This window comes from Ambystoma mexicanum, chromosome 7p (genome assembly GCF_040938575.1).
Source record: "Ambystoma mexicanum isolate Mex_15411 chromosome 7p, UKY_AmexF1_1, whole genome shotgun sequence".
Classification (NCBI taxonomy): Eukaryota; Metazoa; Chordata; class Amphibia; order Caudata; family Ambystomatidae; genus Ambystoma; species Ambystoma mexicanum.
In genome coordinates, this window is record NC_090939.1 from 216,567,342 (window position 1) to 216,711,520 (window position 144,179).

Sequence of the window (144,179 nt, forward strand, 5' to 3'; positions counted from 1 at the left end):
GATCAGAGCTTGCAGTGTTTGGTGCTTGCTCATTGTGTTAGTAGTTGTTTAAGTCACATGGAAACATTGACAAGTTTTATATAAGAAGAAAGGGAACAGATTTAAGCATGGAAGACATGACTCCATTGGCACACTTATGCAAGCAGTTGCCAAAACATGCTCTGAAACACTTGGGTACGAGCGCAATAGAAATAAAATATCCATCAAAAAAAAACAAGCTAAAGAAATATAGTACCGAGTGGGTTAAGGGTACTGCCCACAAGATGTTTATGCCATGGCCACAAAATGGGTCTTTATCTAAAGCCGTCTTACAACATATGGCGACTTATTTGCATGCCACATATACATGCAAGAAGTTAGAAAAACGCCTTGCTGTTCTCGAGTTGTGGAAAATGTATGAACAGGGAAAGGAGGAAGAGCCGCCAACAGATTGGATATTTAATGTATGCACAGAGGGGGGTGAGACGCCCTCCGCGCTACCTGCCCCTCCCGAAACAAAAGTTGAAGAAAGTAAGGACGAGGGATTATACCCACTAAGAGAGCATAAAGCAGCCCTGGGGTATAGCAACCCCGCATATGAGTCACCAGTAGTGACGGAAATCAAGGGATGGAAAAGGATAAGAATATTACCTCTGCAGTCCCAAGGGACAAGGAGAGACATGATGACGAAAGAAGAGATCAGGCACAGACAAGTGCATCTCTCAACAAAGAGAGAGAAGGGAAGCGATGGAAGGGAAGCGAAGATAGAACTGATGAGATAGCATTCGCAAAAGACGAATGAATGGGAGGACACATTTTATTGAAACTGTATGGCAAAGGCATTGATGGGGTGAACCAAAAGGAGAGGTTAGATGAGGCACGAAGAAAGGTAAAAGAGAAGGAGTTAAGAGATGAAAGGATAAGAAAGAAATACAGACTAAGGCGAGAACAGCTATATCGTGAAGAGCAAGAGAGACAGCTCGGTCGCAACCCAAGAGCAGCCAATGATCAAGGCAGACAGAAACAGCAAAGGTTAAAGGAAGAGCAAAGGATACATGAGAAAAGAATTAAAAGACAAAAAGATGAGGAAATGTGAGGCAGTTGAACGTAGAAATGAAAAGAGAAAGGAAGAAGATTGGGTCAGAGAAGAGGCGAGGAAACGCAAAGAATTTGATGACGACGTGGAACACAAGCGAAGACAGAGAGCATGCAATCTTGAATATTTGGCGAAAGAGGTTAAAAAAACTGCTCCAGTTATAGACTGGAAAGCCATCGAAGAATTTTTTCCTGAGTACCATTCAGTACCAGGCACGTCTAGGGCAAATATTGACGATGACTTCGACACCAGAAGCATCAGAGAAACGATCGATAGAATATATGATGAAATTGGGCTAGAACAAATACCCCAAGGGGAGGGGGAAGACGAGCGCCTAGAGAGCACTCAGCAGTATGACACTGAGGATGTCTCCCGACTAGTGGGAATAGAGAGCTATCCCTGGATAGATTAGAAATCAGTAGGAACAAAGAGGACACGAGAAGTCCCACTAGTTGCAGACAGACAATATCCGACTCCGAAAGGGAGGAGCGCGAAGACAATGAGGAAGAGAGAAGGAGCAAAAGATGACTCCCAAGGGAAAAAGGAATAAGGTGGTCAGACAATAGCGAATCTGCACCAAGAGCATCAGAGTCCGCCACGCAGCCTGACCGATATGAAGAAGTATCTCACGGTCAGAGGGGGGTGTCTTCACCGCCCTATGTGGACAGACTAAGGGCATTACCAGGTAGATGGCGATGCAGGAATATTACCCCTGCAATAGACAGTAGAAGAATAAGAGAAGAGAGATAGGGCTACACGTTCCAATTTCCGCTGCTCGAGAAAGGGGGAGTAAGACCGCAATATATACCATGCCCACACATGGACCAAGAACATTTGAAAAACAAGCTTCCATTAATGACATCGAGAGCTGGAAAGTGGATACATGAGTTAGAAAAAATGGCAGGAGGAAATACGTTAGCTATAGGGGATATTAATGGTCTCTTAATCGCCATACTTGGTGAGAGAGCAGATGACGTGTGGGCATGAGCTGGCTACCCTGGTGTAACCACAATTAATACTGTGCATGACAGAGCTCCATTTAACAATTGTAGAGTACTATACCCAGACACCTCTGACATGGGAGCTATAATGATGCGAAAGATGAAGGAGTCTGAAGATCCGTTAATTTACATACAGAATTTTCAAGACACATGGGTGCTTGAGACTCATGAATCTTGGACGAAATCGATACCTGTGTTTTACCATATATTGTGCCAAAGGTTGCCAGAGCCGATACAGAAACAACTCAAGAAATTGGTGGGAATTGAAGCCAAGCCTTGGGCTGAAATACAGTTGACCATTGCACATTATTGTAGATTGCTTCAGGAAACGAATCACAAAAAGGAAGCAACTCGAAAGGGTGAGGAAGCGAAACTGGTGCAAAAGAAATTGTCAAAGTATGCTCTTGAGGGAGCCATGATAACTAGCACAGCTGAATCAAGCATGCAGTAGGTGGCTAGTCCACAGCAAAATAATCAAGGCAATACAGGGTTTTATCCCAGGGGAAGAGGATTTAGGGGAAGAGGATGGCAGAGCAATCAGGGAGGTTTCCAAAACTATCAAGGAGGTTTTCAAATTATGCAAAATGATAACCAAGATATGTCAAATGGACAAACGATCCGACCACCGCCAGTATGTTGGCTGTGTGGAATGACAGGGCATTTGGCGCGCACATGCAGAAATCAAGGCATGATGCAGAGCGGGCAAGGAACAGTAACAGGCATGGCAAATCCACCTATAGTTTTACAGCAGGGTGGTGCACAGAATCACACGGTGCATCAACAAGCGCCAGGAGCACAACAAGGTGTGCAAACGCAAAGCATGGGGAATTTTCCACAAGGACAATTCCAACAGGCACTGCTGTAACCACCGCAGATGATGAGCACAGGGCAGACCACGAATCCTGGAATGGGGAGTAACAGTGGGAATGGGGTAAATGTGCCAGCACATGGTGGGCCAAAGCTGTATATGGACTAGGACAGCTCACTGGGAACCCTGAAGTGTTCTATCCTATCAGTGACACCAGACCCTCACAGGGAACGTAGGGTGGAGGTCATTAAAGGGGATAAAGATTATTCCTTCTTAGTTGACACGGGTGCAACACGCTTGTGCATACATGATGGAAAGTTTTCCTTGTCCGGCAAGGCCATAAATACTCAGAGTTTCACAGGAGCGACGAGTCGTGTTCCCTTTACAAATGCACTCCCAGTTTCTATAAGAGAGTGCGAAATGAATGTGCACTTATTATACTTGCGTCAGACACCAGTGAACATTTTGGGTCGAGACTTGATGATGAAGTTAAACATGACAATCTCATTCACGGAGGAGGGCATAGTATGTTCAACTCCAGGAATGCACTATTCAAATGTATGCGAGATAATCAGAGCATACGCGGGACACCCAGCCATGAGGGCTATACCACTAGAGCCAGAAATATTTGCATATGGGATGCGTGTGCTTATGGCAGGGCTGCCAGGCCTTGCAGAGAGAATCATGAGAACCCCTGATGAGTTCATATTTAGACCAAGGAGGAGGGACAAGTATTTTCCTTGATGATACGCACGGCTGCAGTGAAACGGAAAATGGCCATGATTGATGGTTATGACGATGAGGGCCGACAATGGTATGCAGTAATCGCCATCAAAGAGGGATATCGATTGACTGACATCACTGATGGCGAGATTTTTGAAGAACAAACAGATATGGGGGAGACAAGGGTGGAAGTGAGTCTCACCCTTTGGGTAAAGATGATTAAAAGAGAAGTACCTCAGAGAATGATGTTGGCACAAACCCGTCCTGAATATTTTGATGATGACATGGCCAAGGTGCCCGTCTCAGTATGGACTACAGGACCCTATCACGTAGGCCTCTTGAAGGGGGTTGGAGAAGTGAAGATTAGGTTGAAACCCAGAGCAATTTTACCCAAGACACGACAATATCCCATGTCCAGAGAGGCAGATGAGGGGATTTTTAAGACAATTTCTGCCATGATAGAGCAAGGCATCTTAGTGACGTCAGAGTCGTCATGTAATACGTCAGTGTACCTTGTGACAAAAAGTAAAGGGGGGTCATGGAGGCTAATTCAAGACTTTAGGCCAATAAACGATATTGTTGAGGCCGAGTTCCCTCTAGTCCCGAACCCGGCTACAATTCTACGTGTATATACCTGTTGAGGCAAAATATTTAACGCTGATTGACCTGAAAAATGCATTTTTCTCAATCCAGTTGTACCATGACTCACAAGATCTAACGTCATTCACGTTCAGACAAATACATCTGAAAAGCATGAGGCTGCCACAGGGGTACTGTGAGTCTCCATCTATCTTTAACAGAGTCCTGCAGATGGACTTGAGCAATATTGCACTAGAAAGTGCCGTCCTGCCATACGTGGATGACATCTTAATTTGCAGCACCACAGGAGAGCAATGTAGACACGATTCTGTTGAGCTATTAACTATTCTGTCTGAGAAAGGATACAAAGTTAACAAGGAAAAGTTACAATACTGTCAACAAGAAGTGCTGTACATAGGCCAGTTGATCTCACATGAAGGAATGAAAGTGACCCCGGAAAGAGCTGAAGCCATATTTAATACGGCTAAGCCACACACGATGAAGCAGATGCAAAGCTTTTTAGGCCTATGCCACTATGTCAGGGCATGGGTCTTCGACTACAGCTCTTACACCAAGCCTTTACTTCCAGCCCTAAAGAAGGCCCAAGTGACGAAGGAAAAGATCGAATGGTCTGAGACCATGGAGAAAGGGTTTACTGAACTCAAAAGAGCCATCTGCACAGCACCAGTTCTAGGGATCCCCAATTATGCAGAGGAATTTTACCTGTTTTCACACACTAATGGCAGCGTCATGACGGCAGTGCTCGCTCAAAGAACCTCATTGGGGTACAAGCCCCTGGCATATTACAGCAGGAATCTGGACCCAGTAATGAGAGGCCACTTCCCGTGCAAACAAAGTTTAGCTGCCGCAGCATTCGCCATAGAGAAGGCGACAACCATTGTAATGGGATGCTCAATGACGTTGTACATCGAGCACTCGCTATTTGCCATTCTAGAGAAACCAAAGGGCACATTGACATCTCAGAGAGCTTCTCCTTATGAAGTGATCATATCAAATCCAATGATTAAAATATTTTGATGTAAGATAGTGAACCCAGCTATGTTTATAGCAGAGCCAGTCACTGAAGGAGAGCCCATACATGATTGTACAAATTATGGAGAATTCTATGATGAAATCCCCAGGGTAAAAGAAAATGCCTTGGCAGGAGGAGAGATCGTCTTTATCGGCGGGTCTTCGAGAATCGACCAAAATCATAGGCAAAGATACACAGGCGTTGCTGTGATGAAACACTCAACGAATGGAGAGTTTCGAGTGTTTCTTAGTGCACGAATACCATCTCATTATTCAGCACAGGCTGCAGAATTATTGGCGTTGATACTCGCCATTGAGAATCATGCAGATCAGGAAGTAACGGTGTACAGTGACTCTGCCTATGTGACGTCAACAGTGCACACAGGCTTAGCGCGCTGGAAAAGGAGGGGCTACCTCCAAGCAGATGGCACGCCAGTGCAGCACGCAGCCTTATTGGACAGGCTGATCAAGGCACTACAACTCCCAGTGGGCATAGCGGTCGTGAAATGCGCTGCCCACACGAAAGGGACAGATTTTATCTCACATATAAATCAAGCAGCAGACACGGAAGCCAAGCGTGTGGCATCCAAAAGTGAGGCGATTATGGAAGTGGAAGTTATCATACCAACGAACGAATGAAGGTTACACGAAATGCACCTGAGAGTTACAGTAATTTGGGGCAAACACAGCTAATGGAACTCCAAGGGGAGGCACCGCAGGAAGAGAAGAATATGTGGAAATGTCAAGGGTGTTCTTTAAACCCCTCTGACAGCTTGTGGTGACAAGACAACACTGGTAAACCAGTAATGCCCGTAGCCCTATTAAAAATAGTGCTGGAGCAGTTACATTACCTGACACACATGACAAAAGAGAACCTAGCAGCAACACTCGGAGAAGACTGCTTTATACCGAATTTAACAGAGCATGTTGCATTCTTTATAGTGAACTGTATAATTTGCCAGCAATTTACAGCGGGACACACATTAAAAGTAATGAGAGGAATCATCCCAAGGCCAAATGGGCCTTTTCATCACTTGCATGTCGATTATGTCGACATGATTCAAGTATGTAATGGGTACAGATACTTAATTGTTGTGGTGTGTCCATTCTCTAGATGGATTGAGGCAGGTCCATGTATACACCCAGACTCTACCTGTAAGGCCAAATTCTTAGTGGGAGAAGTGTTCCTTAGATAGGGGGTATGCAAGGTCATGAGGTCAGACAATGGCCTTCATTTTGTCAATGCAATGTTTGAGCAGATTAGCTTGCTGCTTGCTATAAAGCACAAGTTCTCGTTGGCATATCATCCACAAGGTAATGGGATCTGCGAGAAGCGCAACGGCTTGTTAAAGGAAAGGATAGCCAAGTTGAAGCTTGTTCTAAGGAAGGATGGTTGCACTGCCTTCCACTGGCACTTTATTCTCTTCGGAACCAACCTTGGTCCGACCATCATCTTATGCCACATGAGATAGCCACAGGAAGGAGAATGAGAACTCCTCTGACACCCGAGATAGAAATAGATGTGATGCCAAGTCAACAGGAGAGGTTTTAGGGTCTGAAATGCAAAACTATCTGAACTGCAAGACATCTTGCCTTACTGTAATTTCGGGCCAGCAGCAGCGATGACGAAAAGGGTGCAGTGCAGCACAGAACACAGAAGGAGACACTACAACAGACCAAGTTCAAGGTCTACGTGTTCCACCCGTCTTCCCTGGAGATGCCATCCTTGTAAGGAATAGCACAAGGAAAAAGTGGGACGAGCCAAGGTTCAACGTCCTTTTACAGTAGAGGACTACACTCTGTCCGCAGTGAAACTACAAGGCAGGAGAGCTTGAATTTTTCTCAGTGATATAAAGCCCTACATCGGAGAAGGCCCCCTGCCTGCACCTCAATGAGAGGAATCGACGAGCGACAGGGAAGAACCACAGCACGTGCAGACGAGATCCTTGACGCGGAAGAAGGGCGCATGACCAGCCAGACAAAGACCAAGAACTTTTTGCAAATTGCGGCTTTTATTGGACACTTCCTCTAAGCAAAAAAGGGGATAAAGGCATAAAAAACAGACACTCTGTGCATCCTAGTTGCAGAGTGAAGACGAAAATTGCACGCACAAGCCACTACCCAGTTGGATGACTTTGAACTTTGGACTAAGGCACACTTAAGCCTTGAGTAAAGAGTATGCCAAATTTTGACCGAGGACACTTACATTAGAAGCAAATACAATATCCCGATTTGTTCAATACTGAGACACTCTTCGGAATCACTTATGGTGTCCCACAGTAGAGACATCATAAAGGAAATTATAATTTACCTTGATCTAGTGCTAAGATCATTCCCGTCATTGGTAGGGAGGCTCACCAGTGTCACTGACTTCCTACAAGATCCTGAAAACGAAAAGACAATAAGACAACTCCTCACTGTCATTGCAGAACAATTTATCCTACTCCCTGAGTACAGTGAGAAAGAATCAAATGATCCCAATACAGGCGGAAATAGATGAGCTCATCAACACACTGTTCTTTCGCATAATCAAAGACTGTCCAACTCTTATTGAGAGAACAATAGACACACTCACATTTCTTCTAGACCCAGCAAATACAGAACATTTAAGCCATCTTTTAAATAAGATAATCATTCTGGTTGCACTCTATGTGACTGGACAGTGCTCACATTTGGGAGAAAACAATTAATCCTGAACCTCAGCAGGACAGGACGGATGTCCCTGTCACCAGAAGACACAAGGTTGGCCCATAATGTTCTCATTCGCCTAGTCACTGACTTTACAGAGCTAGTGGGGAGACTAATCGATGTTGATGTCCTCACTTTCATCAGAGACCCAGCTAATAGTGCATAGATGGGAATGCTCTTACACAGAATCGCACTCCAAGTGGAACTTTCTAACCATCAGAGGAACTATCTGAAGAGATTCTAAGAACCTTCTGCCGAGGGACAGATCAAGGAAGCGGTGCCAAGAACTCATAATTGTTGTTATTTTTGTCCCTAATCCTTCATACTTACCAGCATACACCATGTCCTCAGGATTGAAACAAATAAGGGGAGTGGATTAGGAGCTTACCTATTTTGAACATGCACAGTAAAAGGACTCACTAAAATGTTATTTTAAGTTTGATTTTTTCCATAGTCTAGCAAAGGAACTGTATCCTGATAAAAAGAGACAATTCAAAACTCACGAGAGGGGGGACACTTGTCAAGTACTGAACACTCTTAAAACACAGAAACAATAAACACTGACATTTGTTGAATGACCGAGATGGGGGTCCAGAACAGCAATCTGGTCCTCCCACAAGAAGAGAGGCAACCCCGCTTCTCTGGAAGAAAATGATGTTGCCTGACCTACAGGGGCATAATGTACCTATGCATCATATTCATTATTATTTTACTGTCATTAACGATCAGAACTGCATTCTTTATTGGTGCACAAAGCGTCCCAATTTCAGTACACCCACCCACCTAATGATGCACACATAAAACCCACAAAGGCACCTAGACCTTATATAGTCATTCCAGTCCCTAGAAGATCTGACGGTGAAGTGAATGAACTTGAAATGGATGCGATTAGCAACGATACACACACACGCCGGAGACAGGGTCAGCAAGGGATGAATGAAGTAACATTACTGACATGCACGCAAACACTGAATAAACACGAAACAGGCCTAGTGTCAATGACTGCAGAACCACACACCAAAGCAGCAGAGAAGAAGAGAGGGCCTGCCACAAGAAACTCCACAGCAGATGTTGTGAGAAAACAAGAATTAAAACAAAATCCAAAAGGAGCGGTTATATCAGAAAATCTTAAGAAAGCAAGAGCCAACACTCAGAAACTCTCTGTACAGACCTAAATGATAGTATACTCATTAGTTCCGCACATAGCCCGAGCTAGGGAACTACAAGAGGAACTGAAGAACAAAATCACAGAGATTGCATTACCAAGCATATACATCCCAACGCATGGGACAAGTACTAGTTCCACAGTACAATCATATACTAGACCAATGACAGAATGGATACAAATATTTATAACCCGGCAGAGAAACATGTATGAAGAGCGGGAAAGAGCTGCCAGACTCTTGTCCGCTCAAATGGCACAGATGAGAAGACCTGCACCATGGACCAGAATACCTGAGAATCCTCAAGCAAGGAAAAGCCATACCGATGCTTTCAGGGATGTAGTCATAGCCAACTACAGGAAAACACTAAGAATCAAGAGAAGTATGCATGGAGATGTCAATGAACTAAATGACTACCTGGACAGCACAGCACATCTGGGAAACAACATTTGGTACCAGCACACGAAAGAAGTTGGAAGTTCAGAAGGGGAATGCTTTGTATGTGCACTCCTACCTTACAGCAGGGGGAAGTTCAAGATCTTCGTAGCTGTAGAAATTGATGTCCAGACAGCACACTGTATTTCACACGTAGCAACGTGCAAGACCAGAGGCCAGTTGATGGGTAGTGATGCCGCTCTGAAATGGGCAACTAAAGAAACTGATCTAAATGAAGACGATTATGTCCAGGACATAAAGACAAGAAACAATGGAAAGACGAAACACATTGTGAACAGATAAGAGAAGCCTGGAGTTAGAGGAGCAGAGATTAGAAGAGAAGCAAATCAGAAGCTATATGTCCAAGTAAAAACTCCAGAAGAAGTTCGGAGATGGAAGAATAGAGGCCAAATGCAAATTTGGGGAACAGTGCTTTGACCAGACGGATGGGAAAAATGAGTAGTGATTTGCAGAGCATGGATGGTCTTCGGTCACTATGAGCCAACCATCAGCATAGTACGAAACGGATGCAAGCCATTATGGCCAAAACTTGCAAAACTACTTACATGGGTTGAAGAAAGAGGAGGACCATTGCAGATAGTGCCACGGAGAGCCCAAAGTTTTGCTTCAGGAACAATGGCACAAAGAAAATGGGAGAGAATCAGAACTGTGGACGAGGTTTTGACACTCCAGGAATGGTTCATGGAACTGCAGTGATTATGGACCATTATTGGGCGTGTGGATCTAAAGCATACATCAGACTGCCAAGAGACTGGAGAGGCATATGCACAATAGTGAACGTCCACGTTCCAGCATTGGTGATCACGAAAAGTGACCTGAATATTGACAGTTTCCCAAAAGCAGATGCTCACCTGAGGAAGAAGAGATCTGTGGAACTGATAACTTGAATGAAGAGAGAGAACTACTTCTCTGCCAAATCAGAAGAAGCTCTTTTCATGCAATCCCATACGAACACAGACTGTTCAGCCTCACCTCATCAGGGTTCGCAACAAATTTCATGCCAAGATTCCAAGTTGCAGCAAATACTAAATGGTTACAGATAACCAGATGGGAGTTACTACAGACAATCAATACGACAATAAAAGGATTCAATGCAATTAAGGAAGAATTAAGAGCCATCCGACTGATGACTCTCCTGAACAGATATGTGCTTGACATGATCACACATATGAATGGAGGAGTTTGTGCAAAAATAGGAGAATCATGTTGCACATTTATACCCTCTCACGACGATGAAAATGGAACCTTAACAGAAGCCATAGGTATGCTGACGAAGCTGCATAGCCAGATGATTGACGAAACTGACGAAGTTGATGATGACAGCTGGTTTGGATCACTATTCTCTTGGATCCCACAATGGATTGCAGACTTATTCACATTTTTAGTAGCCCTGCTAGTGATGATATTACTAGGATTTTGTGTTATCAAGATAATAATCTCACAATGCCAGAAAACTGCGAAGAAAGCCATAGGGATGAACATCATGATTGATGTCAAGCCAGAATGGAAGCCCAAAGACCTGACTGATGAAGAAATAAGAGACTTTGTGAAGGCCAGCAGGCACGTGCCAGAAGGTACACAGTTTCTCTATCCCAGGAAGCACAGAAACTATGTGGGAAGATGGGTTTACTGTAGCCCAAATTGACAATTTCAACTAATGACATGGTATAAAGACGAACATGTAAGGACATTAGGAAGCTTGAAAGGAGTAATAAAAATATGGACTCCAAAGAAACACTTCTTCAAACCATCACGTATCGATCCAGAAGAGGAAGAAGGAATGCGCCCAGGCGATGGGGTGAAGATAAATATAGAAGGATCGAGTGAAATGCATCCAAAAGTGGAGGTGAAAGTGGTCGATGAATGGCCAAGAGGGGGGAGTGTAGAGGAGGTCCCAAATAAAGCCTGCACTCCCATCGCCCATTTTGAAGTACCAGGAACATTCACACCAAAATATGTGATGTATGATGAGCAAATAAACCAGCAGAGAGCCGCAGTAGGGCTCTGCCCAGTACCCATCAGGAGAGCAACACCTATTGAAGTACCAATAACCAGACAACCATGGGCAGTTAGGTATCCATTGAGAAAACCCTACCAACAAATGAAACAAAATGAAGCCTGCCTAAGTACTGTCCCAAAAGAAACCAAAAAGGTCTTAATGGAAGACGGATGGTGACGACATAAGAGCCCGGGTGGACTCACAGATAGAACAAATGACGAACCAAGAATGACACGAGGAGACGAAACGCCATAAGAAAAGAGATTGTGAGCTTATAGTGATAGGAAGCTATCAAAAAGTAAGAGAGTTAAGCTGTAAGCAAAATGACTACAGTCGATCAGTTTACACCTGTACATATGCTTGAAACGCAAGAAAGCTAAGAAAACAGTCTGGCTTGCTATGCTTAGTAGAAGAATAGCGCGGCAAGCGCCATGTTTACATAATTTACCTAAAAACGAAGCACAGTATTATAAGTGCGAGTCCACTTTGCATAAAAAGCAGAATCAACTTAGGTTACTAGAGGCCAAACAAGACAAGATTCATATTCTAGCAAAATGAGAAGAGACGGCTGAATCAAAACTCAGCAGATGCCACTCATTCCAAAGGAGCCAAGGTTATACCAATAGAAGGAACGAACAGTAGCTACGTCAAATTGAAACTTAAGAACAGAATATCCTACCTCCGAAAGGTCAAGATAAGGAAGCGTAGGCAGGTGGCAAGCCGAATAAGAATTAAATGCAGAAATCGAGAGAAACTAGGCAAATTCACGGTGTCTGCATCACGTGACCATCCAAGCGAGGAGAAGCACGAGTTCACACCTACGCGCGGCATCCGCCCAGGAGAAGATATCGGAACTTTCTCAGGCAGAAGATGCAGTTTCAAGGCCAACCACAGTTATATAATTGACATATTGTTGCTGAAGTGTTGATTGAGTGTAACCTTAATTGGAGGGTGGCCGGGTAGCTGACGGGGCATCTGCACCTGGCTGTCCATTCTGCGTGCTGCTAAGCAAAGTGGACATTTATGCATGAGGTTGGTGCCAACCCAATCACAATGGATCAAATAATCTAGGGTCCTATAGTTAGTAGAGCCAATGGGACTTCATACTTTTAGTGACGTACACAATAGTCATTTTGAAGGAAGGGCTTAGACGCCCACCTGACAGTGTTTTACCCAATCCCTCACTCCGTTACCATATTCAGATATAGCACGTATATTAAAGTTACCTTTTCCTAACCAATAGAAATGCTTATTAACTTTTGAGTGTTACACGTCACTTATGATGAATTTTCAGTATAAACGATGTGTTTTGTATGAAGTTCAGTGGAGTTGAAGCGAGACGGACTATCGCAGCACTGCTGATTGCCATGACGCCCCGTTTTTTGTACTTGTCATTAAACGGACTCCCTTTGCCAAACCATTGAGTTGTCCTTATTGATTGGTGTTGGAGTAATAAATCTGCACCCCCATCCATCTCAAGGTGCAGCTATCTCGTCTTAAAGTACTTTTGAAGCAAACCCCGACTCTATGGGCCGGCCCGGGGGTCGCCTCAGTACACCTAGTTTTTGGCTGTTTAAAAAAAACTCATGTACGGATTGACATCAAATTTACCAAAAGCACGCTCTCAGGACCAAGCTGCCGCTCCTGGAGAAAATTTGGTGAAAATCCATCCAGCGGTTTTGGCTATAGGCGTGAGCACATTTTATTTTCCTTTGCGTCTATGAAGATTTCCACACATTTTTGGAGAGCCTCAAAACTCCCCCCCCCTCTTGACAAAACTGCACCAAACTTCACAGAATCATTCCGAGGGGGCCAAATACTTTATTTGCGAAGTTTGGTGATAATTTGTCCTGGGGAGCGAAGTTATTAGCTGGCCAAAAAGTGCTCTATCTATGAGTTGAGCAACATAACCATAACTACAGGGCCGCTAGCACAGGCCCTGTTATACCATTATTACCCAATCAACAACCTCAGAAAGATTAAAGGCTGAGTTGATTTTGCCAGGATTCGAACCTGCGCACTGCAGATCACAGCACCAATCGCTCAACCCACGGAGCTATCTTACCAGCAGACTACAGGTCCTGCTCTGAGGTAACGCTCTGTGACAAATATGGAAGCTCTGGGATAGTTCCTAGGGGACCCTTCAGATCTGTCTCTAAATCCTAAATTCTTCTGAAGTGCACTCTTTGTCATCAGAATTATTTCTCTTGTATGAAGACCCTCAAAAATACTTTACAAAACCTATGTTTACTTGACACGTATGTTGCCATGGGAGGGGAGGCTTTTTGCAACCCTTATGATTTGGTGAAATGCCGCAAATGGAAGTGTTTTAATGTGCAAAATACTTTCCACACCTTTCTCTCCAGGTTAATATCCATTTTGAAAAATGGAAGTATATGACAGCTGCAAACATTGCTGTACATGTATTATTCATAAGACATGTTAATGTGGGAGGACCCAAATAGGGCAAAATAAAGGGATCCTTTTCTAAGTCCCGGAAATAGAACACGGAGGACCCCGTGTGAAAGCACTTCCATGCATACAGTTGTTATGTGGTGCTCCGGGGCCCAGGGTCACCTGGGTTTACTGCGGACACGCAGTAGAGGACACAAAGGGGGGTCACCCCCGGGCAGCAGGATCACCCACTGCTGGTGGCACACCGGGGGCACCCAGCTCACTGAGCCCAGGCACAGTGGTCACACCCGCCCAGGCTGGTTTCAGGACCATGTGTACAGGAGCCAGGAGTTGCCACTACCTTGGTCTCCACTGCAGTGCAGCACGTGCCTGCAGTGGCCCCTTTTATTAACATATATGACGCAGTGATTACCCGCGTCTCATCAGAAATCAACACGACTTCATTTAAAGGGGCACTACATTACAACAGTTCCCGTCATGCAAATTTCGACTGTTTGCATTGCATAATGGCCAGAAATCTGGGAAGTCCCTGCTTATGGTGATTTGTACGCCTCATAATGCTATAATTCCTGTCTCCTGCCATGTGCGTACATGGATGGAGTCACTGGCGTGGATTCTGTGAGAATTGGCCTGCTTTCAGCAGGTGCAGAAAGCAGGAAGACTCCACGGGTATTGAGAGCCTCTGCGCCAGCATCCACGTGTCATGGGGCAGAGATGCGCCTGCATTTGGTAGACGGAGCGAATTGGGTAACAGGATTGTAAATATCGTTCCGCGCTCCCGCTCCGCCGACAAATACCCCAAAATGTCACACAGAGTAAAAAACATGCATTCAACTTCGACCCGGGCGGTAAGGGATTACCGGTACCGGTAAGGACACCGGTGCCGGTAATCCCTTACCGCCCTATTCCGAGGTCCCTTTGCGGGACCTCCCTTAACGCCTGGTTTTACCAGGCGTTAAGGACAGGACCCGCAAAGGGACTTTGGAGCTAATAACGGTACCGCAATAAGCGGTACCGATATTAGCGCCTTCCCCATTTCCATTGAGCCCTCTGGGGGCTCAAATAGGAATGGGGAAGGGCCCTGGTGAATGGGGAATTACCGCCCCTCCAACCTTGGAATGGGGGGTTATAGCTCCATTCGCCAGGGCGGAGTCGGTATGGGTTCTGAGGCAGCCATGGTGCCAATAGCGCCATGGTTACCTCCAAACTCGTAATGAGTTTTATTTTCGCGTGCAATGAACCCCTCCCTGCTGGAACATCGGGGGGCCCCTGCGTGTTTAAAAAGGTTACCGGCAGCTCCTTAAGAAAGCTTGTGTGATAGATGTGTACTTTATACATGTTTTCATTCGCTCATTATCTCTAATTTGAGTTATTCAGTGAAACACAGCTTCACTCTCGTTCTCTTCAGGGGTCAAGTCTTAAAATAAAAAAAAGTGGGGAGACTCATTAACAAAGGTGGCGTCACCAGAAATTAGCATTTCAAGGTGCCTTTTGAAAAAAGTGGGGGGCACCGTCCACCTGCGTGCACCCTCGGCTTGAGCTCTGGTTCTCTCTCCCTCTCTCTTTCCCTCTACCCCACCTATTTGTTTCATCTGACTTTGAGCTCCAACTTCTCTTTTCAAATATCACCACATCTACCTTAAGAGCCCACAACATACTGATTAGCACTGAATCCTCCTGCGCTGATATCATGTGTGGGTCTCAAGCTGATGCTGTGACAGCGGTTGTCATAATGTTTCAAACACAGCGCGCTGTGGTGTGTCATCATATCAGTACGATGTGGCGCTCCCACACACATGACTAGAATACTGCACATCCTATTATTTCATCAGGCCTCAGTTGTACTTCAGGAACATGTTAGTCTTTTAAGTGGAAGCATCTTTTGTTGTTGATAATATTTTTATTAAAGGATCAAAGAGCAGCTGTTGGTCAGCAGGTAGAGAGGGTTTTTGTGTATATAGAGGAAGAACTATGGAAAGGACCAGTGTGTGCTTATTATTTTGTTCCTCAGCTCTTGAAGAACACTTGATAGTGTTCACCTAGCTTACTCCTCACTTTTCCTACTAAACTCTGGGGATCTCAAATTCAGATTGTGTTGAGAGTCAGCATATTCTCCATCCTTTCCTCGCCCGCTTCTGACCTGAACATGGCAATGAAGCGATGCTGCTCGGTGCCCTGGAAGACCTCAGGATGGATGCTGACTCGAGAAGAGTCATTGATCTCATAAAGTCTGGTCAATGGGCCACTTGTGACATTGTTGACTATGACACCCTCCGAAGCCAGCACCGTTCCCAGGCTTTTGCCTGCACTGTCCTTGCTTGACTCTTCTCCTTGCTCACCAGTCGTTATCAATATATCTTTATTTCTCCTTTTGTGTCTTCTTTTCGTCTGCTCACGCACATGTTCCTCTGGGATTATCCCTTTCTCCGGTCTCCCTTGCACCCTTATCTGACTTTTCTTTTTATACTTACGCGGATGACGCCCAAGTCCTCATTTGTCTTGACCTCGTCTCAGTTCCAGTCCTGTATTATAGCTATATCATCTGGATGGATCCTCCTCATTGGCACACCATTACCTTCCGTTCCCCTCACTCTCTGGCCAGCCTCCCTTGGCCCTCCTCCTATCCTCACCTGCGAGGCCAAGAACCTTGGTGTCACCTTTGATTCCACACTCTCCTTCTCTGCCCACATTGCTGATGTATCAAAAAGGTCAAACCTCCTACTGCACCTCCTCAGAGGTATTCTTCCTTTCCTCTCATTCCCCCAGAAACTCACTGTCTCCCAAGCTCTGGTTCTCTCTAAACTGGACTATTGCAACAGCCTCTTTCTTAATCTACCTGCCTCTACTCTCCGCCCTTTACAACTTATCCAGAACAGGACTGCAAGACTTGTCCTTGGCCTCAAGCCCTGGGATCGTATCTCTCCAGCTCTGAAATCTCTCCATTGGCTCCCTGTGGATGCAAGGATTAAATTCAAAACCTTCTGCATTGTCCACAAGGCTTTCTGGGGCCTGGGTCCAACATACCTTCAGCTATCCCTCCGCAAATACCTCCCATCTCGAGCACTCCGCTCCTCTACCTCTAACTCCCTCAGGGTCAGTCGTTTCTCAAAGAAACGAGCTGGGGGTAGATCTCTGTCTTCGGCTGGGGCCTCCCTCTGGAACAGCCTCCCTGCCACTCTAAAACTTGAGGAGAACCATCTCCGGTTCCAGAAGCACCTCAAAACCTTCCTCTTTGCTTCTGCCTTCTCCTCCCCTCTCCCCTGTTGATTCTGCTCTCCCTCGGCACCATGCACCTGGCCACCCTCTGTCCTCTGGGCCCAGGTACCTGCTCATCTTGCCACCCTCACTCAATGCCTCCGGGCCACCCCCTGCACTGGGGTCTGTATCTGTACCCATACAGCCCTCCCCTTTTCTTCCTACACTTTCAGACCTACACGGCCTGCTGCCATAAACCCAGCGCTTGCCACTTGCTGGCTGCACTCCCATTGTTTGTTGCCTTTTTATTTATTATTTTATTATTATTATTTTTTTTTCCTTCTCGCTCCGCACTCTCCTTTTTGTTCCCCCTTCCATGCACTTCTCACCCTTCTCCCTCTACCCTGCACTTGCACATTCTCAATGTCACCGGGCCTAGTAAGATCGTTGTTTAAGTTCTCCCCTGTTCCCTTTCCCTGCCTGGTCGGGCTCTGAAACACTTGTGTATGAGCGCGATAGAAATAAAATATCAATCAATCAATCAACTCACTAATAATTAACACCAAGAAAAAATCAGCTGTTGCCATTGGAGGCTATGATTATCTATGGGGCCTCCACTAAAGGGCATGTAGCTTTGCAAGGTACATCAGGCGTCGGGGTAGTGGTCTGGAGACCACAATCGGTGCTGGTTTGGGCGCCAGGGCTGGTAAGTTGTGGGGAACGATGAGGGGCGGCGATGGTGCCACACATTAGGAAAGGGGGAGCAAGGAGAGGGATCCAACAAACTGGACACAGATAGCCATAGCTATCTATATATGCATAAAATCGATCTTGTTGGGGTGCCCTCCATGGCTACCTTCAGCAAAACTGGTCTTATGTCTGTGGTATTGAGACACCGAACCCAAATATCTTGTAATCAAATTATACTACTCGTACTTTTCTTCTTCAACTTAGTGAGATATGATCCTCTTTGGTAAATTGAACATTTTCTCTCTCTCTCTCTCTCTCTCTCTCTCGCTCTCTCTCTCTCTCTCTTTCTCTCTCTCTCTCTCTTTCAAACTCTCTCTCTGTTTCTCTCTCTCAGTCTGAATCTCTGCTTCATCAGCCCTTATCCAGTCTCCACTTGATTATGCACATTCTATATAACTTGGTGTTCCTGTTACCTTGCTTAGTTGTCTTCAAATACTACAACATTCTGCTATTCACCTCAAATTTGGTCTGAGTCGGTCTGTCCTTGCTACCGAATAAGCAATGGGTTCACTTTAAAATAGTGTGCACAGTCTTTTGACCCGGTCTTCTTCTTCTTCCTTTCTTTCTAATAGAATCACTCCTTACCCTCAGAGAAAAGGTCTTCGTTCTTCTTGTCGACAGCTTTTTGTGGTCCTCAAATGCTACTTCTTCCTGAAGGGTGGTCATGCTTTATCAGTTCTGGTCCCCTCTCTCTGAAATTCTTTGGCTCTTCATATTTGGTGCCTCCCCTAATTTCTTCTTTTCTGCCGTGAGCTGAAAATATGGCTTTCCTCAAAGGGCTCTTAACTCCCAAAGTCTGCACAAGGGGATCAGAAGGAAGCCGTTTGCAGCAGATATTGTTGTCTCACCTGGGTATTGAAATCTGACTCATGGCACCTTGATTGTTGAAAAAAACCTTAAGCACTCAAACTTAATAGCAACAGCTACATTTCATTGCAATGCAAGGAAACAGAATCAGACATAGTGACAAAGTTGCTTCCCCAAACAAGATTCAACGTACTTTTATGGATTTTTTCACCTACTCCTTTTTGACACATTTGTGGGTGTTACACATTACATTACATTCTAGTGCGAATCTCAAAGTATTGTGCCCTTCAAGATGTTGCTATCTGTTGTTCATACCTTTCTATCTAGCCTAGTCCCATGACATTCTGCCCATCACCTTTTGTCCATGGATTCCCACTTCAGTAAATTACATGGCTCATACTAGAAACATCTTCCAGCTCACATACTGCTGTCCTCGGGAGGATAGCTCAGGGGCAACGTGCTTGCCTTGGAAGCAAGATGACTCTTAGCAACACAGGTATGATCCCGTGTCTGCGCTTAGAAACCCCTGGGTATTAAGTGTGTTATAAATAACAAATTATAATCATTATATCGCTGATTATACCTTTCTCATGCTTTCAGAAGCAGATTGTAGCTCTGAAGGCCTGCCACTTTTTAATTCCAAAGGCTGGTGGCTTCACAGCTTCTGAGTGCAAACAAGTGCTCAGCCTTGTCCCCATTACTATTTCATTTGTATATTCGCCCACTTATGGCACTTATTTGTGAGTTTGAGTTTAGCGTTTTTTCTTACGCGGATGATACTCAAATCTTGTTTAGATTACATCCTGACCAGGTAGATGTCGGTGAAAGACTAAAAAACTGCTTGGACTCCATTCGGGGTTGGTTGGAAGCAAACTGGCTCAAGTTGAATGATAGGAAGACAGAGATCCTGATCACTGGTCCGCCGGAGGAGATTAGTGGTTGGACCTCTGACTTCTCGCCGGCCTCGCTTGGACCTTTGCCAGAGCCAGCCAAAGTGGTTCATAATCTGGGTATTAAAATACCTGAATCACTCTCAATGGAGGCCCAGGTCAGTACAGTGTGTGGGCTGGGGTTTCTTAAACTTAAGCAGTTGAAGAAGGTTCTTCCTTTTGTTGCTGAGAAATTTCACTCCCAAATAGTGGCAGCATGTTTAAATGGGAACATTGACTACTGCAACTCGCTCTATCTGGCACAACCATCCTATCCTACCAAGCGCCTTCAAGTGCTGCAAACTGCAGCACTTCGTCTGGTGAAACACGCTCCTTTTGGCTTGAGTGTAACCAGGGCACGTTAACCCCTTCATTGGCTGCCTATCAATTCCAGGGTTAAATATAAAGCATCCTGTCTGATTCATCGTGCACTGAGTGGTAAAGGATGTTTAGCTATTAAGGAGAAGCTTCAGAGTTATATCCCAGGCCCCATATCCACTGAGGCAGCATTTCTGCGTGTTCCTAAATACAGAAAGGAGTGGTTGGGTGGCAGAGCTTTTTCTGTGGCTGGGCCTAGGTTGTAGAATTCACTGCCTTACCAGCTAAGAACCACTGTGGATTTTGTACTTTTTAAACAAAGGCTCAAAACGTTCCTTTTCATGTGTATGGGTAACTCTCGACAGCGCCATGATGCCTTTGGTGATAGTGCGTTATAGAAGAAATTGATTGATTGATTTGATTGATTGAATGACAGCGCTTTCTGGACCTGACTTTTATGAAAATGTATTGAAACATGGCTTCTGTGTTCGTTCCTAATACCAGGCATGTCATCTCATACATGTCATACATTTCTCCACTAACCCTACTAAAAACTCTCCAATACCCTGCATATTAATGAACAAAACACACTTGTACGTCTACTGCATACACTGCGCAATACCCAACAGGAAACTAAATCAATTGCACACAAATCACCCCATGCACACTCATACACCAAACACCTCATAATGTCTGCCAACTAAAAACAAAGCATCACACAAACCACCACACAATGACAGGCTTTTCCAAACTGGAGCTACCAACAGCACATCAAAGCTCTCTTGCGCTTTACCCTCTCAATCCCACAAACTACGCCCTCCCAGCAATCCTTCCTTTTCAGATCTGCCAGAGCACCCGGAGACCATGTAAATGGCAGCAGTGTGCGGTATAAATCACAATAACATAATACATTCAGAATGGGAGCTCAATGAAATCCGCTTTCACAGATGCTAGTTCTTACTATTCTTCCTGCTCCTATTTTTCCTCTGTTTATCAGTGGCTCATTATCCTCTCTATATGCAACCCTCCATCCCTCATTGTGGGTCCTTTCCTCATTACTTAGCACCAGTAGAATACTTATGGTGAACGTGCACTCGATAAATAGCAAAATAGATATGCAGGGGTATCTTCATTAGCCTGTTCCTATGCACGGCGCTCCTCTGCCAGTCCTTGTTGATTAATATAGTGGATGTCCCGAACCACATGCAAAAACTTACCTACACCTACTGACGAATCATTACATGATATGATAGGTTATTTATAATGCGCAATGCCCAGAGGTTTCTAAGCGTGAACCCGGGGATCGAACCTGTGTTGTTCTGTATTTCTTGTTTACTCAGCGGGCAAGTTGACCCTGAGCTATCCTCCCAAGACTGTATACATTGAAGATGTTGATCTTCCCTGCCTCAGTGGTACCTCCATCCTTCACACAGTCATAGGAGAGTGATTTGTGTGGCAAACTCACATGCTTGAGACTGAGGGATGGGAATGGGCCCACCCTGGGGCAGAGGCTGCCACCTGCTCCGTGATGCAGACCCGGCAATATGAATTTGCTGGATCCTCCCAGCTCCCCAGCCAATCCCTAGCCTTATGTGTACAGCAAGTCCTGTTGACTGTAAAACCTTTTAGTGACCTGGAAACAACCACCTAAGAGTGGAATGAAGTCAAAGCTGCTCTCTCATCCGCCAACAACCACATCTATGTGCCACACAATTACACTGGGAAGCCTGGTTCACTGCGAGAACGATGCGTGGGCCTACTCCAGCTCGCAGGGTCCGGTAGATATCAGAACATTGAACTCTTATGGCAACGCGGAGTAGCTTGGACACCAGCCCTCAAGAACAGTCGAAGAAACGTAAGTCAATCATTGAGTAAATCGAAAAAAGGGGCACTCCTGTGCTATGACCTTGACTAGTGGAGCTAATGGCAGTCTGTTAGCCAATTGCTTTTACTTGGGGAACAATAGCCAATCACAGGACAAGCTATTGTGACAAACACACCTGAAAACAACTGGGCAATTACAGGTCTCGGGATCAAGCCAGCGCAAGGATAAAAAGGGAGCAAAGAGAGCCAAGGGAAAACGTGGCAGTTAAGTGTACTGATAATCGGAGGAGAGGACAGGGATTGGAGAGGAGAAGAGAGTGAGGAGAGAGAACGCAGAGGGGAGTAGCGAGAGCAAAGATGAGGAGGAAAAGGGGAGAGAGAGGGAGAGAGAAGAGAGGGGGGGAAGATAGCAAAGGAGGATGAAGGAAGGAGAGAGCAGAGAGGAGAAAGACAGTGGAGACCTGAAGGAGTAGATGAGGCAGAACGTAGAGGTGAAGTGGATATATAGGAGAAAATAAGGTTGCTCAGCCATGGTGGAGATGGAAGCAGCATGCAGGCCTGGGGGAATGGGGTGGCGCGTTTGCAGTCCCTACACACCACAAAGTGAATGGCTGCTCTGCCTCCTGGAATCCGCAGAGATCTAGATGTTCTTAGCAGTTGCAAACGGTTCTGCGGGGCTGTACACCTTCTCTTAGGCCCTGTGAGACTGCATGGGCATGTCTTACTCCCCAATTCTCACAAGGAGTCAATGGCATGGAGTTTTGAAGCCAAAGAGAGGCTGGGGCAGCAGGGAACCTCCTCACACTCAGGCCCCAGGCTAAGTGGGAGAAGACAATAGTTAGCTTAGGGTGGCCAGTCAAAAGGGAAGCTTGCCCCCAAGCTCAATGACATGGATAGGCCCGGTGTTAGGCCACAATGTTGTAGCCCCTTCACACCGGGTAGGCTAAGGATGAAGGGGGCCAACCCACCTATCTATCATCTCCTACCAGCCCCTACCAGATGACGAGATGGAAGGAGCTGATGAACACCTCCAGGGCTTTGCCATTTCTGGGGTACGGGGGACAAGAAGCAAGCCTAAATCCATGGGCAGTGCCCTGCACCGGAGACCTCAAACTAGCGAGTAATGCCACGGTCCCCCACTCTCTGTGCACAATGAGGTAGAAAAGAATGACATCTTGTGTGTTCTATGTTATTTCATAGCCCAATGTAGGGTGCCATGGGTGCACAGGCTTCAGAGGCTGGATGAAATCTCATCTTATTAGTACATTGGAGGATGCTTTCTAAAATACACTAGGCAGGTATTGGCCAGAGGTACTTTTCCCCTTTGCTAACGGGCTGGCAGTCATGTCAGTCCTGAGGTAAGGGGAGGTCAGCGGCTTTCACTCCACCTCTCTGCTAAGCATTAGGCCGCCCCAAAGCAAAGAAACCCATTGGCCGGATCCTCTGGGAGATTGCGCTCAAAGCCTGTGCTAGGAAAGAAGCAGATCCCTTCCATTCTTCAAAGCTCCAGCTGGGATGTCAAAGCATCACTGCCTCCTTCATCCAGTGGTGCGTTAATAGCAGGTGGCTGATGGTTGTAATTGTATGCTGCCTGCAGTTGGTCCCAGAACTGCATCAGATGCCCTTGAGTAAGGAAGCACTCATCCCATTATCCCCCCCACCCTCCCCACCCCTCATTCGGAGGATCCAGAGCTGGCTCGAGGAAGAGGAGAGAGCCCAGGGGGACAGGTCAGCTTCCCTGAGGAGATGGAAGAGAGCAAAAGGAGGGACATTTTGAGTCAATATTGTCATGTCCTATCCCACGTTCACATTGAATATCCGTGTACGGGCAAAGTCAGTCGCTGTTAATAATTTGATTTTTCTTTCTCCTGCACGGGAAGAAAGATTATCCACTAAGTGGTGCCCTCGCCCTCTAAAACGGATTAAACTAAAAGGCTTATATAAGGGGCATGTTGGCCAATCTCCTTTCAAATACCAGAAAGTCTGAAATCTGGTTCGCTGTTGCATGCCTGGCTGTGACTATCAAATATGACCCGGGTTTCTGAACTTACGTGCCATGCCCCTGGAAGGCAAGACTCATCTTATTACCTTAATAACGAGGTCTATAACTGGGCTGACAAATACCAACAGCAAAGCACACGCCCATATAAAAACACAAGTGGCAAAAACAGCTCTGACTATGACATCCCTGAACAAGAAGAGAGAGCGACCACAGATCCTCAACCGGCCAGTACTTAAGCGCAAGAAACTAGACCAGCGCAACCCAAACGTGCTACTAACACTGTTTTTTTAGACAGAGGAAGAGGACAAGGAGGGGGAGAAAGAGGAAACCAAAGGATGCAAACAAGGTTCCAAGCGAATCGCAGTTAGTGGTTAACTTGTCGAAAAGGACACTCTCCGTTCATGAGATACAAACCCTGGAGAAAGGACTTCAGTTTGTACCAACCTACAGCACCAATAAATTCCAGACGGAAATTGAACTGTTCAAGCTGATTCGTAAATTAAAGTTGAAGGCATTTTTTGCAGAGAGTGCATCGTCCATGGCAGCAACGGAATCAGAGTACATTGAATTCAAACCAAGCAGTACTTTTTGTCCTCCAATTCAGGTACCGGCAATAGATATTTTTCAAAAAATGGTACTGAGTGATCTAAAAAAGATGCATTTTCAAGCACCCAAAAGAACCAATCTCAACAGAGGTGAACTATCACAGATACGCAATTTGTTTAGTGATGACTCTATAGTCATCCGCCCCGCTGACAAAGACGGAGCAATGGTGATCCAAGACCCATCACAGTATCATTCAGAATGCTTACGACAGCTCTCAGATGTTAATACGTATAAGTTACTCCCACGAGATCCTACACCAGAGATCAAAAGAAAATGAACAGCAATTCTAGACAAGGCAGTTGAGGATGAATGGTTCAGCACAAAAACAAGGGCATACCTATTTACTCCATTCCCAGTAATGCCTCACCTATACACTCTGCCGAAGATCCATAAAAGCTTGATCAACCCGCCTGGAAGACCTATAGTGGCTGCCACGAGGAGTCTGTTACAACCACTTGGCACATATATTGACTTTTTTCTGCAACCAATCATACAAACTACAAGAACATATGTAAAAGATACGACGCATTTTCTTCAAATATTAGACACCATTTCTCTGACCTCTGAAGATATTTTGTTCACAATTGATGTGGTTAGCCTTTATACAAGCATCCCGCATGATCTTGGACAACAAGCAGTGGAAGCCCTCTTACTCAACACGACAGAGATTGGATCCAATAAAGAATTCCTCATTATTCTGCTAGATTTCATCTCTAAGAAATCTTGTTTCAGGTATGACGGCAAATTTTATAACCAAATATCAGGAACAGCAATGGGAGCCACCATGGCACCCGTGTACGCCAATTGCTTCATGCATCAGTTTGAAACTACGTATGTATTATCCAATCCAAGATGGCAACACAGTTAAAAACATGGATCAGATACATAGATGAAATTTTCGGCATATGGACAGGTAGTAAGCAGGATCTCCATGAGTTTTTGATATTCCTCAATGGAATTGACCAACGTATTCAGTTTACTATGGATATAGGCAATCCGGATGTCCACTATCTTGACGTGCAAACAGTTATCCAAGCGAACATAATTACCACCACGCTTTACACTAAACCTACAGATCGGAATAATCTGTTGCACCGGCTCAGTTTCCATCCGCCCAAGACTCTCCAGAATTTACCCTAAGGACAAATATTAAGGATCAAAAGGATAGTTAGCGATCCAGAGGATTGTCACCTACAGTTGCAGAAATTACAAGAAAGACTACAAACAAGAGGATATCCAGTGACGGATCTTGAAGCTGCTCGTGACAAGACCAACGCACAAGAACGTCAGCAACTACTAGTGAAAAAACCAGTGAAAGAGAGTCCAGAACTGGTCTTTGCAACCAAATATTCTATACAAAGCAAACAAATCAAGGCTATAATACATAATAGATGGAATGTTCTCACCAGTGATGAACGCACTGCTGACCTGTTTCCAACTCCACCCTTATTTGCGTATCAGAAGAGCAGCAATTTGCGGAATTTACTAGTTAACACCAAAGAGAAGACACCGGCAATAAGACCTGACAAGTTCCTTGGAACTCATCCTTGTATGAGCTGTGGGAACTGTAACAATATCACAAAAGGAAGCACTGTTACACATCCACGAACTGGCAAAAAATGTACATTGAGACAACATGCTACATGTCTTTCAGAGAATGTAATTTATGCAATAAGGTGTCCCTGTGGGAAATATTATGTAGGAGAGACTTTGCGTAAGATCCGTATTAGGATAAATGAGCACAAGTCCAATATCAGGAACAAGAACAGGATGTCAGCCGTTGCTAGGCATTTCAATGACAATGCGCATGCGGTGAGCCAATTGAGGTTTTTGGTACTGGAAGTTAAGCCTCCCAAAGATCAATCTCGAGACATTAAGCAATGGAGAGCACAGAAAGAGGCATTTTGGATTGACAAGCTCGACTCTTTATCACCGAATGGGATGAATGAGGAATTCGACCTCAGCTGTTTCCTTTGACGCATGAGAAGTTACTTCAGTATTTTTCATGATTATAAATGTACAATGCCTCAGAACGAACTATGAAATTGAGTGATTTTTGTTTTTGTTGAAATTGCAATTGGGGGTATAGATTTAAATATGAAATATATTCACTGTCACGATGAGATATATAGCCAGAATTGCAAGTAATGAATTGTGCATACACTTTATGGAACCATCTTAGTTACCGCCAGCACATTTCTAGCTGTTTCTGGCTAGTGTCTATTCTATTTCCTTTCCTCTCTTCAAAGTGATCTCGACTCTTTGGTTTTGTTGGGTAACTTTACCCTGTATATCTGCCGGTTTAGGCCGGCTCCTACTCTCTTTCACCTGATTGATGAGTTTGAGCACGTGACAATCCATTTCTTATTTAGTTTGTCCATCACTGGTCCTCACTGTGGCTATCGGACCCAAGATATCATTGGGTATATGTCTAGTAACTGTTTAAGCACTGTCACTATGCATTGCTATCACGCGTTTTATTCCCGTTTTTTTATTTGTATTTTTATTTTTTATGTACTTTTTATTTTTCATGTAGATTCGAATTGTTACTCATTCTATATTTTGCTAATAATATCTAGGTGAATTATGTGTGTTTACGCACATTATGCACTACGTTACGGGAGTCTTTATTATCTTTCAGCACATCAGTAGCCTTTTAGTCATGGTCGCCGGATTTTCACAGCTCCTGACGTTGCCTAGGCAACCACACGTAAACACAGTAAAAATACCATGCATACGATGAACGCGCTCTTGTGGCGCCCTCAGTTGATTCACTCTTCTGCCGCTTCCAGGTGAGGCTTCTCTCGCGTCTAGACTTTGCCTAACTGTCATTGTAGACACGTGAGCCCCTGAGCTCTGAATACGGAATGGGCTTTAAGCATATTTTTCACCGCAGTGCGTGTCTCTTTCATATAGAGTCTGCACGCGGTTAGGAACGCCTTTCATGAATCTTTGTCCTGACGAGTTTGTCAAGACTTAAGTTGATACTGCTTTCACGGCAAGGTCAGTGCAGCTTTATTCATATAATTACATCACTTTATTGAAAAAGTATCAGCTAACCGCTTTCCCTTTTGTTATTTTCTCCACCTTTTTCTTCTTTCTTTCTTTACTATCTTTATTGGCGCTGCATAATTGCTGTGATTCTACAATTCGTTGACAACCTTGCATATGGTTTGGTTTTGCACGTATGTACCATTTATTTATTTTTCATTATTTTTTTGCTTCTGATGTGTGTCGGTACATTTATGATTAATGATGGGTTGTGTTATCAATTTTGGGCATTTATACCTCCTTTTGAACATGGTACATCTATACCCGGCGTATTTAAATATTTTATTTATGATAATGCACATGCTGACGGCTTCATTTACTTGCTCTTTCACGAATTGTGTGAATTCACTGTATGAACGCGGTACCCACTGTTGTACCAACTACTGTTGTTTATTTGTTGTGTATTATGTAACAAGATCCGTTTGTTTATATTTTTATGACATTCGAATCCTATTAATTTGAGAATGAGCTGGCCCTGACGAAGGAATTTAGTTCCGAAATGCATTGGCCAATTTTTGAGCTCACCCTACACATCTGCTTCAACCAGGATGTATAGTTGTTAATAATAATATAAGACCAAGATTAAATAGTCACACCTTGCAACAAGTTAATGGAAGTTTGTTACTTTTTTGACTGAATTACATTGAAGGCACACACCACACTGTGGCGTTTGGGAGTGCAGCCCGCACCGCTGGCTTAACGGCCTTGGTCCATACCCCCTGTTTTCGTTGTGTGCCCCCCCATGGAGGCACCTTTCCAGCGGGTTTGCACACCTCCTTTAATTCTATTGTATTTTGATTAACTACAAGGACTACCTAATAAGAGTGGGTGGTGCACGTTCACTATACGCTTCTAAGACTCATTTTATAGCCACCTTCTTCAACTATTCTGCTACATGGAGGGTTGCCAACAGTCACATGGTTGTGGAGGACCCCAGCTTCTCCAGCCCTACTCCCGAGTATCTTGCACGCCTCCAGAGTGACAAAGGGTGTGCACCCATTAGCAAATCACCAGGGATGGTCCATACTGCGCTACTTTAAGCATCAGAGAGGGTCCACACTGCACTACGTTAAGCATGCCAATGCTTGGAACTGGGGGTGCGCTTGTGAAGTTGGGAGATGAAAGGTTCTGGACTGCCCACATAAATGGTGCATTGCATAAAAAGGCGTATCACAGGCAAAACGTGCCATTCCCTAACATGCGAAATAAGTGAAGATTCATGAGCTGAAAATCCTTTTTCAGGGTCTGTTATATAATAATAATAATAATAATAATAATAATAATAATAATAATAATAATAATAATAGTAATAATATTATATTATATCCTGTTAAGCACTTGTATTACCTTTTTATGGGTGAGTGAGAATGAATGTGAAGGACGGTTGTGTTCCATCCAGAGTACCTGCCCTGAAAAGTGGCAGTCCCCTAGTCCACAGATTGTTTCAGTGTATATCAGACGAGGCGCACGCTCCAGCCACCGCCATCCTCCAGGTGGGGTAGACATACTCTTCTAGATTCACTGCCATTCATACAGTTACCACTATTTTTAAACATTTATATTTCATCTCTAGAGGCCATTGGGTTTCTATTTGAGTGCTTTTAACTTCAGTACATATTTCTTTGTTAATACTATGCACAATGTGTTATGTCATGGCACTTTAAAGTTGAAAGTATTATTATTATTATTATTATTATTATTATTATTATTAAAGTGAATTTAAAAAATCCCATTCCAAGATGGCCACTTTGCTGCCCTTGCCTTTCGTCTATCTCTATCGGACTGCACTGGAATCAAAGATCAGGGAAATGAAAAACGTATTATTGCCTGCATTCATGAATACTCAACAGCTAAGATTAAAATTCATGAATTCAAAGATGCGTCTAATACTTTACTCGGCAGATCCATGTTAAAAAACTAAGGCATTTCTGGCAATTTCTCCTTCTAAGTCTTCATTGCCTTTCAATTCTAAGGGAATCCCTCTGTGGATGGCCACTGAGATTGGCATTATTTTATTTATTTTATTTTATTACATTTGTTATACACCCAGACCCGGAGGTATCACGGCGTAGTTACAGACAATGGGTAAGTACAATCTTTATATTATAGCAGAAAAACATAATAAAACAATGAAACAATGATAAAGTTGCATACAGTTTATATACAAGTGAAGGGTGAAGGTCTGGTCAGGATAGGTTGGTGATCTCAGCTAAGTTTAATATTGGTTGAATAACCAAGTTTTCAATGATTTTTTTAAATTGAGGGTATGATGTTTCATTCTTGATATTGGTAGGTTAGGAATTCCAGTGTCTAGGAGCAAGGACTTTGAAACTGCTGCCCCCTGCTTTCTCTCTTTTATATCTTGGGATTTTGAGGTGGGAGTTGTTGTTGGATCTGAGAAGTCTGGTCTGAGATTTCTTCATGACTGTGTTGATGAGGTATTTGGGAGCTTTGTTAGCAATGCATTTATGTATGATGCTTGGGGTTTTGAATACAATCCTGGCTTGGATGGGGAGCCAGTGGTTGTCTCTCCTGATATTGGAATGTGTTCAGATTGGTTTATGCCTAGGGCAGCTCTGAGGGCTTTATTCTGCATAAGTTGGTTTTGGAGGTGCCAAGGAAGAGAATGTTGCAATAGTTAAGCTTGGAAAGTAAAAGTGCTCTTGCTAATGTAACACAATTTTCAGGTTAGAGATATTTATGGCTTAGTGAGAGTTTAGAAGTATAGGAAGTGGAGGAGGCTAGAGTATTTACTTGTTTAGACATAGTTAAGGTAGCGTCTAAGTAGACACCAAGTGTCTTAACTTGTCTAAGTACTGGGATCGTGGTGCCATCAATGATGAATGATCTATAAACAGGCTGAAGAGAGTCAATTTTGGAAGATGAGCCTAATATGAGTAGCTCTGTTTTATCATCATTGAGGCAAAGGCTATTGTTAGCCATTCAGTTTTGGATAAGAGAATAGATTTGGTTGATGAGTCTAGCTCGTGGTTTCCTGTTAGTGGGACGAGGATCTGGGTGTCATCTGCAAAGTTGGTGTAGATGACACCCATGGCATCCAGAGCTGCAAAGAGCAGCTTAGTATCGCATTGTACAATGTGGGAGATAGGCATGAACCTTGCGCGACACCTACGGGAACTGGTCAGCTGATTCTTTGCCGATGGACACTCTTGATGACCTGTCTGCTAAAAAGGATGTGATCCAGTCAGTGGCATTTTTAGACAGATTGAAGTTTTTGGCTAGTGTGTTGCAGAGTTTGTCGTGGTCGACCAAATCGAATGCAGCGAAAGGTCCAGTAGCATTAGTAGGCAGAGTTAGCCTGTTTCTCTGGTAGAATCCATTTGGATCTTCAGATCGAGAAGGGCTGTCTCTGTGCTATGATTGGGGCGGAATCCTGACTGTCGGCCCCCCAGTAGTTTGTGATTCTTTAGGTGGTTTTGTATTTGGGAGTGAGCTATTTTATCAATTATTTTCAGGAGAAAGAGGACCGTTGTGATAGGTCGGGAGTCTGTGGGGATGGATGGATCCATTTGGAGTTTGTAGTTTGTGGGGATAGATGGATTACCAGCCAAGTGTCCACCTCGAGCTTGCAGAGTGGAGTCTTTTCAACATAAAGGCAGTGGCAGACAAGTAACCTGCCTCGATAACCTCAAGGAAGTAGCATTCCACATTCTTTGATCTCAATATCCTTGAGTTATATATGTCTTAACCCGTTTTTATTGTAAACTCGAGGCTGCAGCATCTTAATAAACACTGATCAATTACAGGTGTAAATAACGAACTACTAAAACTTGCAGAAATTGAAGGTGCGCTTTCTTTGCAGATAGCAATACTCACAATGGTTAAATCACAGGAGTTGCAAAACAGTCCAAAAGGGGGTTGCAAGCATCATGCATACATAATAGCAAATGATATAAGTACCCATATGACAACCATGGGCTTTCAATATTTTAGCCTCCATACTATTATTGTCATAATTATACTCTTGCCTAGACCAAGTGAACAGCTCACATGGACCTCCGGACAGTAGTGTAGGCGCAAGTGGACAATCACACCAATTCAGGAAATGCCTTCCTAACAGGGCTCCCAGTCGTTCACGTGGGTCCCCAAAAAGCAGTCCACTGCGCTGCAGCACATCTTATTATGGATTTGCAGAAATGTGACCGGATCAACCCCTGTCCTACGGGAACTACATTGGCTTCCTCTCCAGGTCAGGATACTGTTCAAGGCTGCATATATCATCTACAAAGCAGTCATGAGTAGCACACCAGCGAACCGGCACTCAGCTCCACATATCTGATACACATATGAATTGTGTCTTTTTGTCCAGGAGACATTCCTCTGGGGATGTGCTAGAATCAGTAGTGTGTACATGCACATGCATGGCAAAGAGGGCTGCAAAGGGCTTTCAAATGGTGTTTATGGTGTTAACCCTAGTAAGACAGGACAAGAGATACAACTCACGTGGTCTCCAACCATAACTTTATGCTTTAACCAGGTGGAAGGTGTCATTTTATTCTTTCAATACGTAATGCTGTATTAAACAGAGCAACCTGATGTTATCCAGATGGAAAGGACGCGTCAAGCGAAACTGAAACTGTCAATTGTCCGAACCACTTGAAATGTATCATTGCCTCTAAATACCTTGATAGCAGCCAATACCAGACCACACAGACTAATGAAGGTGATTCCCCTTTCCAATCTAAATGCAAAGGTCACCAAATATGAAGAAAGTGTCCCCCAAAAAGTGATTAAGTGAAGAAAGAGGTACAATAATTTCTAAAAGCAGGTTGTAAAATAGGACCCCTATAAAAACCTATGTGAATACAAATAACTATCGAAAATGTGTAAGAAGGCAATTGAGAAAGCAGCAAAAGAAGAGCAGAAGTTTCCTGGCACATGAAGAGCGCTTTTATGAATGAGCCTAGTAAGATGTTGGGTGTCCTGACCCACGTTTGAGCTATCATGCTGCAACATTTGGTGCTGTGGGCTTAGAAAATCCAAGATGGCCAAAAAGCCCACAAGTGCGCCAGAATCCAGGAGAACCACGCAGTTTGTGCGCACACCAAAATGGTTACCTCACTTGCCACCCACCAGTGTAAAGAAAGATCTTTGTTAACAAAATCCACTGTTACTGATGTCAAAAAGTTGCTGAAATCGTGGCTCACCGGACCACTTTAAAGATTCAACCCTTTTGTGGGGTTCCACATAACCATTTTACTGTAAGGAGCCCCATCTAAACAATGTTAAGCAAGGATTATTTACTAACATGTAAGAACCATTCCTGTTTGGAATGCATTAATCCAAGAAAGATCCCAAAAATGGATGCAGTACCAACAAAATCCTCAAGGCGGCGCTCGCGGTCTAAACTCTGACAGGAGAACTAAGTGCAGTTGCTGACAGAGGGATTTGACTCAGCTGACTTCAAAGGCTGCATTTTAATTAAAAATTAGCCACCTGCTGTTCCCAGAGGCCAGAAGCCTGGGAAACCCTCTCACCTCAAGAGATTCACACCACAGCCCAGGATATCACATGGTCATAATAACCAAATGCAAAGTGACCCCCTGGTCTGCTGACTTCAACCTCCTGGAGACCACACAATAGGCTATTGCACTTGAATAGAATATGTTGATTTTGACTGTTTCCTGTCAACAAAGGCCTGCCTGCCAGAAGACACATGTGATCACTGACCCACCCAAGTCTTGGAGGCGGACTCCAACACTCTGAGAACTGATTTGAAAGCAAAATATATATTTTACAGAAACATTGATAACTCTTTGTAATCAAATGACAGGAATGTATAACTTTGAGAGCCTTCATTTAAAAAATGTACCTTTGATTCAAGCCCAAACTCCAATTTGTGTGATGTTCTGGGGCAAAACCCTGCTATTTATGTATGCTACAGACTCTGTGTTTAAGCTAGAGACATGGTAATTTACTGGAGTATGTATGGACAGGCCGTGTACATGTGTATAAATCTGGAGAAAAATCCGATGTTGCAAAACCCACTAAAAAGCACCAAAGGTTGCCATTTCTGAATGCAAGCCCCCAGGAAGAGCAGAATTGGAACAGGGGCTACCTCATGTGATATGTGATGGGTGCATGTAATTTCAAACCACTGTGTATCTATGAAATATGTCTTTAGGTCAAATATAGATTTTGTGTAAAGTTGACAGGGGTGGGTTCTCTGTATCATAAACAGACCTCATCATGATGACACTTTATTTTATTCCCCCAATCAAGGGGAAGAGGAGGAAGTGGCCAATGACAAGTGGAGAGGGGTAGGGCCTAGAAAGCTAGCCTCTTCACCCACTTTCAAAACACATAAAAGCAGACAGTCAGGACAGATAGGGACATTCTATTCCATCTGCTGCGGGATGCTCTGCCGGGAAAATCCATACTTTACCTCCATCAACCTCCAGAGAGCCAACACAGAGACTTCAATCTATCCACCTTCAGAGACCAAGACTTTACTTCAGAATTTGTAGCAGAGAGGTCAATTAAAAGCTAAATCCCTCTTTAGCAGGCCTCAAATCATTGCCACTATTCACAGCCAGGCGAGCTGTTTGAATTATTTGCAAGAACTCTGGCCATTTGCCAGGGAGCAGTGTTGTATCCAGAGAGAGACCAGCTGAACCGGAGACCGCTGTATCCGGACCCACAGACCTGATCAGAACCAGAGACCCAGACCAGACCAGCAGAGTAGAGCTGACCCAGACGCTGTGCGCAGAAACCGTCCGTGGCGAGTGAAGAAAACCTGTTGACCAGATCCGTGGCGAGACCTATTTCTAAATATATTGTGAGTACCTAGCAGAACTGTGCAGAACCAATCTCTTAGTTAAAATAATATAATTCAATCTATTTTAATCTAACCATAACTGCCTCCTAACTGTCACCTGTCATTTGCAAAGCTGTCACTTGTCATTTTCTAGCTGCAAGCTGTAACCTGTCTGCTTTAACTGTCCTCTGAAAGCTTAGATTCTCAGCTTTTCAACAAGCTTAGAACCGACTTGCTACTCCGTATACTTTTGCCGTAATCACGATTCTCGCACTCGCGAATTTTACCGCGATTTGCGATTTGGTTAAAAATCCAGCCACGTGTGAAAACAGCAGCTTCATTGCTTTCCTTTGCCAAAAAATCGTTTAACCTGCTAGTTACTCCTAGATCCTTGCTAAAGTGAGCCTGAACTCATCCCAAGTATATTTCACTCACCCTGAACCTCCTAAAGGGAATTAAAACCATTTTCAGCATATTTCTCACTGCATTGTCACCATATTCAAAGCATTTTGCCTGTGTTTCAAAACTCCTATCTGTTGTATAAGCTGCTGGGGGGGAATTGAACTGAATTCTATTTGATTGCATTCCTAAGAACTGTGTAATCTTCATCTCCTTACAGTGCATAAAAGGGGGGGTGAATTGTCCAAGAAAGTGATTACATTGTCTTTTGCTGAAATCCTATCAAGTTAATTTCTGTACTGCATTTCATTCCACATTGCATCCATTTGAAACCATAAAAGTATTGTTGCTATCGTATCCATCCTATAACCACTCATCATTGATTATAAAGAAGTGTGCTAGTGCCGGACTATCCATTATTGATTACTGCTCAGATTAAGTGTGATATTCAATTATTAATTTATTATAAAGTGTGATATATATATATATATTGTTTAAATTATCAAATAAACCGTTTAAACTTGCAAAACAGAACTAATTCGTGGCTCAGTGGGGTCAGGGGGATTCCAAGAGAGGGGTGTTATATAGGGGTAGTCATCCAGAACGCATGAACTGGACGTAAAGATATATCAATAAGGGTTTCCATTCAGTATCCCAGACTAGGCATTGACTTAGCTGTAGTGTTGAATTGAATCCTCTTACAAATTGGGGGCTCGAGCCGGACGTTTGGGTTAGATCTATCACTTGTGCAGATTAATACAGCGTGCCAGCTGACCAGATACACATATCCGGTCGGATCACCACGCTGTGTTACGCTGTAAAGCACTCCTCAAAAGAACGCTCTAAGGAAAAGGTCTGTTTTGCAAAAATAAAATACAAACTTCTGTAAGTCAGGACATAGACCAATCTCTAGAATGACGACCTTAGTAGACATGAAAATAGCCAGAGAGCACTTCTTACATAAGTTATTTGTGAGAGGTGAGTGGACTCACCAGGACCGCATGGTCTGGTTGCAGGCCATCACGCAACAGGTCACTGAAACAAGGTCAGATACATGGAGAGATCAGGGTCCCTTACATGTGGCCCTGAGTGAACTATACATGGCTCCTAAAGCTAAGGATGAACAAGACAAGATGGTTAGGATAGCGGCATACCTGTACCTATATATGGGAGACATGCAGGATAAATGTGCTGAAGGCCAAGATCTGGCGAGTAGGCAACTGCTGGCACTACAGAAGGCCCAATCTGATCTGGACTCTTCTGAGCAGAGGCTGCTCAGGAGCCAGGAGTCAGAAAATGACAGCAGACGGTACATCACTAAAATAAAGGAGGATATGGATGTGCTGCAACAGGAAAAGGCGGACCAGGATACCAGATTTCTGGCCTTGCAGAAGGAGTACCAAGAAGGTTTGGACTCCCTACTGCAGAGCCAGAAAAAGCTGGAGCAACAGTTAGACTTCAATAGGGCATTTGCTGAGCAGGTAGTCACCCTGCAAAGCCACCTAGATAGGGAGAAGGCAGAGAGCAATATACTGATTTTGAAAGACCTGGATACCCAGGCAGAGTTGGACCAGGAGCGCCAGAAAACTGGTGCCTTCCAAAGGCAAAGGTACGACCTGGCGGCACAGACGCAGGCTCTTAGTCAGGAAAGGGATACCTTAGGCCCGGAAGTCTGCCACTTAAAAAGGAAAATGGAAGAAAATCACCTGGCCCTCCAGGGACTGGGTGACCTCCAAAAAGAACACCAGAACTTGTTAGAGCACACCGGGAGGGTGGAGGATGCTCCGGCAAGAAAGGAGCAGGCCAATAGGGACACAGCTCAGGAGGTAACCCTCCTGCAGCAGAGAGTGGCCCAGTACTCCAGGACCAATCAGGAGGCACAGAGAGAAAATGAGGCTCTCTGTCAGCACAATGATAGGCTCCAACAACAGGTAGCGATGCAGGAGCGACTGATAGAGTCTAGTAAGGCCTTAACTGAGGAACTGAAAGCGCAGGCTCTTGCATTGCAACAGGGAGCAGGGGCGGATAGAGACCAGGTTCGCTGGGAAAGGGAAACTCCTGAGCATAACCTCAGGAGCTCTAGTACCAGAGGCTTTTATCTCTCTCAGTCCCTGGACTCTGACACCCCCATGTCCCCTGGCGCACATGAGCACCGGGCCACAGGGATGGCAGATTACTATCCAGCCAGAAGCATGGGGCTCATAGGCCAGTACCTCCCAGGAATGGATGGGCGGGCATCCGGGTATGGGCACCCAAGCACAGTGCAATTTAGTGGGGAACCCCAGGAGAATAGGCCCATTAAGGGCACCCTGAAAACTTCTGCCCAGTTAGGCCAGTGGGGGGGGGGGGTACCCATCAAATCCTGGCAGCAAGGAGGAATCTGAAGACTCCTCTGAACGGCGCAGGACACAGGAGACCAGGTCCCCACATTCTCCCAGCCATTCCCAGACTCGCAGAATCTGGGAAAACCTGGAAGATCAGACAGGAACCTCTGGGAGCAGTGCCTCTGAGTCAGAGGATGAATGGACCAGGGTTACCTGAACCAAAAAGGACAATAAGGCAAAAAGGGCCTTGCTTAAGGACCCATTGAAGCAAATAAAGGCAATAAGGAGTGTTATCACGCCTTCTCATAAGAACGCCAAGTATTCCGTATGGGAACACTTGGAGCTCTATGAGCAAATGATGGAGACTTTCCATTTGAAGGACATCAGTAGCTGCATCCAGTACGTCAAATGGACATTCTCCCCAGAATACTCCAGTTTCTTTGCGGGACTGGAGGACCAAAATCATTTAAAATGGTCCACCTATAAGGCGGCCATCTTGAAACATTTTTCTGTTCACAGAAATCCTCAAGAGGCTCGCAAGGCAGCCTACAATTTACAATGTGGGGAGGATCAGGCCCCACAAGAATTCGTGCAAGAACTGAAACGTGCCTTTGCGCAGACCACCAGAAGGGTGCGCACAGACAGCAGAGAATTTGTCAATACATTTTTCCATGCCTTGCCCAAATATATAATGACCCAGCTCGTGAGGGATTTTCATGAGAAAAGATCTTTAGACTGGGTCATTGAACAGGCTACCCGGATCTATGAGGTGCAGAAGCCCATAGAAAATAAAAGCAATACCCAGAAAAATCCCAAAACCAACAGCACCCCTGCTGCTGCCAAGGTGGCAGAGGTAAAGGTCACCCCCGTTTTGGATTTGGAGATGGGGGGCCTAAAAACCTACCTGCACCTAATAATGCACAGCCCAGAAGGCCCTCAGGCCAGTCACAGACAGGGAGTCGAGGAGGTAGTCCCACAAATGGGGTCCCCCGCTCCCCTGACTATGTTAGTCCCGCTACAAGGGAAACCGACCAATCCTGGGTTATGTGTGGACTCCTCCAGCCCAAGGGGGGGGATCCAGCCAAGCACCTGACCCGGGGAATTTCCCTCCTAACTTCCCCCAGGAGGGCAGAAATTCTCGAAATCCTGGGCAGAACTTTTTCCCCAGGTATCCACCCAATTTCCAGCCCCAAAATCATCCATCCTTCTTTCCCCAATTCCCTGAGCCCAGACAACCTAATCCGGGAGAGGGGAAGCCAAGGGTGGAGGGGTACCAAAATCTTCCCAACCAGGGGTACTACCAGAGAAGGGATAGCTACCCTTCCTGGGATCAGCCCAGGGGAGAAAATAGAGCCCTGTATCAGCCTGAGCGGGTTTCCCAGTTAGAGCGCCAGGTCCAAAATATGGCACGGGATCTGGGTCACATACTGAGGGCTCAACAGAACCCTCAGATGAGCGTGCCACCGCAGAATGCCCCAAACTCTGGGCCTGGTGCTCCAGAGCAATGACGGGGGCAGCACCCCGACAACCCACCGGTTCCCAGGGAGGAGGCACAAGGGGAAGGGGGGTGTAAAGCCTTGGAGGAAGCTTCCTTCCCAACTTGTAAACAGCCCCTGGAAAACCAGGAACCGGAAACAAAATCTCCTGCCCCTGAAAGCCTGCCTCCCAAAGAGCAGAGGGGGGGGTAGGAGAAACAAAGGACCCAAACAGACCCGTTTTGTGGAAGAAATACAGATCTTCCAATTTGAAGGAGAGGGATCCCCAGAGGATCCTGGGAAAAGGATCTTCTCCTTCAGAGATGGGGGAACTCCTCCCAAAGATAAATGGGTCCCAAGGGATTCCAATCCAGACTGGGGAGATATGGAGACTGAGCTACCGCCACCCATCATCTCATCCCAGAACCCACAATACCAAAATCCCCTGGTTCAAACCCATCCTGGTGACTGCCTCCAAAAAGGGGGGGGCGGCCCAGAACCGGAACCAGGGGAACCCACAATGGCTCTGATCTCCAGTTGCCAACTTTTTCTTTCAGATTCCCAAGACTCTCCACAGAATTCTGCCCAAATCTCTTCTCTAGCAATGTCCAAAACCATAAAGTTAGCCCACCAGTTGTCCAAAAATGTGCATTATCTGTGCCCCCTTGAGGAGAAGGAGGGAAGATATTATGCCCCGGTACAAGTAAAGGGGCAGGGTACGATTTCAGCGCTGGTGGACACGGGATCTCAAGCTACCCTTCTGTCCAGAAGGGCCTTTAATGAACTGAATGCAGGAAGGAGAGGGAATTACCAAATTCCTCTCACCTCACTTCCTGGACAACTCCAGAACTTTGACGGGAAGGAAATTCCCGTCGAGGGGACGGCAGATTTGGACATTAAAATTGGGCGACACAAGTTGAAACACCCGGTCATAGTTGTGACTCCAGAGGGCACCCCTTGTTTACTAGGGAATGACCTCCTGAGAAGGTTGTCACCCCTAATAGATTGCATAAACAAGGTCCTCTGGACCCAGACTAGCCGACCCATAAAATTAAAACAGAGTGTCAACCATGTTAGTTTAAACGGCACATGCCACATGGTTGAACAAAATTCTGAACAAGTAGAATTCCACTTCCAGAATAACCAAATTCCAGACGTGACAGTAATAGCAGTAGGACAACAGACTGGTGATGGGGGGTCCTCTCTATTTCTGAAAATCAACCTTCCTTCCAGTCTAAAGTGGTATTCCACGCTGGAAGGAAACACTCTGAAATTCTATACTAATCCACAATAAGAAACTCCCACTCCTATAGTCCAGAAAGATGTGAAATCAGCTCAGAGCCTGGCTGATATTCAGCAAATTGGAGAGCAGTTGTTCATCCCTGTTCAGTTAAACGATGGGAAGGACTCTGTTCTTGCCCGAGTGTGTGTGAGCAACGGTAAGAGCTTCATCAGCGAAGCCATGTTCCGCCAACTCCCAAAAGATCCAGCCATTCCCACATTCAAACTGATAGACAAATGGGAAATGGACCTGGAAGCGCCTAATTCCAAACATCTCCTGCCAAGCAGGTGTATGCTCAAAATCTCCATTGGCAACAAGAGCATAGTCCATAATTGTTGGGTCGTGCGAGACGTCACTGCCGCCTTTTACTTAGGCAGTGACATTCTCAATCGCTTTGCCATTAGTTTGGACCTAATAAACTTCAAAGCTTGGTCCCGATTAGCGGATAATCCCATGGGCTTTGATGATCCAGAAAAAGCATTTAGGTCAGCTCAATTGCTACCTTATGCAGTTGAAATTCAGATTAAAGAGGAAGTCACCATCCCAGAAAGGACCCGACAATTCTCCCTGGAAGTGAAAGTTAAAAGAGGACAACATTTGAAAAACCCTGATGCTTACATACATCTAAATGCTTCTCTCCAACAGCAAGGGTTGGGGGTAAACCCAACTCCATTAGTCAACATAGAACATGGCACCATTCTAATAGAGGTGGATAACAGCGCCTTAAAGAGTATTACTCTAGCCGCAGACACCATTATTGGAATGGCGGTTGATGGCCGACATTTTTCCATCGATTTAGGAAATGAACTGTTAGGACCAATCCCCAAGGACTGTTTTGACAGTGACAGTGAGGACAATACAACACCAGACAGGATTTTTACCCGCCATGGGGGGAACTTCCTGGTGTACACTTCTTGCCCTTATGGTAAGGAAGATGTGACTTGTGACTTCAGGAGGGATGAGGTGATTTTCCAGGTCCATGAGGGCTGCCTTTCCCACCTGAAGCATCCAGTCCAAATCAGCACTCTGACCAGGGACTTCTCCACTCAGCTGGAGGAGGCCGCTGAGATAGCCAAACCAGAAGTCTTTCCAGGCTTCAGGCAGATGGTGGAAGAGAGAGTCAACCTAGCTGATGCCTGTGTGACTCTGGAAGAGAAGCAAAAGTTGAAACAAGTCTTCTTGGATTTCCAAGATCTCTTTGCGGTAGACTCATATGACTGTGGTCGCACCAACATCCACACAACAACAATCCCCACGGACCCTGGCATGACTCCAGTGTTTGTGAAGCAATATCGATTGCCTCTTGCATCAATGGAGTGCCTTACTGAAATAATTAAGAACCTTGAGTCCAGGGGAATAATCCGTCCCGTCCACAGCACCTTCAATAATCCGGTGCTGGGAATATTAAAGCCAAACGGCCAGTGGAGACTCTGCGCTGACCTTAGGGAGCTCAACAAACGGGTCCATACTTCCCGATGGCCTCTTCCCTACATTGACCAAGGGCTGGCCCAGATTCAGGGGTCAAAGGTATTCACTGCAATAGACCTGACCAATGGATACTGGACCATGCCGGTCAGTAGGGAGGACCAATACAAGCTGGCTTTTACCTTTGGGGGCCAGCAGTATACATGGACCCGGACTCCCTTCGGATACCTCAACTCCGGCAATGAATTCAACATTTTCCTACATAAGGCCATGCCCGACCTGGGTGCGAGGGGTAACCTGGCTTATGTAGATGATGTCCTCATCAAAAGTTCATCTGTGGAGGAACACATAGCGGAGATCCGTTATGTTCTGACCCAGTTGAGGGCCGCCGGAGCAAAACTTTCCTTTCAGAAAGCACAGTGGTGTAGAACCCGTGTTAATTTCTTGGGGCATGAGATTACTCCTCAGGGTCTCTGTCCCCAGGAAAAGAAAGTGGAAGCACTTCAGAAACTGAAAGACCCCGCAACTCTGCGGGAACTAAGGAGCCTCCTTGGACTGACTAATTACAGCAGAAAGTTCATTGAGGGCTACGCAGAGATCACCAGACCCCTGATTCATCTCCTGAAGGGGGGGGTCAGGTGGGAATGGGGTCCAGAACAAGCCGAGGCGGTAAAACAACTCAAGAGAAGCCTCTCACAAGCGCCTTGCCTAGCTTACCCTGTCAGAAACAAGGAGTTCTTCCTGGAGACGGGGTTCTCTAATACGTGCTTGACGGCGGTATTATACCAAAAGCATGACAGGGTCAATAAAGTAATCTCCTATGCGAGCAAAACTTTATCCTCTGTGGAGGAAAAATTCAACGATTATGAGAAGACACTCCTGGCAACGGTGTGGGCATTGAAGAATTACCGCCCGTTTATCCAGGGGGAACACATCATAGTAGAGACTCCACACCAGCCTCTGCAATATCTCCAAAGTGACAGAATCCGGGCCGGAAATGTGAGTAATTCCCGAATTACTTCCTGGATTCTGTCAATGCAAGGCTTTCCTGTGGAGGTCCGATATGGCCAAAACAAGAAGAGTCACCTCGCGCAAGGTCTGGCTGACTTGCATGATTGTGCCAGAGAAAACTGTCTCGAGGACGAAAGTCTAAAAATCAAGGACAACACGGAGGCATACCTTAATTCCCCACACAAAGTCTTTGAAGAGGACAAGTGTGAGGGAATGCCCACTGTCTATGTGGATGGATGCTCTTACCATGTTGACAACGACGGGGAGAAAGAACTGGTGGCTGGCGTAGGGAATGCATGGGTGAAGGAGTTCCCAGAACCCTCCGCTGGATACAAAATTGGTCCCCGAAGTAGTCAGGTGGCAGAATTGATGGCTGTGCATCAAGCCATCCTCACTGCTGTCCAACATCAACTCCACAAACTGGTCATAATCACAGATTCTGATTATGTACGGAACGGGTTCGTGGAGCACCTGGTTAATTGGAAAACCAGGGGCATGTTATGTGCTAACAACAAACCCTTGAAACATGGGAAGTTGATCCAAAACATTGATAATCTGGTCACCTCGAATGAGATGACCATCTATTGGAAAAAGATCAAGGGTCATTCCAAAGTAGAGGGACCAGACAAAACTGGAAATGACTTAGCTGATCAGCTGGCCAAAACCTGGGCCATCCAAGGGGATCTAATTGAGACTGAGTCCCTGTTGGGGGAAATCCAGGTCACTGCTATCACTAGGTCCCAGACAAATGCTCACAATGATCTTTCGATTGCACAATGGAGTAAGGAGACCCCTGATGCTGATTTGATTACAGCTCAGAACGGGGATCCAATTATTGGTAAGTTTTACCAACACCTTGAGGACCCTGAGAACTTTCCCCTGACGGATACCGATTACATTGGGAAAGAGGACCTAAGAGTGTTGATGAAATGTCCAAAAATGTTCCGGATCGAAGACGGTTTGTTGGTAAGGAAATCCAAAGCTGGCCACGATCAGTGGGTGGTTCCTACCTCATTCCGAAGCCTGATGTTAAGTCACGCCCATGATGCGCCACCGCCGGTCATAGGGGGTTTCACACAACACTGGAAATCTTAAGAGAGGTTGCATACTGGCCACACATGGGGCAGGACCTTGACCAATACTTGAAGGGTTGTCTTGTGTGTGCACAATTTCAGCCAACATCCCTCACACACCGGGCGCCTCTCCAAAAGAGGGGGATGACACTGCCATGGTCAGATTTACAAATCAACTTTGTAGGCCCTGTGATTCGCTCGACTAGAGGAAACAAGTACATGTTGACCGTTACATGCTTGTTTACCAAGTGGGTGGAATGTCTCCCAGCCCCAAATTGCAAGGCAGAAACAGCAGCTGCCCTGATGATTAACCACATCTTTCCCGTTTTGGTCTACCTCAAAGGATTGAGTCAGACAGAGGTAGCCACTTCACCAGTGAAGTAATGACAAAGATGTGGGAGATACTGGGGGTCAAGAGAAAGCTACACATTGCTTACAGGCCAGCTTCTTCTGGGGCAGTAGAGAGATATAACCGAACCATTGTGAGCATATTAAAGAAGTTTGTGGCAGATTCTGGGCCAAGTTGGGATATCCGATTACCTCTGGTCCTAATGGCCATCAGATCTACCCCTTCATCTGCAACCAAAATGTCACCATTTGAGTTGATGACTGGACGCAAGATGGTGCTTCCTCAGCATTTGCTCTACAGAACCCAAGAGCAAACGTTGATAAATGCCTCCACAACTCATGAGTATGTGGAGAATTTAAGGAAACACCTTCCGCATGCTTTTGCCTATGCTCAGCGGAATCTAGAAAGATCAGCTGAGAGTATGAAGACCCACTATGACCTGAAAACTTCCAGGAAGGAATATCAGGTGGGGGACCGGGTCTATCTATACAATTTCCAAAGGAACCAGGCCAAGCAGCGAAAATGTTTGCCTACATGGAAGGGATCCTATGAGATTATAGACAAGATCTCCCCTGTGGCCTACAAGATCCGCATCCCCAAAGGCGGTTTGGCAGAGGGGGAAGACAAGTGGGTACATATAAATCAGCTAAAGTGTTGCCATCCCAGGTACACTCTGCAACAACTGGAGGAATCCTCTGGAATCCTAGAGGGGACTGTCTCAGATTAATTCAGTTCTAACTTAAAATATCCTACATATCGCCTATCAAATTCTGAGTTTCTCAATGTGGGTGTTTTTGTTTTTGAATGCAAAAAGAAATATGCATGTTCATATGTTTTGACTATAAATTTATATGCCACCCCACTATATCAATGGTGGGGGAAAAATGTCTGTGAATAGGTATTGCCGCTCTTCCTTTGTCGTCCTAGGAGAAAGAAAACCTTGAGACTGGCCAGGGAGGACGATCCGGAGACCGGGAGCAGAGACGCGAGGGGCCCAGGGTACCGCCCAATATTCCCATCAGGACCGGCGAGGAGAACCGATCGATCAGTACCGGATGGAGGAAAAGATGCTGAACTGTGCCATTTGCAGAATTGGAAGAAGATTATGCGGACAGACCAGTGCGTGGGTCAAAACCCTTGTGCACCCGACTCCCCATCGACTCAAATTCAAAGGGCAGTCACGTGGGGGGATTTGTTGGGTGTCCTGACCCACGTTTGAGCTATCATGCTGCAACATTTGGTGCTGTGGGCTTAGAAAATCCAAGATTGCCAAAAAGTCCACAAGTGCGCCAGAATCCAGGAGAACCACGCAGTTTGTGCGCACACCAAAATGGTTACCTCACTTGCCACCCACCAGTGTAAAGAAAGATCTTTGGTAACAAAATCCACTGTTACTGATGTCAAAAAGTTGCTGAAATCGTGGCTCACCGGACCACTTTAAAGATTCAACCCTTTTGTGGGGTTCCACATAACCATTTTACTGTAAGGAGCCCCATCAAAACAATGTTAAGCAAGGATTATTTACTACCATGTAAGAACCATTCCTGTTTGGAATGCATTAATCCAAGAAAGATCCCAAAAATGGATGCAGTACCAACAAAATCCTCAAGGTGGCGCTAGCAGTCTAAACTCTGACAGGAGAACTAAGTGCAGTTGCTGACAAAGGGATTTGACTCAGCTGACTTCAAAGGCTGCATTTTAATTAAAAATTAGCCACCTGCTGTTCCCAGAGGCCAGAAGCCTGGGAAACACTCTCACCTCAAGAGATTCACACCACAGCCCAGGATATCACATGGTCATAATAACCAAATGCAAAGTGACCCCCTGGTCTGCTGACCTCAACCTCCTGGAGACCACACAATAGGCTATTGCACTTGAATAGAATATGTTGATTTTGACTGTTTCCTGTCAACAAAGGCCTCCCTGCAAGAAGACACATGTGATCACTGACCCACCCAAGTCTTGGAGGCGGACTCCAACACTCTGAGAACTGAATTGAAAGCAAAATATATATTTTACAGAAACACTGATAACTCTTTGTAATCAAATGACAGGAATGTATAACTTTGAGAGCCTTCATTTAAAAAATGTACCTTCGATTCAAGCCCAAACTCCAATTTGTGTGATGTTCTGGGGCAAAACCCTGCTATTTATGTATACTACAGACTCTGTGTTTAAGATAGAGACATGGTAATTTACTGGAGTATGTATGGACAGGCCGTGTACATGTGTATAAATCTGGAGAAAAATCTAATCTTGCAAAACCCACTAAAAAGCACCAAAGGTTGCCATTTCTGAATGCAAGCCCCCAGGAAGAGCAGAATTGGAACAGGGGCTACCTCATGTGATATGTGATGGGTGCATGTAATTTCAAACCACTGTGTATCTATGAAATATGTCTTTAGGTCAAATATAGATTGTGTGTAAAGTTGACAGGGGTGGGTTCTCTGTATCATAAACAGACCTCATCATGATGACACTTCATTTCATTCCCCCAATCAAGGGGAAGAGGAGGAAGTGACCAATGACAAGTAGAGAGGGGTAGGGCCTAGAAAGCTAGCCTCTCCACCCACTTTCAAAACACATAAAAGCAGACAGTCAGGACAGATAGGGACATTCTATTCCATCTGCTGCGGGACGCTCTGCCGGGAAAATCCATACTTTACCTCCATCAACCTCCAGAGAGCCAACACAGAGACTTCAATCTATCCACCTTCAGAGACCAAGACTTTACTTCAGAATTTGTAGCAGAGAGGTCAACTACAAGCTAAATCCCTCTTTAGCAGGCCTCAAATCATTGCCACTATTCACAGCCAGGCGAGCTGTTTGAATTCTTTGCAAGAACTCTGGCCATTTGCCAGGGAGCAGTGTTGTATCCAGAGAGAGACCAGCTGAACCGGAGACCGCTGTATCCGGACCCACAGACCTGATCAGAACCAGAGACCCAGACCAGACCAGCAGAGTAGAGCTGACCCAGACGCTGTGCGCAGAAACCGTCCGTGGCGAGTGAAGAAAACCTGTTGACCAGATCCGTGGCGAGGCCTATTTCTAAATATATTGTGAGTACCTAGCAGAACTGTGCAGAACCAATCTCTTAGTTAAAATAATATAATTCAATCTATTTTAATCTAACCAGAACTGCCTCCTAACTGTCACCTGTCATTTGCAAAGCTGTCACTTGTCATTTTCTAGCTGCAAGCTGTAACCTGTCGCTTTGAACTTTTAAAATTTCAAATCCGAAAAACTACCTTTATTTAATCGTCCGTATCTCTGGAACCGTTTGGGCTAGGAACTTGGTTTAACTTTTGCCGTAATCACGATTCTCGCACTCGCGAATTTTACCACGATTTGCGATTTGGTTAAAAATCCAGCCACGTGTGAAAACAGCAGCTTCATTGCTTTCCTTTGCCAAAAATTCGTTTAACCTGCTAGTTACTCCTAGATCCTTGCTAAAGTGAGCCTGAACTCATCCCAAGTATATTTCACTCACCCTGAACCTCCTAAAGGGAATTAAAACCATTTTCAGCATATTTCTCACTGCATTGTCACCATATTCAAAGCATTTTGCCTGTGTTTCAAAACTCCTATCTGTTGTATAAGCTGCTGGGGGGGAATTGAACTGAATTCTATTTGATTGCATTCCTAAGAACTGTGTCATCTTCATCTCCTTACAGTGCATAAAAGGGGGGGTGAATTGTCCAAGAAAGTGATTACATTGTCTTTTGCTGAAATCCTATCAAGTTAATTTCTGTACTGCATTTCATTCCACATTGCATCCATTTGAAACCATAAAAGTATTGTTGCTATCGTATCCATCCTATAACCACTCATCATTGATTATAAAGAAGTGTGCTAGTGCCGGACTATCCATTATTGATTACTGCTCAGATTAAGTGTGATATTCAATTATTAATTTATTATAAAGTGTGATATATATATATATATATTGTTTAAATTATCAAATAAACCGTTTAAACTTGCAAAACAGAACTACTTCGTGGCTCAGTGGGGTCAGGGGGATTCCAAGAGAGGGGTGTTATATAGGGGTAGTCATCCAGAACGCATGAACTGGACGTAAAGATATATCAATAAGGGTTTCCCTTCAGTATCCCAGACTAGGCATTGACTTAGCTGTAGTGTTGAATTGAATCCTCTTACAAAGAAGATCCTCAAAGAAGCAAAAAAGGAAAAACAACTGGATAAAAAAAGCAATAGAGCCGATAGGTATTCAATTCAAGCCAATTACTAAAAGACAATGGGCCTCATTACGACCCTTGTGGCCGCGGTATGAACGGTGCCGGTAAGGTACCGGCACCATTCATACTAGGTGGCCACATTACGAGATTGCTCACGGGTGGTGGTACGCACATCTGGTCTGGCCAGACGTGCATACTGGCACCAGCGAGCAGACCAGGTTGCTCACAACGGACCCGTCATTAACGTGTGGGTTGTTAGCATCCTTCCCATTCCCATTGAGCCCTATGTGGGCTCAAATGGGAATGGGGACGTATCGGGTCTGGGTTCTAAAAATCGGAATTACCTGGCCCACAAAAGTCGGAATGGCCCGGTAATTCCCATTTTTCGGGTCCCGGAACCGGACACAAGTTTGGAGGTAGCCATGCCGGTAATGACGGCATGGCTACCTCCAAACTCGTAAAGAGGCCCAATGTCTTAAAGGGTCAGATTATGAAAACTGCATTGCCAATATGCAGATGTGCCCACTCCCTTTCTTAGAAACGGTCGATGACTTGAAAAAGGATGTCTTAGCCCAAAGCTATAACTCCCCTTTTAATTTCTGGTGCGCAATCTTAACTTTATATACATTTCACAACCTCTTGAGTTAGATGATGAACCTGACACCGGAATCACCTCAAGGAAAAACTAACTAATGGGCTATGGTATATTGGACATCAATAGGCCAATAATCAGGTGCTAATCAGAGCAAACTCTCGCAAACACAAAAGAGGAGATAGATGTTTTAACTAACTCCTGTGCTCTTGCACATTGAGGCATCTCTTGTGCTAGATGGAATTACCAATAAAGATCTCAGACCAAATAACCAGACAGACTCAAGGAATATGGCAAAGTACTACTTTATTCTCAGTTTAATAAAGCAGGGTCAACTTGCAAACATCAGACGGATGCTTGCACACTCACACACAAACTTGATTACACCACAGAGGTCTTATACCCCAATATGTGTCATCTATGACATCATCCTACGTGGAAAACCATGAAACTTATTAGCGGGAGGGATTGTTTGGGGGAACATATCTACTTATAAAATATATGTATGGGTTAATACTTAATTGGCTGTCTCTTACCTGTAAGACAACCCTCAAACTACCTCTAAATATGCATAATACTGATAAGATCAAACAAAATGACAGCAGATTGGTCTATGCAACATTGTATAGCAGGGTGTCCCATAGACCCACTGATTGGTTGGCATTCTTACCCAACCTTCGACTTTCATCTAGCAGCACTTAAGGAAAGCGAAGTCCAGGTGCTTGGATCATGTCAGATTACTCCCCTCTTAGTCAATCATCTCTCATCAGACCGGCCATGAGACAAAGTTTTCAGTCTGCAGGTGACCTTGGAGCCTGTTCTCTGTTCTAGGACATTCAAGGGAGTGAAAGCACATCACTATCTTCATCCGAGGCTTAATGAATAGCCCTTGTTTTCGACTTCTGAGTCACATGTGAAAAGACCACGAATATGTCAATTTCAGCCTCTTATTTACTGCTATTTGATTTAATTATACTCAGTGTTATTGCTCCTCTTGGTCTCTAAAGACTTGATCACTCTGACTTGTATACACTTTTAATTGTCCAATACTTGGCTCTTGCAGATGTTTTCTCCTCTATTTAATCTAAGAGAAATATGTCTCATTCATGGATTATCCATCGTCTCCCTTTGTAATTTGCAACTATTGCTTAAAATAGCATCCTTGATCCCAAGCTAACATTGACTCCTCTTTGTTTTGCACACACTGCTGTTCTTCCATCGTCTTCTGACTCTGCAACCCTGATCGGCTTCTGAGGTAGGTGAATTGAATATTTACATGAGCCGGTGTCCATGCCTTGTTATATATTACTCTATAGCAAGCTTCTATGTATCTTTTCTACCTTGAGCTACTGCGTATTTACACTTATTGGTGCGCAAGTTACTTTGTCTTCTTTTGCATTCGTATTTACTTTATCGTTTCATACATGTGTCTCTTATCACTTCAGTTACATCATTACTCTTAGGTATTTTCATATTGTTTCAACATGGCTTTGTATATCTTCTCCATGACATCACTGTGACCTCGTCAGATTTCACTCAGTGCTTCATGATGTCCAATGGTACATGCTGACATCCTTCCATACAGCATCCTTCTACACTTTCAGTATGAGGGTACATGCAATATGGTTGTCTGAGTACACATCATCTCTCATACACTCAATAGGTATACGCATAACACATGGAGTCTCACACAAGGCCATTCTTCTGCTATTCCAGTATGACGATGGTGAGGGGGTGGGAGTTAGGTAAAATGCGTCCACCTGCTCCTCTACATTCCCCCCTCTGGTTGAGTCCTCGACCACATTTCTTTCTTCATTCTCCTTTATCGTATCTTCATATTTTAGTTTCTTTGGGGCACATATCTTGGTCACCCCCCTCAGGTGACCTGCATTCTTAATATGTTCATCCACACTGGATCATGTGGCAGTAATCTCCTGATGGTGGACAGAATATCCACTGTCCTACATATTTTTTATGCTCCTTGGGATAGTAGATCTTCTGTGTCTGGAGGTGCAAAGGCACTTTTCATTATGTTCTCACAGGTACTTTCCTCATTTTGCATCTGCTCACCCGTTCCAGTGTCTATATCAATCATGATATTCATCCCAATAGCTTTATTGGCTGTTTTCTGGCATTGTCCCAAGATGATCCTTATGAACAAAATTCCAGCAATACGAACACTAGTACTGCTCCAAGTAATTTGAAGGCATTTGAAAACCAAGTTGGAATGAGACGAAAACCAACCATCCACTTTGGTCTTGTCAACTTCATCTTCCATCTTCGTATGCAGGGTTGACAACATCGTTATTGCTTCTGTCAAAGTTCCATTGTCTTCATCATGGGCCGGTGTAAATGTGCAGGAAGCAGGCCCGATCTTGGCGCACACACCATCTTGCTTTAATTAAGTCCAGGACATACCTGTTCTGGAGGGCTATAAGCCTGATTGCCCTCAATTCTTCTTTGATCTCATTAAATCCTTTTTTGTCATATTGATCAATTGCAGCAGCTCCCATCTCGTGATTTGTAGGCCCTTGGCGTTCACTGCAGTCTGAATTCCTGACAGAAATATAGCTGTAAATATCACTGCTGTTCAGCTGAACAACTTATGCTCATCTGGAATGTTATAATAGAATTCTATTGATTTTCCAGAGAAGTATTTATCTCTCCTCTGTCTGCTTCGATAAAACCATCTTTTATTCCTCAGATGTGTGTCCATTTTTGGGAAGTCTGTAATATGATGGTTCCTTTGTGGTACTACTAAGGCTGGTATGCTTATCAGCACCAATGAACAAACTCCTCCACATTTTGGTGGAAACTTTATATATGCTCTTGATCCACAGGCCCAATAATGTTCCACCAGGACTGCTGTTCCTTCCTTCATGCCTAGTACATCGAAAACTTGGCCACAGTTGCGGTTCTCTCCAACTTTCACTGTGCCATTATTTCTGAAGCATAAAGAATCATTCTTCAGGGGTAGTGTCTGCAATGGTCTTCCCTCATCGTCAACCTATGTCAACAATCTTGCAATGTTAGGCCATTGTATTTTGCATTCCTTTTCTGCATTTGCCACAACTACTTCCTATAGTCCAGCTAATGATGTTGCTTTGCACACAACCAATCCTTCAGCCCATCCTTCAGGAGTAACCAATGTTCCTTTAATGTGTAATTGACTCTTTCCCAGCATTCTTGTATTTCCTTCCCATTCCCTTCCTTGCATTGTAGCATCTTGTTTTCTTCAATCTTGATTCCTGCTCCATTTATTCCAGGCTGTTTGTATTTTATTATTTGATGCATTGTTTATGGCTTCTCTCTGACTTTAAATATTGTACATAAATGTCTTCTCTCTGAGAAGTCGCTTTATTCACCTACACTATGGATGCCGTTCTGCCTTGGAACTGTCCTCTGGTTAGGCAAAGTGCAAGGTGTGTCAGGCAATGTGCCTTCTTCACTAATACTTCTGTTGCTATGACGATTTTAAAGGTCCCCAAAGCATAATGTACAAGGGAACAAACATAGCAGCTTTGATCCGATGTGCTCTATCCCACCTTTTTCATGTGCTGATACCATAGGTTATTCTTTAAATGAGCCGAATTGTCAAGATACGTATTTATAGCTTCATGATATTTCCCAACATCCATTTTAAATCAAAGTAAATGGCTAGTAAGATTATAAAAAATTCTGTTCATGATTTCAACAGGGGCAACAGTAAATGTTTCATTGTCATCCACTGTATCTGTATTGTTTCTTATAACTTGTCTTAATGTCATAATAATCAGCCGGAAAACACAAATCATAATGCAGAATGACACCACAATTATTTATCCATGGACACTTGATTTTCTTGATGGCAATGAGCCTGTTATATCCTGAAACCTCTACATTTTTGCTCAAATATTTAATATGTAACTCTGAAAGCCTCTATGAATCACACCTTTATATCAAGAACTGCAAGATGATAAGATTATTGCAAACTTTATTCTAAAAATAATATGATTGTTCTTAGGGTTTCCCAAAAACCTTATGACGTGGATGTAGCTTCTTATTAGAGCTGGCAAAGACTGTAATATTTAAGTAAAAACAGCATACAAGAATGTGTGTAATGTAATTGCAATAGGTAACATAAAGATGAAGCGTGCTTTTCTTCTTTGAACTCTGGTACTTCACTGCATTGTCTCTTGAGCCTTTCTAAAAAGTTCCAGGATAACTGCAAGTCTGTTTATTCCTTGTCAAATATTAAAAGATTTTGGCATTTAGTCCAGGCTGCTGCTGTATTCTTCACTTTCCTGATCTTTACTCTTAGCCATAGAACAAGTCTGCATATACAGAACTTCTTCTCTTGCTTTACTGTGGGCAGTTGCAAGAGGGGTTGGGGTTTCTCTTAATGTCTTAATGTCGTGCAAATGATGCCAGGCTCGTTGTCCTTTTAACTTGACTGCTGTGGGTGGGACTTCTTCCACCTTGTAATGACCTTCAAAGCAGGGAGTGCTCCAAGTGCGTACAAACTTTCGTACCAGCACCCAATCTCCTGGGTATAGACTGGGTTGTTTTATCAAATCCTCTGCTTCAATGGGTTGATTGTCTTTGTCACTTCTCTTTGACCCCTCCCTTCAATTCTTGACCTGTTGATACATGAAAGAAACACTTGCAGTCATTGTTGTTATGTAATCATGCATCTTGTCACCTAATGTCTCTGCTATACTATGGGCATCAGTTTTTAACCTAGTTGGAAGAGCAATGGGGGGTTCTCATGCAGTGTCCAGGTACCAACATATGAGGAGTTAGATGGTAATCTGAGTCAGGCTGGTTCCTTGGAGCATGTAAGGCAGAGGGTAGGCAATGTAGCCATCACTTCTTTAGAGTCATCTTGATCTTTACAATCCTTTCATTCAGCAATCTGTTTAATCATTCACAAATACCATTCGCCTGTGGGTGATAAGAGGAAGAAAACCTATGCTCAATAGTAAAACTATTTGCTCAAATAACTCATTTACAAAATGTTGTCCATTATCAGACCGCAAAACCTCACACACACCCAATCTTGGAAACACTTCATGCACAAGGAACTTATCAGCACATGTGGCATCATCATGTGTTCATGGACTTGCCTCAATCCATCTAGAAAAAGGACATACCATGACTAGAATATATCTGTAACCACTGAATGTCTGCAGCATATCTACATAATCTATATGTAGCTGCTGAAATGGGCCATTGGGTCTAGGAATATCTCCTCTCACTGTTTGAAAAGTGTGCCCTGCAGTACATTTCTGGCACACAATGCAATTTACAATAAACTGTGCCACATCCACTTAACAGGTTTGGCGAAAACTACTCCTCTGCTATTGTAGCAGCTAGACTCTCTCAAGTCACATGCACAGGGTAGTGGAGCTACTCCTTCACTACCCTCAATAATGCTAGAGTCATAACTGTCTTTCCAGTATCTCCAAATTGCCTCAGTGGGGGATAATTAACATCCCTGCTTCTTCCATAATTCCTTTTCTTCTTGTGGTGCTTGCCCTTCTATCTGAATTAACTGGACAATAGACACCATGTTAAAGCCCTCCTTTACCAACATGCTTCCTCCTGTCTATTGTTTAACACTTTCTATTTCAAAATTAGAAATGGTTGGCCAATAGGCTACTTCTAAATCTGCATCTTTGTTTCTATGAGAAATTAAATCTGTCCTTTAAGAAGGTTCTGTGCATTCTATGACTGCTAGAGTCAATGGGAGTGCTAGTACTTCAATAGGTTTATCCAATAGGGCTGCCTGTCACACTAGAGTGCTGTCTGCATGGTGGAAGCCCCTCCTTTTCCAGCATGACAGACCTGCTTGTACGGTTGACGTCACATAGGCGGAGTAAGAGTACGCTGTCACTTCCTCATCTTCGAATCTCTGAAGCGTGGCGATAAGCACCACAATTCTACAGCCTGTGCTGAGCAATGCGAAGGCAATCACGCGCTTTTCAATACTTCAAATTCATCCTCTCAGTTAAGCTTTACTGCTGCTGATCCAGTATGCCTTTTGCCAGTCATTTGATCAATTTCTGAAGAACCATCAATAAAAACAACTTCCCCCTCAAAAGGGCATTTTCTCTAGCTTGGGGAATTCCATTATAGTTCTCAGTATACGTTGTGCAATCATGTACATAATCATCCTCTCCTACTGGTTCAGCTATGAACGTTGCTGGGTTCACTGTCTTACTTCTGACAATTTTAATGGCAGGATTTGATATTATTGCCTCGTATCCTGATGTTCTCTGTGTGGTCAGTATACTTTTGGGTTTCTCTAAAATCGCAACTGATGAATGCTCAAAAAATAATGTAACTGAGCACCCCATTGTTATACTGGAAGCTTTTTCAATTGAGAATGCAGCAGCAGCTAAAGACTGCTGAAAAGAATAATGCATGCATTTGGAAGTGCATTGAGAAGTGCAGTTGACAGTACCAGCAGCGGACTCTACATTCAATGGGTCTATTCAAATTTTTTGACCGGCAATCTCGACTTTGTTGAAGTACTTGGTGTACCTTGGTGCACTGCAAAGGACCCTCTGCATATATTCAGACTGCTTACTATGTTTATTTTTGCTTTTTAGGCAATAATTGTGGCAAAAGATATATATTCTCCTCAAGCCCCAGAACCGCTACTTAAACTGATGCATGTGCAGTTGGCAGTTCACGGGATCGCAGTGGCAGTGCTTTGCCTCCCCTTTATCCTCCTTTATCCTAGCAACAGGTACACTTGCTGAATTTCTCCTGTTGGAATATTCTCTTTTCTGTTGCTGGGGCTTGTAGCAGTATTGATATTATAGTGCATTCTGTTTTTCCGCCTCCCGCGGTACCATCAAATCCCGGAAGCTGTATGCCATGAGGAATCTAGTAACTATTGAATGATGTTGCCGCCGGACATTCACCCATAAAATCATCACTAGAGCAACAACAGCCTCAAATATAAGAAAACTGACCTCCTTTTTTCCTAAAGTGAATAAGTTAAGCTAAATAGATGAAGAGAAAGCAGAGTGAGATTGTGTCAATGAACTGAATCTCTCGCTGGTGTGTCTGGGATCTAAGTTTATCGATAATGTAATTTCTGTATCTGATCATTTTGTTCATGTTGAAGCTCTTGATTTGAGACAAGTGCACACGCCGGTCTTTGCCGTTGACCCTGGTGAGGGATCATGTGAGTGTGAACCTATTTACATTGATACCTGCTTGCCTAATCTGATAGTGCCTAATGTTTCTGTAGTTAATTCTGTATATATTGAAGATAGGAATACGGAGATCAGAAATGCTCAAACCGTGGTGATACCTGATAAAGGTCTCACCTCAGTTATGATTCACAAGTTTATGAATGATGTCAGCAAGTATTACTGATTTGCACGCTTATATAGACCTCCCTTCCGACACCATGGAGGTTGAATATATAGGTGATTTGAGGGTTACTACCTCTACTCCTTGTCCCTCGTCTATTGATCCCCATACCTTCTTTGAGGTCAGTGCAATTATTGAAAGAGGAAGTGAAAAACTGGTTGTGGCTCAGACATGTAGCAAGGTTCCTCCTTCTACCGCAATTGGTAGTTTAGGAGATATATGTGATAATGGAGTTGATTTCTCCAACACTGCCTTGTGGGTATCTGGGGAGACAGAGAGCAGTATGATGAGCATGTCTTCTAATGAGATGTTTCTAGCGTTTGAATGCTTGTGAAATACCTTAGTTTCGAAGTGTGAACAACTCAAAATTAAACTTGGCATTCAATCCATGCTTCTACATAAAAGTATTAATCGGAAAACATTATGTGATCAAGGTTCTAACACGGAGTTATTGGGAAGTGTAATCAACACAAATTTCATGTCTAAAGTCCTGAATATTAACACTGATGCAGAAACTCCAGCTTCTACCATGATAGTGGAGTCAAAAGTGTCCTTGCCTCCTAAAGGAGGCACTGACAAAAGGAAAGGCAAGTTGACATCACATGCATTCATGTATGCCAAACATCCTGAAGCGCTTCTAGTGTGGCTGTCGAAAACATACCCGGACCAGTATTCAACCCCTTGATACAGACAGACAAATACCATGCCCCTCAAGGAAGTCCCCTCTGGGACCGGTGCATCTGACCCCTTGGCTATCTTGGCTATGAATGTGGTTCAACTCGGGGACCCAAAACCGGTGAGTGTGAATACCGATACTGTAGCACCCACTGGTACAGCCTCAGCTGTGGTGTCCCTGAAAAGAAATACTGTACCCAGTATTTCTTTTCAGGGACACCATGGAAAATCCAGCTTGGCCAGATAAAGATTACTGATCTTTGGGCTCCTTTAGCCTCAAACTTGCTGTGTGTTGACATGTCCACTCTGACTTCTAAGGTTGGGGTAACTATGAAAGTCTTGCAGCTAAAGCCTATATCTACAGAGGATTACATCCCTCAATTAAATAGAGCTGCGGTTCTTAGCATTTTTAATTCAGTTGCTGCACTAAGAGTAATCTGCTCTGACGACTTTAAAATAGTTAACCAGATTGACCACATCTGAGGTGATTTGAGGGTTTACAACCATTTCAAATATATGGTTTAATTCCGAAGCAACTCTTGACTATATTTTGAAATATGAAACAGAGTTATATCATCTTGGCTATATCTGCAGTATGGTGAACATTACTCCTGCAAAACTAAGACCGTGCAAAACAGTCTATGTTACCGAAAAAAAAGTATACAAGGCTTGTCAGGGTCTAATAATGCTGAGAACCGGAGCAGGCTTGACAGTTGCAGTATCGCTCCATCACCTGGCGCTAGTAGATCCAATCTCAATTTGAATATCATGACCCATCGAGTTGGTAGTCTCCTCAATAGTAGTAGATATGAAAGCTCTGACGGACCGAAGAACTCTGGGCATCAGACCCCAAAAGATGACTATTGGCAATGGTTGCCTTTAGTCTTTAAATCTCACTTTTCTTCGATGAGCTGATGACATTGGCATTCTATGCTCTTGGAATACGTGAGGTTTTTTCACTGGATTGGGGAAGATGGTCTTTGGTCGGCAATGGATTTATTTCCAGTAATAGTTAATGGTCATAGTGCCTAGCTCTTGGCCTAGCTCTGTTGGAATATATGGCAGAAAGCGATCATTTACCTTTATGTGTCCTTTTTAAGCCTATTGGTACACTGAAAACTGAAAGGTCATATGACCGCAATGGCAACATATTTGTTAATAGTGGGGGTAACTGTATTCAATGGCACCCTCACAATTTGGATATGGGTAAATTAGCTTCTGAACAACGTATACCTGTCTTTCTAGAGACATTTTCGAGTTGTGTGCCCACTTCACCTATAGGTATTGTTGAAGCGTTTTCTTCCCTGATTGGCAGAATACATAACACGATAAATAAGCAGAGATCCATTAAAAGCCCTCATGAGTGTACCAATATAAATTATACTAAGCGAAATAACTATGATCAATGCTGCTAAAAAACATCTACGGCGGATATTGTGGCCTTGCTGCTTCCCTCCTTGTGGGTCTATAGTGCTGTCGAAATTAACACTCAAATTAAAGGTGTTAAAAAGAACTATGGCTGATGGCTTAAGGACCATAAACGTAGATGCGAAAAAGAGCAGTGGTTACACATTGCCCAGTTGGCTACATCAAACAATAATACAGAAATTTGGAGAGTAATAAAGGAAGCGTAAGAGTGACCTCCCTATACATTGTGTTCCAGAGGAGAGGTGGGTCACTCAGATTAATTACAACTTGGGGTCATGTGATCCATTTGATGAAGTAATATCCATACCCTGTGCGACATGGTTCTGCAAAGTAAACATACCTGACAATATATTCATAATTGAGAAGTTAAATAGGTCACGTGCAGTGGGACCAGATTGTAGATGCAATGGCTTACTGAAATTATCCCGTTTTCTGGGCTTGCGCTTTACATTTATTATTTTCTGATATCGGAAGGTGCTGGGCAGAATTGCAGGCAGTAACCTCTGGGAACACCACACACAATTAGGACTACAGGTGTAAGAAAAAACCAACCTTAGGTATAAGTCTATACCACACACTTTTGGTACTGAGCTGAGCAGCCATGCTTATCTCAAGAGGGATTGTGAGCAGTAGAAGAGGTTACACAGAAGTATCACAATCACAGTGGTTCAAGTAGGACTACAGGTGTAAGAAAAAACCAACCTTAGGTATAAGTCTATACCACACACTTTTGGTACTGAGCTGAGCAGCCATGCTTATCTCAAGAGGGATTGTGAGCAGTAGAAGAGGTTACACAGAAGTATCACAATCACAGTGGTTCAAGTAGACACTTACACTCAAGGTTTCTTCGTAAAAATTACTTTAACATTTATTTACACAGTCATTTAGAAAACTTTCACTAGTAGAAATCAACTCAATATTAAACACCAATATACTACACTAACAAATTCTAAGTTATAAAGACAGTTTGCGCTCCCCTGAAAAAAGAAGCCAAATAGCACTCCAGTACTTTTCAATGGCATTAAAAAGCATAGGTTTGTACAAGGGGTTAGAATACACTTCTTTCAGACAATGCCAAGGTTCAATGTACCAGGAGGGTCAGTTCAATTCAATAGGCCCGGCTAAAGTCAATAGTCTAGTGTTCTTGTATAGGACAGCACAGTTGTGCTACAAACAGAGAAGTCTTTGTAAATGTTTTTAGAAGTAGTTCAGATGATAAAGCAAGATATGTCGGGTCATAAAATGATTAGGCCTGCGAGTTGGGAAAGTTTCACAAACTTCCACCGCAAGAGTTGGGATCTCTCAACCATATGGCACAGTAACTTAAAGTGGAGCAAAACGATGCAGCTGAAGAAGTTGGTTCCTGGCACTTCCTGCAGGTCTTGCTGTTCCTGAGCCTCAGTCGTGGGGACAAGATGGAGGATGTCGGGGGACTCAAGCACTGCACGGGATCGTAGTCAGAGCAAACAAAATGGCGTCACTTCAGCTCAAGTAGCTGTGGCTTCCAAACACAAACTGGTGTCCTTCCCCCTGGTTACCCTTAACCAGCTCCGAGAATGGTATTCAGGCATTTGCTGAGTTGATTGGTCCCACCAACTCAAAGGAAGAAGCCGTCCTGAAGAAGCTTCTCTGTCAATTGGAGATCTGGCAATTCGGGATTGCAGCAGGGCTACACCGGGCAAACCAACAGTCCAGTGGTTGCAGCAGCCTTCCTCTTCCAGCCCGACTTTGGTCCTTTTGTTCCAGTGGTCGACTCTGCCTTCCCATCCTGGAGACTCGCCTTTTAAACAGTTTTCTCCCATTCATTCCAGCCTAGCTGCCACTCACCCAGCAGGGTGGCTGTCCTTGCCGGACAGTAAGCCAGCCAATCACGCCAGAGTGCATTTGGGTCTCCTAGGAGACTAAGCACAGGGAGTTTCGTGCACCTCCCTCACTTCCAGCCCACCACTGACACTCAGACGCCATGGGCAGATTTCAGTCCTGAAGCCCGCCAAAGGCTCACGAACAAAGGGACCAAACCTGGTTTGGTGCGCAGAGTTGAACACCTTTCCACAAAGAAACAGTGAAAAAAGATGACCGGAGTCCGTTTTTACAGAGGGGTCTTTGGCGCCATATTGAAAAACATGATGGCCCCGATTTTTAGACACCGGTGTTTGCGGCCAGGAAAAATCATGTTAGTTTGTTATAAAACCACTGCCACCAGCAATTTCAATGGAAAAGGGTAGCTTCTGACAGCTACAAGAGTGTTTAGATATAGGGGATACTAAGTAACCACTCCAGCACTCTATAGGAAGATAGTTTGTGCTGGATCTACGAATTTAAAAAGACTAGTAAAGTCAATTTAACTTCACATTCTCTGGGGAACAGTAGCTCATCCCAGAGAAGGTATGTAAACCTCGGGGGTACAAGGGACACCCCTGTGCCCCGGCACTGAAGGTGATGTGTGACACAACAATAAAAAGATGAGGCCTTTGGGGTTTTCTAAAACTCCATGACCAAAGAACACAAGAGTAAAACACACATCAAAATACCTGCGAGAGTGGGAAAAAGGCTCACACTCTCTCCAGGGGGAAAAAACAAGTCCTCAAAATCCAGTAAAGTTGCTGGGGGTCTCTAAGGTGAAGGGAAATAAGCACATTTCTGAGAATTCTCCCTAACAGAAGGTCAGGCATATAACTATTACATGGCGGGAGAGTCACATCCTACCCATATACAAGAAAGGGCAGTGAGCTGACCCATGAAATTATTGCATACTCGCAATGCTGAACATCCCAGCAACATTTTTTGCAAGGGTGCTACTTGTTGAACTGAACTTATGGATTAATGCAAACGCTATATTAAGTACATACCAAACTGGTTTTAGAACAAATTCTTCAACTTCTCACAATGTTCTCATGCTGGTGTCTATTGCGGAATATTTCTGGCTACGAAGGCGGACACTAGCATACTGTGCCTATATAGATTTCAATGCCACCTTTCATACTTTTCTACGCAATAATGTATGGCGGAAACATGTGGCCTGGAACATCCCACCAGGGCTGCTTAGGATGATCATGCTGCTACACCCCGATACTACTGTCAGAGTGCGCCTTGATGGTGTAGGTCAATTGTCCACTTCTATCCCCACTGGTAGGGGGGTGAAGCAAGGCTGTATTGTAGCTGCCACCTTATTCAATTTGCATCTAGCTGACTTGTAATTGTCATTTAATAACTCAGAAATGTGTCCAGTCAAAGTTGGCACTCACCGTCTCAGCTGGTTAGTGTACGCCAATGATCTATTATTGTTAGATCACACACCTAAGGGGCTGCAGTCTTTGATCAACGGACTTGGTGTTTTTGCGAATAAAAACGGCCTTAAGGTGAATAATGCTAAGAATAACGTCATGGTATTTGCCGGTACAACGAAACCGAAGGCCAGAACTAGCTGGCACCTTGATGAAAAATGATTTGAATGTGTTAAATCATATAAATATTTAGGTCTCCATGTGGAGGATACGCTTAATTAGAAATTTCACTGGGAGGAAACTAAAAGCAAATGTCTGAAAATGGTAAACGCTACTAGTGCCTTTATTGGGAGGAATGGTGGCTATTCTGTTCAGACAATTCAATTGTACTTTTATATTCCTGAAAATGTGTTCCTGTGCTGACCTATGGGGTTGAGATCTGGGGCCATGCGTTCACGACAGACCTTATTAAATTCTAAGGGAAACTGTTGCGTAAACTATTCTGTATGCCGCAAGCACTTCCCATTGAATATCTATATCTTGAACTAAATCTGACTGGATTTGTATCAATATTTATACCAAGAATATATATATATATATATATGTGTTTTGTGAAATTACAAGCGCTGAATAATGGTACAGCAATGGTTGACTATGTAAAGGCTTTTATGTGTCTTGCGAATTGTAATCAGATGGGCACTTTGGTTAAAATACTAACTCTTTTTAACCAATGGCAGATTGGATGTGGCCTTCCCTCTGTATCAATTAATGTGTATAGGATCAAATGTTGGCTGAAGCAGAGGATAACCAGTTCAAGCTTGATAACCATATGGTCAACTATCAACCCAAGCCAATAGTGGCCCGTTTATTCCATACAGAAATCGCTGTAGCAGTAATCCAACATACATGGATGCTTTTCCCGAGTGTGGGATTATAAAACAGTACTTATTACTTACATTTAATCAGTGTGATGTGCCGGAAACTAAAGGCGCAAAATTAGGTATTCCTCACGCTGAACGAAATTGTAGATTATGTGGTGAGATCGCAATTGATTCACTTGAACACATATTGGCGAAATCTGAGAGTCTTATTTCTATTCTACACCAGATTATCACTATTTATATTTTGAATGTTACTTCATTTTACAAAGGCAATTCTGTATTAAAGTGGCACCAAAATGCATTCCAATTTAATTGTTGTTTCTCAATACATAGTACATTGGGCTTTAAAGAAATAACATCTCACTTTGTGTTCATACACATACCTGTGTTTAAGTTCTCAAATTGCATTCCCCTGGTTTCCCTGAAATTTATTTTCCCAGATTTACTCTGATTAATCTATATGGACAGTTTGGTTTTGGAGGAAGGGGTGGGTAATTTACCTTTTGAAATATGGGTTCTTATTTGGAGAATCAGCTGGGCACTCAGTCTGCTTGAGATAATTCTTTCAGCAAACCCTCTTTTCAGGTGGCTATCTGAAAACCAATTTTCCAAACACAGACTGGTCATCCTTCTTTCAATGGACTGGTCTCCAATCTGCATGGGGTCTATCCTTCAAATGAAGTCTCCCATCTTTAGTTCATTCCCAAAAATCCTCCTGTTACTCACCCCACATTCCATAATCATCAACTCCTATTAGCAGGCAAATGTATCTGGTTTAACCCCTCCCAATCTCTATGGAGGTATGGCATTCCCAGTCCCATGATTCAGAAAAGGTGAGGGCAAGGCCCACTCTTAGTGAGAAAATGTTAATTTTGTTTTTGTGGCCCTATTTTATATCAGAACTTGTGAGATTAATAAAACGAACATGATCAGATTCTGTAAATTGGTGCGCACAATTGGGCCCTTTCATTTGTAGAAGTTACATGTTTGTGCCACTTTTCCACTAATCTTAACATGGGACAATATATAAATATGTACCTGCTTTAGTAGGTAAAACTCCTAGCTACGAAACACACTCTATTTCATGTCGATCCGCGCATGCATCGCAAACACTATTTTGATTATTGAATATTTCATTTAAGATTTTCCTCAGTGTTACTTTCTGTTTGTATTGATGGGATGGAGTTGCTGACCTGTAGTTCATTATTAACTGTATTGATCATTATTAGTTATAATGGTGAAAATATTCCCCTTAGATGTTCTCCAATCCCCAAACAGCCACATCCCTCTCTCACAAACACCCTCATACTCACAAATTTCCCATCACAACTTACACTCCTGAACCTCTCACTCTCAGTCATGCACATGCTCACATGCTCTGTCACACTGCCAAGTCACAATTTTCGCTCCTCAGCCCCTGCCACAATCCAAATCAGACTCACACTTTATGCTCCCCAAATCCTCCCACAGTCTAGAGTGCTTCTTTATTTCTCGCAACTTCAGCATCTTGCACCACTGTGTTCTCTCTGTTCTCTTGCCCACCACTTCCCCCTCTGACCCACTACTCTCCCTCTAGTTTCTTGCCTATCACTCCTCATATAACCCATCACTGCCCCACCTATGTCTCTCCTTTCTGTCTCATATTGTTACTATTCTTTTATTTATTTTAAATGTACATTTTGGCCCAGATCCTCAAAATATGTGGCATCTAAAAATAGAGCAGATAATATGCTATTCTATTTTTAGATAACACATTTTTGGAAATGAGCAGGCCAGCTTACTCTCAAAATTGACCTGCGCATTTCCATGGGCCTGAACTGTAGCACAAATAATGCACTCGCCAGCCACCTTCAATGCATTGGTGTTGTAAGCGCTCTCCGGCCAATATGTTCTACAGGTTTCCAGTGCATTTCACTGTGACTGGCCCTTAAGGGGCATGTCACTTTGAAATGTGATCCAAAAAAAGCATGTCTATCCCGTTTGAGGAAATGAAATGGAAGTGAGACAGCAGCATTTCATCCATCTGCTGTCACACTTTATAAAAAAGAAGTTGTAAGACCGGTTCAGGAATGACCTTGTCATGCAGTGCACACCCAACACCCACCACGTTGTGCCTATTCAAAGCAGGAGTATGGGGTTGCCTTAGTTGTCTGCATGTTTAAAAGCACATCCTGTTTGTAAATTTGAGATGCGCTTTTAAATGCGCAGAAACCCCTCCTGATTTGTGCAAATGCGTAAAGGGGTGAAAAAGGCCATCTGAATGGGTGCATACAAGATGCTCCCATTCTCATGTCCTTTTTGGATTGGGCTACTTTTCTGGGGCGCAAGGAATGGTATGTATTTGCGCATTTCATTACTTGCGCTCAAAAAAAGTTTGAGAGCCTGGCCTCCAGTCCCTTTTTTTTAAACAGGCGTTTTCGTGGTAGTTTTTTGCAAAAACTGCAGTTTTTGTGATTTAAAAAAAAAGGTTTTCACTGCATTTTGTGGGATTGCAAAATTACTATAAACGTGATGGTCTGCATTTGATTCTACATCTCACATTATTCTAGGTGAAAATAAAACATATGAATATCCAGTCTTTGAAACTATATAGTGATATTTTACACAAGGCAGTGATAGAACTTATATTTTACATTATTTAGTACTCAAATGACTTAGTCATTGAATACAAATCACATTTAAACTGGAAGCACATTTTCTTGACACTTGGTATCTGAATTATAAGGACATGTGAAGAAAATTATTTTTAAGCTCCAGAGTTGCGAGAATTAGGGTTTTGGGAATCAGGCTGGGTTCTCATGTTGATAACTTATCACTTATTGGGCTTAAAACATAACACTCGGATGATTTCAATGCAGATTCTATGGCCTGCTTTATTCCTTGGAATGTTGCACAAGTCTTTCTTTGTTTTTAATATCAACAATCAACTGCTTAGAAAAGAAACTTCAAAATGGTTGAGGCTGATGAGTTCTGTTGCTTTATCAATCAAAATGTTCACAAGCACATGCACATTTATTTCAACTTTTTCAAAGCATTCTCTTTAAACATGACAGTGAGAAAAAGATGCAATCCAACACAAAGCAAACTCCTTCGGGCATTGCCTCTCTCGCTGTTCATGGAATCTTTTTTTCATGAGTTTATTTTAGGCAATCCTCCTTTGCTCTAAAGTTTATTACAAGGCGCCATACCTCTGATGGTTGCTGAGAACAGTATGTGTCTGTATAAGCTAAAGCACTGTGCCCTGCTGTATTGTGAGGGGTGAATAAAACAGTGCCTCACACTCAATGGTGGGACCGCACCTTACCTAAAGAAAAATAAATGAAAAGGAAAACAGAGCTTTCCTGAACGGGTCATTTGCACCTTCAAGACGAGAAAAACAGGTGGCTATCATGAAAATGTTACAGCAACCCAATACCCGTGTGGTAAATATAATCCAAAAAATCCAAGAGAGCAAATGATCACTGCACCGTTCTGCAAAGAAATACAAGGTTTATTACGTACAAGAAGGTCTCAGACGGTCCCGTATGAACTGAAGTGACACAGAGCTTGTCACGCCCCAAGAAGTTACAGATTATATAGTGGAAAACCGCAAATCAAAATACATAGGTTACAATGTCATCCCACCACTCTCATTGGCTACCACCTATATAAAATGCTAATGCCCCCTTGTATTCTCTGTACCGACTGGCCACACCTCATCTAAACCCATTCCCCTATTCACGTGGCCCACTTCATCGTCATTTCCGAATCCAGGTATGGGATTGTCTCATGATTATATTGAGCTAATTAATCGTGCTCATCATGTGCACCTCTCCTATCCAGACACATTCAAAGTAAACTGGTGAGGCCAACTCTGCTTTGATAAGACAACGGGCCATTTCATTATACCAGACACCACAGAGGACACAAGCTGTACCCTGGACCATGTACAAAATGTATTGCCATCAACTCTGCTCCTCCTATCCCAAATCATGGAACGTCCCAGACACGGCTCCTGGCTTAGCTCATTCAAACCTCAGGTGCCCCGTCATGACATGACCAGGACACCACACTTGAGTCTGAATTTCAGGGATTTTCTTGCTTTTAGTTATGCGTCTATCTGTCAATCAAATGGGATGACCGCTCCTGTGATGGGGCAATAGTGCTCTAATTATTTGCCTGACCTGTTATCATCACAAAACATCATGCCCTATTCTCATGAATTTGTCCTTCAAAGGCTGCATCCCTACCTGCCCTCCCTACAACTAACATTCCATTCCCACCACGTTCATGCCCTGCAGCTGGATAAAATTAGCATCTATCTGTGCACCGTGGCTACCTCTGACATTGGCTTCTATCCTGGGGGAAGCAAAAGGGATTTATCTTGGGACTGAGCTAAACAGAGCCGCCGCTCCACATCAGAGCTTGTATTCTATTCTGTTCATCGTTTCCTAGGCCCTAAAATCCAATAATGCGGCACTCCTGCCATGTTAACACGCTGACCTCGCTCCTACTACAGTACCTTTTGGACTCTATCTTCCACCTACTTTAGCTCTTTCCTCACACCTCACTGAAAAACACAACTTCTTAGGCAACTTCTAAACACAGGGCCTATAAAAATGCCCTATATATAACCTCAGCGACCACAACATTATTATATGTGTTGCTCCTTCTATGCTGCTATATGTGGGTAGCTAATATGCGTCAAAACTATACTTGCGCCTTCTGCCACGGAAAACTCACCCTGTTCACACTGTGGTACGTACTAATAGATTTTTCTCCGCCTGAACCGTTTTGCCTGGCTGGGATGCTGTAAGCGAATCCCAACAGTGTTGCTTCTTGTGCACTCCCCCAAACAGCTGACAAGCAAAAATATGCCTTATTTTGAACTTTGCTGACCCTCCCTGGGAGCTACTCACCCTCTCAATTTCGTTGGGCATGAACAATGAAGAGGAACCAGGGGGTACGGCAACCATTACACAAGCAGATCATCTTGCTGAACTCCTGATACAAATTTTTAAAATGCAGAAATGATCAGAAATCACTCTTCTGTGCATTGTGAGCCCCCCTGGGCCGGTTTGCACTGTTGGCAGAGGCTTTTCATTTTTACACATTTCAAAGCACATTAGGGATGCATGGGGACATCCTTTCCCAGCTCTTGGTCAATCCAATTGAGGAGGGGCGGGGGGTGAAGATGTTTACAGCTTTGTTCTGTCAGGGATTCATTGTTTCTCTTTTAACATTAGCCTCGTGCTTGTACTTATCCGATCCCTCACATCATCCCCACGAGCACTTCACGCAGGAATCTGCATGAACTGAAGTCACCTTAATCGCGTATTGTGATATTAAAATGTATTCTCCCCCTTTTGAAACGATGGCAAGCAGTCGAATTGCAATGAACACAAATGAAACAACACATCTGCAAATATAGGAGTACAATTCTAGTCAAACAGGATCAATCAGTGCACCTGCCTGCCTGTTACTGAGTCAATGGAAACGCCTTTAAATGCAGCCAAAAATAATTGGTCTGTGTATTCATCAGGAACACGAGGCGTTATCACGTTGATTTGTGAAATTAGGAGCTGATCACTGCAGCTGGGCTGTATTGAAAGTGATAATGGCGACATTAGCGCAGAATGTTGACTCAAAACAAATCAAAGCAGATCTCAGCAATATTAAAGGCCTGGAGCATAATGGCGGGCATTCAAGTAGGGCAGGGGCAGTGTCACACTGTACCAGTGATCCAGTGGATGCCTGCATGCCAACCTGTCACCATCCGTTAATTAAGAAGACATTTGGTTTTAATATGGCCACAAGTTGCTTATTTATTCACAGAACACTAAAATGGAGTAAGCAAAAGATTGAGTGGCTTAATTGCCTGCGATCACTTCACATGTGTTCCTTCAGAGGAGCTGCAGCTGCAGTCAGCCGAAGGAGTCAGTTCAGTTAGAGGAGCGGTGGAGACCTTGAGAGGACTGAAATCGCTCAGGCCCTCGTTCTCTGCATTTTCCTCTCGAATCTACCGATCCTCCGGAGTGTGAAGTCGGAGGAGAGGGCTCCTGTGTCTCCCCAAACTATGGCTTCACAAAGGAGAGGCACCGCTGGCAGACAGCACGGGCCGCACAACAGGGGCAATTTTGTTCGCAGCAGGCCTCAGGGACGTCCTTTCACCAAAAACCCAGGGGTAGTGGAAGTGATATCGCACAACCCTTGACCTCCGATGTCATTTGACTCTGCCCTCTAATGACATCACAGGAAGTGATGGCGGACAACCTTCAGATATGTCTAACACCTGTGTTTCCAGGCGCTCTCTTTTCAGCCTGATATAAGAACTGAGGCACAGAAGGAGGCGAGAATTGGCAGCAATTACACATTTGGGGAATGTTGTTTTAAGATTCGACGTGGAGACTGTATGTCAAACATACAAAATGGTGTACAGGGTAACCGAAATCTCTAAGGCAGGCTACACCTAGTGTGTGAAATATCTATAGATCAATGGGCACAGAAGTACTCGTTCTCAGTGGCATTGATGTGTTAAACAAGCCAAAAAAGCACTGACCTGGGGAGGCGTGCACTGTCTGTTTACCCAGGAGCAAAACGCTGCACGAGCAAAGCTCAAAAATTAAATCATTGACCAGGATTTAGTATCATCAAATTCCCTGGTTATAAATGTATCTATGAGTCAGCTACCGCTACAACAGAAGAAACCTATTGTACGGGTGTAAGCTGAGGCCATCTGTCTCTGTGTGCATTTAGCTTTACGTTATGTGACAAGCAACCACATGTTGTCCCCAACAACCCAGAGCCGAACATAACACCTTAATGTCCATACACAAATCTTCTTCAATCTTTTTTAATCGGGTGAGGTGTGGGGAGGGGAAGTGGGCTGCACGTCCCTCAAGAGTGGGGCTCAATGCATCTATGATTTTCAGAGCTCTATGCGCAAGGTGCGTTAGTCAATGACTCCCCCGATCCCCTGACCGGCCCATGAATGAAGCTTCCACAAAGCCCTTTCCAAGAAGGAGTTTGAGTGGGGACGGGTGGGTCTCTCCATGGCTCTCTCACTTCTGAGACTCTGTGTCCAATGCTTATTTTCTTAAACAGTGTTGCACCAGAGCAGGGTCCTAGTCCAGTTTGCGGCCCCTCTCAACCATTCACATCACACTGGAATGCGTTCAAGGCGAGCGGAGGCCAATCAGTGGCATAGCACACATTTTGGGGGGCCCCCTGCAAGCCATGCTAAGGGCCTCCCCCAAGCTCCTAAACAAAGCACAGGGCACACTACACCCAGTCCCGGACCACAATGTGTGCGCAATGTCCATGATGATTATACTGCTGCAGGGGCATACGCTAATCCGAATCAAAGAAGTAAATATGTTTTTTAATCAAAGCTTTAATGTTTCACGTAGCGAAGAAAGAAGGGGGCAGTGCCTGGTCCCAAAATATACCAGCCAACAGTGGTGGCTGGTGAGTTGTTTTATTGGAGGGTGTAAATATTTGCCACAAATATGCGATTGCAACCAAGCATAGCGAGGGGGGTTGACTGACTGATGAAAATGGGTTTGGAGGTGTAAGGAAGGCATGGTATCAAACAGTAAGACAGACACAAGTGATCACAGTTCAAGGGTGTTTATTGAACTTCAATTGGGTTTGAAAAATGCCTATCTAATCCTAAATGTAAAGATGGGAGCAAGCTATGACCATCAAATAATAATAACGCAGTCCTAGTGGTGTCTTGTCAAAATTAAAGGGCCTGTACTAATAAACCTATTGCCAATCCTTACTTCTAAATACAAACAGCGTGGGAAACAATGTTTTGCAAAAGAAAAATGTTCAAGAAATGATATGTCAGGATATTCAAGCTGTTGGCTTCCCTTCCCCACGTTTTCAACATGGGGCAAGGCGGAACACTGAAGCGTAGCACGCTCTCTGGCTTCTCCAGCACGAAGATGCAGTTCAGATTCTCATTATCAGGGCCTGATGTGCCTAAGTCTCTTTGTCATTCCAAGTCTCTTATTTCAGAGGGCTTGATGTGGCAAACAAATGTTAAAGTTCCTTTTTTCTCACTACAATGCTTTCAGTTGATCGCCCTCTGCCGGGCTTGGAACACCTTCACATACTTTTCCAAACTTTCTCTATTTCACCAAAATCGAAGACTTTCGACTTTATGCAGGATTTCGCTTGACCCGTTGCAGGACCACTTCCATTGAAATGTATTTATTCAATTTCAAATGATCTTTCACCGCAGAGTTGGATCAAATGTATCTACTTTCGTCACTCCTCAGCTGGATACCTTACAGAGACCTTCGATTGAGCACCCACGCAGTGCCGGACCACTCTGTCAAAGGTATTGTAATTTGCTTTAAAGTTCAATCACTCATCAGCAGTACACTTCACTTGCATCTCTTATCATACGCATTTTAGCAATGTTTGTTCCAGCACTCGCCATAGAATGTTGCTACTTGCAAGCTTGGATGCAACACAAACTGGTCTTGTATTGGTCTCCCCAACTCACCGACTGTGTTGCTTTCACTGAAGCGTCTTTGTTCTGGAGCCAAGGATGGTACCACGGCGGCTGCTGCTTATTTCCACCTTGATTATTGACATGGGAGGGCCTCGGGTATCTCCGACACGCAATGCAGGATTCTTCAGCCTGGCTTCCTGGATTTACGCTTTCTCTGAAGGTTTCGAGAAAGTAATGGTTCCTTGTTGAAAAGGTCAAGGGAATTTCCCTCCTTGCGATCCCCTTCGGTTTTGCCGCCTTTCCTCTCTTTCTCAGCTGCCGCCTCAAAACTGCTGTTTCCTCGTCTGCTTTGCTGCACTCAGATTGTGCTCTCATGCTCTGCCTTTTATCCGAGGTAGGGTAGTGTAATGGAAGTCAGGCGTGAGTGATTGACGATAATTGCCTGACCTCGCCTGACCATAGAATTGGGACATGTCAACTACACGGCTCGGGTGCTAGTCTGTTTTTCCCTTAGAGCAGGCTGTTAGTGAGAAAGTGTTTGTGTTGTAAATGTAGGATGGGGTAAAGGTGTTACAGGGAAGGGGATGCCGTGTCTCACCATCGAGTGTCCCACTCCCCAAAGACCCCTCACCGAGGTGATCCTCCTTCACTGGTCGACCCCCAGGAACTGGATCCAAAAGCGATGGCCGTGTCCGGGACACCTGGATGAAAGATCCCAAGGGACTAGTGGGTGAGACACCTTCTGGTTTCTCACAGGAGTTTGGGGGGTCAGGGGGATTGTTCCCTCTCCCATGAGAAAATGTTTGGAATAATAGGTTAAAATGTTGCATTACACAGCACACTTTCTGTGAAAATGTGGGTGAAAGGCCAGACAGTTTGCAATTTGAGTTTATGGCCCTTCGGAACGTGCATATGGAATGGATGGGATTACACCAGCGTAATTATGAGTCCAAAATAGGGAACCAGCTCAGGAATATGGCAAAGTACTATTTTATTAACAATTATTTAAAACAGGAAGGTTAAAACGAACATCAGCGGACGTACGCTCAGTCTCTCAATGATCTCCACACAAAATAAGGTTCTCATACACAAAATGTATCAGAGTGACATCATACTACATGGCAATAGTGAAACACATATCAAGGGTCAAGACTGGTTAAGGGAAACATCTAAGTATACATTTCTATAGGAGCTAGGTATAGGAGCTGGCCATTATCAGGTAGACAACTTACACCTAACTCTAAAAACATGTCATTTCAGAAACATTAGCTACACAGTTTCTCATTGGTTTTCAAACTATAAGGTCCTTCATTATACGGACTAATATAATTGTTTGGCACGGTTGTGCCATATCTGGAACATTCGGTTCATTTAGCAGCACAAAAGCCCAGACCCAGGTGCAAGGAGATAGGACATGAAAATACGTCAACACCCAATTAGCCCAGCATGTCTCATCGCCCATGCCTTATGCCATGAAATAGTTTTTGTACTTGGCCTTTCAGAGTATCCTTGTCTTTGAGAATGCACATGAGTGAGGGCACTCGCTATCATGTCTGGAACTCCATGTTCAAACTGTATTTCCATCCTTGGCTCATTTGACAGGAGACCATGATTTGGTCCATTTTGCAGCTTTTAAATTCTCTAAATGAATTAAAGCTTGGCATCCTTTTTGTTCTCTCTTGCACCTTAACGTGAGAAGGTTCATCCTCCACACACCCGTTCTTCTTCAGAGGAGATAGCTGACCTTGCCTTCTAGAATCTTGACTTTAGGCCAGGCAGCCTCTCCACGCAGCTCAATGAGCCTATTATTCTTGCTGCAACACAGTTTTCCATTCCTGCTTCATGGGTTCTGGCTTACTTACTTTATGATACCAATGTCCAGTTTCTATACAATGGTGGCTTGGTCTGCATTCTATTCACTACTCATAGCCAGCTTCTTTGATCACTCAATCTACCTTGCATTTCATCGTTAGTTCATTTATTGAATGGTTGTTTTCTGCAGCACTTTGTGCACGTGTAATAAATATTCTTTTAGACTTGAGAGTGCACTCGATCCTTACTTTGTCATTGGCCTCTAGAATCCATATATTATCTTCAGCCAGTATCTCGAGACGTAATGCACACTATTTATGATGTCACCAGCTCCTCTTCTCTGCTCTTTCTCATATTTCTTCAGGGAGTTATTCCTGAAGGTTGTTGTCACTTCGGGAGTACATTTGATAAGGTTCTCTTAATGGGTATCTTCTTCCTAACACTCGCTGCAGTATTGGGACAACAGCTGGTGTGAAAAATGCCTCCAATACAGGGGAGTTAGGGCGGCGGGATCTCCTGCAGATGTATACAGCTGCTCCTCTACAAATTGGTTTCGTATGGTGTAGGGTAAATCACAGAAAAAAGAAAAATAGATGCAAGTCACCAAAGGTGCACAAGCACATTTCCCAATGTAATGTCATGCCGGTCCCTTCAATATATGTTAATGTTAAAGGTATTTGTACCACGCACCATCACCAACGGAATTGGTCCCAATATATGCCAGTATAAGAAACATTTTCATGCTGGCTGTGCCCATAAATTTCCATGCTGGCTCCATCAACTTATGCTAGTATGCCCATATAAGAACATACTCATGTTCGCTTTGAGATGTTTTTTACAGTATCATTACTGGCACTAGGCACAAAGCTGGCTCTGTCAATATATGCCAGTACTCCTATGTAAGAAAATACTCCTGTAGGTTTGGCCATTAAAAGTGACATGTCATAATAAAAAAGATGTCCAAACTGGTTACAATGTAAGCCAGTCTAGACCCATAAGAACACTCATCGTCCTTGCTTCATCATAGATGCTCAGTTAATAAAAAGTAATGCTAAAGTAAGAAATATACAGGCTGCTACACCAAAACGTCAGTCTAGCAAGGTAATACTACTTATCATGCTTGTTTTATCAACGATGATGAGTAATACATGTCATGCCACAGTAAGCAATGGCTAGACTGGCTGTACCAAAATGCAGTATAGCCAGGTGTTGACACACATGAACTTGGCTTTGCCAGAAAATACCAGTAAAACATGCAAAGTCAATAAAGGATATGTCAAAAATGCTCTAGTGAACCTCAGTCTCCTAGGGCCTTACACACACACCCATACATCTCCTCTCACATTCATTCACACTGCGTTCACCAGATAGGCATGCACCCACCCAACCAGAACATTCACACACACACACACACACACAAACAATCATATTCATACCCATTCACTCACCATTAACTCACCCATAAACCTCTCACGTCCACTTGCACTGCATTCTCAACACAGGAACGCACCCACCTACCCAGAGCATTCAAACACACACTATCACATTCCTACTCATTCTGCCACCACTCACTGGCCCATACACCTTCTCTTGAGTCCACTCACACTGCATTCTCCATACAGACATGTACCCAACCATAACATTGAAACACACTATCACATTCATACTCATTCACCAACCAGTCACTCAATCATACACCTTCTCTTACATCGACTCTCACTGCATTGTCTTCACAGGCACACACCCACACACCTAGAACATTCAAACACACAATCACATTTTATCTCATTCACCCGCCACTCACTGACCCATAGCAAATGCATACATCTGACTCACACTTCACAAATGCAATATACACATTACTTTTTTTAAAGCCTTCTCACAAGTTTTTCCAGCCTCAGTCTGTCACTCCAGGTGACCCCCAAATGACGACCCTGGCAGGCCTGGTATGATTGTGTGGTCTTTATGGAGATCTCCTCTGCCACGCCAGATCTGGCACGGCTGCCATTGAATGCCAATTGTGAGGCCAAGTTTGGCATGACGGTTAGTTTTTCAAGGGTGGCAGTTGTGTAGGAGGGTGTGCAGGATCTCAGCGGCTGCAGAGGAATTATAAAAAGGAAGCCATTTCAGAAAGAACAGAGAATTAACATTTTCTGCATGCATGTGAAGGTCCTGCAGGACATAAATTAAATGTGTGATCTTGGGAAGCTGGGCAGGAGCAGCGTTTGGCACAGTCAAATGTAACATACAGTTATGGGCCAAATACCATAACAAGCAGCACCGGATACAGGACCCTTGGCTTCCAGCTGCAGCATCTGTCACATCCAAGAGAGATTCATTTCTACTCATCTACCCTAGAACTCAGCCTAGCAGGAATCTGCAAGATCAAATCCAATCCCAAGTGGACCTATCCAGACCTTTCCTCGTTAGTGATGTCCCTCCACCATGCTGAGCAAAGGTGGTGGGTGGGGGCTGCTGGGCATTCATGGGGCCAGCAGGATTGATCATGAACTGCTGTAGCCTCAGCAGTCCAATGGGAAACTCATTCAGGTATAATAACAAGTCAGGGCAGTCAGTGCTTTAAATGGGCCCATACTACCCGGCCTTCAGTATCTGCACCTCTTATTTTTGAGCATTTTAATAACTGCGCTTTTCAACGCCTGAAAGAGGGTACCAGTACTCAACTATGTTGCAAAGTGAAAATGAAAGCTTTTCATTTCACTTTATTGCAACTTGAAGGACTCCGTTTCTGCAACATTTGATGGGGGGAAAGCAGCTCCCCCTTCCTCCTCCTCTCTCCACCACCTGCAGTGCCCATACCTTCTCCTTCAGGGCTCAACCTGCAGAACAAAAGAAGGGTCAAGCATGCATGGCCTTCACCTGTTACCAAGATGGTTCTTTGTTATTAGCAGTGCCTCTTCTAATTTGTAAATGTTTAAGTAATTGAGTTGTGAATTTCTTTTTTGCGCAATGAAAACGAGCAATAATAAAACTTCCCCTCTAAAGCTTAGTTTACAGCTATGAAATCTGCTAGTTTATTCTGCAAAAAAGAAAGTCTCCATATAGATATAGAAACTTTCTTAACACAATGCATAACAACAAACTGCAAGTTTGTGTGAAAGGATCTCAGATACACTGCTTTACCAAAACGGGAGGAATATCCTCCAACAAAAAGCTAAAGTTGAATCCTCCACTTTACTTTCAACAATAGGTGGATTTACTGCACAGAGTAACCGTTTAGAGTAAATCTGCCCATGGAATTATGTACTCCAAAAATGGGGATTTACATCGCCTTACCACTGCCCGTAATATCTTAATAATGCCACAGAACTGAGTGGCAGTGTACTCCGAGACCCCCCAGCCGGCCCATAGAGCCGAGGTTTGCTCAGAAGTACTTTAAGATGAGATAGCTGCACCCTTGAGATGGATGGGGGTTCAGATTTATTACTCCAACACCAATCAATAAGGACAACTCAATGGTTTGGCAAAGGGAGTCTTTTTAATGACAAGTACAAAAAAAGGGGAGTCATGGAAATCAGCAGTGATGCAATCGTCCTTCTCGCTTCAACTCCAACGAACTTCATACAAGTTGTAACATTTATACTCAAAACTCGTCATAATTGACGTTTAACACTCAAAGGTTAACATGCAATTCTATTTGTTAGGAAAAGGTAACTTTAATATGGGTACTATATCTTTATATGGTAACACAGTGAGGGGATTGGGTAATCACTGTCAGGTGGGCATCTAAGCCCCACCTTCAAAAATGACTAGTGAAAACGTCACTAAAAGTACGACGTCTCATTGGTTCTACTAACTATAGGACCCTAGATTATTTGGTCCGTTGTGATTGGGTTGGCACAACCCCATGCATATTCTTCCACTTCGCTTAGCAGCATGCAGAATGGTGGGCCAGGTGTGGGATGCCCCTTAGTTACCCGGCCTTTCTCCAATTATGGTTTCAATCAATCATCGCTTCAGCAACTTATGGTTACAATCAATCATCGCTTATGTGTCAATTATTCACTATGGTTGGCCTCGAAACTGCATCTTCTGTCTGGAAAAGTTCTGATATCTCTGCCTGGGCAGATGCCAAGCGTAGGTGTGAACCCGTGCTTCTTCTCGCTTGACTGGTCACGTGCTTCCCACACCGTGAATTTGTCTAGTTTCTCTCCATTTGTGTATTTGATTTTTATTTAACTTGCCACCTGTCTACGCCTCCTTATCTTGACCTTTCAGAGACAGGATATTATGTTCTTAAGTTTCAATTATATGTAGCTACTGTTCGTTCCTTCTATTGGTATGACCTTGTCTCTCCTGGCACGAGTTGCATCTGCTGAGTTTCGTTTCAGCCGTCTCTTCCTCGTTTTGTTAAATCTGAATCTCTGTTCATTCGGCCTTTAGTAACCTAGGTGGATTCTGCTTTGTTTGCAAAGTGGAATATACTTATATTAAAGTACTTAGTTTGAGGTAGATTTATGTATAATGGCGCTTGCTGCACTACTCTTTTACTTAGCATAGCAAGTCGCACTATTTTCTTAGCTTTCTTGTGGTTCCAAGCATATGTACAGGTGTAAACTGATCGACTGTGTTCATTTTGCTTACAGTTTAGCTCTCTTACGTTTTGGACCTTATTCCTTTGTCTAAATGCGCAATAGCCTTACTCATGGCGTTTCGTCTCTTTGTGTCTTTCTCTGGTTGTCATTTCTTCTATCTGTGAGTCTGTGCGGGTTCCTCGTGACATCACCATTCGTCTTCCATTAAGCCTTTTTGGTTTCTTCCGGGACTGTACTTAGGCACTCTTCATTTCATCTCATTTGCTGGTAGGGTTTTCTTAATGGATACCTTGCTGTCCATGGTTATCTGGGTATCAGTATTTCAATAGGTGTTGCTCTTCTGATAGGTACTGGGCAGAGCCCTACTACAGCTCTCTGCTGGTTTATTTGCTCATCATACATCACATATTTTGGTGTGAACCTTCCTGGTACTTCAAAATGGGCGACTGGAGTGAAGGCTTTATTTGGGACCTCCTCTACACTCCTCTTTCTGGGCGATTCATCAACCACTTTCACCTCCATATTTGGATTCATCTTACTTGATTCTTCTGCATTTATCTTTGCTCCATTGCCTGGGTTCATTCCTTCATCATCTTCTGGGTCTATACATGATGGTTTGAAGAAGTGTCTTTTTGGAATCCATATTTGTATTACTCCTTTCAGGCTTCCTGCTGTCCTTACATGTTCGTCTTTATTCCATGTCATTAGTTGACATTGTCCATTTGGGCTACAGTAAATCCATCTTCCCACATAATTTCTGTGCTTCCTAGGATAGAGAAACTTTGTTCCTTCTGGTGTGTGAATGTTGGTCTTCACAAAGTCTCTTATTTCTTCATCAGTCAGATTTTTGGGCTTCCATCCTGGCTTGACATCAATCATGATCTTCATCCCTATGGCTTTTTTCGCAGTCTTCTGGCATTGAGAGAGTATTATGTTGATAACACAAGATCCTAGTAATATCATAACTAGCAGGGCTCCCATGAACTTGAATACGTCTGCCATCCATTGTGGGACCCACGAGAATAGTGATCCAAACCAGCTGTCATCATCAACTTCATCAGTTTCATCGATCATCTGGTTCTGCAGGTTTGTCAGCATATCTATGGCTTCCGTTAAGGTTCCATTCTCCTCATTGTGAGAAGGTATAAATGTGCAACATGATTCTCCAATTTTTGCACAAACTCCTCCATCCATAGCTGTGATCATGTTAAGGATATATCTGTTCTGGAGAGTCATCAGTCGGATGGCTCTTAACTCTTCCTTGATTGCATTGAATCCTTTTATGGTCGTGTTGATGGTCTGCAGTAATTCCCATCTGGTTATCTGCAACCATTTAGTATTTACTCCTTCTTGGATTCTCGGCATGAAGATCGTTGTCAATACTGATGAGGTGAGGCTGAACTGCCTGTGTTCATAGGGGATTGCATGACATGCTTCTTCTGAATTAGCAGAGAAGTAATTCTCTCTCTTCATTCGAGTTATCAGTTCCACAGATCTCTTCTTCCTCAGGTGAGCATCTACTTTCGGGAAACTGTCAATATTCGGTCATTTTTCGGGATCTCCAATGCTGTAACGTGAACGTTCACTATTGTGCACATACCTCAACAGTCTCTTGGTAGTCTGATGTATGCTTCTGAGCTGCATGCCCAATAATGATCCATAAATACTGCAGTTCCTTGAACCATTCCTGGAGCATCAAAAACTCGTCCACAGTTCTGATTCTCTCCCATCTTTCTTGTGCCATTATTTCTGAAGCAGAACTTTGGGCTCTCCAGTGGCACTATCTGTAAGGGTCCCCCTCTGTCTTTGACCCATGTCAGTAGTTTTGCACGTCTTGGCCATAATGGCTTGCATCCATTCTGCACGATGTCAACAGTTTCTTTGTAGAGTCCAGTGATTACCCAGGCTTTGCAAATCACACCTCCTTTCTCCCATCCATCTGGTGAAAGCACTGTTCTCCAAATCTGCATTTGGGTGCTGTTCTTCCACCTATGATCTTCCTCTGGAGTTTTTCCTTGGACATTTAGTCTCGGGGTTACTTCCCATCTTATTTCGGCTCCTTTAACTCCAGGCTTCTTGTACCTGATCACATGATTCCTAGTATGAGCTCTGTTTCTCATCTTAATGTCTTGAACATAATCATCTTCCTCGGGATAGGCTGTTTTAGTTGCCCATATTAGGGAAGCGTCACTTCCCATAAATTGGCCTCTAGTTTTGCACATGGCTACATGTGAAAGACAATGTGCTGTCTGGACATCAATTTCTACAGCTACAAAGAGCTTGGATTTCCCCATGATGTATGGTAGGAGGGCACAAACAAAGCATTCCCCTTCTGAACTTTGTCTTCCAACTTCCTTCATGTGCTGGTACCAAATGTTGTTTCCCAGATGTGCTGTGCTATCCAGGTAGTCGTTTAGTTCGTTGTCATCTCCATGCATGCTTCTCTTGATTCTTAGTGTTTTCCTTTAGTTGGCTATGACTACATCCCTGAATGCATTTGTATGGCTTTTTCTTGCTGGAGGATTCTCAGGTATCTCGGTCCATGTTGCAGGCTTCCTCATCTGCGCCATTTGAGTGGACAAGAACCTGGCAGCTCTTTCCCTCTCCTCATACATCTTTCTCCTGCTGGTTACAAATGCTGATACCAACCAGCCTGACATTGGTCCGGTATATGGCTGTATTGTAGAACTTGTGCTGGTCCCTTGTGTTTGAACATATATGCTTGGCAATACAATCTCTGCGGTTTTATTCTTCAGTTCTTCTTTTCTTTTCCTTGCTTTGGCTATGAACGGCCAAAATGAGTCTACTATCAGTTGTTTTCGTGCAGAGAGCTTCTCAGAGTTGGCTCTTGTTTTCTTAAGAGTTTCGGACGTGGCTGCTTCTGTTGGCTTTCTTCCCAACTCTCCTTGTCTTTCCACAACCTCTGCTGTGGAGTTTCTTATGGCAGGCAGTCTCTTCTTCTCTACTGTTTTGGCTTGTGGTTCTGCAGTCATTGGCGCTAGGCCTATTTTGTGTGCATTCAGTGTTTGCATGTGTGTGGTAGTCAGTAACCTTTCTTCATTCATTCCTTGCCGACCCAGTCTCTGGCTTTTCTGTTTGTTTGTTACCAGAAGTGTGTGTATGTCATTGCTAATCACATCCATTTCGAGTTCATTCATTCCACCATCAGATCTTCTAGGGACTGGAATGACTATGTAAGGTCGGGGCGCCTTTGTGGGTTTCGCACGTGCATCATTAGGTGGGTGCACTGGAATTGGAACGCTTTGTGCACCAATAGAAAATGCAGTTCTTATTGTTAATAACAGTAAAACAATGATGAATATGATACATAAATACTTTATGCCCCTGTATGTCAGGCAGCAGCATTTACTTCCAGAGAAACGTGGATGTCTCTCCTCCTGCGGGAGGACCAGATTGCTGCTCTGGATCCCCATCTCGATCATTCGCCAAATGTCCATTTTTATTGTACTCCTTTAAACAATAGTTTTCTTTTCGGGTTCTATGTTTAAGAGTGTCAGGTCCTCCACAAGTGTCCCCCCCCCCTCTTGCGGGTGATGAATTGTCTCTTATTTCAGGATACAGTTGCTTTGCTAAACTATGGGCAAAATCAAATCAAATAACACTTCGGCAAGTCCTTTCACTGTGCATGTTCAAAGTAGGTCAACTCCCAGTCCAAGCCTCGGATTTGCTTCAGTCCTAAAGACATGTTGTGTCCTGGTCAGTGTGAAGAATAAAGGCAAAATAATAATAGTAGAAAAATCCTTGACACTGCTTCCTCGATCTGTCCCTCAGTGGAAAGCTTTTAGAATCTCCTCAGATAGTTCTGTTGACGGTTAGAGAGTTCTACTTGTAGTACGATTCCATGCAAGAGCATGCCCATCTGTGAAACTTTAGCTGGATCTCTGAACATCGGTCAGTCTCCCGACTAGCTCTGGAAAGTCAGTGACTAGGCGAAAGAGGACATTGTGGGCCAACCTGCTGTCTTCTGGTGACAGGGACATCCGTCCTGTCTTGCTGAGTTTCAGGATTGTATACTTTCTCCTTAATCTAACCAATGTCTGCACGTTCCGTTTGCGTGAAGTACAACTAAGATCACAATTTTATTTAGGAGTTGGGTTAAGTGTTCTGTATTTGCTGGATCTCGAAAAAACGTGAGTGTGTCTGTTGTTCTTCTGACAAGATTTGGACAGTCTTCGATTATACGAAAGAACAATGTGTTGATAAGCTCATTTATTTCCGTCTGTGTTTGAGACATTGGGTTCTTTCTCACTGTACTCAGGAAGTAAGAGGAATTGTTCTGCAATAACAGTAAGCAATCTCTTTATTATCTTTTCGTTTTCAGGATCTTGAAGAAAGTCAATGACACTAGTGAGCCTTCCCACCAATGAAGGGTATGATCTTAGCACTAGATTGAAATAAGTTATCACGCTTTTGTGATGTCACTACTGTGGGACACCATAAGTGATTCCGAATAGGGTCTCCATGTGGAATGAGTCAGGATACTGTATTTGCTTCCAATGTAAGTGTCCTCGGTCAACATTTGGCATATTCTTTTCTCATCAAGGCTTAAGTGTGCCTCAGTCCAAAGTTCAAAGTTCAAAAGACAGATGTTGTGGCCTATACATGCAATTTTCTTCTTCAGCCTGCAACTAGGATGCACAGAGTGTCCGTTTTTGTGTCCTTATACCCTTTTTTGCTTAGAGGAAGTGTCCAACTTAAGTCATAATTTGCAAAAGTTCTTTGTCTTTGTCTGGCTGGTCACGAGTCCTGCTTCCCCGTCATGGAACTCATCTGCACGTGGTGTGGTTCTTCCCAGTCGCTCATCGACTCCTCTCGTTGGGGTGCAGGCAGGGGGGCTTCTCCCATGTAGGGTTTGATATCGCCCAGAAAAATCCAAGCTCTCCTGCCTTGTAGTTTCACTGCGGATGGAGTGCAGTCCTCCACTGTGAAGGGACTGTTAAATCATGGCTCATCCCACTTTTTCCTTGTATGGTTCTTTACAAGGACGGTGTCTCCAGGGAAGATGGATGGTATACAAAGTCCTTGAGCTGCGTCTGTAGTAGTATCTCGTTCTGTGTTCCGTGCTGCCCTGTACCCCTTTCGTCGTCGCAGCATCTGGTCTGAAATTACAGTAAGGTAAGATGTCATGCAGTTCAGGTAGTTTTGCATTGCAGACCCTAACATTTCTCCTGTTGATTGGCCATCAAATCTAGCTACATCTCTGGGTATCAGGGGAGTTTGCATTCTTCTTCTTGTGGCTATCTGGTGTGGTGTAAAATGATGGTCAGAACCAGGTTGGTTCCTAAGTGCATATAGTGCCGAAGGAAGGCAGTGCAACCACCCCTTTCTTAGAGTCAGCTTCAACTTGGCTATCCTTTCCTTTAACAAGCCGTTGAGCTTCTCACAGATTCCATTACCTTGCGGATGATATGCCGATGAGAACTTGTGTTTATCCCAAGCAGCAAGCTAATCTGTATGAATGTCTTGTTTCCAAAGTGAGCTCTGTTATCTGATCTCATGACTTCACACACCCCCCACCTGGGGAACACCTCTCTCACAGAAAATATGAGCACACAGGTAGAGTCTGGGTGTGTACAGGGACCTGCCTCAATCCATCTAGATAATGGACACACCACAACAATGCAATACCTGTACCCGTTACATACTTGAATCATGTCGACGTAATCGACATGCAAGTGCTGAAAAGGCCCATTTGGCCTTGGGATGACTCCTCTCATTACTTTTAATGTATGCCCAGCTGTGAATTGTTGGCATATTATACAATTTACTATAAAAAATGCAACATGCTCAGCTAAATTCGGTATGAACCAGTCTTCTGCAAATGTTGCTGCTAAATTTTCTTTTGTCATGTGAGCCGGATAATGTAACTGCTCCAGCGCTATTTTTAATAGGGCTACAGGCATTACTGGTTTACCAGTGCTGTCTTGTCGCCACAAGCTGTCAGAAGGGTTTAAATAACACCCTCGTTGTTTCCAAATATTCTTTTCTTCCTGTGGTGCCTCCCCTTGAAGTTCCATTAGCTGTGTTTGCCCCCAAATTCCTGTAACTTTCAGGTGCAAACTGTGCAACCACCATTCGCTCATTGGCATGGATAACTTCCACTTCCATGATCATCTCACTTTTGTGTGCCATACGCTTGGCTTACATGTCTGCTGCGTGATTTCCGTGTGAGATAAAATCTGTCCCCTTTGTGTGGGCGGTGCATTTCATGACCGCTATGCCCACTGGGAGCTGTAGTGCCTTAATCAGCCTGTCCAATAAGGCTGTGTGGTGCACTGGTGTGCCGTCTGCTCGGAGGTAGCCCCTCCTTTTCCAGCGCGCTAAGCCTGCATGCACTGTTGACGTCACATAGGCGGAGTCACTGTACACCGTCACTTCCTGGTCTGCGTGATTCTCAATGGCGAGTATCAATGCCAATAATTCTGCAGCCTGTGCTGAATAATAAGATGGTATTCGCGCACTAACAAGTACTTGAAATTCTCCATTAGCTTTGCGCTTCATCACAGCAACGCCTGTATATCTCTGTCCGTCTTTTTGATCGATTCTCGAAGAACCATCAATAAAGACACTTTCTCCTTCTGCCAAGGCATTTTCCTTTACCCTGGGAATTTCATCATAGAATTCTTCATAATTTGCAGAGTCATGTATTGGCTCGCCTTCAGTGACGCCCTTTGCTATAAACTTAGCTGGGTTCACTATCTTATATCGGACTACCTTAATCGATAGATTTGATATGATAACTTCATAAGCAGAAGCTCTCTGAGATGTCAATGTGCCCTTTGGTTTCTCTAGAATGTACAAATAGTCAGTGCTCGACATACACCTCATGGAGCATCCCATCACAAAGGTTGTAGCCTTTTCTATGGCGAACGCTGCGGCAGCTAAACTTTGTTCACACAGGAAATGTCCTCTCATTACTGGGTCCAAATTTCCACTCTAGATGCCACAGGGTTGTACCCCGATGTGGTTCTCTGTATGAGCACTGCCAGCATAACGCTGCCATTTGTGTGTGAAAACAGGTAAAATTCCTCTGCATAATTGGGAATCCCTAGAACTGGTGCTGTGCAAATGACATTTTTGAGTTCAGCAAATCCTTTCTCCATGGTCTCAGACCATTCAATCTTTTCTTTTGTCACTTGGGCCTTCTTTAGGGCCTGAAGTAAAGGCTTAGTGTAAGAGCTATATTCGAAGACCCATGCTCTGACATAGTTGCACAGGCCTAAAAAGCTTTGCATATGTTTTATCGTGTGTGGCTTAGTCATGTTTAGTATGGCTTCAGCCCTTTCTGGGGTCACTCTCTTTCCCTCATCTGAGATCAGCTGGCCTATGTACAGCACTTCCTGTTGACAATATTGTAGATTCTCCTTGTCAACCTTATATCCTTTCTCAGCCAGTATAGTCAGTAGCTGAACAGAATCGTGCCTGCATTGCTCTTCTGTTGTGCTTGCAAATTAAGATGTCATCCACACATTGCAAGATGACACTTTTTAGTGCAATATTTCTCAAGTCTATCTGCAGGACTCTGTTAAAAATAGATGGAGACTTGCAATAACCCTGGGGAAGCCTTGTGCTTTTCAGACGCATCTGTCTGAATGTGAATGATGTCAAATCGTGTGAGTCACGGTGGAAAAGGATTGAGAAAAATGCATTTTTCAAGTCAATCACCGTGAAATATTTTTCCTCAACAGGTATATAACATAGAATTGTAGCCGGGTTAGGGACTAGAGGGAACTCAACCTCAACAATATCATTTATTGGCCTCAGATCTTGGATTAAATGCCAAGACCCTCCCTTTTGATTTTTTGATCGGATAAACCGCAGTATTGCATGACGACTCTGACATCACTAAGATACCCTGCTCCATCATTGCAGAAATTGTCTTAAAAATCCCCTCATCTGTCACTCTGGACATGGGATATTGTAGGCTTTTGGTAGAATTGCTCCTGGTTTCAGTTTAATTTTCACTTCTCCAACCCCTTTGAAGAGGCCTACGTCATAGGGGCCTGTGGTCCATACTGACACAGGCACCCAGGCCATGTTGTCATCAACATATTTAGGGCGGTTTTGTGCCGACATCATTCTCTGAGGCACTTCTCTTTTGATCATTTTCACCCAAAAGGTGAGACTCAATTCCACCATTGTCTCTCCCATATCTGCTTGCTCTTCAAACAGGTCGTCATCGGTGACGTCAGTCAATCGATATCCTTCTTCAATAGTGATTACTGCGCACCATTGTCGGCCCTCGTCATCATAACCATCAATCAAGGCCATTCTCCCTCGTACTGCAGCTGTGTGTATCATCAAGGGAAATACTTGTCCCTTATCCTCGTGCATCGGTATTCTTGGTCTAAATAAGAACTCATCTGGGGTTCTCATGATTCTGTCTGCAAGGCCTGGCAGTCCTGCCATTAGCACACACATACCATATGGAAATATTTCTAGCTCTAATGGTATAGCCCTCATGGCTGTGTGTCCCGTGTATGCTCTTATTATTTTGCATACATTTGAATAGTGCCTCCCTGGAATAGAACATACTATACCCTCCTCCATGAACGAGGTTGTCATGTTTATCTTTGTCATTAATTCTCAACCCAAAATGTTTACTGGGGTCTGACGTGAATATAGTAAAGGCACATTCAATTCACATTCTCCGATGGAGACTGGAAGTGCATTTGTGAACGGAACATGACTTGTAGCTCCTGTGAAACTTTGAGTATTTATGGCCTCGCCGGACAAGGAAAACTTGCCTTCACGTATGCACGAGCGTGTTGCACCCGTGTCAACTAAGAAAGAATATTCTTTATCCCTTATAACGACATCCACCGTAGCTTCCCTGTGAGGGTCTGGTGTCACTGATAGGATAGAACACATCAGGGTTCCCAGTGAGCTGTCCTAGTCCATATACAATTTTGCCCCACTGTGTGCTAGTGGATTTCCCCCATTCCCATTGTTACTTCCCATTGCAGGGTTCGTGGTCTACCCTGTGCTCATCATCTGCGATAGTTGCATCGGTGCCTGTTGGGATTGTCCTTGTGGAAAATTCCCCATGTTCTGATGTTGCACGCCTTGTTGCGCTCCTGGCACTTGTTGTTGCACCATGTGATTTTGTGCAACACCCTGCAGTAAAACTGCAGGTGGATTCACCATGCCTGCTCCTGTCCCTTGGAAGTTCTGCATATAATCCAGGATAGATGTCCCCGACAACGTGAACCCAGGGGAAGCACAGAACAATAAGCACAAGAAAGGGAAGGAGGTTCACGTGAATCAAACCATTGAATCAATCAACCAAATGAAATACTCATTGAGTAGGCGCTGGATGGGTAGATAGATCAGGTCAAGACGAATAAATGTATTTATCAATTAATCTTTAATAAACACATATTCAATTCTATTACACATAGTCCAAAAATTTCTGCCCAAGGTTTAGCCTCAATTCCTACCAATTTATTGAGCAGTTTCTGTACCAGCTCCGGCAGCCCTTGGCACAATGTATGGTAGAACACAGGTATAGATTTCGTCCAAGATTCATGGGTCTCGAGCACCCATGCGTCTTGAAAATTCTGTATATAAATTAACGGATCCACAGACTCCTTCATTTTTTGTTTCATTATAGCTCCCATATCGGAAGTGTCTGGCTAAAGCACTCATAGTAATTTCCATACTGCGGCTCTGCAGCTGTTAAATGGAGCTCCATCATGTGCAGTATTAATTGTGGTCACACCCGGGTAACCTGCCTGTGTCCACACATTGTCTGCTCTCTCACCAAGTATGGCAATTAGGAGACCTTTGATGTCCCCTATAGCTAGCGTGTTCCCTCCTGTCATTTTTTCTAACTCATGTATCCACTTTCCAGCTCCCGATGTCAGCATTGGAAGCTTGTTTTTCAAATGTTCTCGATCCATGTGTGGCCATGGAATATATTGTGGTCTTGCTCCCCCTTTCTCGAGTAACGGAAATTGGGATGTATAGCTCTCTCTCTCTTCCCTCATGGTTCTTCTATCTATGGCGGGAGTAATATTCCTGCATCGTCGTCTGCCTGGTAGGGACCTAAGTCTGTCCACGTAGGGCGGTGAAGACACCCCCCTCTGACCGTGCGATACTTCAACATCTTGGTCTGACTGCGTGGCTAACTCTGATGCTTTGGTGCAGACTCATTAGTGTCCGACCATCTTATTCCCTTTTCCCTTGGGAATCATCTTTCGCTCAGTCTCTCTTCCTCATTTTCCTTGCTCTCTTCCCTCTCTGTGTCGGACATTCTCTGTCCCAATTCGTGCAACTTCTTGTATCTTCATTGTTCCTACTTATTTCTAATCTATCCAGGGATAGTTCCTTATTACCACTACTTCGGGAGATATCCTCAGTGTCATAAAGCTGGGTGCTCTCCAGGCGCTCGTTTTCCCCCTCCCCTTGAGGTGTTTGTTCCAGACCCATTTCATCATATATTTTATCGATCGTTTCTCTGATGCTTCTGATTTCAAAGTCATCTTCCATATTTGCCCTAGACGTGTCTGGTACTGAATCGTACACAGGAAATAATTCTTCTATGTCTTCCCAATCTACTACTGGAGCGGATTTTATAACCTTTCTCCCCAGATATTCAAGATCGCGTGCTCTCTGTCTTCGCTTACGTTCTACATCGTCATCAAATTCTTTGCGCTTCCTCGCCTCTTCTCTAAACCTATCTTCTTCCTTTTTCTTTTCATTCCTTCGTTCATCTGCCCTTTGGATTTCCTCATCTCTTTGTCTCTTTATTCTTTTCTCTCGTATTCTTTGTTCTTCCTCTGACTTTGCTGCTTCTGTCTGTCGTGATTGTTGGCTGCTCTTTGTTTGCGATCAAGCTGTCTTTCTTGCTCTTTGCGATATAGCTGTTCTCGCCTTTGTCTTTCTCTTTTTCTTATTCTTTCATCTCTTAACTCCTTCTCTTTCCCCTTTCTCTGTACATCATCTAACCTCTCCTTTTGTTTCACGTCATCAATGCCTTTGCCATCAAGTTTCAATAAAATGTGCCCTCCCATCCATTTGTTTTTTGCGAATGCTATCTCATCAGTTCTATCTTCGTTTCCCTTCCATCTTTTCCCTTCTCTCTCTTTGTTGAGAGATGCGCTTGTCTGTGCTTGATCCCTTCTTTCGTCATCACGTCTCCCCTTGTCCCTTGGGACTGTGGTAATATCCTTATCCGTATCTTTCCCTTGATTTTCCTCACTACTTTGCATAGGTGACTCATATGCGGGGTTGCTATACCCTGTAGCTGCTTTAAGTTCTCTCAGCGGCTATAATCCCTTGTCTTTACTTTCTTCAACTTTTTGTTCGGATGGGGCAGGTGGCGCGGTAGGCGTCTCACCCCCTCTGAGCATACATTAAGTATCCAATCTACTGGTGGCTCCTCTCCCTTCTCTTGTTCATACATTTTCCAAAGTTCTAAAATAGCTAGGCGTTTGTCTAACTCTTTGACTGTGTAGGTGGCGTGCAAATATGTCATCGTATGTTGCAAGACAGCTTTAGATAAGGACCCACCTTGTGGCCATGGCATGAACATTTTGTGGGTGGTTCCTTTAACCCACCATGTACTATATTTCTTCAGTTTGGGTGCGTGTTTCGGCAACTGTTTGCATAAGTGTGTTAATGGAGAATGTCTTCCATGCTTAAATCTGTTCCCTTTTCCCCTTATATAACACTTGTCAACACTTTTGCGTGACTTAAACAGTTCCAACAATATGAGTGAGCACCAAACACTGCAAGCTCCAATCCCGATTTTTCACAACATGTTATACCTTCTGTTTTACTCAAAAAACCTCAATTCGTATGCAATATTATCAATCGCGTAAAATTTAAATCAGTTTTCTCAAGGACATTTTTTCGATGTATGACGTCACAACAGAAAACATGTAAGACAGACGCTTAACAGACTAGACGAACACAAGCTGGTCACAGGTATCTCTGCCTCTAATCATTACCCATTCATGGAGTTTAAACGTACCCCTTTCACGGCGTCTTTAATCGCCGTGGTAGTCTATTTGTTCCCCTTTCTTTGGGACTATGGGTACACGTTTCTTCTAGCCGCTTGTATTAAAAGCATAGGAATAAGGCTAATCCTCTCACTTCTTGGGCATCTTCCCCGGTAACCTCTCTCTTCTCGGGTGTCCTCCCCGGTAACCTTTATTTACTTAATTATTCTCAAGTTATTAGTCCCTTATATATATATACATTCTTCTCTACTTCTAACTAACTATATTTCATTTTCCCACCTCCCTCTGTTACCTTTTCCCTTTACTTGAAAGCATGCACTTTTGCCAAAACACTCAATCTTTTTTACTCACTGTTCTCATATTTCCTCTCTGGACCCTCAGGATCACCGCCTTTGTTACCGCCTTCTTCGGCTTTTCACCCACTCAGCTGCCCGTAGGAATGGGAAGGGATAATGTGGGGAACACGGGTCCCTTCAGACCCTGGTCTGCAGTTTTTTCTTACACTACCACTGTCTACTGGAGATTCACGGTCTATTCGGCCGAATGGCAAAGGACTTGTTGTATTGCCGAAGACCTAGAGTTACTTTATGTCGACGGTCAATGGGTGTCTTATTCTAATCAATAATCACTAATAGATAACCATCAATCTCTGCTACCAAGTGTACTCCGAGACCCCCGGCCGGCCCACAGAGCCGAGGTTTGCTCAGAAATACTTTAAGATGAGATAGCTGCACCCTTGAGATGGATGGGGGTGCAGATTTATTACTCCAACCCCAATCAATAAGGACAACTCAATGGTTTGGCAAAGGGAGTCTGTTTAATAACAAGTACAAAAAACGGGTGTCATGGAAATCAGCAGTGATGCGATCGTCCTTCTCGCTTCAACTCCAACGAACTTCATACAGGTTGTAACATTTATACTCAAAACTCATCATAATTGACGTTTAACCCTCAAAAGTTAATATGCAAATCTATTGGTTCGGAAAACTTAACTTTAATATAGGTACTATATCTATATATGGTAACGGAGGGAGGGGATTGGGTAAACACTGTCAGGTGGGCATCTAAGCCCCACCTTCAAAAATGACTACTGAAAACGTCACTAAAAGTACGATGTCTCATTGGTTGTACTAACTATAGGACCCTAGATTATTTGGTCCGTTGTGATTGGGTTGGCACCAACCCCATGCATATTCTTCCACTTCGCTTAGCAGCACGCAGAACGGTCGGCCAGGTGTGGGGTGCCCCTTAGTTACCCGGCCTTTCTCCAATTATGGTTACAATCAATCATCACTTCAGCAACTATGTGTCAATTATTTCACTGTGGTTGGCCTCGAAACTGCATCTTCTGTCTTGAAAAGTTCTGTTATCTCTACCTGGGCGGATGCCAAGCGAAGGTGTGAACCCATGCTTCTTCTCGCTCGGCTGGTCACGTGCTTCCCACACCGTGAATTTGTCTAGTTTCTCTTAATTTGTGCATTTGATTCTTATTTAGCTTGCCACCTGCCTACGCCTCCTTATATTGACCTTTCTGAGACAGGATATTCTGTTCTTAAGTTTCAATTATAAGTAGTTACTGTTCGCCTCATCTATTGGTATGACCTTGGCTTCCCAGGCACGAGTTGCTTCTGCTTAGTTTTGATTCAGCCGTCTCTTCCACGTTTTGTTATATCTGAATCTCTGCTCATTCGGCCTTTAGTAACCTGGGTGGATTCTGCTTTGTTTGCAAAGTGGAATATATTTATACTAAAGTACTTTGTTTGAGGTACATTTATGTATAATGGTGCTTGTCGCCCTATTCTTCTACTTAACATAGCAAGCCGCACTGTTTTATTAGCTTTCTTGCGGTTCCAAGCATATATACAGGTGTAAACTGATCGACTGTGTTCATTTTGCTTACACCTTAACTCTCTTACGTTTTGGACCTTATTCCTTTGTCTAAGTCCGCAATAGCCTTACTCGTGGGGTTTCGTCTCTTTGTGTCTTTCTCGGGTCGTCATTTCATCTATCTGTGGGTCTGTCCGGGTTCCTCGTGACGTCACCATTCGTCTTCCATTAAGGCCTTTTTGGTTTCTTCTGGGACTGTACTTAGGCACACTTCATTTCGTCTCATTTGCTGGTAGGGTTTTCTTAATGGATACCTTGCTGTCCATGGTTTTCTGGGTATCGGTACTTCAATAGGTGTTGCTCTTCTGATAGGTACTGGGTAGAGCCCTACTGCGGCTCTCTGCTGGTTTATTTGCTCATCATACATCACATATTTTGGTGTGAACTTTCCTGGTACTTCAAAATGGGCGACTGGAGTGCAGGCTTTATTTGGGACCTCCTCTACAGCGGTAATGGTAAACAATGCTGGTAATAATAAAATGGATTTACCGCTGATTTACTGCTAGGCTTATAACAATAACAGGTTTTTGAAGTCATATATCCATTAAAAAGAAAATAGATACAGTTAAAAACAAAAGAGCCTTTAATATGGGAGGGACAATCCAAGAAAGGTTAAACTTCTTCCGGAGTGATATGACCACCGTCTGCACGATTGACCAGTTATTGTTTCTGTGTCCATGATATTGTGAATTACAATTTACATTTCTGAAAAACTGATGCATGTCCAAGTCAGAAGCTATGAAATTGTCTTCAGGAGGTAACAAGAAACCTGGCATCCTTTCTTGCTTTTCTGCTTTTTACAGAGACAGTGCAAAAAATGAACTAACACAGGCACAGCCAGTAGGTCTGGGAAAGTATGTCTGTGTGTTTGGGAGTCAGTGGAGTTTGACACAAGGGAAGGAAAACTGGGGGTGTGGGCACGTTCAATGGTATCTCAAACACACCAGAAGCAGGGGGGGGGGCACTGAGCTTTTGGTAGTGGATCTATAGCATCATTGTGCATGGGGTGTAAGGAGCACCAATCTAAGGGAAGCCTGAAAGGCATAAGGAATTCAAGAGAAGTATATACAGGTGAAGCAATAGTTGCAGCAAATGTGCAGAGGAGACAAAGAAGCACTGTGTTTCTGCATCAGTGTCCCTCAGCGTATGTGCCAGGGCACATTGGTGTGCTCCACGCGGGCTGAAAATTGCTCTTGTTTTCTTCTTCTATTTTACAAGTCGATGGATCAACTGGCATCACAAAACATGGCCAACTAATATCTATTTGGGTTTTGTTGTCCAGGTCGCCACAAAAGAACGATTTATTTGTGTGCAGGATTACCTCAGCAAACAGCTTGTGATGACATGTGTTGTTGAGTTACAGTTGAATGTGTGTAAAGATAAGGAATCGAATGGGAAAACTGCAACAGTGTTTACACTGGGGTTGCTGGGAGGACGGGCAATATCAGAGGTTTCATCTCAAATGTAAAAAAAAAAACGAAAAGTAACCCTTAAATTCGTTCATTGTTTGTTCATTGCCAATAGTTTGCCAGACGCACTCACATTAGTAGAGGGGCAATGTGTTACATTTTTACCTTCATGATCTCAAAAGCTCTAAATTCACATATATATATATATTTGCTATTCTTTGTAACGATATTGGAGCTGAATCTATGTAAGAGAGAACGGGCCTCAGTACGAGGTTGGAGGTAAGCTTGCTGGTAAGAGTGGCAAGGCTACCTCCATACCGGCATGAAAGTTCGGCACCCGCAAATGGGCAATTACCACCGACCCCGCTGAACCCGGTAATTGCCCTTTAGTGGGTGCCGGTGCTGGTAGATCCCCATTCCCATTTCCGCCCCATAGGGCTCAATGGGAATGGGGATGCCTGTAGCACCGGCACCGTTCATAATGGTGCCTGTGCTACAGGCATGCTGTGCTCGTCTGTGCCTTTCGTTCCGCCAGGGCAGCGGAATGAAAGGGACCTGCGGCACAACTCAGAGTTTGCCAGTCCGGTAACAACGGTACTGGCAAGCATACCGGTACCGTTGTTACCGGACCAGCAACCTCGTAATGAGGCCCATTCACTTGCTATTTGAGGACGTGTTTTCAAACTCTGTAAAGAAACCACGGAATTCTGGATCATTCACAGTTGATCAGATTATTTGATACTTGCGAAATCTCAATGTCACTAGGCGTAGTAAGATCGTTGTTATTTGCCCTCCCTTTGTTCCTCCTCCCTTGCCTCGTCGCGCCCTGAGAACCTTGTGTATAAGCGTTATAAATGCCATATTATATCATATCATACTAGTGGAAAAGCCTGAGTACATGGGCTAGTGTGCGTAAAGGATGACATTTTCAGAGTGTTCATATATTTGGCCTCATTACGAGTTGAGCAGTATCCCGGCGGTAAATCTGCTAGAATACCGCCCAACTGAATTACTGTTACTGCCACTTGGTCCGGTGCAATTACCGCCGGATGACAAGTGGTGGTGGCGGTGTAAATCCCCATTTATGTTGAGTCCATTTGGGTTTTTTGGGTGGAATTACCGCTGCAGAATTTCCGCCTCAGTAATTCCACCAATTCTGCTGGTTTTTCACGATGAGTGGGAGAATTTACCTCCAGGATTTTCCTGGAGGTAAATCCTCCAGTCCATGCATGAGCTCATCATTTGGCATAATGGTAAAATTGGCGGTAACAGAGTGAGGCCCCATATGTGGTGTATTTTAATGTAATTTATGTTAATAGAAAAAAACATTTTTGCTCCTTTAACATGGAGGAGTAGTAACCTCAAACGACATCTCAAAGAATCCATTGAAAGTTCAACATAGTACATATGCCTAATTGTTGTTTCTGCTCCTTATTGTCTTGGATTCCACTTACAGGGGCCTCAATACGAGTTTGGTGGTATTTCAGCGGTAAATCCTCTGAGATGATACCAAACGGATTTACATTTAACACCACTTGGGATTACAAATGGTGGTAGGCGGTGTAAATCCCCATTTTCTGGAGTCCATAGGACTCCATTGGGGATTTTTGGCGGAATTACCACTGGTGGAATTACCTACTGGTAATTCCACCAATTTTTGGAGGACAAATGGAGGATACACCTCCAGCATCAGGCTGGAGATACACCCTTCACTTCTCCTCCAAAAGTTGGCAGAATTACCACTCAGTAATTCCAATGGCGGTAATTCCGCCAAAACCAGTAATTTGCCGGTGCAGAAAAAATTGAGGTAACTGAATTACCTTCACTTTTTTCCCACACCACCAAACTCGTAATGAGGCCCTTGGTCTTAAATATATAATGTTGAGGGGTGTCAAAGTAATACAATTAATTTGCAGCATGATTCAAAGTAGACAAGAAATCATAAAATGAAGTCTTATAAAGTTTAAAACGTACATGAAGAATTTTATTGAAATGATAACACATACCTAGAAATATTACAATGAATAATTACATAACACTTAAGTACATTGGGAAAAAAAGTAATTTATTTTGTTGGAGAAATAGTGCTTAATGAAATGAATTTCTGTTTATATGGTTTCATTTAAATGTATATATTTTCTTAGTGTACGCAATTTGAAGTATGCTGTTAAAGTGGTATCCATGTTTTGGGCCTTTTCTGCAGCTAATTGTATTTTATCATTGTTGCACATTATCAAACACATTTTGTTTACCTGGAAGATGAACTTGAAGTCTTATTATTGTATGCGTAAGGCTACAGCTACCTCTGGCGGTGATAGCAGGCGAAGCGGACAGTCTCTACTGTGCAACTTGAAATCTTATTGTCGTATGTGTAAGGCAACAGCTCCCTCTAGTGGGTATCAGGTAATAATATCGCCATATATATGGTCGCCGTAAATAATATCGCCGGGAAAATGTTGTGGCGATATTATTTAGGTGACCATATATATGGGGACAGGGGCAAACAAAAAATGTAAAAAAAAAAAAAACCCTGCATGTTCCATCCAATAATGTCGCCTCAAAAAACGGCCATTTTTTGGCAATATTTTTGCATGACGAGATTTTTGTGGCGACATTATTACATGGAACCCTCTAGTGGTGGTAACAGGTGAAACGGGCGCATGGCGGCTTCAGACAAACATACATCTGGCCTTTTATTATATAGTATGATGATATGATGATATAATGATATGATGATTGTTTCATTGAAGGATAAAATAGCTTATCTGCCAGATGTTTTTGGATGTTTTTGGATGCCACAATCAATGAAACTGAAAGATACAAGGTCCAAATGAAAATGGACTAACATATATGAATTAAAAACAGTCCTGGCATGAGATAGCAAGGCTGCATCACTTCAAAGATTTGGCTTTTACAAAAACTGATACTGATTCTTGCAGTTAGAGACACAATCCCTGCAGCTTCTGCTGAAATCAAACATAAGCGATTTCTTTTAAGGTGGGAGAACATTTAGCCGACCCCAGGAGCAATTTAAGTCTACACTTGTACTTCAGTGACGTACCAATCAATTCTTTTTGCTTCAAGTAAAAGAAGAATATGCAATAATATCTGATGAGGTGATTTTAATGGTGCTACCGTTTCCACAACATATCTGTGTGAGCTTATTGTTTCCATATAAATATCAATTGAAAACTGTAAAAGGAAATGTTTGCAAGTGCTGGACCAAGAACTATGAGTAGCTCTTACCAATTTAAAGCCAAACATGAAGCATTTGTGCTGCACAAAAATGTACATGTATCACTTTAAAAGAAACTATAATGTAACAATACAATTCTCATTTTCTATGGCTTTTTCTAAGCAACAATGAATATGTGGCTAACAATTCATATTTACTATCTGTACACAGCATGTCATACTGCGATCTGCCACTCTTTCTCTCCGTCCCGCTTCCTCTCTCTGTTTTTCTCTCCCTCTTTATCTCTACGCACACTCTTTCTCTCCCTCTCAACCTCTCTCTTTTTCAGTCTTTGGCTCCACCACTTTGTGTGTTTGGGAGCGTTTCATAGTCGATTGCAGGTTTCCTCAGCCACGCTACCTTTTACAGACAGCTGTGCAACTAGAGTAAAAAACATATCTTAATGAGGCGGGCTGTGTTTTTTGCAAAACCAGATGTTAAAAAATTAATTATTTGGTTGTGCTAACATTCTCCTTCTCTCTCTCTCTCTCTCTCTCTCTCTCTCTCTCTCTCTCTCTCTCTCTCTCTCTCTCTCTCTCTCTCTCTCTCTCTCTCTCTCTCTCTCTCTCTCTCTCTCTCTCTCTCTCTCTCTCTCTCTCTCTCTCTCTCTCTCTCTCTCTCTCTCTCTCTCTCTCTCTCTCTCTCTCTCTCTCTCTCTCTCTCTCTTCTCCCAGCCTGGGTCTTTCTATGTGAGGACATAATAAGAAGGCTGCAATTCTCTAAGTAAGCAAACCACATTATCATAATTTAGAATTACTATATACATTATTTTCTGATGTAAGGTCATCATTCCAAGGTGGACAATCTAGTACACCCCTATTGTTCTCATTTGAAATAGCTCTATGAGAAAAGAGAAGGGGACTGTAAGGAGGGGGGTGTCTGTACTTCTGCTCTTTATATGGTAGAGGAGAGGCACAGAGCACCCCAGCCTAGATTCTCTATTACGGTATCAATGGACGAGCAATCAAGGCCTAGCTTCTCAGGAGGTGATATGGGTTGGTTCTTAAGTACAGTGTAGTCCCCAAGCACCCTAAAAGTGACAGTCCCCAAGCACCCACAAAGGAATGTCCGCACACTGTATTAGTTAAAACACAGTTTTTATATAATTAATATTAAAGGTTATGTACATTAGCCCGATGACTCACTTTGTACTCGGTTATCTATAATGGCAAATATACAGTCCTACGTGGTACCACAATTACTATTAGATCACTTTAAAGTGCATCAACTGTACGGTTAAATGGCACACAAATCAGTTTGTAAAGGAAATCAACAATAGATGTCAGAGGAAAGCAGTTGGTTAGAACAATTGGCAGAATACTGGCCCCTACCACTGGACACAGTTCTGTGTGGAGATCCCCCCACCTGGGCAACCTGTAGAATAAAGATATATCACAAGCCCAGTCCATATATTGTTCACAAGAGACTTTCCAATAGTTCTGCAACCATAAAGTACCTGGCGCTGTAGCGTTCCTCGTCAGGGAATCGACAGCCCTTCTTGAGTGACCTCTCATTAAGGCAGGAGTCACGGTCATCGAATGTCCGACGGAGAACAGGGTGAACTATGACGGTGAAGTGGCAGCTTTCTCTCTTAGTGGTGCTCGTTGACGGGGAGGCATAAACGTCCTGCAAGGAGGAGGCGTGCTGGGCACCTCGATGTCGATAGTTCTGGACCGCAAAGAGTTTGAAGAACTGTGGCCCAGCAAGGGCGTCAAGTCGTCGGCGTCTCTGTGGTCTTTGGGTGGCGGGAAACCCACCGGCGGATGCTCCTCGGCACGTCGACGGCCTGGCCTTCTCCGGCGGGATAAGGCGGGCGGCGGTGCGGACGAGCACGTCCGTGAATCGAAAGTTCTTAGGCAACGGGAGCACGGCGGCTCCGGTCGGTGACGGCGGTCATCAACAGTGGCGGACACCAGTCCGGGCGGTTCTCTTTAGGATTCCGTGGAAGTCCCCGTCTCCGGTCAGCAGCCTGTCGTAGGTCTGTCTATCAGGGAGTTTTTGGCAAAGATCAATTGGTGCACGATGGTCCTTCATAGCTCAGGAAGAGGGTGCATTACCAGGTCCTCTCTGGGTCAGTCCTTGGAGACATGGCAGCTTTCAGATTGATGACGAAGGGCAACAGCAATTCTCTTCCTGCATGGCTACAAGGTCAAGCTTCAGTTTCACTCCAGTTACTCTTCATAGTTTGGACTTCAGCTTCTGAACATTAATTCTATCAGTGAGAGCCCCCCAGATATATTAGTTGATCTCCCATTCATTCTGCTGGGTCACACTCAGGCAACCAATCGGTCAGAAGGGCATTCATGCAGGCAGGCAGACAATCAGGTGCATAGTGCATTCAGGCCATTCACTTCTCTCCAGACACTCACAACGAGTTATGTGTATTGGGACAAGTACCCAGCCATTCAACACTCCACACTGAATTCATACCCTACCCGTTTCCGGCAGGGCTATCTCAGTCATTGTGTCAAACACCAGAAACCAGACATCCACAACAAGAAGTGCATATTCGTCACACACTCCATTCACCCAGGTCCCACCCACAGGGCGTACCCACAACATACAGTTACTGGGAAGGCTCCAGCCAGTCTGGCCTGGACTTCACAACAACACCATATATGGAACTTCCACCCAACAGCCAGTCAGGGGGAAGGGACAGAGTCGGGGCTTTCCAGTACTTTGGGAAAAGAAGGTAACAGGCAATAGAAAGCAAGAGGCCACAGGGGCCATCTTGTTTCCTATCAGGAATCAACTGATTCCAAAGGCAGGACCTGGGTATCCCAAAATGGAGAATACTCAGAGCACCTGTCAAATTCAGCATGGAGCTGCCACCAGCCCATACCCTGCTCTGTGGGCCACACGCAGGTGCCCAGAAACATACACTAGGGGCACAGGGTTGTACCCCCACCCATGGGTGCCATAAGGGTATCCCATGGGCCTGTAAACCAAACCAAAAGAGAGAGCTGCACCGCCAGGAGTCCCACATGAACTCCTGCACAGACAACACGACAGAACACATGATAAAAAGCAGTAAAGGACAAGGATACGGAGGCCCTGTCCCTCCGATGCATTTCCAGCTTCACAGTCGCCCCCCGCAGACTGAGGTTAGGGTGCCTAATCTCCCAAGAGATAGACACCCTCATCCAGACGGTCAAAATACCTTCTGGAAAGGCCATCTGCATTATCGTGACTCTTCCCTGGTCTATGCTCTATGGTGAAGTCTAGCCCTTGCAGGCTAATGGGCCACCTGAGCAGTTTCGGGTTCTCACCCTTCATCTGCATAAGCCACTTCAGGGGCATATGATCTGTTTGGACCTTGAAGGTAGACCCGGTAAGGTAGGGTCTAAAACACCTAAGGCTCCGAACTATACTAAAACATTCCTTTTCAACAGTAGCCCACCTAAGTTCCCTACCCTTAAGCTGTCTACTGATGAATATGATCGGATGTTCTCTTTCTTTGTCATCTAACTGGGACAAGACAGCTCCAATTCCGGTGTCACAGGCGTCAGTTTGAACGATAAAGGGCTTGCTGTAATCAGGTGCACACAACACGGGGCCCTACACAGACTTTCTTTCAAGCCATCAAAGGCCCTCTGACAGTCTTCAATCCAATTAACCTTCCTAGGCTGTTTGGGCGAAGTCAGAGCTGTCAGTGGTGCAGCTATGGTTCCATAGTTCCCCATGAAATTGCGATAATACCCAGTGAGGCCAAAAAAGGCTCTCACCTGGTTTTGAGTAGTGGGAGATACCCAGTCATGTACATCCTGTACTTTACTGGGGAGAGGTTGGATTTGACCCCCTACTACCTCATGACCAAGATATGTGACTTTCCCCTGAGCTATCTGGCACTTGGTGGCCTTGATAGTGAGGTTAGCCCTTTTCAAGGCCTGAAACACCTTATCCAGATGTGTCAAATGCTCTTCCCAGGTGGAACTGTAGACAGCAATGTCGTCTAAGTAGGCCACACAAAAGGCCTCCAGACCACTGAGCGCATGATTGACCAATCTCTGGAAGGTGGCAGGGGCATTATTCAACCTAAAAGGCATAACCCTAAACTGGTAGAGTACCTCAGGTGTTCAGAACGCCGTCTTTTCCTTGGCATGGTCCGTCAGAGCTATTTGCCAACGGCCTGAGGTTAGGTCAAAGGTGCTCACAAATTTGGCGACACCTATGGCGTCCACGAGCTCATCAGCCCTGGGCAATGGGTGCGCGTCAGTTTTGGTGACGGCATTGACTCCTCTGTAGTCCACAAAGAACCTCCAATCCTTGGTACCTGCCTGGGAACTTGCCTTCGGGACATGGACCACTGGACTTGACCAGGGACTGGTTGAGGGTTCAATAACACCCAGATCCAACATCTTGGCGACCTCAGCCTGGATGTGTCTCTCAAAGGTATGTGACATATGGTAGCACCTCCTTTTGACAGGCACACTGTCACCAGTGTCAATTTCGTGCCTACACCAAGGTGTAAGGTCTGGTGTCAGTGATAACAGCGAGGCATACTGCCGGAGCAAAGCCCTGCAGGCCTTCTGCTGCTCTGTCGACAGATCGGGAGAGAGATGTACTCCCTCCACTGAGCCATCCTGAGGGTTGCTATGCAGCAAATCAGGAAGGGGCTCACTCTCATCCTCTTCTTGCTCGGAAGCTAGCAAGAGACATGAGACTTCTGCTCGCATGTGGAAAGGCTTGAGCCTGTTAACATGGAATACTTGTGGGGCTACCCCAGGGATTACCATGTCAACCAGATAATTGACTTTGCCCATCTTGGAGATGATCCTGAAGGGTCCAGTCCACTTGTCTGCCAAAGCTCTAGGCTTGGTAATCTCCATCACAAGCATTTCCTATCACAGAGTCCAATCCACATGCGAGGATTTAAGGTCATGCCAGTACTTTTCAATTCCTGGCTGGCCTTGAGATTTGCTGTTGCTTGACCCATCATCTGTGTCATCCTCCGTCTGAGGCCTAACACATAGTCCCCCACTTGCTTGGCGGGACCTGGAGGGGTGGCCTCCCAACCTTCTCTGATCAAGGCAAGGGGCCCCCTCACAGGATGTCCAAAGAGTAACTCAAAGGAGCTGAAACCAACACCCTCTTGAGGTACCTATCTGTAAGCAAACAGCAGGCATGGCAGGAGGAGATCCCATTATCTTCTTAGGAGCTCTTCCAAAGCACCTAGCATGCCCTTGAGAGTTTTATTAAATCTCTCAACCAGACCATTGGTCTGGGGATGGTAAGAGGTGGAGAACTTGTAGGTTACCCTGCACTCTTTCCACATGGTTTTCATGTAACTAGACATGAAGTTGGATCCTCTGTCAGAGACCACCTCCTTGGGGAATCCAACACGGGTGAAAATGACCAGGAGAGTCCTGGCAACCACCTTGGCAGTAACAGTCTGAAGGGGTTTAGCCTCAGGGTACCTGGTGGCATGATCAACCAAGACCAGGATGAGCCAATGTCCACCTGAAGTGGGAGGGTCAAGGGAACCGACGACAACGTCGATGCCCACCCTCTCGAACGTGTGCCAACCATTGGCAATGGCTGCAGTGGGGCAATGACACTGCCTCCAGTCTTGCCAGACAACTGACAAGTTGGGCAGGTCCTGCAGTGGGACTCCACTTATACTCCCATCCGAGGCCAGTAGAAATGGGCAGAGAGCCTCTGCTTAGTGTTCTTGGTACCAAGAAGACCAGCTAAGCGCACCTCATGCGCCAACTGCAGCAGTAAGGGCCTGTAAACCTGGGTTACCACCAACCTCATGAGGGCACCAGGTGCAGGCTTAGTGGGCTCACTAACAAGGAGCTCACCCTCCCAATAGATCTGGAATGTCCTAGGCACGTCTCCTTGTGCCTGGGACAGTGCATGTTTCCTCAGACCCGCGAGAGAGAGTGGCACTCTCTCTGACCCTTACAGAAGTCCGCCCGGGAGGGTCCCCCTTCAGCTAACAAGCATTGAAGGTCGGGGTGGTCCTCCGGGTTGAGTACCTCTCCCACAGGAAAGTCTCCGGCTCTTCTCCCACAGGAGTTGAGACGGGGTTCACCACTGGACCCAGCCCATCCGGAGCATGATCCCAATGGGTGCTGCCGGAACAGCAGGAAGAGCAGGGGCTCCCTCCACAGAGATGGCCTTCTTAAAGGATAGTTTCGGGACTTTTTTTTTATTGTCCCTACGGTTCGGCCATGTGTTTTTAAGCATAAATCGGTAGATCGTAGAAAACTTTCCTATGGACCATACCCGACTTTTCGTCCATTAACGCACTCGAAATCAGCCGCCATTTTCTGATAATCCTCTCACTTGCCGCATCGCCCTGGCTCACCTGCTTTTGCGGCACTAAATCAAATCCCCCGCCCCTGAGCCTGACATCAGCAGACACGTACCGCCCATTTCCCAACGCCAAAGCACGTTTCGTGTCAACAATCGCTGCGCCTCAGCTAATGACGTGTCGCCATGGAAATGGGAGGACGCCTCTTTCCTCAATAAGTATAAACACACCGTTTCACAACACACAGCAGCAGATTTTCGATTCCATTCCTCTCTCTGTGTTAATTTGAGTATTCTGTGACTCGTTTCTGTGCTCTGGTCAGCTACCTTCGCCACTTCTAGGCCTTGTGAACACCTGTACCATCTCTGTAAATTATTTTACTTTCTTTACCACACAATGGCTACAATAATGCCGTATATGTACGAGCCCGAGTACACCGAGGAAGAACTACTGGAAAGGCAAGCACGCGAAAACGATGGGGATTCGGACGGCAGTTGGGAGGACCAGTCAACGGATGAAGAGCCTGGACCATGTCGCATGGACGGCGTCTCCACCTGGTGCACGTGCAATCGGTGCGAGCTAATGCCAACTGAGGAGGAGAACTGCTGCTGCCGTGAAAATTCCGGGTGCTTGGCCTACATTTCGGAAGGCGAGCCAAGTCCGCAATGCATCACCGAGCTGCCAGAGTTCAGGGAAGCCTGCCTCTCACGGACCGTGTTGAGGATGATGATGGTGCTTATGCACGAACTTCGCGGCACTGTTCGTCCGCGTAATCCGAGTAACGAGTAAGTATACTCTGGTTTTGATGTCAGTGATGCCACTACTATGTCATGGTCGTCTCCCACATATAAAATTACATCTACATATCATTCGAATGCATGTAAATTGGGTCCATATTGTGCATTTTCTAGATAGAATTTTTTTCAAAGCAGAATGACATTTTTTACCTGAATCGACAGTGATAAGAAAGTTTTGTCATTTTAATACAGTTTGCATCTTTCATTTTCACAGGTGGTACAGGCTGGTGGCCTATCGTTGCTTCACTTGGTGGCTTCACGGGAGGCTCGGACACCGCGTTCGGAGAGTAATACCTGCCTGTGCGGTACTTGCCATTAGACAACATTTCCCAAGCGACAGTGGACAATACCGCGGATTTTCCCTGGATGTGCTGCAACCGGAACTTTACAATGTGTAATGTTTATTATTTATGTTCAATTGAAATTAAGATCTAAAATAAAACCCAACATATATTTTAACAATGGTTGTTTTCATTTTTTAAATGAATCTAGTGTGTCTCCATTGAATAGTCTTCCTGTGCCTTGTCTTGTCACACCACATGTCTCCGGCCAGCATCCTCCCTCACGCTGGCCGCCCACCTTCAATCCACATAACCTTTGCACCCATATATTCTCCTGGGAGGGTGAGGTATTTATAAAGTCACCCCCCTGCCTTCCATGTACTAGATCCTGCAGCATGCCTCTTACATGCAGTTAGATGGCCTCTCCTTGGTGAGGCCCTGCGGCAAACGAGTCTTGTCTGCACGACCACCGCCCCAATCCACCCCCCCCCGCCCTATCAAAGGCAGTTCGCACCGGGGTACTTGTGCTGCCAAGTGGAGCTGTCAGGGAGCGATAAAGGCCAAGAGGTGCCAAAGACCATGTACACTTCAAAGTGGTCTATAGAGCATGGGTTGTTGTTCCCATGTCTACCTCCAGACCCCGTGTCTCCTGCCAAGCATCCCCCCTCACGCTGGACGGCCCCCTGCAATCCGCATAATGCCACGACATATAGACGTCATTCATTCACAAACACACCCCTGTTTCGAATTCTTTATAACCCACTTCATATTTCTAATGAGCACTTCTTTGCGCTTTGCTAGTCAACCCGTGAAGGTGCTGGTTATCTGCTCTTCGTCTCTGTGAACTTCCGTGACCACTCCTCAGTTTGCAACCGGTGAACTGCTCCCTGTTGTACGACAAGAAAGTACTCTGATCCCTGCATCTAACTGTTTGTTCGTCAAGGTAAGGCCATGTACCATAATCATTTTGCGTCCAATTTCTTTTTGTTCAAGACAGTACATGCAAGGAACTAGTCACATGTTCTGAGTTTACATTGGTATTCATAGAGAATTGTTGATCTTTACTTTTCAGAACTTTCCACAATGCCTGCCTGTTCCATTGGCGGTTGCCCTTCGAAGACCCATAATAAATCTGAAGGTACTATAATGCATGTTTTCCCTAAGACAATAGATCAGATAAGAGAATGGGTCCGATATTGCGGATATCCACCATCTGAGCTTGAAAGTAGAGTCCTAGAAGTCTTTGCGGACAAGAGGGGTGATCGATACCGCATCTGCAGCAGGCACTTTAGCTCAGACATGTACTCCACATCATTGCTAATAAAGAAGAACACACCGCGAGCGAGGCGAAAATTGCTCTCAAACGCTATTCCCACTCTATTCGTCCACATCCCTCCACTGGTGAGTCAAGTTTACGTATTTATCTCTCGGCCTTGCGGTAGTGTGTAGCATTAGCTAACAATAATTTCCCCATTTATGTATCCACTCAATATGAAGGCGGAAGATTCTCCATCCGTGTCGTTATTGCAGTCATCAGCCACTTCAAGCGCCTATCGGGTAATCTTACTTGGCTATTCTGCCACTGACTTGTTTTAGGCATGTAAATCAATAGTTTTAATTTATCGTGTAATTATTTTACCTAATGGTACACCCTTGTACTCGTCCTCTAGTCTTTGTTTTCAGTTATAATTATTGTTATCCAAAATAATGCAAGTACTGTCTTTCAGGGAGATGCTGAGGAGTCCAACGTATTGACGACAACCGTTGATGTCACTCAGATGCTCGAGGTACGTTTCCGGACAGTTCCATCGATGGAGATCATCAGATCTTGCATTCTTGTAGCGTGATTGTTACACACAATGTTTCTTTCGTTTTTAGCCATTGATATGTCCTTCTGTCGTCGCCCTCCTATGTGTCTTCTTTTTTCAATATTGTGTTCATTACTAATGAAAGTCCTACGTTTCAGGGAGTCGATGGAGCATTAGTCCAAGAAGAAGGGGGAGCATGCAGTTACGGGTCGGCGCAACAGCTTGCAGAAGTGTGCACCGCAGTTACATCGTCCCTTGATGTTCTTATGCATTTCGAGGTATGGATACTGACAGTTCGATCAAGCGAAATCATATGACGTGATTACATCCGCTATACTTCCTTCTTTATTAACGCAAGTACTATGTTTCAGGGAGATGACGGACCTTCTTCTACAAGAACATCACCCCTAGTAGTTGATGCAGATCTCTGGGTGGTGACACTTCCAACGATCGAGCAAATCGAATCATATTTACATATCCATTATTTATTTTAGACAACTGATCATTTGTGCAGGTCTATTTAGATGAGCCGTTGACGCCTGCACAAAGTTTCTGTTCTTTTTATAAAAATAGAAAACCATACTAATGCAATTACTGTGTTTCAGGGAGTCACTGAAGCATCATCTTCAATAATATCATCAATGGAAGTCTATGAGGAGCCCGAGGTATGGGCTCATAGACTTATTCACCCATCGCCGGAGAAGGAACAGATGTTGCAATGGAAGAGAATGAAGTGGACGACAATGAAACACCATCAATATCACTGAACATAGCGGAAGACGATATCATAGATTCTACCTTTCATGTGAGTGACATGTCCTCAACGTTACAGGCCGAACCAGCTGGGATGCAGAGTGACAGTATAAGGAAAGAGGCCAAATTCATTGTATTCGATAGTTGTTTGATTGATATTATTATTCGGATGAAATGTGGGCATTCGGTTGGTGGGGAAGAATGTGGGGAGCCATTGATTAATGTGACTCGTGCAATTCGAGGCACTAACCTTAAAATACATGCCACCTGTACAAAATATCATCCTTTCTCATGGTCTGCACAACCCATGCTGGGGCAACTGCCAGCAGGCAATCTACTTTGTGCAGCGGCTGCACTTTTTAGTGGTTCAAGTTTTAAAAAGTTAGAGTCTTTCTTTCAGTTTGTGGGAATCCATTTCATTGCAAAAACTCAGTTCTACAAATACCAAACCGATTATCTATTTCCAGCCATTAGCGAAGCTTGGAGAATGGAAAAAATGTCTATTGATAGTACATTCGCGGGCAAACGGTTCAGGCTAGCCGGTGATGGACAGTGCGACAGCCCTGGATTTTCAGCCAAGTACTGCACCTACCACTTTCAGGACATGGAAAGTAAGAAAATTGTGAGTTCGGTGGTCGTGCAGGTGTCACAAAGTACATCCTCAGTGGCCATGGAGAAAGTTGGCTTTGTAGCATCATTGCAAGAACTACAATCGCGGGGAATGGTGATCGACCTGATAGCCACGGACAGACACGTTTCAATTGGCAAGACAATGAGAGAAGAGTACAAAAATATAAATCACCAATTTGACATTTGGCATCTTGCAAAAACAATCAATAAAAAAATGTCTGCTGCAGGTAAAAAAAAAGAAACGCAAGGTATTTCACAGTGGTCCAAGTCAATCAGCAACCATCTTTGGTGGAGCTCAAAAACATGTGGAGGGTCGTTGGAAATTCTACTGGAAAAATGGCGGTCAGTAATGCTACACTGTACAAACGTTCACCGTTGGAACACAAACCAACATTTCCACAATTGTGAACATGGCCATTTGTCCACAGAGGAGGCACGGAAGAAGAAGTGGTTGATTCCTTCATCACCCACTCACAAAGCCATTGAAAAGATTGTATTTGATAAAACTATAACAAGAGATTTGAGGGGACTCACGGAATTCTGCCACACAGGAGATTTGGAGGTGTTCCACAATATGTGCCTAAAGTACAGGCCAAAACGATTGCATTTTGGCATGGAGGGCATGATAAATCAGACTCTTCTAGCGGTCTTGGCACATAACCATAATGTTGGACGTCAACAAAGTAGGACGACCGGAACTTTAGGGACGCTTCGCTACAATAAGGCCTTCACTAAAAGAAGTAAACAATGGGTGATCAAACCAGTGTTTGAGGATATGCAATATGAGTTTATTGAGAGACTTATTGTTGACGTCCTAGATAGGCACATAAATGGAGTTGTGAACGAACCTGTGCAGGGGACAACTGCATTGCCACCCAACATTGCCTCTGTTCCATGTCCACCTAAAGAAGAGCTCATTGAGAAATACACATCACGGTTTAAATGATTGTAATTTGATTGTCTGTTCTCTCGAGTCTCCTCATGTCGCAGGCCCATTGAATATGTGTATCTATGTAATGTGTAAATTAAAGTGATTGCTCAGTGTACATGCAATGTGTCTATCCAACCTTGTTCATCTGCGCATTAAATTAAACCAAACAGTATTATAAATCATTTTTCAAAAAATATAGAATGTCTCCGTATTTATGGTTCTCTGGGGCTGCAAAGCATGCAGACAAAATGCAAAAATGGAGTGTAAATTTCAAGTCCTGTGAGATGGCCTTACACTGAATGTAGCTAAATAGGAATGTGCGCTCATTCAAAGTGAAGGTCAGCTGCTTTGATTTTTTGCTCGGGTGCCGGAATGGCCCACGACTCAGTATAAGGTTCTATTGTTATTTGACCTTGACAGGCCGGGACCATCCCGAAAGACTTCTTTTTGGGGGTGTGGGGCAATAACGTAAGAAACGATAATGAAGCCATTTCATGTTCGTTCATTAGAAGAAATAACGTCGGCATAGAAGGAGTGGTATTTCGGGGCTGCCCTACGCAGAGACACAATGGAAAATGCAAATATAATGTAAGTAACTCTTTAGATGAGTTTATACCGCAATTTAATTACTATACAGTAGCTTTAAAGACGGGTTAAGTTGTACTTGTTCGTTCTATGTGGCATATTGTTTTGTACCGCCACTATCTTGAGGAGAACCATCTCCTTTTACGGAAGCACCTCAAAACCTTCCTCTTTGCTTCTGCTTTCTCTCTCCCTCTCCCCTGCTACAACTGGTCCACTGTCTGCGACCTCGGTCCTGGGCCCTTCCACTCTCCACCTGCACTGCCTCCCTGTCAACCCCTGCACTGGGGGACTGTCTCAGTATCCTACAGCCACCCCTTGATGTATAATACCCAGTTGCACTGTCCTAGCTATGAAATAATTTCCCGACCTAATATATAAAATGAAGAATTTTAATAAAGATCTGATGGTGAGACTAATTTAATTTTTTATGTTTTTCAAACAGGTACATCATGCATTACTGCATGTGTCACGAGTACCAGACACCGGCGGATGGTTTTTTTAACCGCCAGTTGCTTCTCCGCGTGAACAACGTTACCACCCTGACCATTTTATGGGACGATCGCCAAGTACAAGTATGCCCTTACGCGGTACTAACGGCTAGATGCAACATACAGACCGTTGTGGTGGCCTAGTGCCTCGTTGTTGGAACAGCCATGCGATTATCAGTGCGACCGAAGAGCTTATTTTATCGTAAACCAACACCCTGTGTACTGCACACGAACATCGCTTGCCTCAAGACGAACTATTTTGGATCGAGAGCAAAGAAAAATGCAAATCCCAGAATATTCTCTAAACATTTGATGTCGAATAAATGTACTTTGCCAAATGTACAATCTTGCCGTTTGCTTTTAAACCACAGTTTCATATTCCGAATTGTGGCGCTGTATTGTGAGATGATCTAAGACCCTGTGTACAACAAAGGAACATCGCGTGCCTCAAAACGAACTTTTTGGAACGTGAGCAAATAAAAATGAAAATCGCTGAATATTCTCAAAACATTTGATGTCAAATAAATGTACTTTACCAAATTTACAATCTTGAAGTTTAATTTAAAAGTACAGTTTCATATTCCCGATTGTGGCGCGCTGTGTTGTGTGAGCTCATCTGTGTTGATTTCCGGGTTCTGTGTGGAGTCGCGTAGAAGACGCCTGGGCGCGTTTGCCTACGCAGCTTAGTCACGTCACGGATAGAGGCGGGGAATATGAATGTTTTGATAAAGTCTGTTTCAGGGGCGGGGGATTTGATTTAGTGCCGCAAAAGCAGGTGAGCCAGGGCGATGCGGCAAGTGAGAGGATTATCAGAAAATGGCGGCTGATTTCGAGTGCGTTAATGGACGAAAAGTCGGGTATGGTCCATAGGAACGTTTTCTACGATCTACCGATTTATGCTTAAAAACACATGGCCGAACCGTAGGGACAATAAAAAAAAAGTCCTGGAACTATCCTTTAATCTTCCATTTCCTTCGTGCCTTGGGTTTCCCCATCGGCAAGGGTAACAGGCTCTCAGCCGGACCATGTGTGACCTGCGATGGGGTGACCACCACAGCAGCCATGGCTAGACCATCCGTGATCATCCCCAACTCAACCAAATCATTACCTAACAAGATGTTTGCAGGCACGTTGTCCTGAACCAGGACCGGAAGCTTTGTTGTCTTGTCTCCAATCGTAATGTTGACTAAGGCTACAGGCGATAATTTGGGAGGCCCACCAGCTAACCTGGTTGTTCTCAGAGGAGCACCTACATAGTCCTCTGGCTTGAGCAGGGTCCTGTCCACCACTGTCATGCTTGCCCCAGTGTCTCTCAAGCCAGTAAAAGGCTGGCCATTCAAGAAGACACTTCTCAAAAACCTACGGGTGTTCTGTGAGATAGTCGCCAGTACTTCTGCATACTCGTCCCAGGCCCCAAGGGACACTAAGGAAATCTCTACGGGAGCACCAAAGGTGATCCCAGTAGAGGAGGGGAGGACAGTGGCCTCCACCTCAGGTACAGAGTAGGGGTAGGTCAGGCTGACAGCCAAGACTCCAAGTGCCTTACCCTTACCCTTGGGGTCACCACTTCAGTGATCCAGAGCCACACAATCCCAGCAAGTGCCGGGAGTGCGGGGTACGGTACTGGAACCACTGGGACCCTGCTTTGCAGCAGGCGGACCACTACTCTAACTCATACCCACAACAGACTTATCCCCACTAGGTTTTTGGGTCTTATGAGAGGAAGGTGTTGGTTTACCCGACTGTGATTGCTTCTGGGACTCCTCAGCTTTCATAGAGGTCCCCTTTTCTTTGTCCTTGTCCTTCCCACTGGAGGCCTTAGGGGACACCCGATGGGAGACCCACTTGTCAGCCAACCTAACCAGCTTAAAGGGGTCCAAAATGTTCTGGTGAGCAACATACTGACGCAACTCTGGTGAACAGGCTTCCGAAAAATGCTCAAAAAACAAAAGGTGGGACAATTCAACAAACGTTTTCACTTTGTAACCATCAATCCACCCATCATGTTCATGTGCGCAGCACTCAGCCAGTCAACCCAAAACACATTCTCTCGTTTCTTAAAATCCCTGAACCTCTTAAGGCATTGGGTAGGGGTCTTACCAAACTTGGCAATCAAAGCAGACTTCATGCACTCATACTGACCCCTTTCTTCCACACTCAGTTTCAGAATACAATCATATCCAGTCTGAGGCACTCTGCTTAACAAACACTTAGCCCAATTTCTTTTATCTACATCATGAATTGCACAAGCCATCTCAAATGCTTCAATCCATTGGAGGATATCAGAACCCTCCGCATACTCACCAACCAAATCTTTCATAAACTTGGTTGCTGGGGACCTGACACTCTCAACTGGTTTAGCTTAAGTCTCCACTCAAGCTTTCTCTAACTGGATTCACTGACATTCAGTGTCCTGGTTCTTGAGTTCAAGGTCCTTATCTTTGAATTCAAGATTCCTATTCTTGAGCTCCACTTGTTGTTCCAACTCCTCTTTCTTAAGCTCAGCATCTATTTCCAACTTGCGATATTCAAAGGCCAATTCAAGTACCAAGGAATTGCTGGGGTTCAGAACAGAGGCAGCAGGAATGTTGGCGTTCCCAGGAATAGATTCAGCGACAACCCTTGGGGCAGAGTCCTCATTGGTTGCATCCCCCCTTCATGAGTTTCACCATCAGTCTGGTAGTCCACCACAGCAGCTATCATCTCAGCCCTAGACTTATCCACAAAGTCTAACTCCCTGGCTTGACAAGCATCTTGGAGAGCCTCTAAGCTCATCCGAGTCAATTTACCATTCACAATAGATTCCATTGCTTGTAATGCAGTTATCTTGTACACAACTAAACCTCAATTTAACAAAGTGCAGATATCCTTGTAAGTGGCACGGTCATACACTGATTCTTAAAACCATAAGCATCCCACTTCTGCCACCAGTGTAAGGACCGGAGGGGGGTGTCTGTACGTCTGCTCTCTATATGGTAGAGGAGAGGCACAGAGGACCCCAGCCAAGATTCTCTATTATGGTAGCAATGGATGAGCAATCAAGGCCGAGCTTCTCAGGAGGTGATGCGGGCTGGTTCTTAAGTACAGTGTTGGCCCCAAGCACCCACAAAGGAATGTCTGCACACCGTATTAGTTAAAACGCAGTCTTTATATAATTACTATTCAAGGTTATGTACAATATCTCAATAACTCACTTTGTACTCGGTTATCTATAATGGCAAATATAGAGTTCTACGTGGTACCACAATTACTATTAGATCGCTTTAAAGTGCATCAACTGTACGGTTAAATGGCACTCAAATCGGTTCGTAAAGGAAACCAACAATAGATATCAGAGGAAAGCAGTTGGTTAGAACAATTGGCAGAATACTGGCCCCTACCACTAGACACAGTTCTGTGTGGAGATCCCCCCACCTGGGCAACCGGAAGAATAAAGATATATCAAAAGCCCAGTCCATATATTGTTCACAAGAGACTTTTCAATAGTTCTGCAACCTCAAAGTACCTGGCGTTGTAGCGTTCCTCGTCGGGGAATCGACGGCTCTTCTTGAGTGCCCTCCCTTTAAAGCAGGAATCATGGGTCGTCGAACGTCCAACGGAGAACAGGGTGAACTACGATGGTGAAGTGGCACCTTCTCTCTTAGCGGTGCTCGTTGACGGGGAGGCATAAACGTCCTGCAAGGAGGAGGCATGCGGGACACCTCGATGTCGATAGTTCTGGACCGCAAAGAGCTTGAAGAACTGTGGCCCAGCAAGGGCGTTGAATCGTCAGCGTCTCTGTGATCTTTGGGTGGCGGTAAACCCACCGGCGGATGCTCCTCGGCGCATCGATGGCCTGGCCTTCTCCGGGGGTAAAAGGCAGGCGGCGGTGCGGACGAGCACGTCCGTGAAATGAAAGTTCTTAGGCAACGGGAGCACGGTGGCTCTGGTCGGCGATGGCAATCATCGACAGTGGTGGACAACAGTCTTTAGGATTCTGCGGCAGTCCCCGTCTCCGGTCAGTAGCCTGTCGTAGGTCTGTCTACCAGGGAACTTTGGCAAAGATCAGTTGGTGTACGATGGCCCCTCGTAGCTCGGGAAGAGGGTGCCTTACCAGGTCCTCTCTGGATCAGTCCTTGGAGACACAGCAGCTTTCAGATTGATGAAGAAGGGCAACAGCAATTCTTCTCTTCCAGCAGGGCTTCAAGGTCAAGCTTCAGTTTCACTCCGGTTACTCTTCGTAGTTTGGACTTCAGCTTCTGAACACAAATTCTAGCAGTGAGAGGCCCCCAGATATACTAGTTGATCTCCCATTCATTCTGCTGGGTAACACACAGGCAACCCATCAGTCAGAAGGGCATTCATGCAGGCAGGCAGCCAATCAGGTGCATAGTGCACTCAGGCCATTCATTTCTCTCCAGACACTCACAACAAGTTATGTGTATTGGGACAAGTACCCAGCCATTCAACAATCCACACTGCATTCATACCAGTTTCGGGCAGGGCTGTCTCAGTCATTGCGTCAAACACCAGAAACCAGACATCCACAACAAGAAGTGCATATTCGTCACACACTCCATTCACCCAGGTCCCACCCACAGGGCGTACCCACAACGTACAGTCACTGGGAAGGCTCCAGCCTGTCTGGCCTGGACTTCACAACAACACTATGTATGGAACTTCCACCCAACAGCCAGTCAGGGGAAGGGACAAAGTCAGGGCTTCCCAGGACTTTGGAAAAACAAGGTAACAGGCAATAGAAAGCAAGAGGCCATAGGGGCCATCTTGTTTCCTATCAGGAATCAACTTATTCCAATGGCAGGGCTTGGGTATCCCAAAATGGAGGATACTCAGAGCACCTGTCAAATTCAGCATGGAGCTGCCACCAGCCCATACCCTGCTCTGTGGGCCACACACAGGTGCAGGGTACATACACTAGTGGCACAGGGTTGTAACCCCACCCATGGGTGCCATAAGGGTATCCCGTGGGTCTGTACATCAAACCAAAAGAGAGAGCTGCACCGCCAGAAGCCCCACATGAACTCCTGCATGGAAAACATGACAGAACACACGATACAAAGCAGTAAAGGACACGGATACAGATTCCCTGTCCCTCCGATGCATTTCCAGCATCACAGGGACAAATGGCACTACTGAGTGTTCCAGCACCATAACATAAAATCAGAGCATTTGAGAAGCTTGATATTTCACAAATGTATCCGTGGGAAAATGGTTGTATGCTTGAATCACTAAGTACACAATGCACCCTGGGCTTGGTGTTCATTTCATTTTTCACAGCATTCCCCACAACATTAAAATGTGTGTAACATTGAACCATACAAACTGATTCAGACGGCTTGGGTTAGGATGTGAGATTAAAATGTCTGCGATGCCAGTTACTCTACTGATGTCTATTGGCAGTCCTGACACAATGTTTCCCATATTCCAGGGTAACCCAGGGTACAGATGCTGGTGCTTAGTTTCCAAATGCACAGACATCCTAAGAGAATGTTATTTATAGGACATATATCACTTAAAATGTGTGAGCATGCACACTGGTGCACTGCAAATTTGTGATCAGTTCTCAAGTATGCCCCAGGTCAAAAGAAATTCAGAGCACTGGTGACATCAGGGACCCTAGGCAAGGTCTGCAAAAGGTACTGGGAAGGTTAAAAAATGGGTTCAGGTAGCATTGGGAGACTGGGAGGGGCAAATGGTTCACTCTGAGGCCGCAGAGAGACACTGGGAATCATCTAGTGGAACTGGGAGGGATTCAGTTTGCGCAGGGGGTCATTGGTGCACAGAAAGGGTCATAAGGGTCACAGGGATGGAGGCAAAGGCACGTTATTACAATGTAGCTGCCGAGTCCTGAAAGGGGCATAGGAGGTACGTAAACGGGCCAGTTGAGCACTAAGAGGAACCAAGTGGTTAGTGAAAGCAGTGATGGAATATCTTCAGGGATAGAATTACCACTTACAGTTCCTTTCAGTAACCTGAATAACTTCATCGTACTGCTCATTACAACATGATCATATAGTCAAGAATGAAAGAGATTATGTTTTCCTCCAAAGTGGTCCACCATGTGCTATTATTATATCCAGGGGGTATTTCAGAGGTAGGTTGAAATAGCACCTATAAGAACATAATACAAAAAGAGCATGACCAGCACCAACAAAGGAGACTCTGAAAGGTATCGTTGGGTTTGTGGCAGGTGTACCTTCCTAATCACCAGGTAGATTCTGCAGGTACACATTGTTAAGTGATTTTTCTATGTGCTAAAAATACTGCAAGCGCTGAATGGCATAATCTTGCATGGTGGTGAAAGACATTCTGTTCTCATAGGAACAAGAAAGAATGTGAGGTTTTGTACTCTCAGTCAAATTAACCGCTAGGCAGATAACTTGATATCAGAAACCTATAGTTTTAGGAGACTTACACAATGCCTTCATAGACAGGGCAAATATGGCGGCTACTAAAATGCCTTAGTATATTTCTTTAGGCAATGCCAATTGCATATCCAGCAGTAGGGCTGTGAAGATGTTATCAGGTCATAAGCTGACTCCATTCTATGCCTTGTTGACCAATTCAGTTGTATAAATCAGTGGACAGGCATCATTCCTGTGAGCAGTGGTACTAATCGGTCCATGGGGCACATAGGATAGGTAAGGGGCGGGTGTTGCTCCTACCATTTCATTGCTCTATAAAAGAGCGGGTTCTATCAAGGAAATGACATCCAAGATGATCACAAGGGATGCTCCAGGGTGGATATTATGTTATGATTCAAGGTAATTACTATAGTGTCACATTGCATCACAAAAGGCAGGCTCAGGGCTTTATGGGTAAGTGCAAACCGCCTTGATGATGTTTAGGGACTCATCCTCTTAAATCAGAGTGTCACACATGTTCTAAGGTTTATGGTCCAACAAAGACTTTACCGGTTTGAAGACTTACATGTTGGCAGGGGCTGGAGAGGTGGTGGTATGCTCAACATTGCAAAGAACATTGCATAAAGGGGCAAAACCCACTTCCTTCCACGCACAGACCATTCAAAAGACTGGGGCGATATTACCTAAGGTGGTGGACTAACCCTTTTGGTAACGGTCGCTTGACAAGTTAGGGGTCGAGCAAAGCGGTGGCACCTCTGCAAACAGGAGATACGTAAAACCTCCCCTTGAATTTGTGTGGAGGTACCCATGTATGCTTTCTTGCTACAAGTGCAAATCGACTACAGCAAAGTTATATTTCTCTACTGAAGAAATCTTTATGCCAGAAAGGTTTGGTGGCATTTGCACTGGCCGATGACCCACCGACTGACAAATATGGCGTCAAGCATCACGATTAGCACAGGCACAGTCACTTTGAATATTGCTGCCAGCCATTCTGGAACCCAGAGAAAAATAGTGAGTCGAGCCAGGTGTTAGATGGGGTATTGTGCGTCTCTTTCAAGTATTGTTTGTTTCTCCTCGACAGCTTCTGTGAGTGTTCCGTTAGAAGCATTGTTACCTGGTGTTGCTGTGCAACATGTGCTCCTGATCTTGAGGCACATGCCACCCTCCATTGCAGTCATAAGGTCCAAAATGTAACAATTTTGTTGGGACATCAGACGCAGAGCCCCGAGCTCTACTCACACTGCATTCAGTCCTTTTTGGTAACATTTGCCAATTGAAGCAGCTTGTGACATGTTATTGGAATCCATTTCACGTTTGCTGCTGTTTCCCCCCCAGGAAGCATGTTATTGGAATCCATTTCACGTTAGCTGCTGTTTTCCCCCCAGGAAGCAGGAGCGAGCTGAAGAGCACAGACGCCTTGCTGAAGAGTCTCAAATGTGGTGGGATAGCGTCCAAGCTCTGGTTTGATTCTGTGATATGTAATTGCTTGCTCTATTCCTCTCTATTATCTTTGGTTGTTCTCCTCTTGTCTCCTTTGGTCCTTTTTGCTTTATTCTTCCATTTCTGAGTGGATAGATCATTGAATGGCATCAAATCTACCAGGGGCACCCCCAATGTAGGACTGTGGAGGGTCACAAGTGCGCATATTCCTCCCCAACCTGGTGGTAGCTGGGCGCACACTCTTGTCCCGCAGGACCCCCATAGGTCCATGAGTGCCTTGGTCCCTTTCTGCAACCATCATCGTACTCCCACAGCCCGTGTTCATCCTCAGTGTCACCGTTCCATTTGCTCTGAAACACAAAGAATACTGTGTGAGCGGATTTATATAGACTGGGTGGTGTTTTTCATTTATCCATGTTAAAGCATATACGTTAGCATACACCCAGCATCTATTTTCTTCACCACTTTCTCTTCAAACCCCACCAACCCTTCTGCATGGTATTGTACCATCCCTCTTTCCCATTTTCTATTGTGCTATACCGAGCCTTGTATTGGCATTACGGTTCTGTTGTGGCACCCTGGTATATCATGTCCTGTTGAATTTTTACAAAATATTCTCATGTGGGCGTTGGCCACATGTTTTCCTTTCTGTGCCCCTTCGGTGTTATACTCTAATATCATGTGCTTGGTACTTTCCCCCTGAGCCATGCTTTCTAGTTGTATATAGATATCAGTCTATACCTCCCCCCCTTCATCTATCCATTTTGCTTCTAACATGTGACCCTGGAACAACCCCCTTGTTTTGTACAGTGCCATATGTATGAGGCATCCCCCTTCCTCTACTTTCACCTCTTGTGGCAGGAATTGTTTCAGTGTCCCTGCGAGGTGTGGGATGAGTGAGCACACATACCATGTGCCATTGGTGCTTCCTGGCTCCACCCTCTTCATCTCCTTATACCATAAATGTTCAGATGTGAGGTTCCATCCCTCCCCAATTACACTGTAGAATCCCTCAATACTAGATATACTTCTTTTGGTGCGTGCATCCCTTCCACCCTCACCAGGCACACTCGTACTACCCCTATGCATCAGGAACCAGAAGTGGAGGAGAAGACAGAAGACAGAAAAACACAACAACCCAACCCCTATTATATTTACATCAAATTTAGTTCTCCTGCCATTCCCCCTAGTATTATCTTGCCCATCTTCACTTTCATTTATGGGCCTTCTATGTACACAATGTCAATGATAATTGGCTTATACTTCCCATTAGGTCACATTTTGTGTTGTGCTGCTGTTGTCTCTGTGGATGTCGGACATATGGATCTATGACCTCCTGTCCTTTATCTTCACCACCGCTGGGGTTGCATGGACACCTTCAAATGGACCGCAAAACCTTGGTTCCTTCCACTTTCTTATTATGTTGTGGAAAGTCCTCCTCCTGGTGGGTATTTGTGCACTCCTCAACATTGGCTGGCCGGCATGTAGGTTACGGGACCTGCAGGAGATGTATTGAAGGACATTTGTCATTTCTGTTTAGTTTTTCATTTAATCTCTAAGGATCTATGAACTAGGGTTAGCATCTGAAATTGAACATTTCGGAGGAAAAGGCGCATGCCTCCTCCTACCCGTTACAATTTCGTGTGCAGTCAAATGATGATCCACACTAGGTGAGTTGCGAATGGCAAAAACATGCCAATGGAAGACAATGAAGCCAATTTTGACAAAATTACGATGTTAGTTTCACCAAGCGTATTTTAAGCAAGCCGTTTAGCTTCAGGACAATCCCATTTGCTTGCAGTCGGTACACTGTGCAAAGCTTATGTTTTATTCACAGGAGGCGTGTAACCTCTGAAAATTGATGGTTGGCAAAATGTTGCCCATTATCCAACCTTATTTCTTCACATACTCCCCACCTTGGAAACACCTCCCTCGCCAAGAACTTGGCTGCTGTATTTGCATCGTTTTTTGCACAGGGTCCCGCCTCAAGCCAATGTGAGAATGGACACTTAACGGTGATCATGCATCTATAAGAGGCACATCTGTCTTTCAAGTCAACATAGTCGATATGCAAGTGCCAGAAGGGCCCTTCCGTCTGAAGTATTGTTCCACTGATGGTTTTCAAAGTATGACCAGACAGAAACTGTTGACAGGTAACACAGTTTCCATAAACTCTGCCACTCTCTCATACAAATTTGGCACATACCATCCTTCATTTATTTCTGCCACTCTACTTTCTTTAGATGCATGGGCGGGGAAGTGCAGCTGTTCTAATGCTACACTTAGCACTTTTTTGGGCATTACAGACTTCCCTGTGCTATTCTGCCTCCAGATTACGTCAGTGAGTGAGAGTGAGCACCCACCCTGTAGCCATAAGTCTTTTTCATCTTTTGGTGCCTATCCTTGCAGCTCAATAATTTGGACGATAGGTATTGTGTTGAAACTCTCCCCTCTCTCTTCCTCTTCACCCATCTTCCTTTCTGCTGCCATAAATTGGTTTCTTTCCTTTGCCTCTGGGTACCGTCTAGTACTTCCTTCAGTTAAGAAGGCTGCTTCTTTTGCTGCTCGGTCGGCCATTTCGTTCCCTAATGATATCATGTCTTATTTGCCTGTGTGGGTGACGCATTTTATTATTGCCACTTCCTCTGGTACTTTTAGTGCCTCAATTAACTGTTTAAGCAGCTCTGCATGTTGCACAGGGGACCCTTCACTTCTCCTGAACCATCTCCTTTCCCACCGCGCTAACCCTGAATGTATGGTTGATGTCGCATAGGCGGGATCAGAAGAATTGTGAGCCGCATGTCCTTCCATCATGTTTAACGCAATGATCATTGCCACTAACTCTCCTGCCTGTGCTGAGTAGTGTGAGGGAAGTCGCTGTTGGAATTCTATTAAATATTCCCCATTTATGTTGCACACTACCACCCCTCCAGTATGTCTCCTTCCTGTCTCTGGGTCTATACTCGATGACCCGTCAATATAAAGCATATCTGCCCCTGCTATTACTTCTTCTTTTACCTGAATGTTCCCTTCCATTCTGTCCATTGCACTGCACAATCATGTATGTAGTCCCCTTCCTCTACAGGTTCTGCTATGTAGGTAGCTGGGTTGACCACACAATACCTCCACACCTCAATGGCTGGGTCTGTCAGGATTACTTCAAATCTTGATGCCCTCTGTGTTGTTAATGTGCTTTTTGATTTTTCCAGGATGGCAGATAGGGAGTGCTCCACGTACAGTGCTACAGGACACCCATGGTGATCATCGCTGCCTTCTCTATTGCAAATGCTGCAGCTGCAAGCAATTGTTCACAGGGGAAATATCCCTGCCATCACAGGGTCCAGAATACCACTGTCATATGCCACAGGCTTGTGTTCCTGTGGCTTCTTTTGTGTCAGGGCCACCGTCATCACTGAGCCAAATGAATGTGAGAACAAGGAAAATGTTTCTCTGTAGTTTGGGTTGGCCAGCACTGGCTTGTGGGCCAGTGCTTCTTTTAGCTCTGTGAAACTCTCATTCATTTCAGAGGTCCATTTTAGTTCCCTCTTCTCTTTTTGTGCTTCCTTAAAGCCCTGCAGTAAGGGTTTGTGAATGTGGAGTAATCAAACACCCATGTCTGACCTTCTGCATTTCCTTCACTGTACGTGGGCGAGGTGTGGAGAGAACTGTCTGTACCCTCTGTGGTGTTATCCTGCACCCCTCAATGGATAGTATCTGTCCCAGAGACACAACCTCTTCCTGGCAATATTGGAAATTTGCTTTGTCCACCTTGTATCACTTGACTGCGAGCAATGTCAGAAGGTGCCCTGAGTCTGCTCTACACTCTTCCTCCGTCTCACTGCATATTAACAAATCTTCAACATACGGGATCACCGTGCTTGGAATTTGTACATTGCTCAGGTCCATCTGGATCACCCTGTTAAACATGTAGGTGACTCACAGTACACTTGAGGCAGCTGAGTGTGCTTTAATCTGGTTCTGCAATAGATAAACGCGGTCAAGTATCTTGAATCTGGGTGCAATGAAATAGAAAAGAACGCGTTCTTCAAGTCAATGGCCCTCATTACAAGTCAGGCGTTAAGGGTTTAACGGCGCCGTCGGCGCCGTTATCCCTTAACGCCTGATTCACACTTTAACGCCTGCTTTTTGCAGCCGTTAAAGTCCAAGGCGCTAAGCGACCTTGGTGTTAATTACGGCACCGTAATTTTTTATTGTTTAGCGCATGGCAATAATACCCCTTCCTTTGGTTTTTTCTTCACAGCCCCCACTCCTTTCAGTACCCCTATATCACAGGGCCCCTTAGTCCATAATTTCTCTGGCACTTTTTTTTAGATCCTCTTCTGTGTGTTTGTTCCCTTTTTTCACTAACTGCATTAGTATTGGTACCAGTTTTTCTATTACTTGAACTGGACAAGGTATCTGTATCTGAAACACTATAGGCCTCATTACGAGCATGGAGGCAGCCATGCCCTAAAAGGGCATGGCTGCCTCCATACCGGGTTCCAGTACGGGGTTCCTCCAATAAGGACTTACCGGATCATTCCAACCTTGGAGGACTGGCAAATTACTCGGTTGCCAGTGTGTCTGGAGGAGTTCAGCCTGGAAGTACAATTGACAAGAAAAAAAACTATTTGATTGATGAGCCTCAACTGTATCAGTGTTGGCTCTGCCCTTATAACAGATGATCAACCAATCAGGAACCAAAAACCTGTTAGCATGGGCCATGCAGCTTCTATCAGCCAATGGTAGCTAAGCTATTCTGTTCTGACTTGTGGCCTGGGTGACGGGTGTGTCATTGCTCGTCCTTCCTTCCAGACTGTGTGCAACAGAGTCAAGTTGCATGAGGTCCCATGCTCTAAGGGCCTCTCTCCTGACTCAAGTCAAGTTTACAGAAGAGAACTGTACCATACTCTCCCTGGTGCCTACCCATCACCCCATGACCAGTGACCACCACCCTGGGTCCTAGTAGCCGAAGTCCTGGAGTGGCAGCTGTGCGGCAGCGTTATTGGGCTATGACTGACTTGACTCTATCTGGAGTCGGCTGGACTGGCCTGGCCCCGGCTGTGTCTGAGTGCACTGTCTGCAACTGGGGGCACTGCCGCACTGGAGCAATCGGAATCCCTGCACCACGCGCGCTGCCCAGCAAGGAGTCATACTGGGCCGGGGGGCTTCAAGAGAGCCTTTGCATCCTGCGCCCGAACCAGAACCAGGCCCAGCCCTTCTGGATGAGCTGCAGCGCTGCCGCGCCGGTGCTGTTCAGACTCTGCGACCGTGACCCGACCCAGAGAGGCTGGTCTCGTCATGTCACTGTGGTCTCTGACTTGACTTCAGGAGGTGAGTCAGTATACAAGTCCTGTGAATGCTAATGGAGGCACCATAAGTGAGTGAAGTGGTGGAAGGAAGGAACAGGAGTGTCATTGATGTGGATGCATGACAGGCATGTAAATGCTGAGTACGTAGCCCAGAAAATGTCTACCTTTTCATGCTCTACCATGGCTGCTGAACCTTTAAACCATTTCCAATGTAATGATAATGGCCCTCATTACGACCCTGGCGGAGGACCATGGTGCAATTTGCACCATGGTCCATGGCGCAGAGCTGCCAACTCCGCCATGGGGGTTGGCGGACTTACCGCCCCATTCCGAGGTTGGCGGGGCGGTAAGTCCCCAATCCCCATTTACCCTTCCCCATTCCCATTTTTGCCCCTTAGGGTATAATGGGAGTGGGGAAGGCGTTAATTACGCCACCGTAAATTACGGTGGCGTAATTAACAACAAGTCCCGTAGCGCCATGGATTTTTCGGCCTGCGAAAAGCAGGTGAAAAAATCACCATGGCGCTACGGGAACTCGTAGTCTGGCGGAAAGGTACGCCATGCTTTACGCCGGCGTAAAACCCTTTCCGCCAGGGTCGTAATGAGGCCCAATGATGTGTTATCTATGCAGCACTTTACATAGAACATATATATGCAATATCACCCAACCAAAGTTGGTACTCGTTTATCCTTATTCATCCTCCAAAGATTGCCAAAGATCGCTCTCTTGTTGTCATGATGCCATTGGAGTAGAGAGAGTTGGCCACAAAGATATGGAGGACAGCAGAGCCACAGACAATCCAGTTGTTTGTTTCATATGGACAGGTTGCACAAAGGTTAAAACTGCTATTTTTGATTCTTTCTGTCCTTATTCTGTGGGCTTTAATTGCGCGTGTGCAAAACAAACACTGGTTTCTTTTTTGTGGTTGCAATTTCCAGGCAGTGAAAGGATTCATTTTGTTGAACCCAAATGCACTTATCAGGCGGAACAAAAGCCTGCATGAGAATGTGGTCCCATGGGCAGAGCAGTACAATAATTGTGCGCATTACTTTCCATATGTGACATGTCATGGACCGAAATGTATGAAACTGTGGTGACTTATTAACGCTCTCAGCTGTAACTGGTTGACCTGACCTCGAATGAATGAAAGCTGAGTTGGCCTTGCCAGGATTCAAGCCTGCAATCTGCAGATCACACACAGATCGCAGGCAGCAGTGAGTGCTTAACCTGCTGAGCTATCTTACCAGCTAATATAGTGAAGGGAAGTGTCTGTGCTCCCACTATGTACAGTGGAGTTAAATAATTGTATGGCCAAGTTAGATGGGCACATTTCTTGTTTGGAAGTCCAATTTGTAATACCTTTGGCAGTATTCCATTTCCATGGAAATGCAGCCAGAGGTATTTCCCTACTCGACTCATAGAGTTGCGCAGTAATACTAAATATGGCAGTACTTTCCTGTTCATGAGGGTGAGCCACAGCAGTGCCTTTTATTTATATGGAAAATGTGAAAATGTTTACAGTGTTTCTGTCCTTATTCTGTGGGCTTTAATTGGGCTCATGCAAAACAAACACTGGTTTCTTTGTTGTGGTCGCAATTTCCAGGCAGTGAAAGGATTAATTTTGCTGAACCCAAATGCCCTTACCAGGCGGAACAAAAGCCTGCATGAGAAGGTGGTCCAGTCAGCAGAGGAGTACAGTAATTGTGCGCAATACTTGCCATATGTGACATGTCATGGACCAAAATGCATGAAACTGTGATGACATATTAACGCTCTGAGCTGTAACTGGATGACCCGACCTCGGAAGAATGAAAGGTTGAGTTGGCCTTCCCAGGATTCAAGCATGCAACCTGCTGCAGATCGTTTAAAGAATCTTTGGTTAAACCACTACACCCGCGGTTCAGGGGATTGCTTTGTCTCCCTTGCTGGATTAAAGTGATGCGTTGGTTTTGGTGGGCATTTTTGCTGTGGGTGATACTCCCTGAGCCTGTCATGTGCCTTTGAAAGTTGCATCTGTGCCTCCGCTGTGGTTTCTGGCAACAGACTGCAGAGAGCGCCACTGCCTGGCAGCGCAGGTTGTATCGGAGTATACATTTGAGTGTCTGTTTTCGAGACACACATTCACACCGAAAGAGTTGCAAGTGGGTTCAGCAAGCATTACTTCATGACATGTCTCAATGAACCAAGTCGTGTGATTTCATGAGCCTGATCCATGCCACCGTTGTCCGCTTTCGCAGCTCTGCTAACTGGCTGCCTCTTGTCACTGCTTCAATTCATTTGTCTATTTGGACCTGCAGGTGTCCTGCCAAGGGTTTTTTTGGGTTCATATTGGCTTTAGGGGGTGGAGTTGGGTGAAGGGGCAGGTTTGGTAAAGGGGGAAGAGTAAAGTAGGGGCGCAAGCACTTTGTTGGGCCTAGGGCAGCTGAAATCTTAAATACGCCACTGTCCATAGGTCCTGCACTTATTTTAAATAATCTGCTGAGTCATCGTCGCTTTTCATTTTATAAGCCATTACCGTCCCTAGGTCGTCACTGTCAATATACATATTTCTCAGAACCTCCCAGACGTGTGCACGACAGTTATTAATTGGAGCTCCGTCATGAGCATTTGTGCTTAATTTCTCCCCTTTGTATCCTACCTGGTTCCATATTTTGTCTGCCCGGTCCTATTGGATGGCTTCGAATAAACTTTTTATGTCCCCTATCGCTAATGTCACCCCTGCTGTCTGTTTCTCGAGTACCTGTATCCATTTACTGGCCCCTGCCACGAGGGAGGGCATGCTACACATTCAATGGTCTTGTCCATTGTTTGCCATGGTACATAATGTGTGTCCCCTCCGCCTTTCTTTAGTAATGGCATAACTCTTGTCTTTGGACCTATCCCTCCTCCCACTCTGGTTGCTTGATTATTCCCATTTTTACCTTCTCCACTCTACTGCAGAGGGGGGGTGGACCAGTCCATATCACTTCCATCGCTTTCCTGTCACTTTCGCTCTTTCCTCCCCCATCTCCTTTTCTTATCTGGTGTCCACTCATCGCTGTCCCCATCACTCCATTCCTCCCCTGGCCATCCTCCTGCTGAAGCCACATCATCCTCGTCCCCTCCTTCCTGATCTTTCTTCTTCCCTTCTTCTTCCTCATCATCCAGTTTGAATTTTATTCTCCCAGATAGCCACTCCCCCTTGTCTCCCTTAGTTTTCCTTCGCACCTCATCCTGTATTACTCGTTCTGCATCACTGAATAATGCATCCACCTGCTGGTGCGTATTCTTTTCTATGCCCGCTAGATATTTCCTCTCTCCCCTTGTGTACATGTCCTCCCTTTGTGAATCTATGTCACTTTGCATGGTCCCTTTCCGAGGTTTCTGGCTGGGGGTTGGCGTACCCCGCTGCGGGTCGTAATGACGGATAGACACCATAGGGCGGGGGCACAGAGCTTTCTATTATTTTGCCGTCAAAAGTACCCTCTCCGAGACAAGCATGGAAACACTAACCTGCAGTCTCCTGAGCCCATTGAAACATGTACTTTAATATTTTATCGTGATACTGGGGAAAGTTACGGCACATATGATCCAGGGGGATATCTAAATAAGCCATTATTCCCCTATCCCCTGTCCTTTTTACCCCAACTACCCTCTTTATTCTTCCCTCCTTTCCTCTTCCCTTTACCCCTTTTCTCCTGTCACACTCGCACTCACTCCCTTTCTCACCTCGCTCACTGTTCACTCTGGCCCTCTCCAAAGGCCCACCCAAGCACTCCACGTGACACGCTGGCCCTCTCCACAGCCTCGACCACTCACTCTATGTTAGTATCTAGTGGCCCTCTCCATTTTTTTATTTATTTATATATATTTTTTTCAGGTTTTCGTTTAGGAAAAAAACGTGTTTTTTAGCAAAAAAAGGGGGTTGGGGGGACCCCCTCAACCCCCCAAAAAAAAAAAAAAAAAGTGAAAATACAAAAAATAAACATTCGACCATTTGTCTTTCGACCAAATTGCGTCGACCATTTGTCCTGTCGACCATTTATTTTCGACCAAATGACCTGTAACCCTGTCTGGTTACATCCGCCACTATGATGCAAGGCACACTATTATACATAAGGTACCTCTGGGTTTTTACTCTTCCACCATGAGTCCACACCCTAAAACAACACTATCTACCACACGCGTGTCCCTCTGCATATCCCCTGAACAGAAAACAAAATTCAATGACACAACTCATACCCCAATGAAGCAACTATACAATCGCCGGTTCTATGCGCACCTCCCGTCTGACGGGGTTTCACCACACACTATGCACCTTTCCTGCTCTAATGCAGGTGTGCCCACACATGTAACCATCGCCTATTGGGTGGCACGTGCTAATTTCAAATACTACTAGGCCAATCGTCCTCCCTTCTTGAGGATGCGTACTAGACACCATAAAAAATATTTGTCTTGCTGCCACATCATTACATCACGTAGTGCTGTCTCAGCTGCTCTGGTCTGCTCGTCACACGCAGCCTTAGTTTTGTCTCCCTCCTCCCTATTCCGTGGTGTGTTGATCATGTGCTCAGTGCAGGTTTCCCGGGTGAGGCCCAACCTGGGGACATCCCTGCTAAGTGTGTTTACCTGGGATTTTTCCCTATCTCGTAGTTAGTTGCATAAGCTCTTTGGGCTGATGACATACACAGTGCAATCCTACCACTGCATTTCCCTGTGTGGACTTCATTCACAGCGTTACTACAGTTTGTTTGCATGTCCGTGTCTTTCCCCCCGTAGGTGGTAGGTGCATCCCCCATCTGGTGCTGAATTAGCATCCTTAATACAGTATGATTATGTCCCGCTCAAGGTATGATGCTCTACTGCAGTCTTGGTGTGCATTGTAATCCTTGCACTGGTAATCTTGCTTATCAACAAAAGGAAAACTAAAGTTCTTACCAGTAGGACATACCTTTGTGTGCAGCTGTCAGGAAAGATTTCTCTTGCAAATACCTACCCTCTCGAGCTCTTCGCTCCTCTACCTCTAACTCCCTCAGGGTCAGTCGTTTTTCAAAGAAACAAGCTGGGGGTAGATCTCTGTCTTCGGCTGGGGCCTCCCTCTGGAACAGCCTCCCTGCCACTCTAAAACTTGAGGAGAACCATCTCCGTTTCCGGAAGCACCTCAAGACCTTCCTCTTTGCTTCCGCCTTGGCCACCCCCCTCCCCTGCTGATCTGTTCTCTCCTGGCACTGTGCAGGTCCTCCGTGCAAGGTTACTGCTCACCCTGCAACCCTCCTACACTGCTTCCGGGCCACCACTTGCACTGGGGTCTGTATCTGTAACCATACAGTCCCCTCCTTTTTTTCTTCCTGCACTTATCTGACCTACCCTGTCTGCTGCCTTAAACTCAGCACTTGCCACTTGCTGGCTGTACTCCCACTTTTGTTGCTTTTATTATTTATTTATTATTATTTATTCTGTTCTCCTTTTGCTCTGCACTTTCCACTTCTCCTCCCTTCCTTGCACTTTTCCCCTCCCCCTTCCCCATGCACTTGCGCGTTCTCAATGTCACTGGGCCTAGTAAGATCGTTGTTTTGTTCTCCCCTGTTCCCCTCCCTTGCCTTGTCGCGCTCTGAAACACTTGTGTATGAGCGCAATAGAAATAAAAAATCAATTCAATTCAATTCTTGACAGCACCAAAGCCAGGCGTTCATAGCTTGTGGAACTTTAACCATGTGCATCTGTGTGCCAGTCCATGAAACAGCAGTTGAGAACCACAACACCTCTGTGAAAACAATGATGATAATTCCAGGTTGACAGTTAGACCACAGAGAAACATGCATTTTCTTAGGGCTGTACTTGACACCATGATAAAAGGCGCTCTATGCAGTAGAACTATTCACTTAACTCCCCTGAGCCAGAACAGATCTGTCCAGGCCAGTAAAAGAGGTTCCTAAGGCTGCTGGGTCACATGCCATAAGGCTTTCTGGGTGGCAGGCCCAATGTGTATAAATACGAAAATGATCACAGAAGGCTGGAACCAGTCACATTCCCCTGCTCTGAAATCCATTTAACACATGACAGTACGATTCCTCGACCACCCATGCTTTTGCTGCAGGCCGTATCCTTGTTCATCCATTTCTGGTCCCAGGCCTGCTGTGGACAGTCTTTGGACTGCAGCCCGGTATTTGCAGCATTGTGCCAATCTGGGTAATGCCATTTGTTATGACCTGTGCCACTGCATCCTTGTACATCCAGTGCTGTGCCCGTATGTGAAACGGCGCCTGCTAATGCTCCATGGCACTGCCTCCTAGCACATTCAGTGATATGCCAGTAATCAAAACTACACCTGTAAATGGCCTTTGACACTGCATTCTTTTGCACCAGTGCTGTGCCAATATGTGTAACAGCATATGCTAATGCTCCATGGCACTGCCTCCTAGCACATTCAGTGTTGTGGCAGTTAGTGCCCGTGGCACTGGAGCCTTGTTTATCCAGTGCATTGTAAGAAACATTAAAAAACAAAGAGAGAAGCAATTATGGAAATATCTGTTCAAAGCGTTCGGCTTGACTTATCTAAATAGACAAGGAATAACTTTAAAGGGCTGCATCATCTGGAAATCACCTGCGGAACTGTACCCTTGCTCACGTAGTGCTTGTGCAAGTCTGAGACTAATTGACTTCTGCCCTGCCGGAGTATATGGATGATAAGAGGCTAGAGCATCCACCCGGCCCTTACACTTTTACAAACCAAGAGCCAACACAATCATAAAGCTAAAACAGGCACAGTTAGTATATATACCTACTTTGCCTTTTTGGTAACGTGGGCCGAGGCAAGGCTTTACTCTCAAGAGGGGTGTGAATGTGATTCAGTAGCAACCTAAAGAGCCAAGTATAACAGTCCAAAATAAAGAAATGTCCAATCAAGTTTCTATAAAATTATATATACTTGAATTAAACACACCATGTACAAAAAGAACTAAATAGAAAAATACTACACAAAACCCACCTGAGGAAAAAACACAGAATAAGCAACAATAGCAAGATGCAGGACTCAGACCAATGAGGCAGGGTGTAGGGCAAGTAATAACTTCAGTTTCCAGTAAAGGAATATGTTCTTGGGTTTAGAAAGGGATAAAAGTGACCTAACCAGTCTCTGGGGTTCAGAAATGGGCCTGGGGGCAATTTGCAGCCATTAGTATCATTTTGCGGTTCTTGGTGATCCAGCAGCTCCAAATCAGACTTCCTGGTGCTGTGCAAGCAATTTGAAGATCGGAAAAGTGCAAAAGGCAGCACCGGAGGGTCCTGGTGGTTCAAAAATGTGTTGAACGGTTCTTGAAAACAGCTACAAGCAGTTCAACAGTAAAAACACTAGGATCCTGGCTGTATTGGCTCTCAGGGTGTTGTGGATTCCAATCCAGGGACTCAGGAAAGATGAGTCCTTTCCTTGTGCTCCGAAACACGTGCGAGGCTGGCACACAACTGTAGAGGTCCTTCAAAACAAGGTTCTGGGTCCTGGGTACCGTTGTGGCAGGGAGAGAGGAAGATCTTGCTCCAGCAAGAGGTCACTCCTCAGGTTGCTGCGAGTCCCACTCCAGGTACTCAGGGACAAGATGGGGCCTTGTTCTCAGGCTCACAAACACAGAGGAGGCTGGCTTGCAACTACAGGGATCCTTCAACACAATGAGGTCCTGAGTACCACTGTGCCTGGCAGAGAGGCAGGTCTTGTTCCAGCAGCAGGTCAACCCCAATGGTCCCTGGGGATGGGTAGGAGTGAAGAGCTTGCCTCTGCCTTGAATAAGCAGTCTTCAATGCAGTCTTCAAATCACTGGCGGAGCACTTTATAGAGATCAATGCTCCCAACAGAAGTCCAATGAAATCTTCTTGAAGAGTTGGGGTCCAAAAGCTGCTTCAAAGAAGTGGTGGCAGAGCCCTTCTTTTAAAGGTAAAGTCCACAGTTGATTGGACTAAAGCTAGCCTGCTTTTGGGGTCCAATTCCTGCTCTTGAAATGAGTGGACTTTGCCCTTCTGACATCACACCCAAAGTGCTTTGCGCTACAGGAAGTGGAGGGGTCAGGAAGGAGAGAGGCAGAGAGAAACAAGGTGGTGTATTCCTTCTGCAACTGTAGAGAGCTCTCCCTATCTAGACTAACACCCCTTCCCTTCTCAATAGGATCAAAGGCCTTTAGATATGTAGCACTCTGGCGTGAGTGAATGGGTGTGCCCTTTGAGCCCTGTTCCCAGGGCAGTTCCTGTGGTGTGGCAATCCTTGGGAAAGGGTCTTACCTGCCCTTACAAAGAAACAAAGAGAGACAATCTCCACAGGCTACATTTCTGCCAGTAGGGAAAGTCCAGCCTGTGTGGGGAGAATACACATAATCCTTCCACAGCTGAACTGGGCCTACAAGGCTGATAAAATATGTACTATCAATTTGATGTGGCTTGGATACCTATGGGAGATGCTTGTCGCCATACCCTAAACTCAGGGATTTTTTAGAGTTTAACTTGCCACTAGGACAACATCCTTATAGTTATGTCGCTTTTGAAAAAGGGGTGCATACTTTAAATGCAGCTCCTGTGCTGCAGAGACTTAGCAGTCACTGCAGCTGTCAAGAGGGCACATGTGACCTCTGAACCTGCTCTGTGCCACTCGTAGAGCTGGCACTGAAGATCAGGACACTGACGCAGCAGGGCACAGGTACATACCATGCTTTTTGCATGGAGTTTATGAAAGGGGAATCTGATGAGCCATTTCCTTTTCAGAGATGGAATTACCTGCATCATTTTATTAATCAAAAGCAAAAAAAGCCACCGCTTCTACGCCCTTACCAGATAGCAATTCATTCCTCACACAGTCTGTATTTAACAGGAGCCTGAACGACACCACGAGGCTTGGAGGGGTGGGGTACAGTCAGTTCCATCGCATGCACACCCTTAAACGCATGGCATATTGCAAGAGAGTCAGGCACACCTCACACAACCTAAATTGGCACCGATTCAGCTTCTACCCTGCTGCATTCATGGCATACATTAGTTCCAACAATCTTGTTTAGCATGGACCTCGAATAATATTTTGCTTGATTTACAGTGAAATATATTTGATTGGCATGTTTATCATTATTATTAATGCCACTGAATGTTGTTGGATTCTTAAATGCAGAAGGAGGTCACTAGACAGTGCAGATGAAAAAGAGAAGCTGTATGATCGAACAGCGCAGCAAGACCTGTTTTTGAAAATTCCACAGAATTGAGGCACACCAGAGGATTTCAAACCAGGGAGTCAACAGCAGTCAAGAATCACATGGAATTAGTGGATGCAGTGGGGGCATTGTCTGGGATGTTAGCAAGCTGCCAAGACTGAACAGAGCATGCAAATCCAAATCGGCCAGGTTGCCAGACCCGATCCACAATGACACAGGATACATAACCCACTGACTACCCTTCTTACCCAATAACTCAATCAATCAATCCATTTATTTGCTCTATCACTCAATGCATCATGGCGCTCAAACAACTGATAGTCAGGATAGATGTAAACGAAACCCAGGTGTCAAAGTGGGTAAGTATCTCTGAGCTTTAAACGTTTTGAGATGCTTTTTGAAGGATAGGACATCGTCAACTCCTAGGAAGAGTGGGAGATAGAGGAGAATGCCAGAGACATTGGCAGACTATGATACGTAACCGCTAGAAATGAAAAGAAATTTAAAAGTAAGCAGAGACTCGTCTCCATCGAGTGCCAGGTCTCAAGAAAAAAGATCCAAACACTGGAACGGAAGATTGCAGCCAACAACCAGAACCCACAACGCACTATACACCACCCCCCATCAGACAACAATGATTCCAGGGTATCCGGATTGTTATTTGTCTTCTCTCTGTTCCCCCTCTCTTGCCTCGACGCACCTTGAAACACTTGTGTATAGGCGCGTTATAAATGCCATATCATATCATAGCATATCAAAACTGTGGTACTTTTGGCATCCTGATCCAGATTGGCTTGCTGCCACTCACTGCATGCTGCTGCCATCCTGCTACCCTGATGACCCATATTATCCAGTAACCAGACTTGCCAGTCCAGAAGTGCTGCACGGTAACCAGTCCATGCCCAGCTGATCCTGTCCCGCTGATTTTGAGCGGCTGTCCTTTGTGAGACCAGATCTGTGGGGTGACCAGAGCGCTGACTGTCCAAAATCCAAAAACTAAAAAGTGGACTGTGAGTATCAATAGGAACCATAGAAAACCATAGTATATCTTTTCTTACTTTGTTCCTTCTCAATCTCTAAGTCATCCTATCCTAACCCTAATAACTTGTAATATTGTCAAAATCATTCCTGCCACCCTGCCTTTGATTCCTAGTTTCAGCGCCGTTTTTCTCTTCATTGTCTTTTTGCATATAACATAAGCCATTAACGATTTTGATTAAATTAATTAATTTTCCATAAAGGAAACGGGGTACACCACATGAAGGGTTACAATGGCCGCGTAACTGTGGAGATTCACTGGTGCCATTCTCTTTTCCTTAGTCATTAAATCCAGTTTAAGTCAAGTTTGCAATCCATTTTTAAAGCCGCTTTTCTGTTGTTCACTGCTTTATTTTACTCAAAACGCACCACACTCTATCTTCCATAACTCACTCGATTTTCCAGTTAGAGACCTAATTTCACTTGCATATTGTACCTATGATCTATAGCTACACCCCAACACAAAAACCGCAATTTACAATATTTCACCCGTATTTATTAAAAACCCTTTTAGTAATTTCAGGCGGGAATTGCAAAAGTTTGCTCATTTTCTAACATGTCATTTGCTGCAAACATGTTTTAAACCCTGCTACTCATTTTCAAACTGTATGCTCTTGATTATACATTGCTTGAGATTGTTAGTACTTTTACATTGTTGCTCTAGTGAAGAATAATATTTGTTTCAAGGTTTTTGCACACTTTCATTCATTCATTCATCCATTTCCGAGTGTCATTTTTAGCATTGCCAGGGTTTAAAATCCGTTTTTCTCTCTTGTTTGGGGAGGGAAATTCCGATCTCCATTCTGTTGTCCATTTGACATTCCTGATTACCTGCTGCTTCTGTTTATCCATTTAGAATTGATTATTTGTGGGTTGAGGGAACATTGAAGGGGGAAATTCTCACTCAAGTGCAATGTTACCTAAAATCAAAAAGTGCTCCTATTCCCTGGTGTTTTGTAGATGTGTCAATAGAAGGTTAACTAAGTGCATTGTTTACATTCCTATTGTTCTTATCACCCTATTGATGATTGCTGCCCCATATTAAATTTTTTTTTAAATTTTCAAATAAATAAATAAATATTATATTTTTCCAACCAGCCTGGTTCATGGTCCATTGTGACCCGGGGTATTTGAAAAGGGGGTGTGATATGATTGGTGTATCATCTCAATATTGAATCTAATCTATAAAACATAAGAATTTCAATTGCTTGCTGCATCCTGGGCTGAGACTAAGGTGTGCGTCGCTTGATTGAAATCCTTAACAGGCCTCCCTCTGGAACAGCCTCTTTGCCACCTTGAAACTTGAGGAGAACCATCTTCGGTTCCGGAAGCATATCAATACCTTCCTCTTCGCTTTTGCCTTTGCCCCTCTTCGCCCCTGCTGATCTGTTTTCTCTCACGGCACTGTGCACCTGGCCACCCTCTGTCCTTCGGACCCGGGTACCTGCTCATCCTACCAACCTCCTGCACTGCCTCCGGGCCACCCCTTGCACTGGGGCCTGTATCTGTAACCATACAGCCCCGCACCCACTTTTCTTCTGCACTTCAGATATACCCTATCTGCTTAACCTATCACTTGCCACTGGCTGCAGTACCACTGTTTATCACCGTTATTTATTTATTTAGTTTACTTATTTTTATTTATTCTGTCTCTCCTCAATTCCTCACTTTCCACTTCTCCTCCTTCCATGCACTTTCCCCCTTTATCCCTTTCCCATGCACTTGTGTGTTCTCAATGTCACTGGGCCTAGTAAGATCAGTGTTTTTGTTCTCCCCTGTCCCCCTCCCTTGCCTTTTCACGCTCTGAAACACTTGTGTACGAGCGCGATATAAATAAAATATAATTTCATTTCATTTATCATTTCATTTCATTTCATTTTCCACACGGATTTCCTTGTTTGTATTGCATCACCTGTTAAAAAAGATCAACATTTAATGGAGGGGATTGCATTAACGGAATTGCATTCATATGAGAACCCCTCTCTGCAATTTATGGAGCGATCCCAAAAGACCTTTTTAGCATACATAAAGACAATAGTTCTGACCACAGTGACTGGTCCAGTGTGTTCTAAAAGGCTTTACACATATACCCACAAATGTAACCACCAGTGCTATTCAGTTTATAACAAAAAAGTGAGTCACTTTTCTTTTTGTGTGCCAGATTCTACTACATGTCGCTCTCTAACTTTACTGAGTTTAGATGCTACAAGGAATCGAGTTGTCCCCAGCAGTTCTTGGAAACATCAGCCAATGTCATCTAAAAGGCCTAGGCTGTGTTCCATTTCCACATCATTCCCACACAAGTCTGAGTGTAGACAAATATCTTTCACTGTCCCACACATTTCACCAATTATCATGCAGCCAATCAGATCCAAGCCCAGAGCTCCTCTACAGCCAAGCCACTTTTGATCACATTAGTCTGCTGACACTATTCTGTTTACTCGTACCACCCCTGTCTAACAGTTGTGTAATTTATGAGTTATCCCAGACACTGGGCCTCATCACACGGTAGGCGGTAACCATGGCGCTATTAGTGCCATGGTTGCCGCCAGTATTTTACGTGTCCGCCTTGGTGGATGGCGGAATGACCGCCCTACTCCAAGGTGAGCGGCGGCAATAATTCCCCATTCACCAAGGCACTTCCCCATTCCCATTTTTGCCCCCATAGGGCATAATGGGAATGGGGATGGAGCTAATTGCGGTACCGCAAACTGCGCTACCGTAATTAGCACCGAGGTCCCATTGCGGCATCCTACTTTAACGGCTGGTAAAACCAGCCGTTAAGGTCGGGTCCCGCAAAGGGAACTCATGGTAAGGCAGTAAGGGTTTACCGGTACCGGTCCCCTTACTGATACCGGTAAACCCTTACCGCCTACCGTGTAATGAGGCCCACTGAATGTTGTCTTGGCTGCTCAAATCAACAGAACTGCCCAATGATGTGATGTGTCACAGATGGTCAACAACACACCAGCTCCCGAAGACAGTTCAAGGGCTTTTATTGAATACTTTGAGAAGGGGATCCCTATGGGCTGTCCTTCTCTCCCTTCTATCCCATGCGCAGTTTCCTGCCTCACCCAAACCGCCCATATACCTCATGATGGTAACTAGAGGCCAGTAACCCATACTATGTAATAACTGACTGACTGGTTGTGATGGCCTAAAGGCAAACATCTCTATCTCACTTCCTTTAGGTAAATCCTAATCAAGGTTCCACAATAAGGATCTTATCAAGGAAAGGTGTCTTCCAGTCACTCACTCAGTCCAACTCAGTTCTTTTCTTACACACTCTTGTACTCCTTGCCCTGATTCCCTTTCCTTCTTTTCCCTTTCCTACACACTCCCTCCCTCTCTTCCTCCCACTATGCTCTTCTTTCCCTTTGTCTGGCACTCTCACTATCTCTCTGATGGGCTCCTTTCTGCTCCTACACTACTGTGCTCTCTGCTTCTGCTCACCCCTCTCTACTCTACTACTCTCCCCTCTCCACTCTACTAATCTCCACGCTACCCTCACCTTCTCAAACACTCGCCCTCCTTTCATGCTCCCAGGCACCTTCCCACTCAGTCTCATTCCCCCTACTCTCTGTCTATTAGTCACATTCACCTTGCATGCACTCTCAGTCCCAAGTACCACTTTCTCCCACCAACCTCGCCTTGCACATTCTTTCAACAATCCTCCTGCACGCTCCTCTGCACCGCCCATCTTCCGCTTGGTCTGTTGCCGGTCTTCTTTCTCCTCCATCGACCTCGCCCAAACAACCCACACTGCCTTGATTTCCATGCCTCTTTATATCCTCCCCTTTCCCCTTTTAATGGTTCTTCCTTCGGCAGGTTTCCCTGGCGAACCACTTCTTTCTCCACAAGGGCTCGGATAAAGGCATGAAAATACATATAACAGTTTTTACAAGCTGCTTCTTTTTATAGGCAGGTCAGCAGCATTTGGTAATTGCGGCCTACAAACAGTATAGTACGTTTCTGAGTTTTTATGTCTGTCGGAATTGGATAATTGTGGCTTGTTAAAGGTATAGTCCATTGAAAGGTTCGTATCAGGACTCCACTGCGAGTCTGGATTGTCAGTTTCATATGTGGACTGCCCTGTGGTCCCACTGAAGGTAAAATAAAGTTTACAGTTTGTCATGTGGAGCGTCTGGATTGCTAGTTTGATATGTGTATCTCTCTGCGGTCTTGCAGTTCACTGAAGGCTCTCTCTCAATTGGTTTTCTTGCTCATCTCTCCACCCCAAGGCCTTTCTGGGCGATGCAGTTCTTTGATTATCGATAGGGAAGGACTGGCCAGCATTCAAAAGGTGGTACTTAGTTAATGTATCCAGGCACATACAGAGGAGGCAGAGACTGCGGCCCTCCCAATTGGCACACCTGCGCCTGGGGCAGAACTGGCTCTGGTACCAGTACTCTGTCCCTTTTCTGGCATACATCACTCATAAAAATGATCGTGTTTCCTAGATTTTTATATACATTTCTCAATGTGCCCATAGCAATCCCTGCAGAATTCATTAAATCATTGAAGACTGTTATATCTCACTTTATTTGGCAGGGACGGTAGGCTCGGCTGTGTTGGGATTAGCTGGTGGCACCCCTGGAAAAGGCGGGTCTCAGTCTACCAGATCCTGAGCAGTACTGGACAGCTATTCAGGCGTCCTATCTATCGCATTGGTATGACGCTAAACCCAATAGAGCTCATGTGAAAATTGAAAGAGCGATTGTGGCCCCTGCTCTTCACAGGGCAGTTATTCTCACCTCCCCGCAGATCAACACTAGGGCGCGTAACATGGTGGACCTAACCTGCAATGCATGCAAGCGGGTTGAGGGCGCAGCACGTGGTGATCTTCTTTACTCTCCTCTCCTCCCAATAAAATATATGCTGGGGATCCCACAGACGAGCGAGAAAAGGTTTGTGCAATGCATTGTTAGGTTGGGGTTTCAACATTTGCAGGATCTGTTTCCCAATGTTACGTTTATCAATTTGGAAGAATTTAAGGCCAAAGGGGAGGTTTCTGCATGGGACGTCTTCCTGCATTTTAGGTTGCAGGAGAGTTTGAAGGAGCGTTTTGTTGGCTTCGCGCAGGAGCCCACGACCTTGCCTATTCTACATGGGTTAATTAGTTCAAGGACCAGTTCCAGAGTGGTCTCTCCGTTGTATGCTTCTATAATAAAAGCGAGGTCAGGAATGGCAGATGAGGCCAAGGTAAAATGGGAAGAAACTTAAATTAATTCAGTTTAAATACTTGCATCAATTTTACTTAACTCCAGTGGATCTGCATAGGTTGTTCCCTGAAGCCTCGGATGCCTGCCAAAGATGCGGGATCTCCCCAGCAACCTTTTTGCATATGGCTTGGTGTTGCCCCAAGATTTATTCAATATGATTGGGGACATTGCTGGTGAAGAGGTGCCTTTGAACCCTTTGGTGGCATTACTTGGTTACACCTTGGATCTTCCCAAACTAGTCAGAAGGCTGTTGGGGTTGCTGTTGTTATTAGCTACACGGTGAGTCGCCATGGTCTGGGGTAGAAATCGCCTCCCGGGGTTTGATCAATGGAAGTCGGATATTGTGTATTGCCATGAACTGGAGGGGGACTATGGGACTATAGCACACCCTGCCTCGAAACCTAGAGACATTTGGGGCTTGTATGTGACGTATATGCTGTCTCTGAGGATGCTGATCATCAATCACTCAATGAACCCGGCATATGAGGGGAGTCTCAGTTTTCCTTTTATTCCTTTTAGTTTTCTTGATATGTCTTTGTGCTAATGGTTTATGTCATGGGCCTATTGGCAAATGCGTTTTGGGTAACAGTGGCGGAAGGAACAACTGTTGTTGTTTGTTAATTTAAAAGTTTTGCTGAGTTTTACTTGTTGCCTTGAAATTTCAATAAAAATAGTTTTTTTTTTTAAATCGATCGGACAGAAAAGATGAGAACCATAAAACTGAACGGCCCGCTTTGCCAATCTTCTCCAGACTCTGCAACATAATTCCATGATCAATTGTGTCAAATGCTGCGGAAAGGTCAAGGAGATTCGAAATTCCAACCTCTCTGCGCTCTTGAAGCAGGGCCTAGTCATCAAGAATAGTGATCATCATGTACTCCGTGCCCATACAGGGATGGCAACCAGACTGAAACAGGTGAAGATGGCAATTGGATTGAAGGAATTTAGAAAATTGCGGGGTGACAATGGCCCCCATCAACTTCATAATAACTGGGAGAAGCGAGGTGGGTCGATAGTTCTCAGCCAAAGAAGGATCGAGGTGGGTCTTCTTCAGCAGAGGGGAGACAATTGCATGATTTAAAGGTTTTGGAATCATCCCGGTAATAAAGGAGTGATGTAATTCAGCTGTGACTAAGGCAATGGCCTCCTCAAAAAGGGCCTGGATGGCATACAAAGGAATCTGGTCTATAGGTGAGGATGACCTAAGTGTCAATAGAGCTGTCTGGACCATACCATTGGTCACAGCTTCAAACTGAAATGAGCTGAGATAGAATGAGCCAAATAACACGAGTTCAGAAAACAGAGCCGGGCAGCCCCAACGGACAGCTGAATCTTATGGTTCTTTTCAACGGAGAAGGAGCCTATAAGGTCACATTTTTTTATTTATTTTTTTAATTAATTTATATGGTTAATAAAATCAACCTTTCAAATATCAACAAGTATCAAAGTGTCATAAATGAGAAAAAAGAAGATACAGTTTATGCATTAGCCACAAGTGAAATTTGAAGAAAATTTGGCTCAATTGGAATGATTATGAATGTGATCAGAAAATATTTCATCCAAAAAGCATACAGTTGCTATTTTGGTTCTTAGGGTAGTGGATGAGAAAATGCAATGCCACAAATTCTTTTGGATATGTGCATTTTGGTCTTCAAAAAAACTTCCAAAGCATTTTTTCTGAATAGTGGCTAGATTTGGACAATGAACTAAACAATGTTCCAACGTTTCTTTTTTGTCAACATTCTTACAAAATCGACACACATTTTCTATTTGAATAATTTGTTTTCTGCGAGCCTGAACATCTAGGGTCGGCCAAAGGTTCAACCGAAAACAGAGAAACTTCTGGCGAGTCCTTGAACATGGAAATTTGGCCAAATAATCTGACATTATTCTACATCGCTTGTGTCCAAACAATGCTCGATCAAATTCCTTATAGTTGAGGCATTTGTTTTGAGTCATAATCCAATCATATTGCTGGACTTTCATTTTTGCACGAGCTTCATTGTTTAAAAGTAACTCTAAGTCAACTGAAGCATCAGACAGTGCATTCGTAGTGAAGGCACACCATTGTTTCGAAAAAGCCTGTTTTTGTTTTATAAGGTGAAAGGCCACCTTTCCCAAAATATCTGATCATTCTAAAGACAAGAGACATTTACGGAAAAAGGCACAATATTTCCAAATTACAAAGGAAAACATTGAGAGTGAACCCAACTCAAATCGAATCAAAGGTAGGGGTGTGCAAGCCGGTAAATGCAAAACTTGTTTCCAAAACAGAGATTCTATTCTATCCCACAACTCCACGGGTTTAGAATTGCGAGCCCCAGACCCATATGTCAAAATTGGCAACACCTTCTGAAGAAAGAAGGTGAGAATGGGCTTACACGTAAATTTGCCAAATTTTCCCATAAGGATCTTTGCTTGCGCAATTAAAGACCGTAGTTTGCCATGGATCGCTATGTCAGGGTCAAGACTTGGTAAAGTATCCACTATGAGAGTGCCCAAATACTTATAGCTGGCTACCTGTTGTAAAGGAATGTTATGTAATCACCAACAAAAGGTTTTAACTTTACAACTTTCATGCCTCTTACAAACCATTATTTGGGTTTTATTAATGTTGATTTTCAAATGATTCGTGTCTACATATGTTTCAAGGCCATGCAAAAGTTGTTGAAGTCCAATATGAGTTTTTGAGAAGAGAATCAAGTCATCGGCATAGAACAAATAAGGAATGCTATGCCAGCCTAAACGGGGAGGATCACTCAGAATGTTACTAAGACTCACATTGAGCTTGTGTGTGCAGAGCACTGTCACTAGCCGCACAGGAGCAGAGTTCCCTGGCCACTCAGAATAATTGCAGAGTAGAGGAGGATTGTGTCAAAATACAGTCTGCAAATAATTCGGCTGTGGCAGATTTAAAAGCAACTTGGTACACCACCAGAGCTAGTTTATATGTCTGCTTGGCACCTGCAGCAAAATCAATGTGCCATTCGCATTCAGCACGACAGCAGGGTTGTTTAAGCAGCCTAAGAGTAGCAAAATACAACGGAGCCGTGGGTTCCAAGCAGCTAATAGATGATTTCATGGGGGCCAGGGCATCCACAGTGCCAGTCACACGATCCACCAGCACAGTGCAAGGGTCCTGTTTCTCAGCCTCAATACCCTTCTGTGTTTAAGGAAGCAATACATTTGCAATAGAGGTCGAGCGAATCATGCCCTAATTACGTCGGAATTGGCAGGCCTTCCTAGGTCCATGGTGCGAGGACTCAAGAGGAATGGAAAAGGGGAGAAAATACTGGTCGGACAATGGAACAGGGAGAGGCTTAAAAGTGTACGTGTCACTGATTTCAGGAAAGATTAAATCAAGCGTCTTTCCAAGATTAGAGTAGGAAGATGATTCCTCAAATAGAAAAATAGTTATGGAGGTTGCTAATGATACTTGTGTGAGCAAAGAGAGCCTGAACTGTGTGTTTTCACTAGAGTGGTAGGGTCGGACTGGGGCATAGGATAGGCTGGGCAGCAATGACAAAGTGTCACACAGTGCAAATGGCATTTCCTTCTTTTTCTGATAGACTGAGTAGAAGCCAAGCTGGAGCTTTTTGGTAAAATATGTTGGAAATTATTAATTTAAAGAATATTTGTTCAGTCACACTTATCAAAACCAGTAGCTGCACACTGAAGTATCTCATCAAACTGGCCCACTTTAGCAAAAATATGGCCCACTTTGAGGTAAAAAACAGGCCCACACTAATATTAGCACCCTGCGTGGCAAGCCAGCCAATCAGGAGGACAGGAATGTGGGCTGAAACTAGGGATCATAGCAAGCGTTCCAAGTTGCCTGATGGCCGAATCGGCTGCCCTCTATCTTCCCCACCCTCTGTTCACTTTATTTTTTAGACTCCCCCTCCCCACTTACCTCATTGCGGCGATGAGTACCAAGAGGCGACATGTTCACGGAAAGAAAATACTTCGAATTAGCCGCATCCCAGCCCATGGGACGGGTGCTAACCGTGTTAACCACCCGTTCCAAGGGCTGAAACAGGTTGTAACATACCAGGGGCCCTCGTTAAAAGCTTTCACTTGGCTTGGGCCTTTAATTCGGGTCTGGGCCGTTACCAGTCGTTACAGCCTTTGTACGGGTGGTTAATGCCATATTTGGGTCCTGTACTTCAGGCATTTCCCTATTGCCCTTTTGGCCAGTCCTAGCATGTAGGTAGCCTCTTAGAAAGGAATGCTTTACTGAACTGCATCCCTACAAACCTCAGCATTCCAACTGGTTGTGCTAGTAGGGAGGATAGCTCAGCGGCAACGTGCACTCCTTGGAAGCAAGACGACATGAAGTCACACCGGTTTCATCCCTGGGTCTGCACTTAGAAACCTCTAGGTGTTTAACAATGTTATAAATACACAACTAAGACAAAAACAATTATGCAACCAAAATACAAACAATTCCTGTAACAGCGCCTCGAGTGTGAGCGCTTTAAAAATATAAATAAATAAAGGTAGGTGGCAATTCCTACTTCATTTCATAACTATGCTTTTATAAAATGTAGATGGCAGAGAGCACAGTTACCTGTGAAGAGACAGACGCAGGAGCTGTGAGGCTCCACAGAATCAGGCAAGCTAAGGTATCAGCCCAATACAAAATGGACGAAGACAGGCTTAGACAGACTTATTAGAAGTTCAGCAGAACACACATCTAAGTGCACACTGCTTTTAATTGAAGGTGTTCTTCCTTTATTCTTCTATCACCATTTGCACGGACCCAGTGCATGTTTGCATAGCATTTGCACCAGAGAACAAAAAAGTGCGGCTGAAAATATGCATTTTTTATTATGTACCCTTACCTTGTTAATGTTAAATGTTAAAGGGATTTGTACCGCGCACTGTCACCAAAGGAATTGTTCCCCAGGCACTCTGGCGGATCTGTAAACGATAAGGTGGGGTGGGTTAGTAAGGTGAAGAGGGAGTAGGTTAGTGAGACGAGTGGTGTTCTGTTGGCAGCTTCAGCTCGGTATACACCAGATACTGAGCTTTGGTCAAGGTATTGGATCGGTGTCAGTCCACGTGTGCTGTTGCTCCGGCTTATGTGTTGTTGCAGTGTTGTGAAGCGCGTGCGGCTTGTGGTGCGAGAGATGGTTGTGTGAGTTTTTGAGTCAGATACGTATGCAGAGTTTGAGGTTATGTTGGTTAGTGGGTTACCTGACCTTTAGCATGCTAACATTCACAGTTTTCTCTGAGTGTGGCACTAGTTGGCCTTCACTAGGAGCGGCGCAGGCTGGTGTTCAGAGTTCTATCTAGGTGTGGGCGTGCTAACATTCACAGTCTTATCTAGGAGCGGCGCAGGCTGGTGTTCATAGTTCTATCTAGGTGTGGGCGTGCTAACATTCACAGTCTTATCTAGGAGCGGCGCAGGCTGGTGTTCAGAGTTCTATCTAGGTGTGGGCGTGCTAACATTCACAATCTTATCTAGGAGCGGCGCAGGCTGGTGTTCAGAGTTCTATCTAGGTGTGGGCGTGCTAACATTCACAATCTTACCTAGGAGCGGCGCAGGCTGGTGTTCAGAGTTCTATCTAGGTGTGGGCGTGCTAACATTCACAATCTCATCTAGGAGCGGCGCAGGCTGGTGTTCAGAGTTCTATCTAGGTGTGGGCGTGCTAACATTCACAATCTCATCTAGGAGCGGCGCAGGCTGGTGTTCAGAGTTCTATCTAGGTGCGGGCGTGCTAACATTCACAATCTTATCTAGAAGCGGCGCAGGCCAATGTTCAGAGTTCTATCTAGGTGTGGCCGTGCTAACATTCACAATCTTATCTAGAAGCGGCGCAGGCCAATGTTCAGAGTTCTATCTAGGTGTGGCCGTGCTAACATTCGCAATCTTATCTAGGAGCGGCGCAGGCTGGTGTTCATAGTTCTAAGTGTGGCACATACTAACCTTCAAGTTTCATCTGGGCGCGGGCATGCTATCCTCCAATCAAAACCGGCGCAGGCTAATGTTCACAATTCTATCTAAGTGTGGACATGCTAATATTCACCAATCTGTCTAATTGTGGAGATGCCAATATTCACAATTCCATCTAGATGCGACGCACGCTTAACAATCATATGCATTTTTCAGTGGTTCACCAACTCTGCGACAATACCTTGAAGGCAATTATTGCATTGGGCAATGATTGAATTTAAACAAACGTTTCCTAGAAGGTAGATGCAACTCCGATATAATTGACCCGTTGTGATATAACAGTAAGAATGAGTAATTCTCTGAGCTCCAACCGTAAATGTGTGATAAGCCTCTTTCATATAGGTGTGATTCATGTGTTCCATGCACGCCCAACCTCATCCCATCACGTTAGGGATACCAGCACTTTCCACGTCCATCCAACATGTGGCCCAGGCACGCTTGACTGATTAGGCAAAGTCTCACCTTTTATAACTACTAAAGAAAATGGCGGGGAGCCAGGAACGGGTTAAGGGCACATTTAAAGCCACATTACAAGAGAATGCAGAAACCTAGGAGAATTCCGTTTGACAACAGCTGCGTGGCTTGGTGGGTTCGATTCCCACCACCCCAGCCTGTCCGGAGTGGGCCCGAGCCCCTGTTGTGACTGAACCCTAATTTGGCATTGGATGCTTCTCTCCCTGAAGCTGGCAGACGCACGTGCAGCACGCCTGGTGACTAGGGCTGTCGCCTTCCCTAGAGCTGCTCAGCCTGCACTCCCTAGTCCGGTCCGACCCCAGGAAGACGTTCAGCAAGACTTTGGGGGCGCTCAAGGCAGCACAGCTCTCTGCTCCACTCTCAACAGCTCCGAGACCGAGCCAGATTTTCGGGAGTAACATGGAGAATGAGTGCCATTTTCGTTGCCGGAAAATGTCAAGAAAACTGGCGCATGGTCTTTTAAGCCTTTGATAGTAGAACGGTGCATAAGAAATGCAGTGCAGGCAAATACTGGGAAGGTGTCGAATAACCATCACGTGGTCAAGGTGAGAGGTAGAAGTAGGGTGGAAAACTTTAACCAGCGTAACCCGTTTTTGGTTGAGCAGTGTTGGGGGTCGCCTGCCATGGCCATCCGGCAGGCGCCCCCGGGTGCTGGTTCCTCGCAGCACACCACAGGCCCAGTGCCTGTGGGGGTTTGGGGCCTGCCATGGACATCGGGCGGGCCCCTTGGCACTATGGGACACCAGCGCCATCGGGGTGGGGGCACATCCTGCCAGGTTCCTGACCATGCGGACCTCTGCCACCGTCCTGGCACGAGGGTCCCATGGCAACAGGGCCTGCAGGCCTGTGCCGCCCGGTGTAGGCCTCTGGCCTACATCAGTAAATGAGACACAGACTCAGACCAACCTCTTATGGAGTGTGCAGCCGTTCTGCCTCACGTGCCTGCAGGGGCTCCTTTTATTAGCTTGGGCCATGACACAGTCATGGCCGACACAGTCATGGCCCATCTTAAAGGGGCAATACACGTGAGAGGGACACATCCCCTTAAAGGGGCAATACACACAGGAGGGTCACCCATCACACGCAGCATGCAATAAGAAGTGGGAGTCAGGCTGTCACACAGCAAGAGGGGGCGTGGCTATGTCATGTTGGATTCAGAGCCTCTTTTGAGCCTTCTCCATTTGCCAGTGGAAGGGATTGCATAGCCATGGAGGCTATGCCACTGGTTTAGGTAGTTACTATCAGTGTTGGCGGGCCTGTAGAGGGCGCTGTGCAACTGCCCCAGCGATTTTAGGAACATCCAGGCGGTACACCCCATTTCGGCTGGTTTGGCGCAGGCCGATTCGCCGCGGCCAGTTCGGCGACGGGATGTTTTGGCGCTGGGATGTTTTGGCGCACCAGTACTTGCATATACTTGGAGGGATTAATTTCCCTGTAAAAAAAAA